Source organism: Heterodontus francisci, chromosome 10 (assembly GCF_036365525.1).
Source record: "Heterodontus francisci isolate sHetFra1 chromosome 10, sHetFra1.hap1, whole genome shotgun sequence".
NCBI classification, from domain to species: Eukaryota; Metazoa; Chordata; class Chondrichthyes; order Heterodontiformes; family Heterodontidae; genus Heterodontus; species Heterodontus francisci.
In genome coordinates, this window is record NC_090380.1 from 34,977,314 (window position 1) to 35,121,492 (window position 144,179).

Sequence of the window (144,179 nt, forward strand, 5' to 3'; positions counted from 1 at the left end):
AAAAGCAATGGCCTTTCCAACAGGATTATAGAAGATTGAGTGGTCAGATTTTCAGCTGACATTCCATTGTGTTTGGTGCTGTTTAATGCACTCGTAAAATTCCTAGGAATTGTATACATGTATTTAACCAGTGTGTTGATAATAGTCCTCAGCAGAATTTCAACTCTAAGTGAATTACAATAGGTGAAATAAGAATACTTCAGTTAGGTAAAGAGACTAGAGAAGCTGAGATTGTTCTTTTTAGAACAGAGAAGATTAAGGGGAAATTAAGTAGAGGTTTGTAAAATTATGATTGATTTTGCTCGAGTGGATAGGGAAAAACTGTTTCCACTGGCAGAAGATTGATAATCAGAGGAATGAAAAAAAGAAAGAATAAAAGACTGGCATCTATATGGCAACCTCAGGATGTCTTAAGACATTTTATAGCCAATGAAGTACTTTTGAAGTGTAGTCACTGTTGTAATGTAGGAAACACAGCAGCTAATTTGCACACAGCAAGCTGCCACAACCAGCATTATGATATAACCGTATAATGTGTTCTGGTGATGTTAAATGAAGGACAAATATTGCCCAAGGAAACTGGGGATAACTCCCCTGCTCTTCTTTTATGTCCACCTGAGAGGGTAAATGGGGCCTCGGTTTAACATCTCATCTGAAAGACGGCATCTCCAACAGTGCAGCACTCCCTCAGTACTGCACTGAAGTGTCAGCCTAGTTGTTTTTGTGTTCCAGTTTTCTGGAGTGGGACATAACCTTCTGACTCAGAGGTGAGAGTGTTACCAACTGAGCTACGGCAAACACTCAAAACACATTTAAGATAATTAGCAAAAGAATCAAAGGAGAGATGGAGAGAACTTTTTTGATGTAGCGAGTTGTTATGATCTGGAATGCACTGCCTGAAAGTCTGGTGGAAGCAGATTCAATAATAACTTTTCAAACAAAATTGCATAAATACTTGAAATGGCAACATTTTCAGGGGCATGGGGAAGGAGCAGGGGAGTGAGACTAACTGGATAGCTCTTTCAATGTACCAGCACAGGCACCGTAGGTCAAAGCGTCATCTTCTGTCCTATACGATTCTCTGAATAATAACAATAAAATGTAAGTTTTTGAAAAAGGTCAGCAATAATGGGAGAAAAAGAGAGAACAGATTAAAGCAAGGAGGAAAGGGCAATGCTGAATTCAGTGCTGGTAATTTCCTCCGGGTTAATTTCACTCCACTGCCAAAGTTCAGGTGAACGTTTGGCACCAGCCCTGTTTAAGCTTATAAACGTGGGGCTGTATTTCCCTGCGGGCATCGGGACCCTGACATTAGGACCAAAAGGGGGTCCCAAGCCCGCACTTGCTCGCAGCGAGACCAGCTCAGCGATCTTCGGGGAGGCAGCCTTCTAATTGGCCGCCTCCCCGTTCGGACGACGGGCAGTCTCTCGATGCTGTAGACCCAATTAGAAGGCCAGCAGCTCTGCAGCTTTTGCAGCCCCATCAGGAGAGGTGGCGGCGGCTGAGGCAGGTCAGGAAGCAAGAGGCAGCCTTTGAAGGATTGAACATTCAACAGAATAAACAGAGGCCACAGCTGCCAGGCCACCATTGGGGAGGGGGAGCACCTCTACAGGATGCGGCCATGACTGTGGCAATCGCAGCTCAGGAGCTCCATGCTGGGCCCTTTTGCAGGATGTGCCTCTGACACCCCTCTGGCCTGCTGCCAGGAGGTTGCCAGCCCTCCAGCTACAGACTGCAGTCACGTCGGGGGGCTCCTACGCCATCTGAAAAATCTGGACTGTGTGTGAAGAGTGCCCTCAATTGGCATTTTAATTGGCCTAATTGGCTACCTGACACTGGCAGTCATGTATTCACCACTCCCCCCAAAAGCCACGTCCCTGAATATAAGCCAGAGGCAGGAACATGGCAGCAGACTGGCACGCTGGCCGGTAGTGAGAAATTGCCGGCACACCCGTCTCCGCCTCTGTGGCAAAATCCAGTCAAAGGTTTCCATTAAAGTGACAGTCACGCAGTGCAAGAAGCCCCGAGGAAATTCCAGGTACAAGTATTTTCCTATATTCCTTTAAAATTGTGTTTTATATCAATTACCACAGGTTACTTCTGCTATTTGAGTGATGCTGCTATTGTGATATCAAATGTTTATTTCAGTGTGTAAACTGAAAACTCAAAAAGCTGTCTGGCTTGGGGGAGCAGTTATTTCTTTGCACTTGTTGGTGCTCTAAGGTTAGTGAATGAAGATGCATCACCTTGGTTAATGAGACACATTATGGAATATGTGTCCCTATAGGGAAATTAGAGAGAATGAGTAGCAAGAAAAGGCCGGTGGTCAGATGGGAACACCAACATCTTCCAGATTAGCGGAGTGGAACAACATTCCAACTACAAAGGTAAGAATGGTGGGAAAGAACAAAATGACACATGAATGCCACTTCAAGTGATGTTATCACCTTTATTGTCAAAAAAACAAAGCAGCAGGCACAATGTAGACAAGAAAGCATACAAAACATTCTGCATCACTTTAGTGCAAACAGTTCTAAAATAATAAGCACACGTCAGATGCAATGCCACAGATTCACTATTGTATGACAATAACCACCTCGCCTACGACATGTACACGATTGTTCATGATAATAAATATTTTTTGTCATAGTTTTTTTAAACAATAAAGGTTCTTAGTAATTATATATATGTATTATATTATATTTTCAGTTTTGATTGCAGTGAAAAAATAAATGTCTTTAGCAACTGGTAATCTTTGGGAAGGGAAAAAGCAAACAAGGGGAAGGACAGTTATGTTGGTAGCTTTTCCCATTCTATGCACGGCTGTCAGGCATGCCATCAGATTCATGCCATCTTGACAATTGGACAACTGCAGCAGTCTTAAGCATTAATCTCTGTGTTAAACCACAAAGAACAAGAGGTAAAGCAGACACAGCAGGAAGTCATGAATCACAGATGATAAATTCATATGAGTGGCATGCATCCACATAACTCATAAATTACACATCACAATCGGCTTGTTTTCCATATTCTACTACAATCCATCATATATTTTTTATACTGATCAATCTGGTGCCCTTACTGTAAAATAAAACACAGATCTTTGCCATCATTGTAAATTATTTTGCATTGTCCTATGTTCAGCGTTGGTATGACAGTCAATTACCGTTCAGTGTTGTTGAAAACTCAATCTATAACTACAATCTCTGTAAAATGAAACCAGAATCAATGGAGGGCAGTGCAGTGAAGACACAGTACAGGAAGATTAATATAAAGATGAGAATGAATAAGAATTACTGGAATTAGGAAGAAAATTAATATCTATCAAACTATTAGCCACCATTGGGTGAAATAAGTCCACTGTAGCCCACAATCCTTTGAGATACTTTTGTAAACTTTGCCCTTGTGGTGTAAGAAATTTAAACACCATTGTAACATTTCTGCAATTTCAAACCAACAACATATCACTGCACTTCTTAAAATAACATTCATCTTCTGTCTGCTTATCGAAACCTTGTTGCAGAATAAAACTATCTGTTTACACACAATACAGTCGTGTTGCGTTTGTCACATTTGGCACCCTCTGGTAAAAGATCAGTGAAGCAAATGACGAGAAGAAACAGTTGGAGGTGTTATGAATGAGTTTTTGCCTTCCTGTAACCATGAACAATGGTTGACATTTTTTTGGATCCTTTTCATCCTGAAGCCTACCTGTACAAAATACAAAATTGGGATATAAACCAGTGATTCATTTTTATAAAGCTGACTATCTTCTACGGTAAAGATAGGGGAGAATCACATTTCTCTTCTCATGGGAATTGTTAAAATGGCTCTTTGTCTCTGCAATTGATGACCTCCTTTCTCAGAAAATATTCCAAAGCTACACACTCCTACAAGTATGCTAGCAGCCTTTCTTCTTGACCTGGAGAAAATTAGCCAATTCCCCTTCTCTCATTAAAAGAGGAATTTCACCCAAGGTGCTAAATAATGATATCACCATCAGGATTGCACAAGGTAGATTAATTACGAAGTGTTTCTCTTCCAATGAAACACTTCTGTATTTATAACTTAACTTGGTGGACTGTATTGTAAACTAGCTTAGTACAGTTAGGCAAATTTGGAAGAGAACTCTCTTTAAATAGACTTACATGTGGCGAAAAGGACAGTTCTGAAGAATGGAATAATTTTCAGCTTTGGGTACCCCATGTCAGCACTAATACACTCCTAGTTCAGGTATAGACATTACAAAGCTTGCTTCACTGCTGCAATGGTGCATCTTAGTCATAACTATAGAAGAGCAATCCCTACTGCACAGTTTGGACATATTCAATTCCTGCATCAACCAACCTAATGACCTTTTTTAGTGCAGCTGCCAATTTTGGTGCAATTAGTGTTAAATTGTAGACAATAATGTAACAACAATAACCAGAACAACTTGCCATTAGTGCCATTAATGAAAGAAAACGTCTCAAGACACTTCACAGGAACATAATCAAACAAAATTGATACCGGGCCAAAGAAACAGAGATTAGCAAGGGCAACTAAATGCTTGGCTAAAAGGTACATTTCAAGGAGGATTTTAAAGAAAGAGAGAGAGATGGAGAGGGTAAGAGAGAGAATTTCAGAGTTTAGGGTCTAGACAGCTGTAGGCATGGCCATCATTGGTGGATGAAGGGAGAAGTGATGCAGAAGAGTTGGAGGAACTCAGTTCTTTGCGAATTGTAGGGTGGGCAGAGTTTACAGAATTAGAAAGTGGCTAAGCCATGGAGGTATTTGAACACCACTGTGATAATGTAAAACATTTTAGGCATTGGTGGACCGGGAGCCAATGTAGGCCAGAGTGCACAGATGTGATGGTTAGGATATGGACAACAGAGTTTTAGATGAGCTGAAGTTTATAGATTTTAGAAGATGGAAAACCAGCCAAGAGAGCATTGGAATATCATGTCTGGAGGCAACAGAAGTATAAATGAGGGTTTTAACAGCAAAGGCAATGCCAGAGATGGTTGATGTTATGGAGGTGGAAGAAGGCAGCCTTTATGATGGAGAGGATGTGGTGTCGGAAGCTCAGCTGAGGATCATATCAGATGGCAAGATTGAGAACAGTGTAGTTTAGCCTGAGCCAGTGGCTCGGGAAGGACAGGAAATCGGTAGCCAGGGAATGGGGGGCTGAAAATAATGGCTTCATTTTTTCCAATTTTAATTGGAGGAAGTTGTGACTCATCCATGACTCGGTATCAGACAAGCTGGCTGATAATACAGAGGTAGTGGAAGGGTTAAGAGAGGTGATGGTGGGGTAGAGCTGGGTATCTCAGCATACATTTGGAACCTGATATGATGGGCTGAATTTTAATCGCACGCTGCAGTCCTCAGCGGCATGCTTTCAACTCAGCGGCATTCCGACAGGGAAGCGCCGCTGAGGAACTCCAGTGATATTTCGCGCAAGGGCTCATTTAAAGAGTGGGGGCGCAGTGGCCAGCCTTGATGATGTGTAGGGGCTGCCTCCGTGTCCCCAACAACGGTGTCTGGCGCCACCACGCAGGCTCTGGCACCATTTTTAAAGGGCTTTAAGCCTTGAGAATTATTATTAATTTTTAAAGGTCCAGCAGTATTACATTTTAATTAAAAAATAAGAAAGATGTGGATCGCCCTTCCCAATCCCCTCAATGGTCATTTCAATGCCTGAAATGATCAACACATGCCTTTTTCCCTACCTGAATTTTACTCTCTAAACTTCTAACATTTGGCCTATAACTGGTTCCCACCATCCCCACATCCAATAAAAATTGATTTCCCGACTCCTCCACCGCTCCCGCCCTGAAATTTTTATCACTCCCTCCTTGCCACCAGGTTCTCACCTTGGAACTCCATGCGGCGTTCCAAAGGCGCGTGAAGGCCGAACGGAGGCCGTAAAATCGGCATGGGACGGTAGGTAAGTTAATTTGAGTATAATTAATGTCAATTTAAATATGCAGATGAAGGGCCTGCTGCCGGTAATTTGTGGCAGGCCCTTCTTGACATTGCAGGTCAAGGCGGTCCTCTCCCTGCAGAATTTTACCGCCCCCCACTCCGCCACCCATGGTGTCGAGGGGCCGGTAAGATTTAGCCCCATGTCTTTGAATCACGTTGCCAAGGGGCAGCATGTAGATGAGAAGTATGACAGGCCAAGGCTAAATCCTTGGGGCAATCCCAGAGGTAATGGTATAGGGTTGGGAAGAGAAACTATTGCAGCAGATTGTTTGCTTATTACTGGATAGACAAGAGTGGCATCAGGAAAGGGCAGTCCCAATTAGCTGGATAACAGAGGAGAAGTGTTGGAGGAGTATTGGAGGAGGAAGGCACGGTCGACTGTGTCAAAAGCTGTATAGAGGTTGAGATGATTAATGAAGGCTAGTGCACCATGGTGGGTTAGTGCCTCTTAAAGGGGAGAGTGATGAGGATGTCGATGGACCATTTCAGAGAATGTTGAGAGAGCAACAGGAAGAAGCTGTCCACTTATCCAAGAGGGAGTCAAGTCTACGCTGGCCACAGGAGAGTAGGAATATAGAGGAATAGTGAAGAGTTGAGGTAGACATTTGGGTGGGCTGGTGGTAGCAAAAAGGAGAGGAGATGGGAGAGAAAGGCCCCAGATGTTTAAAGAGAAGAGGAAAAAAGGGAGATACAAGTAATGAGCTTGTGTTTGCAGCATCAGTCAAAATGCGTGTGCAAATGGAGACTGAGGAAATTCAGGTTACATAGGCATGGCAAAGATTAGGATAACTGTCCTCCTTGTATACAGAGGATAGGGAGGAGCCAATAGAAAGAGTCTAAAGTTAAAGTCAGCAGTCTCGTGGGGGGATGAATTAGACTTGTAGCTAGGGTAGTCAGCTTGAAGCACAAACAATGTCTAGATTTCAGAAACATTTCTGGAGGGCAAATGAGTTCAGGAGCTGTTTGAGGTATAGAGTATTTGTGCCCACTGGACTTGGCTCCAATAGTGACTAAAACAGACCCAAAACCATTTAATTAAGGACCCATACAGCTAACAGGAAAATTTAATGTCATCAATCTGGGAAAAGGACTGTACAATATGTTGTGCCATCCAGAACTTCCTACACCAGCAAGTCATGAATCCTTCACCCTTACAAAGAACTATGGGAATCACTATACTTTTACAATGTCATCTATCTGTAATATTTAGAAATTCAAATAGAAAATGTTAGAATTATCCTTTTGGTTGTTTGTGGTTGTTAGCTCCAGCAAAACCAACTGTGCAAAATTTGATATCACAAACTGCATGAACACAGCTTCACCTGAACTTATTTCAGTCAAATACATACAGTGTATTTACAGATTATCACAATAGTCATAGGCAGCAGACATATAGATTGTCATTATTTACTGGATGGCAAACTAATGTTAAAAAAAAGCATATTGTTGATAACCCAGCATGCTAATGCTTTATTTGCACAAGCAAGATTAACTGTATTACAGTGAACTATGATCAGAATCAGAATCACATTTTAAGACTGTAATAAAAATTATAACGCATAGGTTTTGATTGATAACATATAGTATTCCATCGATAGCATAAAGTATCTATCTTGTTTAAAGAAAAATTAATTAATTTTGCAAAATGTAGAATCAATTGTGTTCTTTGTAATGAGCAAGGATGTAAAGATAGTTTTTCTTTTCAGATGTGAAATTTTCCAAATGTTATAAATAGAGGAGCACGTGTTGCAATGGCATGATATGCAATTTATTCTCGAAGTGACGGAGAAGCTTCAGAACTCACAAAGCACAAGGCACAGAAAATTATGAAGGCCTTCCTCACAAAGGGATGAAACAAGGCACTATAATTCGTCCTGTTGCATATTCTCCACACACAATATGTGGCAATTGTTACAAAGAAAAGCTGTTTTGATTTTTCAACCTTGAATGAGCATTGCAGGCGGTGCTTTGACGCTCATTATGATGACATGTGAGCTGCCTCTCATGTCCATGACCGGCAGCTATTTTGAGAATCCCCAAGCATGAACTAATTCTTGGATGTATCTCAGTTGCTCCAATGTTACTGCATCACTGGATCAGGATTTTACTGTGCCTATTTAGCTCCATGTCTTGAATATAAGTAAGCAGTGAAATATTAAAAATCTCCAAAATGTTTTTTTTTGTTTTTTAATGGATGATAAGCTGTTGTTAGGCCTTTAAGTGTAATATAACACTAGTGTACTGACACACCCGAAAATGCTAGATTCAGAGCAATGGAATTGCAGCTATAGGTTTGGTTGGGAAGTTATCACTAAAGAATGGTATGTTTTTGCCATGCAATTATAACATTCAAAATATCAAAACACATATAACATAGCGCTGGGAAAGTGTTATTGTGTTTAGTTGGTTTGTTTTCTAAGTCTGTAAATTCTATGCTGATGTAAAGTTTCCAAGGAGTTACACAGATCTTGGATTATTATCTTCCTGATTTACCATCTGTAAACCCTTGGAAAAAATGGTTAGCATTGATCACCTTTAACCATTTCTGATTGCTCTCTACTGATAACCATAACTGTCTTCTCCAATGTTGAAATTACTTCAGGTTATCTGTCTAATATATGTCAAAGTTATTTGCATAATTTAACAAGCAGGACAAGCCATAAATGTTCTTTTGAAATCCAGATCCACCAGTATTTAAGATGGGTGCCTGGTATGCTTTGCACAGATAACTTTATATCGACTACTTTAAAGAAAAGCACAGCAAAGTTCAGCATTGATGAAAGTGCATTGAATAGTAGGAAATGAATGACCAAGCATCTCTCCCAGCATAAATCTACACTTTTAAAAAAAAATTTCTGTACAATTCAATATTCCGCATAATCAATGAAAAACTGCCAAATGAAATACAAACTTTAAGGCTGCTGTGGGCTCTATTAATTTGTTTTGGTATTATTACAGTCTACTTGTTTTATTTCAAAATTACTTCATTTGAAATATGAGATAAATGAAATTCAAATTAAAATGACTGAATCTGAACTGAGAGATAATTCAATTTTTTTCAAGCAAAGAAGCCTTGAAATTAACAGGAGCAGACTGTTTATACAGATACCACCTTAATTTTCTGGTACAGGTCATAATCCTTGAAAGTCTTCTATGGTAAGTAGTGGATGAATGCTATTTCTTCTTTGTGGGTATTTCTGAGGAAAGATTAACCTGTTTAAAGGAAATGAGGATAATCTCCAGGTTCAAACATGATAGTTCATCCACTACATCCTACAGTGTAACTTGAGGGTTATAGTGTTTTGGATTGTGTAGATTGGGCTGAAAGTATTATTTGGTCACAACAGGGTGTCCTAAAATATGGTGAAGGTCTGTTGTTGGATTTTCGACTGGACAGTGAGGATGCCACCAGATTCTTGATTTCACACTTCCATGAGTTTTATTGGCACTCATGGCATCCACCACATCAGAACATTGTTCTACTGGTGACCAGATGGACAGAATATGCTCGCATTGGTCTGGTGCTGGAATTATTAGCTACTGGGTGATATGTCAGAAACATTAATGCTTGTCTGCTGAACTGACAAAGATACTTCATTTAAGGTCTCAGCTCCAAACATGCATTTTTGAAATTCTACCCTCATGGTATTTTTAAAAGAACTTATTTATGATTTAGTCATCAGACCAATTTCCTATCCTTGCTTTGGCAGAGTCCTTATAACTGCCATTAAAAAAGATCACATTTCCATTGGCAGAATATTTAAATGTTCTAAGATGTGTTTTTAATTCGAAATGAATAATACCTATGGCAATATTTATGTACATTTTCCACTGGCCTATAACTGAAAAATCCACTGTTTCATGTAAGAATCTTTTTTGTTAATCATTCGTGATTCTGTGTCTTAACAACTCAATGTAACTCCCTAATCTGAAAGGCAGATCCCAATAAATCCTATCCCAATACTAGGAAGCATAATTTGCCTGTTCATTACTGGATGCCGAACCACAACTAAAGATGTCCTTTGTTGCCGAGATGGCACCTTTGGAGATATAGGAGCTCTTCAATAGAATACTGCCTGATACTTCCCAAACCCTGTTAGAACACAACTCTCTGATATACCACAACCTTGAAATAAAAATCAGGTTTCTGAAAGACCATGATTCTTTCCATTTCCTTTCAACTTTCCTTCCAGTTTTTCCACTGTTTCTCTCTTGAAGTCAGAAAGTCTTGCTAGGCTACCATTATATGAACGCTGGCCAGTTGATATCCCAACAACTGGCCATTCTTCATACGTGAGCCTGAATGCTGAGTGCCAGTGTGCTGTTTGATTGTGGGGACCATCCTAGTTGACTCCAAGTCTTTCCTTATCCAGGGTCCATACAAGATCACTTTCCACAGGAGTAGCTGGATGGTAATATATCCAGGAGTTGGATATATTACAGCCACATATATAATAAAACTGCTTCCTGTTTTTGCTGAAAGCATAAAATTCTCATGTTTAAGTTTCACTTTTCTTCCCAGTTGTCTCAAGAAAACACCAACCACAGTTCAACATGTTCAGAGCTGTCCCGCCCTCTCCTTCTCGAATGCGGCAACATTTGGCCTCTACTTAACTCAAATTAGAAATTCGGTGTGGAACTACTAGTGTAAATCCACATCCCATCACTCATTGGCATGACTGATTGGTGCTCGAATTCACAATGGCACTGTGCTACCATAACCTCCAATTTAATTACAGGTCTAATATACCACAGCATTAGTAATACTGCACCTCTCTAACATACTTTGATGATACACACATTATTTATAGTCCACTCTCATAGAATAACCCAAATTCTCCTTCTGTAACACACCTTTAACTGTAACAAGTTGTCCTGAGAGAGAGTCTGGCAAACCACAATCTTTGTGGTATATCTTTGGTACACCATTAGCATCCCTGATGGCTGCTCTGTTAATAGGTAGAGCCTACTGTATGCCAAGATTGTTTCCAATATTGTAACAGACACTGTTCTAATCTGAACTTCATTTTTTTTAACAAAAACACAACTTACACGCTTTCTAACCAAACACCCATCTTCTCCCACCAACCCATGGATGTGCCATTCTCTATTCTGAGTTTTGACCCCTGGGCATGATTGTGATTGCTGAAAAAAGTGCAGAATTTACATTGTTTAATGTGCCGCTCAGCACCCCTATACATGACCTTCTTGATGAACAAAGTTCCCGTTGATCAGACTGAAGCTTGCCACTGAGTGGTTTGTGCTCTTGAGGGATGTCATCCGTGAAGCTGTAGTGCTCCTACCCATGCTGGTCGAGCGTATGAGGAGGCGGCTCCTGCAGCAAAACAGGTTGTTGTTGAATTGCTTTCTGAAGGTCTTGCTCAGCAGGTAGAGGGCAAATGGGTTAACGCAGGAGTTGCTGAAAGCGAGAATCCTGGCACAGATGCTGCCAACCAAATGCGCTAAGGAGGTGTCCACCTGTCTGTAATGGTAGGAACGATATAGGTAGATAATGTGACTGGGGAGCCAGCTCACAGCAAAGAAACCTACAAACACAAGCACTGTCTTTGCAAGTCTTTTTCTGGATTCCATCTGCGAATAAAACAAAATGGAAAGATTGAAACTTTCTAAACCAACAGCAACACTGGAAATATTTTGTGTGAAACTTAAGGACGATAGTGAGCACTTAACATGACTCCATTAATATTGATTCAATCTGCCTAAGACTGAATAAAGCACAACAATGCATGGAAAAAAATGACATTCAGCTCATCAAGCCCATTGCCTCAACAGACAGAGTACAAACTACCCTATCATTGAGACTATTTAATTCTCTTAGGGAAAGGTTCTGTATGCTCTTTTGACAGGAAACTGGCAGTAGTGGATTTACCACCCCTTATACAGCCTGTCTGATTTTACGTTAAGCGGGAATGTACAGCAGGCTGCTGGTCCTGTACCGTCAGCCAGCCCTTCTCTGTTAAAGTTGAAAATGGCCATCATTTATGTCTACAGTTGATTGCCGAGGCTTGGCCTGAATTTTATATTCTTAACTGTTCCCTTTGGTTCACACAAACCAAGTTCCCACTTTCTCATTTTATTAGCTGCTTTGCGTCAATCTCTTTTTTTCAACACAGCCCTGTAAGAAATTAATCAACAGCTTCAGCACAGGAAGAAACAAAGAAACCAGGTAGCTGAGCGGCAGTTTCCAACAGCAACAGGCTATCACTTAGCCTTCTTTCACTGCTGCTACAGAGAGGCAAAGGTCAAAGCTACAGCTGTACCCAATTCCAATACTGTTTTCATATTTAAATAGAGAACAGTAATAAAGAGTGAGAATAAACAGTCTGAGAAATAAAAAAAAAGGCGCTGGCGGTTAAACTACTAGAATGGTTCCGGGGTGAATGATTATAGTTATGTGGATGGACTGGAGAAGCTGGGGTTGTTCTCCTTACAGCAGAGAAAGTTAAGAGGAGATATGATAGAGGTGCTTAAAATCATGAAGGGTTTAGATAGCGCAAAAAAGAGAAACTGTTTCCAATGACTGAAAAATCGATAACTAGAGGACACAGATTTAAAGTGTTTGGCAAGACAATCAGAGGTGACGTGAACAAAAATGTCTTTATGCAACAAGTGGTTAAGATTTGGAATGTGCTGCCTGATGGGCTGGCAGAGACAGAATCAATAGCAGATTTCAAAAGGGAACTGGATAAACACTTGAAGGAAAAACAATTGCAGGGATTATGGGGAAAGAGCTGGGGAGTGGGACTAACTGGATTGCTTGTCAAAAGAGCCGGCACAGACTCGATGGGACGAATGGCCTCCTTCTCTGCTGTACTATTCGATGATTCTATGATTCAATGAAATGCAAAATTAAACATTGTCCATTTTCCCATCAAAGGCATTTTAATTACCTGAGGTCCTCTTATATAATCAGAGCTAATAGCTGAAACCACAGTAATACATTCAAGAGTCCAATTGGTACTCGACAATTCATTCAATACAATGGAAATGGCCAAAGTGGCTAGCTTTTATCCGTACTAAATATGTTAATGACATCTAGAGGAAGATCTTAAATGCTACATTAATTTTTATTTTTTACATAGAACCTTTCACAACCTCACAGCAGCCCAAAGCACTTCATAAACAATTAGGTGCTTTTTAAGTGAAGATACTGTAGTAATGTACGAGACACAGCAAGCTCCTATAAATAGCAATGAAATGAATGACCAGAACATTTGTTTGTCGGGATAAATATTGACCAAAACACTAGGGAGAACACCTCTGCTTTTCTTTGAATAGTACCACAGGATCATTCATACTTACCTGGGAGGGCAGATCAGGCCTCAGTTTAACATCATAAACACCAGCATCTCCAATAGTGCAGCACATCCTCAGTACTGTTCTAAGGTTCTAGCCACACTCCTGTGCTCAAAACACTGAGCAAGATTTGTACTTGCAGCCTTCTGACTTAGAGATAACAGTGCTACCACTGAGCCACAGCTGACATTTACTCAAATACACTATCTAAATCTGGTGCTTTACATACTGAGATCTGATAGCTTCTTCCTTACCTAAGTGAAAGGCTTTTGCTTACCAGACTTGTTCTGAGAGTGTGCTTTTACTGCTTTGGGGGTAGTTTCCAATACCTTGGAGATCATTTCAACTACCTTGGAGTTTTTTATTGCCTTTGATCTGCACTTCCGAGCTGTCAGTCTTCACAGCAGCTTGGCAGCCACTTATGGAGCTCTATCTTGGACCTCAGATGAGGAAAAGAAGGAGCAACACCAGCAACACAGGCAGCAGGAGGAGCAGCAGCAACCTTCTCCTTCAGGTGGCTACTTGCTGCTCCACAGGACAGAGGGGATGGACACAGAACTTCAGCTCACAGGAGGAGGTGATATCCCCAGCACAGGATATACAGGCAGAGGATAAGCTTCCTGTACATTGTGGGAATGTGAATTCACACTACCCATATATCTCAATGTACTTTGTTGTTTGTGGGATCAGCACATGATGAGTTAAAATGGCTTTCAGTCCTGCTGAACAGGGATGCTTTGTGAAGCAGACCTAGTTGAAGGAAGGTCATTCATCCATGTCTTAAGGATCTGGGACATGTTGGTTTGGTAACTATTTATATTAATTAAGTGATTGAAGAGTTTAAGTGGACCACATAACTATGGTAACTGAATCATTGGGAGAGATGAGGTGAACATAAATGTATCTTATTGTCTCCATGTTATCTGAAGTCTGCTTTGTGTGCCTTTTAATATATTGTGGTTTCATGTTAGTATGCATGGAATGTAGAGATCGAAAGGTAGAATTGGTACAAGTGTTCTGAAACCACTGTTTGCTGAAAATGTGAATCATGGTACCAGAGATCTTATAGTAAATCGTGAACTCAATAATAAAGAATCATATAATTATATGGAATCGTGTTGTATTATTTGACTGAGTACTCACGTTGAATTGTGTAACATGAGCTCATTAAAGACAAAGATCTGATTCTGTGGTTGTTACAACTGATGTCTGTGTTTAAAGTAACAAAACAAAATAGAACAGGAAAACAGTCCAAAAGACATGACTGAGCACCAGTGCCTCAGGAGGCTCAGCCATTCCGTCACGTAGTTGCTGACATCTGTAACCCCGGAATAAAACTTCCTGCCAAAGTGAGGTGGGTAGGCATGCATTGCCTATGGTGGTCAAAATCATCACAGCACTTAATTTCTTCACCTCCAGCTCCTTATATGGATCTGCTGAGGATCTGCTGAGGATCTGTTGAATCTCACAATCTGCTGCTCACAAGTGCATCTCACAGGTGACTGATGCCATGTTTGCCAGGGTTGGCACTTTCGTGCACTTCACTCCTGATGAGGCCTGTCAGAATGAGTGGGCACCCCCATTTTCTGCTCTGATTGGAAACTCACAGGTCCAGGGAGTCAGAGGTTTCACACACATGGCAAGCAAGTCACCCCAGATAACTCAGGAGCATTCATCAATCATTTGGGCTTCCACTCCATCAATGTTCAGCTGGTCTGTACTCATCAAAAGATCATCATATATGTACAAAATACAGTAAAAGCTTTGTTATTAGTTTAGAGATACAGAGATACAGCACTGAAACAGGCCCTTCGGCCCACCGAGTCTGTGCTGACCATCAACCACCCATCTATACTAATCCTACACTAAGCCCATATTCCTACCACATCCCCACCTGTCCCTATATTTCCCTACCTATACTAGGGGCAATTTATAATGGCCAATTAACCTAGCAACCTGCAAGTCTTTGGCATGTGGGAGGAAACTGGAGCACCCAGAGGAAACCCACGCAGTTATCTTGCACTTTACCAACTGGCAAGCTCTATTATCTGGAATTTCTGCAGGAATTCAGGTTGCCATCTGCAGGTAGAAATGCGACCTTGCCTCGTTCCCCATTCATTATTCTGGGATTCTTGCTCCCTGCAGTCAGAAGTGTTTTGTTCCAGAGTTCTGCGTCCAATCTCCACCAGGGATGTCTCGCTGGAAAGGGTGGATTCCCCCGGATACTACCTTGCTGCACAGACCCCAAAGGATTAAGGAAAAATTCAGAATCAGCTTTCCCAATGCTGGGCCCTGGGTACCCTTCGCTCTCCTGGCAATAATTTCAGAGCGGAAGGTTGGATCTCCAACCACCTTGTTAAGTGCAACTCTTGATTAACCGGAAATTTTGCTTATCCGGCATCTCTCAGATCTGGCATTTGCTAGATAATAAAGCTTTTACTGTAGCCAGACAGCTGCATGATGCTTTCATACTGTGCCAGCCAAATCTCTCTGAGATTTTCACACCTTGAGGCAGAGTCAGGGGGTTGCTCCTTAGACACAAGGGCTATCCTCTAAAGATGGGACTGATGACACTTGTGAGAAGCCCAAACATTGACACCCAGGAAAGGTACAACAGAAGCCACATAAGCATCAGAGTTGTAATTGAGCAAGCAATTGGGATGGGGAAGATGTGCCTCAGGTATCTAGACAGATCTAGTGGGCGGCACAGTGGCGCAGTGGTTAGCACCGCAGCCTCACAGCTCCAGGGACCCGGGTTCGATTCCGGGTACTGCCTGTGTGGAGTTTGCAAGTTCTCCCTGTGTCTGCGTGGGTTTTCTCCGGGTGCTCCGGTTTCCTCCCACAAGCCAAAAGACTTTCAGGTTGATAGGTAAATTGGCCATTATAAATTGTCACTAGTATAGGTAGGTGGTAGGGAAATATAGGAACAGGTGGGGATGTTTGGTAGGAATATGGGATTAGTGTAGGATTAGTATAAATGGGTGGTTGATGTTCGGCACAGACTCGGTGGGCCGAAGGGCCTGTTTCAGTGCTGTATCTCTAATCTAATCTAATCTAATCTAATCTGGGGATGCCCTTCAGTATGCACCAGCCAGGGTTTCCAGAATGGTGGTGATCTGCTGCACATTGTACAGCAGTGAGGACTGGGGTTTCAGAAGGTGTAAGGTGATGACCACACTGCACCTTCAGAAGAGGAGGAGGAGCAACAGGAGGAGCAGGAGGAGGAGCCCGATGTGGCATGAACACCTGTAGCTGCTCACTTAGTAGCCCAGGATGCCTGGGCAGACAGATTCAAGCATGCTTCAGTGAATATGAGGCAGTGCAGCCACCTTACACACCAATTCTGAACCCTTCTTCCATCCTCCCTCTGTAGGGAAGTGTGAAGTTATTCACTTTGGTCATAAGAATAGAAAAGCAGAATATTTTTTAAAATGTGTGCTACTGGTAAGTGTTGATGTTCAAAGAGACTTGGGTGTGCTTGTACAAGGAATGCAAAAAGTTAGCATGTAGGTACAGCAACAATTAGGAAGACAAATGGCATGTTGGCCTTTATTGCAAAGAGTGGGGTACAGGAATAAAGAAGTCTTGGTAGAATTGTATAGGGTTTTGGTGAGACCACATCTGGAGCAGTGTGTGCAGTTTTGGGTCTCCACATTGCAGGAAGGATATACTTGCATTGGAGGTGGTACAGTGAAGGTTCACTAAATTGGTCCCTGGGATGAGGGGGTTGTCCTATGATGAGAGGCTGAGTAAATTGGGACTATATTTAAAAGAATGAGAGGCAATCTCATTGAAACATACAAGATTCTGAAGGGCTGGACAGGGTAGACTCAGAGATTGTTTCCACTTGTCGGAGAATCTAAAACATGGGAATACAGTCTCAAAATAAGGGGCTGATCATTTAGGACTGAGATGAGGAAAAATTACTTCACTCAAAGGGTAGTGAATCTTTGGAATTCTCTACCCTGGAAGGTTGTGGATGCTCCTTCTTTGAATACAATTAAAGCTGGAACAGACAGATTTTTGATCTTTCAGGGAATCAAGGGATATGGGGAGTGGGTGGGTAAGTGGAGTTGAAGCCTAAGATCAGCCACAATTGTACTGAATGGTCTAGCCCTGTTGTGATGGTGGAGAGGTTTGGAGGAGTCAGGTGAGCCACTCAACGCAAAGTAAAATTCTAATACTCAGGTTGAAACGTCAACACTAATATTAAAGGAACATCTGCAAACTCTCATCTGCAGGCTGATATTATTAAACCTACAGCACAAAAGTGCTCCTAATTTGATATTAATCAGCACTAACTGGGAAGTGCAAGGATAACTGGCATGCACAATATTTACAGTGTTATTCTGATACAGGAGACTTAATTTTCTGAGGTAAGGGTGGAACACAGAGTTTTGCAGGACAGAGAGAGATTTACTCTCAACTGTTGCCTGCAAGATGTTGAGACGGATCCCAGATGTGGAACTTTCTTAATTTTTCAGCAGTCATCTTGTTCATTAAAGTTATGGAAATTTTAGTTCCTTTCTTATCAGATTCACTTTTCTCTTTGGAGTTGAGGGACCAAGAAGTGGGGGCTGGAGGGGGGCAGTGGGGGGGGGGAGGGTAGGGGGAGGGGGTGGTGGTGGGAGGGGGTGAGTGGGACAGTGGGAAGAGGATAAATTGTCTCCTTCTGCAAAGTGTTTGCTGCTGATAGCATTGTTGAGATGTCGACTTATATCCTACCACCTCTTGGGTGGTCCATCAACATCTACATCATCAGCTGGTTCCAGTGTTTTAACAAGCTAAAAGTGCACAATTGGCACAGGGTTTAAAGAAACTCATTACCAGACATTGTTCCTCTTGTATATTTCTTAAAGGCACTAATGTCATCCAGGGATATAGGCCAGGAAATTTGCTCAACTTGAAAACGGGTGCGGGGATCACGCTGCGCGATTCAAACCCACCCATGGCTTCTGATGAGGGCAACACAAACTCCTGCTCCCTGCAAATTGAAATTATTTTGTAGTGTGCAGCCAGAACTAAGTGTGCTGTTGAGTGCCTGAGCAAGGGGTGCAAAATCATAAGAAACTAGCACAAGTTCAAGCTCGTCTGTACTGCTAAAAGCCAGTCTGCAACTGTTACAGGGGAGGTGTAATTTGGCGGGAGAAGATGCTGGAAGTCATTCTACAAGTAATTCTGTGCTGGGAAAGACGCAAGAATGGCACAACATGCCAGAAAGCCGGCTCTAAGGCTCTCAAATGCTGCACTGGAGGCCTTGGTGCAGGAGGTGGAGAGGAGGAGATTTGTGATCTATCCCCAGGGGCCTAGGAGGCCCTCCAGGCAAACTCCCAGAAGACAGTGGGAACAGATAACTGTGACTGTCAATGCCAGGAGGATAGCCCTGTGAACCTGGATACAGTGCTGCAAGAAGTTCAATGACCTCACATAAGTGGTCAAAGTCAGTGAATGTATCATCAAATGTCATATCCCACCAACTGCCCCACCAGCCTCTCACACACTGCGCAATGCAGCACAGCCTTTTATTTTGGCTTTTATTTTTGCATTATGGCCAAGTGGGCACTGTGATGATCGGTAATAGACTGAAGGTAAAAACAAAAAGTGCTGGAAAATACTCAGCAGCATCTGTGGAGAGAGAAGCAAAGCTAGCGTTTCAGGATAGTGACCTTTCATCAGAACTAGCATCAAATCAATGTTACACACTAAGTGATGTCACGATTTGCGTATTCTGCCTACTTCCGGTGGACGGTCCCTGCGCACGTGCTAAATTGGCACTTGGCATGGTGAGGACCAGGAGTTTTATGCGCTTGCCATGGACATCATTTTGGTAATGCTGAAAAACTGGATGCTCCAGAGCTCAATTTCACAGCCCTAGAGTCACAGTAACACCAGCTGACTCAAATGACTTTCAAGTCAGGTGCAAAATCTCAAAGTGAGTGCTGAATTAACGCTTCATCAAATGAGAATCAGCTTGTGGCATCAATCTCTCCTGACATGAGGATGGTAGGCAGTAAACGAGGACAGTCGGCAAATGATGAATTCTATTGCTCGTAATTTGCTGATTAACAATGTAATTAAGTTCCACTCCAGTTTAATGAATAAATCAGAGAATGTTGAAACCTAGATCCGAAAGGGATTAAGTTACAACAGTCAACATAGTGTGTGATGCTCTGGCAGATAGCAGGAGGTCAGCAGATTATTGATGTAAGCTGGCCTGTTGGATTCTGCTCCTTCTGTCACTTTTGATGGGAGATAGGAACTGGCATCTGGAAATATCTTACCTGGCTGTAATGATACAGACCGATTTTTGTAGATAATAATGACTTCAACATAGGAATAAAAGTTTAGAGGCTGACTTAGTTTAGTTAAAATCAGCCTCTTTGCGTATAAATCCACTGGCTGTTCGCACAGCTCTTGTTTCCAAGACAATTTCACAGTTTCTGCACAGTCCAGCAAGCCCAGGCTTCAGGCCGCGGGCTGGATTTTCAATCACCTGTGGGGACGAGGTCGAGTGTGAGTGCGCCATGAAAATAACACTCTTGGCTGGCATGTCAGTCTTCTGATGTCTCCATGACACACTGCAATTTTCCAAGGGAGGGCCGGGGTGAGGGGGATGGGGGTGGTTTCGGCAACCCGCATGTCTCCAATTAACTGGCTGTCAAGCTGGTTGAAGAGCTTGTTAACTGGCTGGCAAGGAACAGAATGCAATTTTCAAAGGTATGAACAGGAAGAGCGAACGGTCTGAGGCATGCAACTGTCGGGAGCACAGAGAGGAGCCATTATTTATTGTTGCTGCTGATTTAAAGTCTTGAAACAAAAGGGAAATTCAAACTGAGGTGCTCAAGCAGAGCGGATTAATTACCTGATGAGTGAACGTTTCGGCACTTGTCTGGACCGCGAAACTGCTGGCCCTCTGCTCTCCTGCCTGTTCCATTCTGCAGGACAAGCCTAGTCATGGCTACCATTTGACTTTGGGAATCGCCCTCCAGAACCACTTCCTGTCACCAAGCAGCACCCGGCACCACTGATAAGGTGCCGAATCTGCTTCGGGCCCAGTTAGGGCCTTTGCATATCAAAATAATGTCACTTCGGTGACTGTAACGCACCACGGGGCCAGGACCTGGAAATGATCCGGGTGATGGTTCCTGACCCTGAATTTAAAATCCAGCCCTGTATGTCCAGTCTCGGATTAAGTCTCACAATTTCAGTTTTAATCCCAAATCGAACCTCTCAGGTGTTGTTTCCAGTCCCAGAAAGCACATCACATTTCCTGTCCCTCGATTCTATCTGGCTGTTGCAATTCCTGTTCCCACATCCCATCAAGCTGTTACAATTCCTGTTCCCATATCCCATCCAGCTGTCACAATTCCTGTTCCTACATCCCATCAAGCTGTTACAATTCCTGTTCCCATTTCCTGCCCAGGTGTCACAATTTCCATTCCCATATCCCACCCAGATGTCACTGTCCCTGTTCCCATATTTTGGCCAGGTGTTACAGTTCCTATTCCCATATCTTACCTCAGTGCCACTGTTCCTGTTCTGATATCCTGTTCCCCAATCCCGTAAGAGAACATTACATACAGGAGGATATATTTATGAGCATTAAGTGGCTGTGATTAAATAATTAGTGAACTAAGTTTAAATTTTGAATGTGTGAGTCATTTAATTGAAAAATGTTGAGAAATTTTTTAAGCCTTTTGACTGATCTTTTGGTTTCGCTCAGATCCTACTTGACATGAGAATATTGCAAGTTGGTTTAAAAGACTAGAATTGTTTTTATTCCTGATACAACATCTTCTAGGATAAGTTTTGACACATTTACCTCGTGAGGTCTTTAATTCTTCTTTGAATATAGAAAAGAGCTGTCAGATACTGAAATAAAAATTGTGCCTGAAAGGAAAATTTTTCAATACGTCTTTGCAGTGTTTTAATCCATGATTAAGATGATCAGTATTTATAGGTAAGCTTGTGCACAGCTCGTAGTATTCCAATTTGTGAATGAAACACAGTGCCTGTTACGAGCATGTTATGAATTTTAAACAATGTCCAATTACTGAACTATATGCAACATTGATAAACATACTTTCACAGGCTCCAGGGTGGTCATGGATGAAACGAAGGGAATACCAGAGGCTGAAATTTCAAAATTAATTGAATGCTTTAAAAAAAAATGCTGTGTAAAGTAATTGCACTCAGTCATTATAGAGCAGAACTCACCAGTGTGACTTACTAAGACTGTTTGTAAAGGAAGGCCTGTAAATGGCTAAAGTGGCCCTTTAATAAGCTGTAGTTGTACATTAAAGTATCTACTCAGTGGGTGTCAGTTGCCATAGGCAACCTGCTGTGAATGAAAACTTGCTTTTACTTGAAAGTTTAAGTAATACCTGAATTTTAGTTTTCCGTTGGTTGCTAATTTCCTCATTAGTATTTTTCATTATTTTGTGAGTTGTGCATATATAATTGATTGAATATTTAACTTGCAACTTAACAGATAAGGGGACATTTGAAACAACCATTAACTCTTGTCCTGTGGATGCATAACAGGTTGGAAATGTGACATCTGGAAACGTGATGTTTCAAAGGCCATAAGAGATGATTTTAACTCTTGGGGTGGGGGAGTGAACCACGGTAACACATGGAAGTCTTTGCCAAGTACCTGGCAGATTATAACTGCTGAAACTCCTTTGAATGCCACCAGTCAGCTGCCCATCTGTATTGGGCAGAAAGTGACAGCAGGCCAGGCAGGGGGCGGGGTGGTGGGGGGGGTGGAGCCACAGATTAAGTGACCCAAAGGCTTGCTGGTGGCAGTGCGGTAAGTCTGGGAGAGGCAGCGTTGAGAGGATCTTGAGGCTGGGAGAAACCAAGGCAGCAGAGGCAGGGACTTTCTTTGTGCGGCACGGAGGAACCCTCCTGGCCCCACTAAGGAACGTTTTTTGCTTGATCTTCGAGGAGCGCACTGGTTTTTCTTGACAGATTTATCCGGCGAGGTGGCCGCAGCAGGCATCCCTGCTTGGCAGTGGGTTAAAATGCCATTGAGGTCCTGTGTATCATAGGATCCTGCTTTCCATTTAATAATGAGGCTTCTGCTGTGCTCCAGCAGGAGCCTCAGTCAGTGCCAAAATCAGCACAGTTAAATTGGGGTATTGGCGAGAATGGAATGAGAAGTGGAGCTGTTCTATTTTAACACCTCCCCCTGCTCCTTTCCTGATGATTATGTTATGTTATGTTAAAATTTCCGCCTATATTTTCAGGTTTCTTCTTTATTTTTTCATGGGATGTCAGCATCACTGGCAAGGCAAGTATTTATTGCCCATCCCTAATTGCTCTTGAGAAGGTGATGCTGAGCTGCCATCTTGAGCCCCTGCAGTCCATCTGGTGTAGGTACACCCACAGTGCTGTTAGGAAGGGAGTTCCAGGATTTTAACCCAGCGACAGTGAAGGAACGGCGATATAGTTCCAAATCAGGATGGTGTGTGGCTTGGATGGGAACTTGCAGGTGGTGGTGTTCCCATGCATTTGCTGCCCTTGTCCTTCTAGGTGGTAGAGGTCGTGGGTATGGAAGGTGCTATTGAAGGAAGCTTGGCAAATTGCTGCAGTGCATTTTGTAGATGGTACACACTGCTGCCATTGTGCATCGGTGGTGAACAGAGTGAATGTTTAAGGTGTTGGATGAGTTGCCAATTGAGCAGTCTGCTTTGTCCTAGATGGTGTCGAGCTTCTTAAGTGTTGTTGGAGTTGTATCCATCCAGGCAAGTGGGGAGTATTCCATCACACTCCTGACTTGTGCCTTGTACATGGTGGACAGGCTTTGACGAGTCAGGAGGTGAGTTCCTTGCCACAGAATTCCCAGCCTCCAACCTCTCTTGTAGCCACGGTATTTATATTGCTGGTCTGGTTAAGTTTCTGGTCAACGGTAACCCCCAGGATGTTGATGGTGGACCATTCAGCAATAGTAATGCTGTTGAATATCAAGGGAAGATGGGTAGATTTTCTCTTCTCAGAGATGGTCATTTCCTGCCACTTGTGTGGCACGAATGTTACTTGCCACTTGACAGCCCAAGCCTGAATGTTGTCCAGGTCTTGCTGCATGCGGGCATAGACTGCTTCAGTATCTGAGGATTTGCGAGTGGTACAGAGCACTGTGCAGCCATCAGCGAACATCCCTACTTCTGACCTTATGATAGGTCATTGATGAAGCAGCTGAAGATGGTTGGGCCTAGGGCACTACCCTGAGGAACTCCTGAGGCGATGTTCTGGGGCTGAGATGTTTGGCCTCCAACAACAACAAATGTCTTTCTTTGTAATAGGTATGACTCCAACCAGTGTGACCCCCTTTGAAAGGTGCCATGCACCAGGCATCAGATGCTTAAATATATAAACGAGTAAGACATGATAGAAGTCATTAATGGCATCAGATGAAAAGGACTGCCCTTTATGAGATTCAAACAACAAAGAAAATTCACAGCAGGTCTGGCAACATCTGTGGAGAGAGAAACAGTTAATGTTTCAGGTCTGTGCCCTTTCATCAGAACAGACCTGAAACATTAACTCTGTTTCTCTCTCCACAGATGCTGCCAGACCTGCTGAGTATTTCCAACACTTACTGTTTTTATTTCAGATTTCCAGCAACCACAGTATTTTGCTTTTATTTTGCCAAAGAAAATTCTCCTGATCAAATGCAACCAGTGCTGAAACACAGTCTAGGACCTAATCAAACAAAACTAAAATGTCTAATTAAAGGTATAGCATCACTTTTGTCCAAAAATAAAATAAGACCCTTTCGAAGTTGGTACTTCCATTTTATGAAGTCTAAATTGCTTCACAAAATGATTTGAAATAATCATCCAATTCCATTCATTTAATAAGACATAGCGATACAATTTTGTTTTGTTGACAAGTTTTGAGTTTTGTTGGGCAAATATTTAAATAGCCCTCATTAGTACTGCACGATACCAGGGGCGATGCAACCAGCAACTCGTCCACTCAACCTAAATGAAGCAAATATTACACAACAGGAAGTTGTCTCTCCCTTTGCTTTTTTCAACATAACTTTGTAGCAGCTGTATTAAGGTTAAAATAGTAGCAAGACCAGGCTTCTCATTCTCATCAAAGAGGTCTCATAGAAATGTGAAGTGTTTGAGTGAGTGTACTCCAAGTTACTGAGACAGAGATGTGGAAGAGTCATCAAAGAGATTCATAAAATGCAGGAATCACAAAATAGGCCTAAATATTCTGTTGATTGCTTGGGTAAGAATATTTGAAAGTTAATGCTGATTGTGGCAAATAAGCTTGTCAAATGTCTAAGAAAACCAAAGCAGGAAGGGCAAATTTCTATTTACATTGTTCAAGATTCTCCCCTTTTTCTATTCCACTTCCCAGAATGTGCTCAATTCACATTTGACCTTAGGCAGTGATTCACAGTGGCCGATTCAATCATGATGGCCAATGACAATCACAGTCTCATCCTGTTTTTCTCCCACACATGCCCTTGGCAACCCAGCCAGAAACCTTGGATGATTTACTGCTCTCCCTCGCCTGAGAGCATCAAGGTGAAATTACACCTCCACTGCCATTGTGGCTGAAATCGTGTAACTCTGCACAGACCAGGGATCGATCCTAGGACTTTGCAGGTCTATAAGTCTCAGTTGTCCACCATGCATTTATCCAGTGAGTCAAGATGTGAACTGTGAGGCATAACTTTAATTGTGAAAATTGTATTTTGTTACACTTGAAAAAGTCATGTCTAGAACTGCAAGGTTGTAATATTTCATATTTGACATAAAACAAATGACGTCTTTACTTCAGTAAGTATTGGTGTAAGTTTTATAATTTTTAAAGTTGACACAGTATAAAAGAAAAAGATTTGTGAAGCCAAGTACACAAATCTTGAAAAGCCACTAGACAAGTGTAAAAAACAGTCAAACAGGCTAATGGAATGTTGGTCTTCAGTTCAAGGAAGCTAGAATACAAAGGACAGCACATTATGCTTCAGTTGTATAGAGCCTTTAGTCAGATTCCATCTGGAGTACTGCGTTCAGTTTGGACACTACATCTCAGGGGGTTCAGTGCAAATTCACCAAAATGACATCAGGTCTTAGACAGTTAAAATACGAGGACAGGTTGCATACACTTGGCTTGTTTTCCCTTAAGTGTAGGAGATTGAGAGATGATCTGATCGAGATGTTTAAAATGTTAAAAGGATTCAATAGTGTCGATTATTTCTTCTGGTGGGCAACCAAGAACATGGGGATGGAATCTTAAAATTAGAGCCAGGCCATTCAGGAGCAAAATCAGTAAGTATTTTACTGCACAAATGATAGTAGAAATTTGAAAGTCTCTTGTCCAAAAGGCTGTGGGTGCTGTGATAATTTGGATCTTCCAAGATGGAGATAGATTTTCATTAGGTAAGGGTATCAAGGGATATGGAGCAAAGATGAGTAAATGAGATTGAAGCACAGATCACTCTGATCTAATTGCATAGCAGAACAGGCTCGAGAGGCTGAATGACTTCCTCTTATTCTTGTGTTCCTAGCTTAGCACATCGGATCATAACCCAAATACCTTTCTTCTCATTAAAATGAATGGATAAAAAATAAGGTAAGTTCTGAATCATATATACTGATCGCTGAATCCAAATTCCCAACAGATGCTGCTGTCATACAAAGCTCCATGCCAGGAATGCTCAATCTTAAAATGTATCCTCGTGTGTCATATCAATTGAGCCAAGGTTTACTGGTAACCCTTCCTAGTGCCTCAATGTACCTTTCATTTGCATGAGTTATTTTATGTAAAGCTGACCAAAAATTACAACTGTGCTATAAATTAATGAACTGGCAGCTATGTGGAACCAATTTTTTCCCAGTTGTCAGTGAGCGACTGTCCCAGAATAGGAAGAATATAAGATTTACAAATAATAGTCAGACCATCACATCTATTGCCTCCACAAAGCACACAACATATGCTGCATTTAGACTATACTTTGCCTATTTAATCTGCTGAGGAAAAGCTCTGATGAAATGTTTCCTGATCCCCAAATCAAGGAGAGCTGCTTGTGACCCAGCTGCACCCACATGTAATGATAGCTCACATGTAAAGAGAAATAAATTGTCTACAACAGTAACTAGATAGAACTGGTTCCATTTCGTGTAAGATATAGTAACATATAGTAGAAATGCTGTCTTTCACATCTGAGACCTGGGTTGAAATGCAGCCTGGACCAGTAAGCTGAAAACCTGTCTCTGCATGAAGTAAGTTAATACAATCAAGCAGAATTGAGAGTAGGCATAACTCCACAACATAAGCTGCTTACAATTTCACATTAATTGCTCTAATTTGGCTTATTCACTTAAAAAGGCAAGAATAACTGCTACGGGAAATGAAAGTAGCATATTATGGCACCGGGGAGTGTTCTGGAGTCAGGATCAAGGTGAATTGCGAGAGCAGAGCTGAGGGAGCATTACACTGAAAGTCCATGTGATGACTGACCTGGGAATGCTTGATTCCATTGCCAATGGGAAGCGCTCAATTCCGAGAACAATTTCTGAAGAGCACAGAAATTCACTCTTTCATCAACAGTATTGACTTGCATAGCATATAGTGTCTTTTAATGTGGTAACACAGCCTAAGGTGCTTCAAAGGAACGATTATCAAACAAGATTTAACAAAAAGACTTCTCAAAACAATTAACAACAAGCATAGAGAATTCTGGGAACATTATTTCACTGTCAAATCTCTGTAGCAATTGAATTTAACCATCCATCTGGAAACCTGAATGTTTGATTCTTAACACTCAAGCAATCCTCAGTAAACAATTTGCCTCTGCAGGTTATTATGCAACAGTTTATGTCATGGTGTCACTGGAGGTTGCAGTAACAGAAGGCTTGAATGACAGAACTGCAAATAGATGAACTGTAAACAGTATGGCCAAGAGGCACTGCAGATTTATTTATTGCAATCTGAAGGTTATAAAGACTGGAGATTACTGTTATCGCTTCATAGAGTCATTTACGGCACAGAAGGTGGCCATTCAACCCATCGAGTCAATGCCGGCTCTCCACAGAGCTATCCAGTCAGCCCCACTCTGCCGCTCGACCTCCGTAACCCTACAAGTCTATTTTCCTCAAGTGGTCATCCAACTTCCTCTTGAAGTCATTGATTGTCTATGCTTTCACCACCCGTGTAGGCAGCAAGTTCCAGGTCATGACCACCCTCTGTGTATAATAAGTGCTTTCTCATATTTCCCTTGCATCTCTTGCCCAAAACCCCATGAATCTGTGTCCCCTAGTCCTTGTACCATTAATGGGAACAGTTTTTCCTTCTCTAACTTATCTAAGCCAATCATAATCTTGTACACTTCTATTAAATCTCCCCTCAATTTCCTTTGTTCTAAGGAGAACAAACCTAGCTTTTGCCAACCTAACCTTGTAACTAAAATCCTTTATCTCTGGAACCAATCTGGTAAATCTCCTCTGCACCCTCTTAGGGACCCTCATATCCTTCCTGAAATATGATGACCAGAACTGGACACAATACTTCAGTTCAGGCCTAACTAGAGCTTTTTAGAGGTTCAGCATAACTTCCCCGTTTTTGTACTGAATGCCTCTATTTATGAAGCCCAAGATCCTGCCACCTTCAAAGATCTATGCACATGCATCCCTAGGGTCCCTCTGTTCCTGCACACTCTTTAGATCTGCGTCATTAAATATATATGGCCCCTCCCAATTCCTTCTGCCAAAATGCATCACCTCACACTTGTCAGTATTAGATGCCAGCTGTCTGCTCACTCCACTAGCCTATCTATATCCTGTTGCAGGTGATTAATATCATCCTCACTGTTTGCTGCACCTCCAAGTTTGGTGTCATCGGCAAATATTGAGATTCTATTCTGTTTTCTAAGATTTAAATCATTTATACATAGCATAAAAAGCAGTGGTCCCAGCACTAACCCTTGGGGAACACCACAGTCTACCATGCTCTAGTCTGAAAAACAACTATTTACCACAATTCCCTGTTTCCTGTCCTGAAATCATTTTTTTTATCCAATTGGACACTGACCCTCCCGTTCCATGATCCTGAATTTTGTTAACCAGCCTTTTATGTAGTACCTTATCAAATTCTTTCTTAAAGTCCACATAAACAACATCCACCGCATTCCCTTCATCAACCTTCTCTGCTACTTCATCAAAAAATTCAATTAGATTAGTCAAGCATGATCTGCCTTTTACAAATCCATGCTGGATATCCTTAATTAACTCAAACTGCTCCAAGTGTCTGTTGACATTTTCCCTCATAATTGTTTCTGAAACCTTACCCACCACTGATGTTAAACTAATTGGCCAGTAGTTGCTAGGACTGTCCTTACATCCTGTCGCGAATAAGGGTGTCACATTTGCCACTCTCCAATCCTCTGGCCCCTCCCTCGTATCCAGATTGGAAAATTATGGTAAGCCCTTCTGCTATCTCCATCCCCACTTCCTTTAGCAATCTGGGATACAAACCATCCGGACCAGGTGACTTATCTATCTTAATCATAGCAAGCCTTTTTAGTACTTCCCTCCTCTCAATTTTTACCTATCCATTGCCTCTACTCCCTCCACTTCTACAGATATTTTCTCAGATTCCATTTCCTTAGTGAACACTGATGCAAAGTACTCATTAAGTATATTAGCCTTGTCCTGCACCTCGAAGCATACGTTAGCATTTTTGTCCCTAATAGGCCCCACTCCACCTCTTCCTACCTGCTTACTATTTTCATGCCGGTAGAAGATCTTTGGGTTCCCTTTTATGATCACTTCCATTCTATTCTCATGTTCTCTCTTTGCCAGTCTTATTTTCCTCTTCACCTCTCCTCTCAACTTATATATGGCCTGGTTTTCACTTGATGAGTTCACCTGACATGCATCATACACCCTATTTTTTTGTTTCTTCATAATCCCTATCTCCCTCATCATTCAAGGAGCCCTGGTCGTGGTTCCCCTACCTTTTCACCTTTGTCGGAAGTACCTAGCCTATATCTGAAGCATCTCTTTCTTAAAGATGCAGCTCTTCCTATCAGTCTTAGGTTCGATTCTATCCTGGCTAGATCCCTTCTCATTGCATTGAAATTAGCCCTCTTCCAATCTCGACATTCTACTTTATTTTGTTCCTTGCTTTTCTGCATTACTAATCTTAACCTTATGATACAATGATCACTGTTACCCAAGTGTTCCCCGACAGACACTTGGTCCACTTAGACCACCTCATTTCCCAGCACCAGATCCAGCAATGCTCCTTTCTAGTTGGGCTGAGAACATACTGATCAAGGAAGTGCTCCAGAACACACTTCATTGTTGATGTTATCGTATTAACATCTAAGTGCTGATATCCCAATTGGGTCCTTCCAGCAAAAAGTGGCACTCCCAGGGAACTGATGCCAGGAAATCTTGGGACCACAGCCAGATTTTGCATTCCTTTTAAATTACGAGAAGATTAGTAGCTGTTGACCCAAAATTTTGTGACTTGCAGTCATACGGAGGGATTGCTCCTCATCAAGCATGCCGATCAGGGAGTCAGCCCCTTCAGTAGTTTTGTAGTTCAGATTCCTCTCTCTGCTATTTGAATTTAGATGTTAGCAGAGTAAAAGGCAGGCCTATCCATTCTGAAGACGGGCTAGAACTGATATGGGCTTAAGATGTAATTAGGTAGTAGTTCTGTTAAGTCTATGGGAATTACATATATTTTGTATAGTTGTCCTGTTTTTTCGTATCATGCATTGTGACAGCCATATTTTGCATGATTGTTTATGCACACCCATGTTTTTCTGTGCATAATTTATACCATTGCTATTTTCAATCTCTACAGTATAATTGCAAAGTTAATTTGCAGGCGCTGATCAGTAATATCAGCTCCATTTACATTGGATTCAGATAAAGTCGATAACTGTTAAGGAACAAGAGCAGGCTATTCAGTCCATTCAACCCATTCCACAAAAGTCTGTCGATCTCAACCATGAAAATTTCAATTGACCCAGCATCCACATTAGTGTAAATTATTTATTCCATGTAAGCTCTTTTTTTTCCTATGGGCTGCCATAGGGATCGCTTGTTCCGCTGCAGGAATTTAAAGATCTGCAATCATGTCTGCAAGATTCAGGAAGAAATATAGGAACATCAGAACACTGGAATAGAAGTACACCATTCAGCTCCACCAGCATGTTAGACCATTAGATCATGAATGCTCTGTACCTCAACTCCATTTGCCTGGCTATGTTCCAAACCCCTACATAACCTTACCTAACAAAAATCTATCAACTTCAGACCTAAAAATTGCAATTGACCCAGCATCCACAGCGAGTTCCGGATCTCTACTACCCTTTGTGTGAAAAAGTGCTTCCTCATTTTATACTTTAAATAGCCTAACTTTAATTTTAAGATTATGCCCCCTTGTTCTGCATTTCTCACCAGAGGAAATTCTTTCCTGTTTGTACACCATCGAAGCCCTGTATCATTTTAAACATCTCAATTAGATTACTTCTCATCCTTTAAAGCCCTGTTATCATTCAAATGAATCTGTACTGTACTCTCTCCAAGGCCAACATATTTCTTCTGAGACAAAAACAAGAAATGCTGGAATCACTCAGCAGGTCTGGCAGCATCTGTGGAAAGAGAAGCAGAGTTAACGTTTCGGGTCAGTGACCCTTCTTCGGGACGTTAACTCTGCTTCTCTTTCCACAGATGCTGCCAGACCTGCTGAGTGATTCCAGCATTTCTTGTTTTTGTTTCAGATTTCCAGCATCCGCAGTATTTTGCTTTTATATTTCTTCTGAGGTTCAGTGCCTGAAACTGAACACAGTACTCCAGAAGGTGTCTAACAAAGGCTCTGTATAACTTTGAATAGATAATTTGAGATAATGGCCAACATTCCATTAGCCTTTTTGATTATGTTCTATATCCATGCACTAGCTTTCAGTGATTTATGTCAATGGATACCCAAATCTCTTTGATGTTCCGTAGCTCCTAGTTTCTCAGCATTAAGTAACTATTCTGATTCCTTTTTCTCGGATTCCTAGTGGATGACTTCATACTTTCCTACTTTGAACTCTATTTGCCACTCAATTAATCTAGCTATGTCCCTTTCTAACTTTTGCCTACCATGTACACAACTTACTGTGGCTCCTAATTACTTTCATTTGCAAATTTGGATATTAATATATATAGTGAAAAGCTGAGACTCCAATATAGAGGCCTGAGGAATACCACTTGTCACATTAAACCAATCTGAGAAGGTTCCCTTTATCCCTTCTCTGTCTTCTATCTCCCAACCAATTCCTACCCACATCACAAGGTTACCTCCAATTCTATGTGCTTTCATTTTTGCTAACAATTTCTTGTGACTAACCTTATCAAATGATTTCAGGAAGTCAATAAAGACAACATTCATAGACAGTCCCTTATCAATCATGTTAGTGACCTCACTTAAAAAATCAACTAGATTATTCAGACATGACCTAAATGTCACAAATCCATGTTGACTTTTGACTAGCTGCTCAGTCATTCTGTCTCTAATGGTGGTAACATTCTTGAAATTGACGTTGAGCTGACTGGTGTGCTATTATCTGGTTTCTCCCTTCCTTCTAAAATAATGGAGTATCATTTGCAATTTTCCAGTCCAAAAAGACAATTCCCGAACAAGAGAGGTTTGGACAATTATCACTAAGGCATCTGCAATTTCCTCACCTACTTTTTAAATACCCTGTGCTAGAAGCCATCAGCTCCTGCAGATTTGTCTTGCTTTAGTTCCATTCCTTTCTCTACTACTATATTTTTACTTATATTAAGTCTAGTAAGTTCCTCCCCTTGACTTATTTTTAAGTTTCTATATGTTGCTGGGGTAGATCTTGACATTGTGCAAATTGGCAGCCAGTTTTACATCTCTGCTCTTGTTTATTTCCATTGACCTTGCTCCACTTCCTCCACTGTGAAAATGGATGTAAAGTACTTACTTAACAAGTCTGCTATCTCCTTATTATCTCCTGCATCAATATCTAATTCCAATGAAAGGTCACACAGACCTGCAACGTTAACTCTGTTTCTCTCTCCACAGAAGCTGCCTGATCTATTCAGTGTTTCTGCATTTTTTGTTTTTGTTTCAACATTTAATGGGCTCACTTTCTCTTTTATCACTCTCGTTCTCTTATATATTTTTTAAAAACACTTTTGCTATTAGCTTATACATCTTTTGCATGTTTTTATATTACTTTTTTCACCACTAATTACTTTCCTCGTATCAGCCAACTAGAGTTCCACTTTTCCTTGCATTTTTCATCTGTTGACTGCAGTGTAGGTGTGATGTTTAGCACTTTGTTCCTCACTGAGGTTGAGGTAGGAAAATTATTGCTTGAACACCCTGGTGGATATGGCCTCCTATAGAAAGACCTTCTTTCTCTCCCCCTCCTTCTTCTTTGAGTAACTTGTCTTGCTCTGTGTCACATCTGCTTATTCTTCCTGTCATGAGTGGCAGCAGTGTGTCCCATCTACAAGATGCACTGCAGCAACGCTCCAAGGCTCCTTAGACAGCACCTTCCAAACCCACGACCTCTACCAACTAGAAGGACAAGGGCAGCAAATGCATGGGATCACCACCACCTGCAAGTTCCCCTCCAAGTCACACACCATCCTGACTTGGAACTATATCACCATTCCTTCACTGTCACTGGGTCAAAATCCTGGAACTCCCTTCCTAACAGCACTGTGGGTGTACCTACCTCACATGGACTGCAGCAGTTCAAGAAGGCAGCTCATCACCACCTTCTCAAGGGCAATTAGAGAAGGGCAATAGATGCTGGCCTAACCAACGACACTCACATTCCATGAATGAATAAAAAAAAAAGTGCAGGCCGCAGGGGATTAGCTACTGCACTCATGGCTGGGAACAAGTGGTCTGAGCAGAACACTTGAATTCAAAACCACGGCCTTCAGCATGTGCTACTCCACTTGCTATAGACTTTAGCAACTTTAAAAAGGAGTACAAACAACCAAACACTTCTACTAACTCAGCAGCAGCCAGTAAAAATCAATCAGCAACTAACCGCTGGGTAGTGGGGGTCCTTCCTGCTGCTGAAAGCATGTTCAGCTGTGTGAAGTCAGTTGGAGCGTGAGGTGAAAAGTGGCACCGCTAGAGTTAAATCAGCATTGCACACTGACTTACATTATGATCTGCCTCCTTTGCACACTTTTGATGCACTCTAGGTAGGTGGTGGCATAGTGGTATTGTCGCTAGACTAGTAATCCAGAGCCCCAGGCTAATGCTCTGGGGACATGGGTTCGAATCTCACCACGGCAGATGGTGAAATTTGAATTCAAGTCAATAAATCTGGAATTAAAAAGCTAGTCTAGTGATGATCATGAAACCATTCTCGACTGTTGTAAAAATCCATCTGGTTCACTAATGCCCATTAGGGAAGGAAATCTGCTGTCCTTACCTGGCCTGGCCTACATGCGACTTCAGACCCACAGCAATGTGGTTGACTCTTAAATACCCTCTGAAATGGCCTCGGTTTTATTAAACCGCTACAAAGTCTAAGAAAAGGAATGAAACCGGATAGACCGCGCAGCATCAACCCAGGTACCGGAAACAGCAAATCCTTCAAAGTCATCCTTACTAACATCTGGGGGCTTATGCCCAAATTGAGAGAGCTGTCCTACAGACATAATCATACTCACGGAATCATACTTACAGGCAATGTCCCAGACACCACCATCACGATCCCCGGGTATGTCCTGTCCCACCGGCAGGACAGATCCAGCAGAGGTGGTGGCACAGTGGTATACTGGGAGGGAGTTGCCCTGGGAGTCCTCAACATTGACTCTGGACCTCATGAAGTCTCATGGCATCAGGTCAAATAAGGGGATGGGCAAGGAAACCTCCTGCTGATTACCACCTACTGCCCCCACCCCCGAGGCTGATGAATCAGTGCTACTCCATGTTGAACACCAAATGGAAGAAGCACTGAGAGTAGCAAGGGCACAGAATGTACTCTGGGTGAGGGATTTCAATGTCCGAGCTGACCGAGTCCTAAAGGATATAGCTGCCAGACTGGGTCTGCGGCAGGTGGTGAGAGAACCAACTGGAAGAAAAGACCTGAGCTCGTCCTCACCAATCTACCTGTCGCAGATGCATCTGTCATAGAGTCACAGAGTCATACAGCACAAAAACAGGCCCTTCGGCCCATTGTGTCTGGGCCGGCCATCAAGCACCTATCTATTCTAATCCCATTTTCCAGCACTTGGTCCATAGCCTTGTATGCTATGGCATTTCAAGTGCTCATCTAAATACTTCTTAAATGTTGCCTCTACCACCTCGTCAGGCAGTGCATTCCAGATTCCAACCACTCTCTGGGTGAAAAATGTTTTCCTCAAATCCCCTCTAAACCTCCTGCCCCTTATCTTAAATCTATGCCCCCTGGTTATTGACCCTGCCACTAAGGGAAAAAGTTTGTTCCTATCTCATCTATAAATGCCCCTCATAATTTTGTATACCTCAATTATGTCCCCCCTCAGCCTTCCCTGCTCTAAGGAAAACAACCCTAGCCTTTTCAGTCTTTCTTCATAGCTGAAACGCTCCAGCCCAGGCAACATCCTGGTGAATCTCCTCTGCACCCTCTCCAGTGCAATCACAAATGCATCCATGACAATATTGGTAGGAGTGACCACCGTACTGTCCTTGTGGAGACAAAGTCCCGTCTTCACACTGAGGGTACCCACCATCGTGTTGTGTGGTACTACCAACATGCTAAATGGGATAGATTTCGAACCAATCCAGCAACTCAAAACTGAGCATCCATGAGATGCTGTGGGCCATCAGCAGCAGCAGAATTGTATTCAACAACAATCTGTAACCTCTTAGCCTGGGATATCCCCCATTCTACCATTACCAGCAAGCCAGGGGACCAACCCTGGTTCAATGAAGAGTGCAGGAGGACATGCCAGGAAAAGCACTAGGCATACCTCAAAATGACGTGTCAGCCCTGGTGAAGCTACAACATAGGGGAAGCAGCATGCAATAGACAGGGCTAAGCGATCCCACAACCAACAGATCACATCTAAGCTCTGCAATCCTGCTACTTCCAGTCGGGAATGGTGTTGGTCAATTAAACAACTGACAGGAGGAAGAGGCTCCACAAATATCCCCATCCTCAACAACAGGGGAGCCCAGCTCATTAGTACAAAAGACAAGGCTGAAGCATTTGCATCCATCTTCAGCCAGAAGTGCCAAGTGGATGATCCATCTCAGCTGCCTCCTGAGGTCCCCAGTATCACAGATGCCAGTCTTCAGCCAATCCAATTCACTCCATGTGGTATCAAGAAAAGGCTGAAGGCACTGGATACTGCAAAGGCTATGGGCCCTGACAACATTCCAGTAACAGTACTGAAGACTTTCGCTCCAGAACTAGCTGCATCCCTAGCCAAGCTGTTCCAGTACAGCTACAATGCTGGCATCTACCTGGCAATGTGGAAAATTGCTCAGATGTATCCTGTGCACAAAAAGCAGGACAAATCCAACGCGGTCAATTACCGCCCTATCTGTCTGCTCCCGATTATCAGTAAAGTGATGGAAGGGGTTGTCGACTTGCTCAGCAATAACCTGCTCACTGATGTTCAGTTTGTGTTCCACCAGGGCCACTCAGCTCCTGATCTCATTACAGCTTTGGTTCAAACATGGACAAAAGAGCTGAATTCCAGAGGTGAGATGAGAGTGACTGTCTTGACATCAAGGCAGCATTTGACCGAGCATGGCATCAAGGATCCCTAGCAAAACTGGAGTCAATGGGAATCAGGGGGAAAACTCTCCGCTGATTGGAGTTATACCTATTACAAAAGGAAGATGGTTGTGGTTGTTGGAGGTCTATCAGCTCAGTCCCAGGACATCACTGCAGGAGTTCCTCAGGGTAGTGTCCTAGGCTCAAACATCTTCAGCTGCTTCATCAATGACCTTCCCTCCATCATAAGGTCCGAAATGGGGATGTTCGCTGATGATTGCACAATGTTCAGCACCATTTGTGACTCCTCAGATACTGAAGCAGCCCATGTCCATATGCAGCAAGACCTGGACAAGATCCAGACTTGGGCTGCTAAGTGGCAAGTAACATTCGCACCACACAAGTGCCAGGCAATGACCATCTCAAACAAGAGAGAAGCTAACCATCTCTCCTTGACATTCAATGGCATTACCATCGCTGAATCACCTACTATCAACATCCTTGGGGGGGGGGGGCTGGTCACCATTGTCCAGAAACTGAACTGGACTAGCCACATTAATGCTGTGGCTACAAGAGCAGGTCAAAGGCTGAGAATTCTGCGGCGAGTAGCTCACCTCCTGTCTTCCCAATTTCCACCATCTACAAGGCACAAGTCAGGAGTGTGTCATGCAGGCTCCCACCTGCCAAGAATGAGACATTAATTTCACCACGTGAACATTGATTTTTAAACTGTTACTGAAGCAAAGAAAGAACCTGTTTTTGAAAAAAAAACAGACCCTTCACTGCAAAGACATTTGCATAGTAGCAGACAGTACTTGGAAGGGACAAAGGCACACTCCCCACTCCAATTTAATTCACAATGGACTTTTGATTACTAGATGTTGAAGGTGGAGAGGCCAGCATTTCAGGTTAACTGCTAACATGGCCGAGTACACAAAGAGATGTGGTCAGACCAGTTTAGTCACATGACTAACTGGCTGTTGGAGATTTTTTTAATTTGAACTTGCCACAGAGTTTTAAAACTCAGAAAGTTGTTTGCTCCTGGACTGAAAAGTCCTCCCTCCTGTCTGCTCCCATCTCTTTCTCATGGAACTGAAGACCTATTGAAGACACATGAACCCCAAGAGAGACAGTGAACAAGGTTTAAGAAGAATACTGGGCCCCAACGAAAAGCAAGACTACCTACAAAAGGACTACAGTGAGCTCGAAGTAACAAGAAACTCTTCTGATATTGCCTCAAACCTTCTTCTTCTGCCTGTTTCTGCCTCTATTTGCATGTGCGTATCACATATGCACGCTAGTGTGGGGTGCGGCATGTATCCATAGGAATTAACCAAATTAGAGTTTAAGTTTGTTTTAATAAATTTCACTTTTCTTCTTTAAAAGGACTACAGTGAGCTCAAAGTAACAAGAAACTCTTCTGATATTGCCTCAAACCTCTCTACTTTATTTCTTTCTTCTGCCCGTTTCTGCCTCTATTTGCAAATGTGTTTCACGTATGCATGCTAGCGTGGGGTGTGGCATGTATCCGTAGGAATTAACCGAATTACAGTTTAAGTTTAAGTTTTAATAAATTTCATTTTCCTTCTTTAAACCTAAGAAAGCCTGTCTGTGCTAATTTCTTTGCCTTATAATTGGAAAGCGGTGAACAAGGATTCACCAAGGGGGAACTAAAAACAGTACAAAACCCTCTTACAATAAGACCAGGTGAAGGCCGAAAGAGACCCCTAGACACCTTTCTCACCTGGTCATAACAGAAATTTGGGTGCTAGCATCTGGAATTTTACCTACAAATGAGAGAAATTGGAAGTGGGAAGCCAAATTGTTCCCAATCATAAAAAAAGCAAGATTAATACAAGCTTTCTTGTGGTTGTGTGTGCTTGAATATTAAAATGTCTGCAACTGAAGCTATTAGCTCTCCAAGCCAGGGTGAAGTAACTTGTGATAAGTTAAAAACACTGTCCATGGAGGAGTTGAGAAAAATGGCTGAGCAGTGTGGGATCACTGTATGTGGCAAGGCTAGGAAGTCTGAACTCTTAAGGCTAGTGGCAAACCATTTTTCCCTTGAATCTGAAGAAGCAGAAGCAGGGTTAGAAGTAGACTCCGACAGGGTATTGTTAGCAAAGATACAATTGGAACAAGAGAAAATTGAATTTGAGGAAAGAGAGAGGGAGAAAGAGAGAGCCTTCCAAAAGGAAGGTGAAGAGAAAGAAAGAGCCTTCCAGAAGGAATGTGAAGAAAATGAAAGGCAGGAGAGAGAGAGAAAGAGAAAGACAGGAGAAGGAACAAGAGAGAGAGGAGAGAGAGGGAGAAAGAATATTCTAGAAAGAATGCGAAGAAAGAGAGTTGAAGCAGCTTGTGATCACTAGGGGGCGACAGAGTAACCCCAGTGAAAGCATGGCCAATATGGAGGAGCAGAATTCAGGGCTGGGTACAAAATTGCTAAAACTCGCTCAATTAATTCCAAAATTCAATGAGGAAGATGTGGAAGTGTTTTTCATGTCTTTTAAGAAACTGGCAAGGCAGCTAAAATGGCTGGCTGAGACGTGATCTCTTTTGGTACAAAGCAAGCTAACTGGAAAAGCCCATGAGGATTATTCCTTGTTGCCAGATGGCAGTTCATCAAATTATAAACTGACCAAAAATGCTATCCTTGGGGCATTTGAATTTGTACATGAAGCCTATCGCCAAAAGTTTAGAACCCTCAAAAAACAAGCTAATCAAACGTATTTGGAGGTTGAAAGAAGTAAGCAGCTGGCTTTTGACCAGTGACTGAGGGCTCTAAAAATATAGCTCAGCCATGAGAATCTCAGAGAAGTAATTTTGTTAGAGGAATTTAAAAACTCTCTCCCACTCTCAATTAAGACCCATGCAGAGGAACAGCGGGTACAGAGAGCCCAGCAAGTGGCCGTGCTGGTCAATGAGTTTGCTTTAATTTATAAGTCGGTTTCCCAGGGGAGAACCTTTTCTAACCAACCCCACAAATCCGAAAAGGGCAAAGGGTGGGAAGGTGATCTCTGCCCAGGCAGTCCTGGGAGAGAAAGGAAAGCAGGAGACACAGGGGGCCCTCCTCCAGCCAAAACGGAAGGTGCTGTGAGCAAGAGTGAGATCCAGAGACCTGTGTGCTTCCATTGTAAAAAAGCAGAGCATTTAAAGGCTGACTGCTGGAAACTAAAGGGAAAACTGGTAGGATTAATCAGGGCACACCCGCTCAGTGAAGATGGGACCCTGATGGAAAGCACAGAACAAACTGTGTCTTAAACTGCAGTAAGAGTACAGCCCAGGTAGCTTACTATGGCCAGTGCAGGAAAAGATAATAGGATTCCTGAAGGTTATCAGGGATTCGTGTCTGAAGGGAAAGTAACTCCATACCCTTCGAGTGGGGCAAGCAAGCCCATAGTAATTCTCAGGGACACAGGAGCCACTCGATCCCTTTTACTGGGAAGAGGCCTGACCTTTCCCCCAAAGAGAGCAGTGAACACCAAAATGGTGGTGAATGGTATTGGAGGGCAGTGTATGCCTGTACCTGTACACTGGGTGCACCTGGAGTGCGACCTAGTTTCGGGACTGATGACCGTAGGGATTGTCCCTAGTTTGCCTGTGGATGGGGTTGACCTGCTCCTAGGAAATGATTTGGTGGGGGGAAGGTCGTAGCGTCCCCGCCCCCACCGGAATAGTGAAAGAAAGACCGCAGGAGGGCAGAGCGATAGGATAGTGGCAGGAGATGGACCCCTGCAGTTTCCCTGAATGTGTAGTGGATCAGGCCATGATCAAACCAGCTTCCCCAGAGGAGACTGCATTGGCACTGCAGGCAGATGACCATGAGGTCTGCCTGTCCGAGACCTTCTTTGGAAAGTTAGGAAACCCAGGGAATTATTATAATGGATTTTCCCTAGCTGAGGCTCAGCGAGCCGACCCAGTATTGCGAGATTAGCATAGGCTGCCCAGTCTGAAAGTGAAGCAGAGGGAGTCCCTGATTGCTACTATTTAAAGAATGAGGTAATGATGAGGAAATGGAGTTCTCTTCACAGACCTGAGGGCAAGGAGTGGACAGTAGTTCACCAGTTTGTCGTGCCGCACTGGTACCGTGGAGAAATGTTAAGAAGGGCCCATGAGACTACAGTGGCTGTACATGCCAGTACATGAAAGACCAAAGCCTGCATAAAACAGCAGTTTGACTGGTCAAAACTCCACAAAGCTGTGGTGGAGTACTGTAGGAGTTGCCACATGTGCCAGTTTGAGGGGAAACCCCAACCTACAGTGAAACCTGCACCCCTAAGTCCTGTACTGGTGTTAGGAGGACCCTCCAGCAGAGGGCTGGTGAACTGTAAGGGACCCCCGCCGAGAACAAAAGGGGACACAGGCAGGCACACAGCTGGAAAAAGTTTAGAAAGAGAAGGGGAAAAAGTGACCAAGAAGGCTGGTTAAAGGAAGTCCAGGAGCAATCCTGGATGAAAACCTCTACTGTCCAGTGAGCCAATCCAGAAAAATGTGAAAAGTTATATCCCACATCCTCCTATGTAAATGCATATCTCCACCAGAGTTGCTAACAGCAGTTACAGGAACCTGCAGAGACAAAGAGACCTCTAATGGGCACAGAAACCGTGAGGGTGATGCCTCACCTAGTCGAAGTGCCACAGGAGAGTGCAGTCAGGTCTGCACACATGCCTGCAGGTAGGAATATGTCAGAGAACAAAGGGTAGATTAACAAAGAATCCTCCCCCACAGTCAGAAAAAGCGGACCATCCATTCCCTGAAGTCAAAAGTCTTTGCATGACTCAGAGAGATCCACCCACTACTAACTCACCTGGAAAAAAAAATTAGCTAAACAGAAACAAAACCCGAGGCAGTCATGGCATTGGGCAAACTGAAGAAAAGGTTCCCCAAAGAACCACTGGGATGACAAAAATGGGGAAATTAAAGCCGCAGTGGCACCCAGAAAAGACAATTCTAATAGGCTTTAAGATTGATGAATGAATGGAAATGAGAGAGAAATGCATAGTGTTTCTTTCTGTATTTTATATTTCTCTCAAACCTTATAATGAAATGCGCCGTTTCTTTTCAAATTGTATTTCATTCCCCTGTGTCATGCAGGCCCCCAACTGCCAAGAATGAAATGTTAATTTCGACTCATGAACATTGATTTTTAAACTGTTACTGGAGTAAAGAAAGAGCTTGTTTTAAAAAAAAACAGACCCTTGACTGGAAAGACATTTGCATAGTAACAGACAGTACTTGGAAAGGACAAAGGTGCCATTCCCTGCTCCAATTTAATCCACAATGGACTTTTGATTACTAGATGTTGAAGGTGGAGAGGCCAGCATTTCAGGTTAACTGCTAACATGGCCAAATACACAAAGAGACGTGGTCAGACCAGTTTAGTCACATGACTAACTGGCTGTTGGAGATTTTTTTAATTTGAACTTGCCACAGAATTTTAAAACTCAGAAAGCTGTTTGCTCCTGAACTGAAAAGTCCTCTCTCCTGTCTGCTCCCATCTCTTTCTCACGCAATTGAAGACCTATTGAAGACACATGAACCCCAAGAGTGAAAATTCTCCTCCAGTGAACAAGGTTTAAGAAGAATACTGGGCCCCAACGAAAAGCAAGACTACCTACAAAAGGACTACAGTGAGCTCGAAGTAACAAGAAACTCTTCTGATATTGCCTCAAACCTTCTTCTTCTGCCCGTTTCTGCCTCTATTTACATACACGTATCACATATTCACGCTAGCGTGGGGTGCGGCATGTATCCGTAGGAATTAACCAAATTAGAGTTTAGGTTTGTTTTAATAAATTTCACTTTTCTTCGTTAAACCTAAGAAGGCCAGTTTGTGCTCATTTCTTTGCCTTATAATTGGACAGCAGTGAACAAGGATTCACCAAGGGGGAGCTCAAAACACAGTGTGTTCAAACAAAACCCTACTACAATAAGACCAGGTGAAGGCTGAAAGAGACCCCGAGACACCTTTCTCACCTGGTCGTAACAAGTGAATACTCTGCACTTGCTGGATGGGTGCAGCTCCAACAAGACTCAAGAAGCTCGACACCATCCAGGACAAAGCTTGATTGGCACTCCATCCACCACCTTCAACATTCACTTCCTCCACCACCGACGCACAGTGGCAGCAGTGTGTGCCATCTACATGATGCACTGCAGCAACTCACCGAGGCTCCTTAGACAGCACCTTCCAAACCCATGATATTTACCAACCAGAAGGACAAGGGCAGCAAATGCATGGGAACACCACCACCTGCATGTTCCCCTCCAATCTACACACCATCCTGACTTGGAACTATATTGCCGATCCTTCACTGTCGCTGGGTCAAAATCCTGGAACTCCCTGCCTAACAGCACTCTGGGTGTACCTACGCCTCAGGGACTGCAGCGGTTCAAGAAGGCAGCTCACCGCCACCTTCTCACGGGAACTTAGGAATGGGCAATAAATGCTGGCCTGGCCTGTAATGCCCACATCCCCCGAATGAATAAAAAGAATTGTCCATGCTAATGTTCTTATCAAAATGGCGCCTGCCTCAGCCATCACCAGCAGTTGGATTTTAAGAGCTCGCCACTGAGATCGGTGGCGTGCTCAAAAAACACCAAAGATCCGCCGCAAATCCCCATGTGACGGCTTATTTAAATAGTCATGGCGGCGCCCCCCACCCACCCCCCCCACACCCCAATCACATGGAGGGGGTGGGCTGTCCGTCACCGGCAATGGCGTCATCTGCCTATTCGCAGGCACTGGCATCATTTATAAAAGACAGCCAGCCCTGCCGTCACAATTATATTTTTAAAGAAGTAACCCCACCCCCCAAAATTAAATAAATAAATGTATAACGCCCCTTTCCCATCCCCCCAATAACAATTACAGTAACTTATTTGCCCTTCAGCTGCCCTAAAACACTTATCTTTTACATCTGACCTTCCCCCAAAAATGGCTCAAAACTTTAAAAGTCAACTCTTCCCACCATCCCCTTCGCCCATTACGTTTATTTGACCCCGTTCCCCGATCCACTGCACTGAAAATCTTACCTCCTCCCCACTCCCCACCGGTGTAGCGCTGTGTTTCCCTGGACAGGGATTTGAAGGCATAGGAGTGTCGGCCGCTGCACCGAAGATTGCAGCGGGCCCTCAAGTTTGCAGGTAAGTATATTTAAATGTATTCATTTTATTGATTTGAATATTTTAATTGAAGTCCCATCGCCCAGCGCTAGGTGTCTGCCACGAAGCCTCGCCACCGCAGGGAGGATTGGGCCTGGCCCTCACGGCATCGCATCTGTGGCAGGCCTCGTCCAGAGCCATCTTCAGGTTCCCCCCGCCATGGAACCTGACGCCTGAGGGGAGAACAAAATCCAGCCCCAGAAGTGCAAAGTCATCAGTAGCGCTGAGAATACGCTATGTGACCAAATTTTGCCACCTTTGTCTTTAAGGTGTTTGACTGGTTTTGTGTCTTGCCAAATACTTTGAATATTTTTCACTGTTTAACTGTAGGATTACCCATTAAGAGTTCAATTTACTGCTGTCAACTTATTTCTCATCCCTTTGAGGTTTGCCTCAATTAAATTTAAAAATTCAGACTGTGGCTCTACCTTCTCCATCTCAAACCTAATTCATTCATATTATGATCACTATTTGGAAGGGATTACCTTACTGTTAGATTGCTAACTAATTTACAAAGGATAAAACAATGAATCCCAAACTAACCTGTACATTCAATAGTGAATCTACAGTGTACAATGGGCAGCAGTGCTGCTTTAGTTAGACATTGTAATTTGACCTGGTATTTGAGTTTCCTGCAAGATTCTTCGACTCAGAAGGTGACATCAGCTTTAGCACATGGGAGTTTGGTTATAAGAGAGCTGTATCTGATTCTCTTGGCACAGTGTTAAGCTTGATGAGTAGGATGAGCTGTAATAATGTGCTGGCTTAAATTGAAACTTTTCGGTAAATTTAAGCGCTAGGATGAAGCGTAATCTACCAGCGCAGTGGGGCTGTGCTAGACCCTGCAGCTACAGCTGATACTCTATCTAGCCCTGGTGCCCAAGCTTAAACATTCACAGTCAGGTAAATATTCTGAATTCACAGCTTGGTGCCAAAAACACTGATTCCGAAAATTTACATTAGTATGTCACCGTGAGAGGCAAATCGGAAAGCTGTACCTAACAGACAATGACAACAACATATAAGATACTCAAACACAAACCAGTCCATTATACACAGCTGTGTCCATTTATTTATTTTATGAAGAAGGAACTTGCATTTATATAGCACCTTTCATGATCTCAGGGTGTCCCAAAGTGCCTTACAGCCAATTAAGTACTTTTTGAAGTGCAGGCACTGGGATAACGTAGGAAATACAGTAGCTGATTTGTGCACAGCAAGGTCCCACAGACAGCAACCAGATAATGTCCAGATAATCTGTTTTTTAATGATGTTAGTTATAGCTTATAGTCTAATTCCGCACTCAATCCTTTGCAGGTATTATACTCTGAGGCCTCAGCTATTTTCCATTTTGAATCACAATATTCCAGCTGAGGCCTAACCAGAGATTTGTAATGGTTTAATGTGACTTCCTTGCTTTTGTATTCATTGCTCCTATTTACGTAGCCAAGTATACGATATGCTTTTTAACCACCTTATCAACATGCACTGCCACCTTCAAAGATTTGTAAATTTGCACCCCCAGGTCCCTCAGCTCACACACATCTCTCAAAATTGTCCCATTTAGAATATATTGCTTCTCCATGTTGTTCCTCCCAAAGTGCATCATTTCACACTAATTCACATTAAATTTTATCTGCCATGCATCTGCCCATTCTATGAAACAATTCCCGCCTGGGACATGCAAACCTAACATAGTTGAGATCCACACCAACAAAAACAAAACTTGCTCCTTTTTTATATATATAAACGTTGTAGAGCTTTAACCCTTCACTTCTTTGAACAAAGCTACATTTTGTTCCTTGCCTGTAGGTGACACCAGCAGTTGGAAATGACAATGTATATTTTTCAGCTTTATCTTCAACCTGCAAACAATGACAATTGAAGTTTCTCTTTAACTCCTGGGAAGTTATGACTGAGTCCACATGCCATTTCAATCTATCTTTGATTAGTTAATTTGCTTTCACTAAGAGATGGTGCCATATAATGAAATCTCCAAGTGATATCTACAACATCATCGAAGAGTGTTTGTCATTTTCTAATGTTCTTGACTCAACTCCCTTCCTTCAGACATTCCTGCACAGATTATTGGATCGTGGAACTTTTGCTTTTGGTTGGCCATTTAACAAATAATGCCCAGTCTTGCCTCCTTTTTTCATTGTTTTACAATATCTCCTTTTTTCCCAGGTCGCAATAAATATGTGTGTGAGTGGGGTCTTACAAATGAACTTTGAATCTTTGGGCAAGGGGTTGGGGAGGGAGGGAGAGGGATAATTCCACCATATATTCTGCTTCTTAGTACTATCCAGTTTTACAGATAGATCGGGATATAGTCCCAAATGTTGCTCAGACATAAAACTTGTGGATGGACGCCAGTTCTAGAAATCAGACAATGTCATGGGAGTGTCAGGGAGCTACTTTGGTGAAAGGGTGAAAACAGGCACTAAGTGGGTGCTGTGCTAATAAGACAGGCCTGTTCAAAAGTTTGGTTTTAGCAAGCAATTTTGGCCCTTATTGGTGATAACCATAACTTGAACTTGCCTGGAGACGCTAAAGAAGTTCACGGATGATTTTTTCTTGTGTCTTTGTGTGAGCCTGAAGACGCCTGAAGTTGGAAAGACTTCCATCAGTCGGAAGCGTACCTTTTTTTTATTCATTCGTGGGATGTGGGCATCGCTGGCTATGCCAGCATTTATTGCCCATCCCTAATTGCCCTTAAGGAGGTGGTGGTGAGCCGCCTTCTTGAACCGCTGCAGTCCATGTGGGGTAGGAACACCCACTGTGCTGTTAGGAAGGGAGTTCCAGGATTTTGACCCTGTGACAGTGAAGGAACGGCAATATAGTTCCAAGTCAGGATGGTGTGTGGCTTTTTTTCTAGATTAGATTAGAGATACAGCACTGAAACAGGCCCTTCGGCCCACCGAGTCTGTGCCGAACATCAACCACCCATTTATACTAATCCTACACTAATCCCATATTCCTACCAAACATCCCCACCTGTCCCTATATTTCCCTACCACCTACCTATACTAGTGACAATTTATAATGGCCAATTTACCTATCAACCTGCAAGTCTTTTGGCTTGTGGGAGGAAACCGGAGCACCCAGAGAAAACCCACGCAGACACAGGGAGAACTTGCAAACTCCACACAGGCAGTACCCGGAATCGAACCCGGGTCCCTGGAGCTGTGAGGCTGCGGTGCTAACCACTGCGCCACTGTGCCGCTTGGAGGAGAACTTGCAGGTGGTGGTGTTCCCATGCATCTGCTGCCCTTGTCCTTCCAGGTGGTAGAGGTCGCGGGTTTGGAAGGTGCTGTCGAAGGAGCCTTTGGGCGTTGTTGCAGTGAATTTTGTAGATGGTGCACACTGCTGCCACTGTGAGTCAGTGTGGAGGGAGTGAATGTTTGTGGATGGGGTGCCAATAAAGCAGGCTGCTTTGTCCTGGATGGTGTCGAGCTTCTTGAGTGTTGTTGGAGCTGCACCCATCTAGGTAAGTGGAGAGTATTCCATTACACTCCTGACTTGTGCCTTGTAGATGGTGGACAAACTTTGGCGAGTCAGGAGGTGAGTTACTGGCTGCAGGATTCCTAGCCTCTGACTGTCTCTTGTAGCCATGGTATTTATACAACTGCTCCAGTTCAGTTTCTGGTCAATGGTAACCCCCAGGATGTTGATAGTGGGGTATTCAGCGATCGTAATGCCATTGAATGTCAACGATAGATGGTTAGAATGTAAACTTCCTCCATAAGGTCTTCCATTGCCTGCTGCAGCACCATGCTGAAAAAGATAGTGAATAATGTCAGGGCCAGCACACATCCCTCCTTCACGCCATTGGAGATTCGGAAGGGACTCGAGAGGTCGCTGTTTTGCTTGTCTCATCCGTGAATTTCTTTTCGCCAATGACTGTGCTCTGCTGGCTCATAGTCAGTTAAACCTGCAATGTACAACAACACATTTTTCTGAGGCGGCACAAGTCTTCGGACTAAAAATCAGTTTAAAGAAAACTGAAGTCCCGCATCAGCCTGCACTTCAAGAATATAGACCACCAAGCACTGTCATTGAGGGAACTGAGATGAAAGCCATCAAGCAATTTACTTATTTGGGAAGCGTCATCTCGTTTGATGCCACCATAGATAAGGAAGTGGACAATAGGCTCTCAAAAGCAAACAGTACATTCAGCAGACTCTACAAATGAGTGTGGGGTAACCACAGCCTCAGAGCACAGACCAAACTCAAAGTGTACAAATCCGTAGTCCTGACCACCCTACTGTATGGCACCAAGTCATGGGTCCTATACTGCCATCATGTAGGCCTTCTAGAGCGCTTCCATCAGCACGGCCTCCGCAGCATCCTCAAGATCTGCTGGCAGGACTGCATCACAAGCATTGAAGTCCAGGAAACAGCCAACATCACCAGCATCAAGGCCATCCTCCTGCAAAGCCAACTGCGTTGGGTGGGTCAAGTTGCCAGGATGGACGACAGTCGACTGCCCAAGATTGTGTTGTATGGAGAGCTAACCACGGGTAAAGGGAACAGAGGGGCCCCATGCAAATGTTTCAAGGGTTCCCTGAAGAAGTCCCTCTCTGTGTGCCACATCGACCATTGCCAGTGGGAAGCATAGGCCATAGATTGTGATGCTTGGAGATGCTACCTCAGGAGGGCTACAGACACCTTTGAGACTGAGTGAAGAACCAGCATGAAAGAGAAAAGGAGGAGAAGGATAGATCCATTTGCCCCCAGCAGCGACTACTTCTTCACTTGCACCCACTGTGGGAGAAACTGCCGGTCATGCATAGGCCTGACTAGCCACCAGCAGGCCTGCAACCAATGAGTACAACCTTCCCAAAATCTTCATCCACAAAAAACTGCCAAGAGAGAAAGAGGGGGAGGCGCTAAAACAGACATCAACAGGCTGAGCACTCAAGCGCCAATTTGACATACTTTTTGTGGAACAGTATATGTGGGCTCCACACATCTACATCCACTGAAGATAAGGAGTGAGCTAGCTAGCACACGGTGACAGGTTGAGTTCTGCAAAGTTTCTTCTTGATCTCCAGTATATTGGAGTATCGAAGGTAAATTCATGCACCTATGCTCCCAACATTGAGCTAGAATGCAGGTCTGAGAATTGAGTGATAAAATTGTGTTGTCGCCCTTCAAGTGCAGTTTAATATTAGGAGTGTTGGAGTGCTGAATTTACCCTTCTAGCTACACATTTTCCCAGTTGCTTTCCACAGAAACATTTCATATCAGAAAGTATATGATTAAATCTGTCTTTCACCCTGTTATACTATAGTATATGATTAAATCTGTGTGTTCCTCTGTAATTGCCGATTCCATTTCAATAATTGAAGTCTTGCCATGTTTTCAGACTGATAACCTGAATCATGGAGCTTATTTATGATATTTTTTACGTAACTATTACATCAAACCAGTTGGCATTTGTCCCCTTTCAACACCTGGTCTATTTACTCTTACAGCTATACATGAGTGTAAATTACCTCATACTTTCTGTGTTCATTTTCTGTTGCTGTCCCCAGTTATTGATTTCCACTTTCAGCCAAATGGATGGCAGAGTTGGAGTCTAGATGTCGCAACAGCTGCCGCTAGCGCTGCCCTGTGATTCGCTAGCAGGAAGAGTGTTCTTTTGGGTCGACCTAGACTGATGCTGGCAGTTTTCTCACAGATTGAATCAAAGTATTTTGATGCTGTGTAATGATCCATTGAATGGCCCTGTCAGAAACTATTCAAACTCATGAAGAAAGCAGGGTCATGATAAGGTGCAACATAAATTCAAGCTTTTCCTTATTTCACACATTTCTTAAAATACTGTTACCATATTTCAAACTATAAAAATGTTCAATTTTACAGATTTACAGGTATTTTTCTTCAAAGGGTCTTCATAGCTACTTCAGGAGCCTCATTAAATGGTGATTAACATGTAAAGCATGTTCACTGCAAGTCCTAGACTTTCCAGCAATTTCCAATGTAATTTTAGGATAGTAATTGTTCCTCGCTTTAATCATGAAATGTCTGCTGCAGAAAATGCTGAAATCACAAGTTCCTAAATTCATTGGCCTCCCACCCATTGAACGCTGTACTAGGCATCATTGCAAAGCTTCTCCATGGACCATGTGACATCTCACACAGCAAGGCTTTCGTATACAAATATGCTCATTAAAGGTATTTTATGAGGGAGCATGCAGTGTATTCCTGAAGGAATGCATTGCTCCTGCGATACAATAATCTTGGATATATGTAATGGTCCTTAGAATGCTTTATGGTATGGCATGTCAAGAATGAGGGTAATTGCTGCATTGCCAAATTATAGAGATACACAGCTCAAGTATTGTATCCTTGACTCAGAGGAGAATGTTTGGAATCTGTTTTATTGCCCTCCATGAAGAAGTTTCACTTTTATGGCTCTGTGTCAGCACCAGTTGTTTCAATTACAGTCTTATTAGTTCAGCTTATACCACACATTCATGTAAGAACCATGATAATTCCGGTTAACTGGGTCCAAAGGCTACACTGTCACAATGAAAAACCAATTAAAGTTCAACATTAAACACTTTTGAAGGTTTGCATTTTCAACAATATGTCTGAGTGATAGAATAGCACTCAGTACTGGGAATGCTCAAATTGCTTCCTGATTTTTTTTCATGTGATTTATACACTGGGTCAAGAGAAAAAAATAACCAATTATAACTTGGCCAAGTTCATAGAATCATAGAATGGTTACAGCACAGAGGAGACCATACAGCCCTTCATGTCTGTGCCAGCTCTCTGCAAGAGCAATTTAGCTAGATCCACTCCCTGGTTTCATCTGCCACATGCCCACCCATTCCACCAGCCTGTCTTTGTCCTCTTGAAGTTTATCTCTATCCTTTTTATGGTTCACAATACTTCCAAGTTTTGTGTCACTAGCAAATTTTGAAATTGTGCCCTGTATACCCAAGCCTATGTCATTAATAGATATCAAGAAAATCAGGGGTCCAGCACCAACCCCTGGGGAACCCCATCTTCCTTTATTCTGAAAAACAACCATTCACCATTACTTTCTGTTTCCTGTCACTCAGCCAATTTTATATCCAAGCTGCCACGGTCCCTTTTATTCCATGGGCTTCAACTTTGCTGACAAGCCTGTTACGCAGCACTGTATCAAATGCCTTTGGAAGTCCATGTACACCACATCAATCGCATTACTCTCATCAACCCTCTTCATTACCTCACCAAAAAACTCAAGCAAGTTAGTTAAACAGGATTTGCCCTCAACAAATCTGAGCTGGAATTCCTTAATTAATCTGTATTTGTCCAAATGACTGTTAATTTTGTCCCGAATTATTGTTTCTAAAAACTTTCCCACCACTCAGGTTAAAGTGACTGGCCTGTAGTTGCTGGGCTTGTCCTTACACCCTGTTTTGAACAAGGGTGTAGCATTTGCAATTCTCCAGTCCTCTGGCACCACAACTGTTATCTAAGTAGAATTAGAAGATTATGGCTAGTGCCTCCGCAATTTCCACCTTTACTTCTCTCAGTATCCTTGGATGCATCTCAACTGGTCCTGGTGATTTATCAACTTTAAGTACAGCCAACCTATCTAATATCTCCTCTTTATCAATTTTCAGCCCATCCAGTGTCGCAACTAACTCCTCTTTCATCATGAATTGAGCAGCAGCATCTTCTTTCTTATAAATGATTTAATATATTATCTCAAATGTGATTTTTGAAGAATTATAGGGGTGGAGAGTGCACTGGATGGCATTACAAACACATTAATAAATTGTGTGAAATAAAAACAAGAAATGCTGGAAATACTCAACAGGTCTGGCAGCATTTGTGGAGAGAGAAGCAGAGTTAATGTTGCAGGTCAGTGACCCTTCTTCAGACTAGCAGATATTAAAAATGTGCAAGGTTTTAAGCAAGTAAAGTGGGGGTGGGGCAAGAGATAACAAAGGAGAAGGTGTAGATAGGACAAGGTCACAGAGAATTACCGACCAGAAGGTCATGGAGAAAAGGAAAACAATATGTTAATGGTGTGTTGAAAGACAAAAAAGAAAAAGTAACTAAAAATAAGAGTAAAATGGGGGGCCTGTCATGCTCTGAAATTATTGAACTCAATGTTCAGTCCGGCAGGCTGTAGTGTGCCTAATTGGTAAATGAGATGCTGTTCCTCGAGCTTGCATTGATGTTCACTGCAGCAATCCCAGGACAGAGATGGGAGCATGAGAGCAGGGGGGAGTGTTGAAATGGCAAGCAACTGGAAGCTCGGGGTCATGCTTTCGGACTGAGCGGAGGTGTTCTGCAAAGCGGTCACCGAGTCTGTGTTTGGTCTCCCCAATGTAGAGACCACATTGTGAGCTGTGAATACAGTATACTACATTGAAAGAAGTACAAGTAAATCACTGCTTCACCTGAAAGGAGTGTTTGGGGCCTGGGATAGTAAGGACAGAGGAGGTAAATGGGCAGGTATTACACCTCCTGCGATTGCAGGGGAAGGTGCCGTGGGAAGGGGACAAGGTGGTAGGGGTAATGGAGGAGCGGGCCAGGGTGTCGCGGAGGGAACGATCCCTTTGGAATGCTGACCAGGGAAGGGAGGGGAAGATGCATTTGGTAGTGGCATCACGCTGGAGGTGGCAGAAATGGCGGAGGATGATCTTTTGGATATGGAGGCTGATGGGGTGGAAAGCGAGGACAAGGGGAGCCCTGTCGCGGTTCTGGGAGGGAGGGGAAGGGGTGAGGGTAGAGGTGCAGGAAATGGGCTGGACATGGTTGAGGGCCCTGTCAACAACAGTGGGGGGGAATCCTCGGTTGAGGAAAAAGGAAGACATATCAGAACTGCTGAAGCGTTGAAATTGTGTGAAGTTTCTTTCCTGGCTATTTTAGCAATGGCATTAGCTCATTCATTTTAAATGGGTGAAACTTGAAATAAAGAGCAGAGGACTTTCATATAAACATGTGCCCACATTTCACAGTATACTCTCAACCTCAGTCATTGATGGTATCTTGTTTTAACTCCACTATTAATTTTTAATTATGGCAACAAATTGTTTTTTTTTTAATGTTAGTGAATTTTGTGCTCATCAATGTTGGGGAATGGAACAGTCTCTGTTTTGGATATCCAGAGTCAGAATCGAGCACTTCAAGCTCATGTAAAGCATGGGAAAATACAAAGTAAAATGCCTTCTATCCTGTCCAAAAGAGTTTATCATGGACCCAACCTCACCCTTTGCTTCACTATGTGGAGCTTTTCAATTTTATTTATTTATTTAGAGATACAGCACTGAAACAGGCCCTTTGGCCCACCGAGTCTGTGCCGACCATCAACCACCCACTTATACTAATCCTACACTAAACCCATATTCCTACCACATCCCCACCTGTCCTTATATTCCCCTACCACCTACCTATACTAGGGGAAATTTATAATGGCCAATTTATCTATCAACCTGTAAGTCTTTGCTGGTGGGAGGAAACCGGAGTACCCGGCGAAAACCCACGCAAACACAGGGAGAACTTGCAAACTCCACACAGGCAGTACCCAGAATTGAACCCAGGTCACTGGAGCTGTGAGGCTGCGGTGCTAACCACAGCGTCACTGTGGCCTCGATGTAACATTGCCAATGTAGCATCAATTAGTGCCAAATTATAGGTGGTTTTACAACTGTGGGCTCAAACCCACCAGGATCTGAATTGAAACTATCCAAACTCTCAGCCAGAAAAGATTTTCATCAAAATAGACTGGATTGGATTTGAACTCAAGCCCATGAGAAAGGTATTTAAACTACAGCTGAGAGTTTAACCAATAAGCTTTGTCTCCACCTGTTCCATTTCACACTCCATAGAATCATAGATTTATAGAATGGTTACAGCACAGAAGGAGGCCATGCGACTCATCCTGTCTATGCCAGCTCTCTGCAAGAACAACTCAGCTTGTTGCACTCCCCTGCCCTTTCCCCATAGTTCTCAATTCTTTTTCTCTTCCGCTGCTTATCTAGAGCCCATTTGTTGTATGATTGCCTTTAAAAGTGATGTCCTGTTAATATCTTAGTAAGCTAATGAGTTGAGAACCAGGATGCAGTCATGTGACTACAAGCCTGCGTCAATCTGCAACTGTAACACCCAGAGTAAGGTTCTGTAAATAGTTTAGTTGTAATAAACCTGTTTGAGATTTTCAACCAACTGGACTGCAGGTATCTCATTTAGAAGAACTCATTACACCATTATTTTGTTGGTCTCTCCTAACTTATGGCTTTCTTGATAGCACTAGTCTGAAGCACATCTAAAAAATAAAGATCTGGAAATATTTTGAATGTTACAGGAAATGTTACCCACATGCTGAAGTCATTATTGATGACTAGATCACTGCGATGCTAATATTCCATGAAGTGCTTCTTTCTTCACCATGCATGACTTAAAAAAATCAATTCTCCTGTTGTGACTATTGATAATCTCTAGTCAACACTGTTACAACCAGGTGAGAAAGAGGTCTAGGGGTTCCCTTTCAGCCTTCACCTGGCCTTACTATAATAGGGTTTCATTTTAAACACACCGTGTTATTCTTGCTCCCCCTTGGTGAATCATTGTTCACCGTTTTCTAATTATAAGACAAAGAAGCCAGCACAAACAGGCTTTCTTAGGTTTAAAGAAGAAAAGCTGAAATTTATTAAACTTGAACTTATACTCTAATTCGGTTGATGCCTATGCTTACAAGACGGGCCCACACTAGCATGCATATGTGATACACACATGCAAATAGAGACAGAAAAGAGCAGAAGAAAAATAAAGTGGAAAGGTTTGAGGCGATATCTAAAGAGTTTTTGTTATGGTTCTTCGAGCTCACTGTAGAGACCTTGATTGTAGGTAGATCTTCTTTTTCTTTGGGGCCCAGTATTCTTATTAAACCTTGTTTGCTGTAGGAGACTTTTCTCTCTTGGGGTTCATGTGTCTTCAGTGGATTCAGAGGCTTGTGAGAAAGAGATGGGAGCAGACAGGAGAGATCTTCTCAGTCTAGGAGCAAACAGACTCTCTCTTCCCAAACATTTTGTACAAATTCAAAAAATTCAGGTTGCCCAGCTGATTAGTCATGTGACTAGCTGGTTTTACCATGTCCGTTTGTGTATTCGGCCATCTTAGCAGTCAACCTGGAATGCGAGCTCCCCCACCTTCATCGCCTGGTGATCAAAAGTCCATTGTGGGTTGAATGTGTTAGGGAATGGTCCTTTGTCCTTTCCAAGCACTGTCTGTTAGTATGCAAATGTCTTTCCAGCCAAGGGTCCATTGTGTGTTAAATGTGTCAGGGAATGGCTGCTTTGTCCTTCCAAACACTTTCTGTGAATATGAAAATGTCTTTCCAGCCAAGATCTGGCAATTTTTTAAAGCAAGTCCTTTCTTCACTTCAACAACAGTTTGAAATTTCATGTCCATGTGGTGAAATTAATATGCCTCATGCCTGGCAGGTGGGGGCCTGCATCACATCTCCACACCCAGTGGAATGAAATGGGATTTGAGAAAAGCGCATTTCATTAAAAGGGTCGAGAGAAAAATGTAAGATACAGAAAAAAACATGCATTTCTCTCATTCATTCCATTCATTCGTAAATCCTAAAACTTATTACAGCCTGTCCTCTCTTGGTGACAGTGCTACTTTAATTGCCCCCTTTTTGGCCTCCCAATAAACATGTGCTTCTTTTTTTAGGGCGAAGTTTCTCTTCCATTTACACATTTCCATGGCTGACTAGGGTCTTTGTTCCTGCTGAGGTCTGAAAAGGGGGACGGGTGGTTTCTCTTTGGTTCTGACTTTGGGGGTGGAATCTTTCCTAATCTCCCCTTTGTCCCAGAGGACACTCCTGCCTGCAGGTACTTGTGCAGACCCTGCTGCGCCCCCCTGTGGCACTTCGACGAGGTGAGGCATCACCCTCACAGTTTCTATGCCCCCTAGAGGTCATTCTTTGTCTCTGCAGATTCCTGTAAATGCTTTTAACAACTAGGGTGGGGTGCTTCTAGTTTCTGCATTTACGTAGGAGGATGTGGGGTCTAACTTTTCACATTTTTCAGGGTTGGCTTACCGGACAGTAGGGGTTTTCAATCTGGAATTCCTCCTGGACTTCCTTTAATCTGCCCTCTTGGTCACTTTTTCCCTTTCCCTGACCTAGCCTTTTACCAGCCTTGTGCCTGCCTGTCTCTTTTTGTTCTTGGCGGGGGTCCCTTACAGTTCCCCAGTCCTCTGCTGGAGGGTCTTCCTAAGACCGGTACAGGACTTAGGGGTGCAGGTTTCACTGTAGGTTGGGGTTTTCCCCCAACCTGGCACATGTGGCAACTCCTGCAGTACTCCTCCACATCTTTGTGGAGATTTGGCCAGTCAAACTGCTGTCTTATGCAGGCTTTGGTCTTTTGCATACCGGCATGTACAGCCACTGTAGTCTCATGGGCCCTTCTTAATATTTCTGTGGCACCACTAACTGGTGAACTACTGTCCACTCCTTGCTCTCAGGTCTGTGAGGAAAACTCCATTTCCTCATCAGTACCTCATTCCTTAAATAGTAGCAATCAGGGACTCCCTCTGCTTCACTTTCAGACCGGGCAGTCTGTGCTAACTCTCGCAATACTGGGTCGGCTCGCTGAGCCTCACCTAGGGAAAATCCATTTAATTCATTCCCTGGGTCTCCTAACTTTCCAAAGAAGGTCTTGGTCAGGCAGATCTCATGATCATCTGCCTGCAGTGCCAATCCAGTCTCCTCTGGGGGAGTTGGTTTGATCATTGCCTGAGTCACTACACATTCAGGGAAACTGCAGGGGTACATCTCCTGCCACTGCCCAGTCTCTCAGACCTCCTGCGGTCTTTCTTTCACTCGGGGTCTACCACCTTCACCCACACCAGATCATTTCCTAGGAGCAGGTCAACCCCATCCACAAGCAAACTAGGGACAATCCCTACGGTCACCGGTCCCAAAACCAGGTCGCACTCCAGGTCACCCTGTGTACAGGTACAGGCATATACTGCCCTCCAATACTATTCACCACCATTCTGGTGTTCACTGCACTCTCTGGGGGAAAGGTCAGGCCTTTTCCTAGTAAAAGTGATCTGGTGGCCACTGTATCCCTGAGAATTACTATGGGCTTGCTTGCCCCACTTGAGTGGTATGGGGTTACTTTCCCTTCAGACACAAAACCCTGATGACCTTCAGGAATCCTATTAAATTTTCCTGCACTTGCAGTCATAAGCTTCCTGGGCTTCACTCTTACTACAGTTAAAGCCACAGCTTGTTCTGCTGTGCTTTCCATCAGGTTCACTTCTTCACTGAGTGGGTGTGCCCTGATTAACCCTACAGGATTTCCCTTTAGTTTCCAGCAGTCAGCTCTTAAATGTCCTGCTTTATTACAATGGAAGCATACAGGTCTCGGGGTCTCACTCTTGCTCACAGCACCTTCCTTTTTGGCTAGAGGAGGGCCCCCTTTGTCTCCTGCTTTCCTTTCTCTCCCAGGACTGCTTAGGCTCCTATCACCTTCCCACCCTTTGTCCTTTTCAGATTTGTGGTGGTGACTAGAACAGGTTCTTCCCTGGGAAACCGACTTATAAATTAAAGCAAACTCATCGGCCAGAACGGCTGCTTGCCGGGCTCTCTTGGACCCACTACTCCTCTACATAGATCTTTATGGAGAGTGGGAGAGAGTGTTTTAATTCCTCGAACAGAATTACTTCTCTGAGATTCTCATAGCTGAGCAGTACTTTAAGAGCCCTCAGACACTGTCAAAAGCCAGCTGCTTACTTCTTTCAAACTCCAGAAATGTTTGATTAGCTTGCTTCTTGAGGGTTCTAAACATTTGGCAATGGGCTTCAGGTACTAATTCATATGCCCCGAGCATAGCATTTTTGGCCAGTTCATAATTTGATGAACTCTCATCTGGCAACAAGGAATAAACCTCATGGGCTTTTCCAGTTATCTTGTTTTGCAGTAAAAGAGGCCAGGTCTCAGCTGGCCATTTTAGCTGCCTTACCAGTTTCTCAAAGGACACAACATTCTTCGACATCTTCCTCATTGAATTTTGGAATTAATTGAGCTAGTTTTAACAATTCTGTACCCAGGCTGAATTATGCTCCTCCATATTGTCATACTTTCACTGGGGTTACTCTGTCACCCCCTAGTTAACTCAAGCCGCCTGAGCTCCCTTCCTTCGCATTCCTTCTGAAATATTCTCTCGCACTCTCTCTCTCCTCTCTCTTGTTCCTTCTCCTCTCTTTTTCTTCACGTTCCTTCTGGAAGGCTCATTCTTTCTCCCTCTCCTGCCTCTCTCTCCCTCTCCTGTCTCTCTCTTTCTCTTTCCTTGTCTTCTAATTCAAGTTTCCATTTTTTCCAATTGTAGCTTTGCTCGAAGCACCCTATCTGGGTCTACTTCTAACCCTGTTTCTGCTTCTTCAGATTCAAAGGAAAAATGTTTGGCCACTAGCCTTAGGAGTTCAGACTTCCTAGCCATACCACATACAGTGATCCCACACTGCTCAATCATTTTCCTCAACTCCTCCATGGACAGTGCTTTTAACTTATCCCAAGTTACTTCACCCTGGCTTGGGGAGCTACTAGCTTCAGTTGCAGACATGTTAGTGTTCAAGCACTCACAACCACAAAAAGAACTGTTTTGAAATCTTGCTCTTTTTTGATTGGGAACAATTTGGCTTCCCACTTCCAATTTCTCTCATTTGTCAGTGGGTCAATTCTGGATGCTAGCACCCAAATTTCAGTTACGACCAGGTGAGAAAGAGGTCTAGGAGTTCCCTTTCAGCCTTTATCTGGTTGTACCGTAACAGGGTTTAATTTTAAACACACCGTGTTTTTCTCGCTCCCCCTTGGTGAATCCTTGTTCACGGCTTTCCAATTATGAGGCAAAGAAACTGGCACAAACAGGCTTTCTTAGATTTAAAGAAGAAAAGCTGAAATTTATTAAACTTGAACTTATACTCTAATTCGGTTGATGCCTAGAGATACAAGACACGCCCACGCTAGCATGCATACGCGATACACACATGCAAATAGAGACAGAAAAGAGCAGAAGAAAAATAAAGTGGAAAAGTTTGAGGCAATATCTGAAGAGTTTTTGTTATGGTTCTTCGAGCTCACTGTAGAGTCCTTGATTATGGGTGGATCTTGCTTTTCTTCAGGTCCCAGTATTCTTCTTAAACCTTGTTTGTTGTAGGAGGGTTTTCTCTCTTGGGGTTCATGGGTCTTCAGTGGATTCAGAGGTTTGTGAGAAAGAGATGGGAGCAGACAGGAAAGATCTTCTCAGTCCAGGAGCAAATAGACACTCTCTTCCCAAACTATTCGTACTAATTCAAAAAACTCAGGTTGCCATGTCCGTTTGTGCATTCGGCCATCTTAGCAGTCAACCTGGAATGCGAGCTCCCCCACCTTCAACGCCTGGTGATCGATTTTCCATTGTGGGTTGAATGTGTCAGGGAATGGTCCTTTGTCCTTTCCAAGCACTGTCAGTTAATATGTCTTTCCAGCCAAGATCCATTGTGTGTTAAATGTGTCAGGGAATGGCTGCTTTGTCCTTCCAAACACTGTCTGTTAATATGCAAATGTCTTTCCAGCCAAGATCTGGCAATTTTTTAAAGCAAGTCCTTTCTTCACTTTAACAACAGTTTGAAATTTCATGTCCATGTGGTGAAATTAATATGCCTCATGCTTGGCAGGTGGGGGCCTGCATAACAACATATTTAGAAATGTTTTGCTAATTTTAGATTATTTTGCCAATTTCTTATTGGTATATTACTAATTTGATTGTGGTTTTAATTTTTACTCCTTTGTAATACATAGTGTTGTCTCTGATTTTTAAAAGGACACTGGGGGAAATTTTGACACTGGGTGATAGTGTAAAGTGGGCAATATTGGATTAGCCACCTGTTATAAATCTCTCCTGATTTTCATTTCCAGTAACTTCAACAGAGATTAAAATGGAGAGATTCATAACACCAGGCTAATACAATATTGCCTAGTTTACACTATTGCCCAGAGTCAAAAATTCGCAAAATTATGTGAATTGCATCAAGTGGCATTATTATGTCAATAATAAAAGAATGTTTCACTCTTTTCTTCACCCCCTCCCCCCACCATCCAAAACATCCCAAGCATGCTTCTATTTTGTTTTGGTCAGTTGCGCATCTAACATATTTGGAGTCTCCGAACCAAGCTACTGAGAAATGTATGTCTGTAGAATTTCTGTTTGCCTGACGTAGAGTGCACAGTCTGTCCCCAGAGGGAGAGAGCACACATATCTAAATCCAGAGTGCTTTAGCACAAGTTCACAGACCCAAAGTACAACAATCTCCAAGTGTGCATAATAGTACTGCTTAAAATTAACCTGCTAAAGCCACATCATTTATCAGGACAAATCACTGAAAAACTTCCTACTGCTTGTTTATCTACAGCCACCCTACCCATCAGAGGATTGGCCTGAGGGTTATCGGAAACCAAGTGGTAAGAATCCCAGCCCCCACTGACTGGTCTATTCTTCCAGGTCCCATTATTAAGCTCGACTAGCAAAGCAATCATCTGTAATACTGCGGATCACCCTGGTTCAAGTATTTGCTCAGCAAGTTGATTCCCAGCGTGTCCTTGTGGAGCCACTTCAACCCCAAAAAGACCCTGTGTACCACCCCCACCCTCAGAAAGAGAGTCAATAGTTAGATATTAGAGAAGTGGGGTTGAGCCCTCACCAGCTGGGCAGCAGGTGCCAGGAACTCCTCATAAGTGGCATACTGTGCACTGTATAACATGTGAGGGCATTGCCACCATCCTTCTGACCACAGTACGGGAACACCCCAAACTTCATGAACACACTACATTCTACCAGTTGCAGGTAGTAGAGCTTTTCCAGCAGACCTCTTCTCCTTTAAGGTTATTTTTTACTTGTTCAAGGGATATGGGCATCACTGGCAAGGCCAGCATTTATTGACCATTTCTAATTGCTCTTGAGAGGGTGGTGGTGAGCCAACTTCTTAAACCGCTGCAGTCCATGAGCAGTAGGTACACCCATAGTGCTATTAGACAGGGAGTTCCAAGATTTTGACCCAAAGACAGTGAAGGAACGGCAACATATTTCCAAGTCAGGATGGTGTGTAACTTGGAGGGGAACTTACAGATGATGGTGTTCCCATGTATCTGCTGCCCTTGTCCTTCTCCGTGGAATAGGTCGTAGGTTTCGAAGGTGCTGTCGAAGGAGCCTTGTGGAGTTGCAGCAGTGCATCTTGTAAATGGTACACACTACTGCCACTTTGTGCCAGTGATGGAGGGAGTGAATGTTTAAGGTGGTGGATGGGGTGCGAATCAAGAAAGCTGCTTTGTCCAGGATGGTGTCGAGCTTCTTAATTGTTGTTGGAGCTGCACTCATCCAGGCAAGTGGAGATTATTCCATCAGGAGGTAAGTTACTCAGCACAGAATTCCCAGCCTCTGATCTGCTCTTGTAGGCACAGTATTTATATGGCTGGTCCACTTAGATTTCTGGCCAATGGTAACCTCCAGGATGTTGATGGTGGAGGATTCAGCGATCGTAATGCCATTGAATGTTAAGGGGAGATGGTTAGATTCTCTCTTGTTGGAGATGGTCATTGTTTGGCACTTGTGTGGCACGAATGTTAACTGCCACTTGACAGCCCAAGCCTGAAAGTTGTCCAGTTCTTGCTGCATGTGGGCACAGACTGTTTCATTACCTGAGTAGCGAATGGTACTGAACATTGTATAATCATCAGCGAACATCCCCACTTCTGAACTATTGATGGATGGAAGATCATTGATGAAGCAGCTGAAGATGGTTGGGCCTAGGACACTGCCCTGAGGAACCCTTGCAGTGATGTCCTGGGGCTAAGATGTTTGGCTTCCAACAACCATAACCATCTTCCTTTGTGCTATGTATGACTCCAGTCAGTGGAGAGTTTTCCTCCTGATTCCACTGACTTCAATTTTACTCGAGCTCCTTGATGCTATACTCAGTCAAATGCTGCCTTGATGTCAAGGGCAGTCACTCTCACCTCACCTCTGAAATTCAGCTCTTTGTCCATGTTTGGGCCAAGGCTGTAATGAGTTCAGGAGCTAAGTGGCCCTGGCGGAACCCAAACTGAGCATCAATGAGCAGGTTATTGTTGAGTAATCGCCACTTGATAGCATTGTCAATGACACCTTCCATCACTTTGCTAATGATTGAGAGTGGGCTAATGAGGCATGAAATGGTCAGGTTGGATTTTGTCCTGCTTTTTTTGCAGACAGGACATACCTGGGCAATTTTCCACTCTGTCAGGTGGATGCCAGTGCAGTAGCTATACTGGCAGCTTTGCTAGGGGTGCAGCTAGTTCTGCAGCACAAGTCTTCACACTATAGCCAGGATGTTATCGGGGCCCACAGCCTTTGCCGTGTCCAATGCGTTCAGCCATTTCTTGCTATCATGTGGAGTGAATTGAATTGGCTGAAGATTGGCATCTGTGATGTTGAGGACCTCAGGAGGAGGCCGAGATGGATCATCGGGCTCGGTATTTCTGGCTGAGGATGGTTGCAAATGCTTCAACCTTGTCTTTAGCACTGACATACTGGGCTCCCCATCACTTAGGATGAAGATGTTCGTGAAACCTCTCCTCCTGTTAGTTGTTTTGACTGTCCACCACCATTCAAGATTGGATGTGGCTGGACTACAGAGCTTTGGTCTGATCCATTTGTTGTGGGATCACGTCGCTCTGTCTATAGCATGCTGCTTCCACTCCTTAGCAGTCTTTTGTAGTCCTGTGTTGTAGCTTCACTGGGTTGTTGCCTCATTTTTAGTTATGTCTGGTGCTGCGCAAGTAAATACCTTGATGTTGATGCCAATATTTGGCTGCACCAAACCGAATGAACATTAGATACTTTACTTGGAGGATGAAAGCGGGTAAAGAGGGGACATAAAGAATCCTGGCCCACCAGTACAGTCTAAAGTGTTAATTTAAAATAGGATTTATACTTGCTGTGATCATTATATTTTACAGTCCAGTGAATGGAAATTGATTTGCCCAGGCAAAATGATCAATTTCAAGGAGGTTTTCACACTCTCAGTGATGAGTCAAACTGGCTTCCATTACATTACATTACAGTACCATCACCTCTGAAGCTCATCAGCCTGAAATCCATAGGCTTACCTGTCTCAAAATGTGCTGATTGCCCTCTGCTGGAATGTTGTAAGCACTCCTGATCAGGTTCTTGGCAATGTGGAAATAGTACACCGATATGATGAAGAGTGGGATGACGTAGAGAATCAGGAAGGACACTGTGGAGTGGATTTTAGGGTGCAGCTCATCGCCATGCGGGTACGGGGCACATGCCTTAAACGTTTTATTGATATGCGGGTCATAGAAGGAGTGCAGATCGGAAAATACAGCATCAGGAACAGCTAACAGCATTGAAAACACCCAGATGAGGGCTGCTTTCACACAAATTTTCATCAGGGCATTGGTGGTCTGGATGTCCATGGGTCTGACTATAGCTTTATACCTGAAAAAATGAATAAATGAACAGTATGTAGCAATACTTGTGATTGTACTATTTAGATCATAATAATTACAGAGAAATACATTACAATACACATGCCATTCAGTGGAGTCCAATGGGGACAATCTGAGGTGATCATTTTTACTTAACACTAATGTAATTACTCCCAAACTATTTTAGTGCTTTCCCCTTTAAATTCTGGATATCTTAACATTAGAAAGAGACACTGAGAAAGTGGACGGCAGGTATAACATTCTGAAGCCAACAACAGAAGCGAATTTGTCAGCTCTGCAGAAAACTGCACTCCCACTCTAAGCACGGACTCAAATTCCATCCTTTTAACACATAGCAAGTTGAGTGACTGGCCTGTCATCTCTGATGGATACTATTAAGGCTCATGGACACATGGGGAGGGCAAATCAAACATCGTCTGTAGCTTGTTTTCCATAACCCCTGAAGACAGCATTTATAAAAGGGTCTGTTGTACTTGGACATTAATGCATTGCTGAAACCACTGTGATAAGAGGCTCTTTACAGAGTCAATGATGCACTGATGTTACTATTGAAACATCAGTAAAATAACATCATCGGGGTAGGGGTAGCATTTGTATGTGAAATTTGTTTTAAAACAGTATGCTTTTATCACACATTGGCAGGAATGTAATATTTTGATCCTTGCAAGATTGATGTTGCTAAAACACTGATTAACCTATTAAAACACTTTAACAATAAATACATTGACCCTCTTATGAAGCATCGATCAAGTCACTTAACTGGAATTATTGTGTACAATGGATAAATTGAGCTGTTGTCGAGCGTGTGATAATGTGCAAAGAAAAGCCAGTTTTACTGAACGGATCCTGCAAATTCTTTGCTAGCTTTTTCAGGCGACAAGACCATGATGCTGGTACCCATAAGGATTAGGAACATAGCAACATAGGACATAGAAATTAGGAGCAGGAGTAGGCCATTTGGCCCCTCGATCCTGCTCCACCATTCAACTAGATCATGGCTGATCTACCTCAATGCCATTTTCCCGCACTATCGCTGTATCCCTTGATATCTTTAATATCTAGAAAGCTATTGATCTCTGTCTTGAGCATACTCAATGACTGAGCTTCAACAGCCCTAAAGGGTAGAGAATTCCAGAGATTCGCCACCCTTTGAATGAAAAAGTTCCTCCTCATCTCTTAGATTCTGAGACTGTGTCCTCTAGTTCTAGATGCACCCCACCCCCCAACCCCACAGCAATGGGAAACATCCTTCCTGCATCCATCCTGTTGAGTCCTGCAAGAATTTTGTAAGGTTCAATGAGATCACGTCTTATTTGCCTAAACTCTAGAGAATACAGGCCCAGCCTCCTCAATCTCTCCTCGTAAGACAATCCCGCTATCCCAGGGATCAGTCTGGTGAACTTCATTGCATTCCCTCTATAGCAAGTAACTCCATCCTTAGGTAAGGATACCAAAATTGTAAACTGTACTCCAGGTGCAGTCTCATCAAGGCCCTATACAATTGAAGCAAGACTTCTTTACTCCTGTACTCAAATCCTCTTGCGATAAAGGTCAACATACCATTTGCCAATGTAAGCGCTTACTGCACCTGCATGTTAATTTTCAGTGACTTATGAACAAGGACTCCCAGGTGCCTTTGGACACCAATGCTTCCAAATCATTCACCATTTAAGAAGTACTCTGCCTTTCTGTTTTTTTTACCAAAATGGATAACTTCACATTTTTCCACATTATATTCCCTCTGCCATGTTCTTGCTTACTCACTTAGCCTGTCTAAATCCCCTTGAAGCCTCTTTGCATCCTCCTCACAACTCACATTCCCACCTAGATTTGTGTCATCAGCAAACCTAAATTATTACATTTGGTCCCCACATCCAAATCACTGATATAAATTGTGCTGGGGCCCGAGCACTGATCCTTGCAGTACCCCACTAGCCACAGCCTACCAATCTGAGAATGACCCTTTATTCCTACTCTCTGTTTTCTGTCCATTAACCAATTCTCAACCCATGAGAAGGCAGGCATAGAAGAAAATACAGATGTTCAAAATAGCGCAGTACATTCACTGAAAGTGCCCAAAAAGCTGTCTGATCTTCAGAAAAGTACATATGTAAATAGTGAGAAGTGTAAAGTATTAGAATAGCAACAGCAACTTAGTTATTTAGGATATTTTTGAGCACTGATCAAAATTATCAGGCAAGCATATAGGACATAATAGTAAGTAAGCAATGGAGGGCATTGTTAATAGGGGATATGTGTGGTCCCATTAGAAAACTGGAGTTGACAAAAATATATGGCTAAATAGCTTTACAAGTAAATCTATTAATGAGAATTTATCAAGCCATGCATTCCAAAACACAGCATCATGCTAAGCAATAAAAGCATTGTGAAGTATCAGAGTAGATCATATATGGAAAAGATGTCAGGCTTGGCTCAGTGGGAGTGCTCTAGCCTCTGAGTCAATAGCTCTTGGGCTGAAGCCCCAATCAGAGACTGAAGCACATAATCTAGGTTAGTGCTTCAGAACAGTGCTGCAGTAATGCAAGAGCTGTATTTCAGATGTGATGCTAAACTGGAGCCCCTTCTGCCCTCTCAGGTGGATGTGAAAGATCCTAAAGCAGCAGGTGAGTTTGTCCTGGTCTCCTGATCATCATTTACCCCTCAACCGAAACAAATTAGCTGGTCATTTATTTAATTACTGTTTGTGTAATATGCAAATTGGCTGCTGCATTTCAACAGTGACTACTGATTATTAAATAATATTTCATTGATTGTAAAGCTCTTTTCTGACACCCTGAGTTATGAAAGATGTTATAGTAATGCACGTTATTTATTTTCCTTCTGTTGGCATGGTGAAAAGTTCCAAGTGACAAATGGTTCAGGCCATCAAAAGAATATAGCTTTCCTCATTAAGGCTCTGCCACTCCCTTTAATTGTCTAGCAGCCTCTGCTGGTGATACAGCAGCTGCCTCGCTCCATCGCTGGAAGAATTTAACTCCTCAGCAGTGGTGGGCTCCCTCTTGGTCATGTGGATGCTGCTGAAAGACCCCTGACATCCAGATGAGCCCCAATCTATAAAAGTGGGTCATGGTTTTGGGGATGGGGGTGGTTGCAGCAGAGGGATAGTTTGCTCCACAGCTACTCTGTCAAGAAGATGAGAACCCAGTCTGGGATTTCATCAGCCGCTGCTAAAAAAGGTGAAAAAAAAATGTCCAAGGTAACAGCCTTCTTCCTCCTTGAAAAATTGAGTCCTGCAATAATTACACAAGAACAAAAGTGTCATGAGAACATCCTACAAACCATCATTCATGTACATGCTGGTAGTTTCATATTATTGGAATAATTATCAAGTAACTTCCACTGCTGGTATGTGACAGTATTATGCAGAGGTGTACGAGTGGCTCTCTCCAGACAGGATCTGATAGTCTATATCATAGAGGTAGCAGGACTTGCAGTGGTGGGTGGTGGGGGGTGGTGGTGAAATCTCACTGCTTTTGCTGCTGTAGTAGTACAATGCTAAAATCTGTACAGGTCTTTGTGTAGTGACAGAGGACACTTGTCATCACTTTCATTCTTTGGTATATACCCACACGCCACCATTGGCAGATGTGCCTTCAGTCACCTAGTTCCCATGCTCCCAAATTCCCTCCCTAAACCCCTGTGCCTCTCTGCCTCGCTCTCCTCCTTAACATCTGCCTCTTTGATCAAGTTTTTGATCACCTCTCCACTATCTCCTTTGGCTCTGCATTATTTGTCAGAATATCCCTCTTTGAAGTGACTTAGGATGTCTTCTATGTTAAAGGTCCAATATAAGTACAAGCTAGCAATGGTAACAAGATGACCCAAAAATGTCTTCTGTTGGTGACTGGAAGAAAGACCATTTGGTATATGAGTTCATGATTTTTGCCACCCAAACAAGTAGTAGACTGTATCCTGTAGATTTTCTAAGTAGCAACCTCTCTACTCACTGATCCTATGTGATACCCAGCTCACTGGGTTGTGGTAATACTAAATCCTGCCTTCTGTGTCCTCTGACCTCTGAACCACATGTCCCTGTTCCTTGTCCTCCTTCTCTTCCAGGACATCTGTCAGTTTGGCTCTGAATGTTGTACTCGTGCTAACACACGCAACAAAATAATAAAAAATATTGTCAATGGTTATGTGGCTGCTTGGCTCCTTGGTGCATTCCTCCAATACTCTAGCACCAGCTGTTATAACACACAATACATGCACAGTATTTGGGAAGCCATAGTTGGAGAGATTAGAGAAACTAGAATTGTTTTCCCTGGAGAAAAGTGCATTAAGGGGAGATTTAACAGAGTTGTTCAAAATTATAAAGGGTTTTGATAGGGTAAATAGGGAGAAACTTTTTTCCCCTGGCAGGGGGGTAGATTACCAGAGGACACAGATTTAAGGTAATTGGCAAAAGAATCAGAGGAGGGATGAGGAGAATTGTTCATGCAGTGAGTTGTAATGACCTGGAATACACTGCCTGACAGGGTGGTGGAAGCAGATACAATAGTAACTTTCAAAAAGCAATTGGTTAAATACTTGAAGGGGAAATTATTGCAGGGCTATGAGGAAAGAACAGGAAAGTGAGACTAATTGGATTGCTCTTTCAAAGAGCTCGCACAGGCATGATGGAACACATTGCCTCCTTCAGTGCTGTATAATTCAACAATTCTATGATTCTGCATCTGGGAAATGTTATGAGGCACTGTTAGTGCTTATCCTGGGATCTGCAATTGTTGGCTACATCAGCTTATGCAAGAGAGGAATTTTGAGAGAAACAGTGGAACAAATACTTGGTTAAAGCAAACATCATAAATTCCTCCATGTTAACAATGTACGTGGGATAAATGTAACAACTGAAAAGATGTCTCTCCTATGATGCCTTTGAAAAACAATCTGTAGTGATAGCCTTTGCTAAATTGATAATAAAGCTACAATTAATCAACTCTTTGCAAGGAAAAATGCTCACATTGATTTGTCTTAAAATGGAAAGGTACAATAGAGATTAATTCAGTTGATGTACCTAATCTGTTCGAATGGATGTTGCTGATGACTAATGATTGCATCTAAAGATTAGTGTAGGCATTGTATTTAGTCTGTTACCCACCTTCCGTACCAGATCAATCAGCAGCACAAAACAGCAGAAAATCGAAATGGAAAACCTCTTACATCTCACACCTTAATGAATAAATGAACAATGCAACAATATTGGCTATTTTTCTAATGTACTGACATTTTAAATCAAATATTCTTTACAATATTCTTCTTATTGAAATATTATTCACATAAAACATTATTCTGCGATCCTTAACTCCCCCATTGGCCTTCTAATATAGCGTAGTCCATTAAATGTACAATCGATTTATTACTTTTTATGACATATTTGTATTTGAGGAAGCGAGTGTGTAGGCAATGAGCGAAAAAATTATACAGTTCATCAAAAATGACCTTCACTGTTGTACAGTTAACTGCAATCGATTGAAATATTGGGGATTTTGTGGCGATATATTGGTAAGTTTAATGTATAGTGACTTGAAGTAGGCGTTATTGATTATGTAGAATAACAAAAATATTACAATACTGAAACAGGCCATTGGACCCAACCAGTTTGTGATGGTTATCCATCTTGTGCCCATCTTGTTCCCAGATCCCATTAGGCCACTTTCATATCACTGCCAATTTAACTTATTCTTAAATGTTGCACAATCTCTGCTTCAATCACTAATTCCAGCTGTGTAATCCACAGCCTCACAAGCCCCCCTGTAAAAATGTTTTTCCTGCTCTCTGTCCTGAATCTTTTATATCTGTGTCCCCTTGTTCTAAACCCCACACCACCAGAGACAGTCTGTTGCCATCTACTCTGTCCCATCCCTTCATAATTTTAGATACCTCTATCAAAACATGCCTTAAACTCCTCTATTCTAATGAAAACAGCCCCAGTTTTTCAATTTCTATTTCATAGTATAGTACAACACAGAAGGAAGCCATTTGGCCCATCGAGTCTGCGCCAGCCCTTTTGAAAAGCAATCCTGTTAATCTCGCTCCATACACTCATGCTCCATATCCCTTCAATTTTCCTCCTTCAAGTATTTATCCAATTCCCCTATCCTAGCAAGCAGTGCATTCCAAATCCTAACCACTCATTGTGTAAAAATATTTTTCCTCATGTCGCCTCTGTTTCTTTTGCCAATCACCTTAAATCTGTACCCTCTGTTTATTGACCCTTCAACCATTGGAAACACTTTTTCTTTATCTACTCTATCTAAACCTTTCAAGATCTTAAATACTTCCATCAAATCTCCTCTTAACCCGCTCTGCTCTGAGGCTTCATATTGGGCAGCATTCTAATGAATCAGTACCTCCCCTAGTGCTACAATATCTTTCCTATAACGTGGAGCTGAAAAATGCACAGTACTCAAAATCAGATCACATTATAGTTTTACACAGATCCACCATTGCATCTTGTCTTTAATATTCTAAACCTCTTGTTTTTAAACTGTGATTTCCATTAGCTTTTTTAAACCTTATCCACTTCTGATGCTGCTTTTAATGTTTTGTGAACATGAACCCCTCAGCTCTTCCACTGAATTCCATCTGTCACTTTCTTGCCTAGCCATTATTTTATCAACATTATCTTTGGTCCTCAGAGTTATCTACTGCACTTTACTACTTTATATCAAAATCATTGATGTATGCAGTGAGCTGAGGCAGTCTGAGAACAGAACTCTGTAGGACTCTGCTACTCATTTCTAACTATTTCAGAACCACCACCAAACCCCCCCCCCCCCCCCCCCACCCCCACCACCCCCACCCCCACCAACTCCCCTTCTCCATTTCCTCATTTCCAGACAGTTTTAATCCAATTTGCTACCCTCTCCTAATTTCCATACCCTTCATCTTCTCCAATAATGTCATGTGTGGTACCTTGTCCAAGGCTTTCTGAGATTCAATACATACCATTTGATTTCTCCATCCACCACATCAATCATCATCTAATGAACTCTATCTGGTTTACTACGCATAATCTTCCTAGTTGTATTCACCTTGTACCATCAAATAACTTTGAGAGTAAACAAAATAACTTGTATTTATATAACACATTTCACAGCCTTGGGACTGCCAAAACTTTTTACAGCTTATGAAGTACGTTCGATGTGTAGTCACTGTTGTATGGAACAAAGCAGCTAATTTGCACACAGCAAGAACATTTTGTTTAGCATAATTCATGAGAACAATATAAAATTACCATCCATTCTCCTGAAGAACCAAGCATGGTAAAAGTTTGAGATTGCCTACTTTCTGTAATGGTGATGGGTATTTCTTTATAATTACACACATAAGACAACATTTGAGTCTTGGGTTCATACTGTGCAATATTAGCACACATCTGTGTAAAATGGCTTCATCCATTAACTTACAATGGGCGACAGACAACAGTAAATGTATTAATCATTCAGATGATATTTCTCACAGCTGTGGTTTTTTGATAGAATAGATTTCAAAACTTATATTTGGATTTTCCTACCACAGTATGCTGTACAGTGAATTAATTGCATGAAAAACACGTTTGTAGATATTTGGTAATGAAAACAAATGTATGTTTTACATAGTACTGAGGAAATTCTGTCAGCTGACAGTTACAATCACCATTGTACAAACTTCAAAGTGTGTATAATGATGTGTCCCCTGGCTCTTTCATTACCTCATGGTAATTTTATATTTTAACAGTAGCAAGGCACACAATCCCTGCAGGGGCTTATTAACAGCTGGGATGAAGTTACAGCATTATATTCAAGTCAACAGACTCAAATTACATCATAAAGCACAAAAGAAAAATTCAAACAATTTATTAAGGATATTTGAAACAAATGAATAAATTACTACCTTCAACTCTCTTTTTCGGGTAATATATGCAGTTTTCCTACAATTATGCCAGAAGTAAACTGTGCTAGGATTATCAGACAGAGGCAGTGAGATGTAGACTCTGAAGTATGCACAGCTGATTTTGAGAAAGAACTTGAAGGAGACAATTTATCTGATTTATAATCACACTTACTCTTTGATCAAGGATTAGTTAAGATAAAATCTCGCTTTGATGGGAAATGTATTTAACATGCTAACAGTAAGCTGCAAGTTGTAGGTTAATCCTATAGCCTTTTTTTACTCATTCTTGGGATGTGGGGATCACTGGTAAGGCCAGCATTTATTGCCCATCAGTCATTGACCATGAGAGGGTGGTGGTGAGCCACCTTCTTGGACTGCTGCAGTTCATGTGGTGAAGAGATTCCCACAATGCAGTTAGGTACAGAATTTTAAAATTTTGAGTGAGGAATGATGAAGGAATGATGATATATATCCAAGTGTGTGACTTGAAAGGTAACTCGGAGGTGGTGGTTTTCCTGTGCACCTGCTGCCCTTGTCCTTCTAGGTGATGGAGGTTACGGGTTTGGAAGGGGCTGCCAAAGAAGCCTTGGTGAGTTACTGCAGTGCATCTTGTAGATGGTACACACTGCTGCCACCTTGCGTCAGTGGTGGGGGGAGCGAATGTTGAAGATGGTGGATGTGGTTCTAATCAAGCAGGCTGCTTTGTCCTGGATGGTGTTAGGATTCCTGAGTGTTGCTGCAGTTGCACCTGTCCAAACAAGTGAAGATTATTACATCACACTGCTGACATATGCCTTATAGGTGGTGGAGAGACTTTGGAACATTAGGAGGTGAGCCAAGTGGTGTACCACTGCCAGAGAACACCAATCTCTGTTGTGCTCTCGTGGCTACAGCAGTTATATGACTGGTCCAATTATCATAGTCACTGATAACACCAGCACTGCTGTGCCCACACCCCCACCCCCACTGCCCCTCAGGGTGTTTGATTGATTGATTAGAACCACATCCACCATCTTCAACATTCACTCCCTTCACCACTGACGCACAGTGGCAGCAGTGTGTACCATCTACAAGATGCACTGCAGTAAGGCTTCTTTGGCAGCCCCTTCCAAACCCGTGACCTCTATCACCTAGAAGGACAAAGGCAGCAGGTGCACTCATCATTCCTTCATCATTCCTCGCTCAAAATTTTAAAATTCTGTACCTAACTGCATTGTGAGAATCCCTTCACCACCTGGACTGCAGCAGTCCAAAAAGGCGGTAATGCCATTAAATTTTAACAGATGATGGATAAGCTCTCTCTTGTTGGAGGTGGCATTGTGTATGTAAAGGTTTTGTGGCAAAGCTGTTACTTGCCACTTAATAGCCCAAGCCTAGATACAGCCCAGGTCTTGTGGATATTATCTCCTTCATTAACTGAGGAATTATGGATGGAACTGAACACTGTGCAATCATCAGTGAACATCCCCACTTCTGACCTTATGATGGAGGGAAGGTAATTGATGAAGCAGTTGAAGATAGTTGGGCATAGGACACTACCCTGAGAAAGCCCTGCACCAATGTCTTGTGGGTGAGATAATTGGCCTCCAACAACCACAACTTTTTCCTGTGTGCCAGGTATGACATCAGCTACTGAAGTGTTTTCCCCCTTATCCTCATTGACTTCAATATTACTACAGCTCCTTGATCCCACACGATCAAATGCTGCCTTAAAGTCAAGGGCTGTCACTCCCAGTTCACCTCCAGAATTCAGCCTTGTATCCATTTTGACCAAGGCTGTTGCTCATATCCTGACCAATACAAAGTCATACTCAGCCACTCTCCCAGTGCTTCCTGATCTATATTGGTTTCCTGGTTTCCCAAAGCCTCCAATTTAAAATTCTCATCCTTACATTCAAATCACTTCATGCTCTTGCCATGTCTTATCTTTATATCCTTCTCCAGCCCTACAAGCTTCGGAGAACTCTGCATTCCTCCAACTCTGGTCTCTTGTTCATCCCCAACTTCCTTTGCCTCACCACTGATGACCATGCCTTCAGCCAACTAGGAACTAAGCTCTGGAATTTCTTCCCTAAATCTCTTCACCTCTCTGTTCTCCTTTAAGACATTCACGAAAAATCTACCATTTTGACCAAGCATTTAGCCAACTATCCTACTGGCGCATTTTTTGACTCTGTCTCATGTTTTGTCAGATTACACTCCAGTGAAGTATCTTTGGAAGTTTTTCTACATTAAAGGTGCTATATCAATGCAATCTACTGCTTGTTGTTGTAGCTGCAACAATGCACAACTTTATAAGCTGCTGAGCACCTAACTTTACAGATAGCAGTCTGAAACTGTAACTGCAGTGGATAGCTCACAAGATCCAGGATGCTGTAAACTACAGGGATGCATCACAGCTGGTCTTTTAAGATAGGATGCCTAACACATATTTTCCATGCAAATTATGCCGTCTGCCTGGTGTAACTTGAGCAATCTGGTAAGGGAAATTCTTCGGGAGGTAATCTACTGATTTCTGGCTACTTCTGGGACTTCCTGCTGGAACTGCATCTAATATATTTGTGCTCTGACATGGGTGAGTGCACTGTAGCAGCATGCAAGTGACTGAAATATGTTATTCGTAGCAGAGCAACTCTGCATGAATAGGGATGCAGGTATGTCCCGAGCGTCTAGAATTGCTATGCAAGTTGGAGATGGGGAAGTTAAAAGTTAAATGACCAGTAAGAACTTTAGTACAGGACTTTGGTTAGGCCACACATATTGTGTGCAATTCTGGTCGCCACACTACCAGAAGGACGTGGAGGCTTTGGAGAGGGTACAGAAGAGGTTTACCAGGATGTTGCCTGGTCTGGAGGGCATTAGCTATGAGGAGAGGCTGGATAAACTCAGATTGATTTCACTGGAACGACGGAGGTGGAGGGGTGACATGATAGAGGTTTACAAAGTTATGAGCGGCATGGACAGAGTGGATAGTCAGAAGCTTTTTCCTAGGGTGGAAGAGTCAGTTACTAGGGGACATATGTTTAAGGTGAGAGGGGAAAAGTTTAGAGGGGATGTGCGAGGCAAGTTCTTTACACAGAGGGTGGTGAGCGCCTGGAACTTGCTGCCGGGGGAGGTGGTGGAAGCAGGTATGATAATGACGTTTAAGAGGCATCTTGACAAATCCATGAATAGGATGGGAATAGAGGGATACAGTCCCCGGAAGTGCAGAGGTTTTAGTTTAGGCAGGCATCAAGATCAGCGCAGGCTTAGAGGGCCGAATGGCCTGTTCCTGTGCTGTACTGTTCTTTGTTCTTTGTTCTTAAGTCCAAACAACCAAAATCTACTATTTTTCAGCATGAAGGCCATTGACCATGTTTTATATATATTATGCATTTTTCATGCCTTTTACAACCTCAGGACATCCCAAAGTGCATTACAGCCAATGAAATACTTTTGAAGTGTAGTTACAGTTGTAATAAATTCAGCAGCCAAATTGCCACAGCGAGGCCCCACAAACAGCAATGTGATAAAGCGTCAGATAACCTGTTTTAGGTGTTGCTTGAGGGATAAATAGCCAGGACATGGGGTGAAATCCCTCCTGCTCTTCTTCGAAAATAGTGCCAGGGGAATTTTTACATCCACCTTGAGGGGGCAGATGGGGTCTTGGTTTAGCATCCCATCCAAAAGACATTACGCTGCAGCTGGGTTACAAAAGCTGCCACTACCAATCTCCATCTCTACAAGCTAAGTGTTCTTCCCAGCCCAAACGACCTAGAGCCCAGAATATCAGCTGGGGTCAGAGGTGCATCTTTATAGCGGACAGAACTCCCATCCTGCTGAAGCTACAGCAGCATTTAGAAAAATAAGAAAATCCTAATACACTTATCAGGCATTTAGTGACATGTAAATCAATGCAAGATGCCTGCATATATAAAACTTGCTCTTACAAGTACTTCGCACTTTAAGAAATGTACTTAGGTTGTGCAGTAGCAGTTAGTTTGATCTGTATATGTTTTTAAGAAGCCTCAATGCTCATTTGGAATTACTTTACTCTAATTCTTATGCATGAGTTGTCTGTTCAGGTTTTCAAAGTGCCAGCCAGTTTATTAGTTTACAATGAACTGTAAAGCTTCTGTCCTCAATTACATCAATATATTTGCAACAATAATAATAAACGAGATAGATTGACATAATAGAAGACAGTCCAGAATAGAAATAAACTTGACTTGAGCAATGTAAGTCCACATGTATTTAAAAATATTTGAAAGGGATGTTGCTTGAAGTGAAGTGCATATGCTTGTAAAAGTTTGCATCATCTAAAGTCTCCACTGTGCTTCTCTTCAGCAGGTTTCAGAGCAGCTCTGTTGGTTGAATCATCCAAATCTTTAGGATAATGCTAGTTTGAGACTGGTATCTGTTTAGTGTGATGCTCAGTCAAGAGACCCAAGTTATACTGCTGACTGCACTTCGCACCGAGCTCCCTGAGAATCTCATTTTTAATCTTAGTAAAAAGTGGGTAGAAACATTGAAAAACTAACTTGCAACATGTCCACTGGACTGGAATTATGCTGCAGCCAGTGCATACTCCAAGCAGTGCGAAACTACCTACTGGAGGTAGTTTCACGTCTGTTGCTTATGTATGTTCAGCAGTTGACCTACCCTCCTAACTTCAAAATCACACAGTGCTGTGTGCAATGCTGGTGTATGTGTGTTTTTTAAAAATTCTGCATCCCTGATCATTAAATATGTTCAAAGTAATCATCCTATTGCTGCGCAATAATGCTTTTTGAAGCAGTTTGCATGTTACCATGAATGAAGTGAAATCATAAACTCAGATTAAAGCAAAAGAAAAATAGTGAATGCCAGAAATCTGAAATCAAAACATAAAATACTGGAAACACTCAAAAGGTCAGGTTTTCTGTCTCCACAAATGCTGCCTGACCTGTTGCATGCTTCCAGCATTTACTGTTTTTATTTCATTAACTCACGCTGTATGTACAATCTCATTGTGTGATATTCAGCTACCAGAATCAAAATTGCATCTCAGGCTGAACATAATGAGGAGGAGCTTGTTGCATGCAAGCTCAGATATATCTGCAGAGCTCCTTTCACTGTGAAGAGCAGAAGAATGTAGATGGCAGTGACCCTCTTCCCACACTCCGAGCATTGAAAAGTAAATTTATAATGTTCATGTCAGTTAAACTGTGCCCAGTGTGAACCTAAATTGAGGTGGGACTACCTGCTGGAGATTATCTCATGACTCTCGCATTTAAAGCACTAGGGAGTCACAACCACTTTCACACAGATATACATATACACCTGAAACTCTTTCATACTGGTGTATAACTGTAACCAGTCTCTGCTTAAACTAGGAGTATGGATCTATACAATGAGGAAGAATTTCTTTATGTAATGACATTTATAATGTGTAATGGCATTATAAGTACATGTTTTACACTTTAATCACTGTGTGCCAAAGTAGAATAATGATTGTTACAGAGAATCAAATAAGGCCCACCAATTTTGATATTACAGTCTACTCGTTCTTTGAAAAAAATGTGAATTCTCTAGTAGCTTGAATTAAGTGAAGTTATGTTTCTGCACAATTTCAAATTACAGTTTTAGCAACTATTGATCTAAGAGTTGGCTGCATAAAACAATCTGTTAAAATCTTCCCATGTTGCTAAGTTGCAACCACCTGAGAAAAGAACAGAATGTCTGGTTATATACCTTGTTCGTCCTTTACAAATTATTACAACCAAATGTGGATGGCATGAAAATGTCAGTGAATGCAGACAAAATGAACAAGCATGATTATTATGAATATAAATGCAGTCTTGTCAACAAATGCAAAATAAATACTAGTGGATGGAGCTTGACTTTGTGCGATAGTGTAAAATGGGTAAAACAGCAGCCCGTTTTACAATCTCCCATTGAATTCAATAGAAATAAAAGTTGAATCCTTATTATCTATTTTACATTATCACACAAAGTCAAGATCTACCCACTCACCTTTATTTTTTTCATTTTCTCTCAGGATGTGAGTGATGTTGACAAGACAACATTTATTGCCCATCCCTAGCTGCCTCGTGTAGATGCCAGTGGTCTTTTTCCTTGAACTGGTACAATCCTTGGGCTAATGGGGTTCCCCTGAATGTGTCAGCTTGGACCCTAAACCCCAGTCAATGCTCACTTCTTGTACCCATCATTATTTTTTTTTACAAGCAACTATTTAATTCTTTATTAAATTACTCGTGGGTTCTGCACCAACAATAGTTTCTGGCAGAGAATTTTTCATGCAAATCCCTCCTTGTCAAGATTTTTTCTTAGCCTTCCTTTAATTTTTGTTGTGGTGCTAAAATTTGTATTGTCTTTTACCATTTCACTGACCAATGTAAACAATCTATCATTATCATATCCTAACCATTCATAATCTTGACAAGGTTTCCCCTCATCAATTTAAGTGGAAAAAGAGTCTGAGCTTCATTTCTGTAACCCGGCAAGACCCTGATGAATCTATACTGCACTGTTTCCACTGTGTTTATATTGTTATATACTCAAATTGTGCATAGCACTTCAACTTCTGAGGTAATGCTGAACTCGTACAAGATCTCAGTTAGACTACAACTGAAATATTTTGTCATCAGCAAATTCTGACATTGGTCTCTTGATTTTTCTGTATGTATATTGTAAATAAGAGCAGTCACATCACAGACCCTTGGAAAACACCACTGATCTCACCTTGCCATACTGACTAACTTCTCATTCCTCAACACCATTTGCACATGGCTCACAGATGGCACTCCATCTGGCACAGTGGAGCAGTGGTTAGCACCGCAGCCTCACAGCTCCAGCGACCTGGGTTCAATTCTGGGTACTGCCTGTGTGGAGTTTGCAAGTTCTCCCTGTGTCTGCGTGGGTTTTCTCCGGGTGCTCCGGTTTCCTCCCACAGCCAAAAGACTTGCAGGTTGGTAGGTAAATTGCCCATTATAAATTGCCCCTAGTATAGGTAGCTGGTAGGGAAATATAGGGACAGGTGGGGATGTGGTAGGAATATGGGATTAGTGTAGGATTAGTATAAATGGGTGGTTGATGGTCGGCACAGACTCGGTGGGCCGAAGGGCCTGTTTCAGTGCTGTATCTCTAAACTAAACTAAACTAAACTCCCTAGTAATCCATCCACTGCGTGGCTCAGTGACAGAATCAAAACAAAATGGGAACAGATGTTTGAGCTGCAGGAGCCTGTTCAATGTGGTCACCAGGTAATTACACATGTATTTTCACAAATCTAACTCCCCAAAGCATGGACTGTTTGATCCACATTCCAGATTTACAAAATGTGTAGCATTTCAAATGGTTAAATCCAGATTGAGTCAATTTGAACTGTGGACTCATGCAGTGTGGACTGAGCTGGTGTTGGTTCAGACCATCAGATAGTGACAGTTTTTTTTATTAGCCAATGCTCCCACATGGGTTTGAATTTTGGGGTAAAATAGCAGTCACAGTGGGTCCTGAGAACAAGCAAGGATTGAAGAAAGGGAACAGGCTGAGGGGGGAACCAGAACTGCTAGTTTCTCCACATCAATCCTGTAGAAGGGGTGATCTGCACAATACAACATGTGTGCTTCATCAGTCGCATTTCACAAGGTGCATATTATGGGCTGCAACAGGAGTAAATAGGTCTTTAATAAGACACTTAAATGAAAGTGGGCAAAAATATTGCTTTAGAATGACTAGATTGTTGAACATAGATCATGGATTGAAACGAAAACCCAGACACTACCGACTGACTGCACCAGCAAGGTGGAGAATCTTTTACGGCAAAGATTACTGATCCTTTAGTTAAATTCTCAGCGCTGCTTTAGATCCAACTTAAAATTTTCAGTTTTAAAATTTCAGTTGAATAGTCTCAGACTATTGAAAGATTAGGAAGTGATAAATAGGAGGTGAATATATGATTTGAATGCTTTTCCCCTACATGTTATCCCGCGGGTGTCCAACCTGTCTTTCCCCGGTCATTGAGCACTGTCAGGCGGCCACACGACGGGGCTTGGATCAGTGAGGACAACCCGGTTCGCCCAAATACAACACAATGCCTTATCAGACAAGATACCTCGGAACCTCGCAGCATATTTTCTAATCTTCCCTAGCAACTTTCCCAGCGCCCCTTTGAGTCCCTCTTATCCCATTTCTAGAATAGTTCAGCATAATATTTTAGAGCAGCTGTTGGAAAGTCTGAAAACTGCAGTAGTTTCTATTTAATGAACACTAATCTGACCTTATCAAGGTTTACGCAATTTCTGGATGAATCAGCCTATTATTTTAGACTATGAATCTGGCAAAACGCACTTTAATATCCCGAACTTGGGGAATATAGAAATTAAAGGAATCTCCAGCGAGAAAAGGATACCTGCCGACTGAGACCTACCTGTCTGCACTGAGCGCTGTAAGGGTAAAGACGGACACCCCCACCGAGGTTAGCTGGATGAAGGGGATCAGCTTGCAGCCCACCCGGCCGAAGAGCCACTCGGTGGCGACGTACTTGCTGGCATCCACCGGGGCGCAGGTCAGCAGCAGCAGCAGGTCGCCCAGAGCCAGGCTGGTGATGAAGATGTTGGGGATGTTTCTCATGGACTTGACGGTGCAGAAGATCTTGATGAGGGTCACGTTGCCGACCAGTCCGACCACAATGATGAGCCCGTAGACGGCGGGGATGGCGTAGAGAAAGGGGAAGCCCTGGGCATCGGGATCGGGAGCCTGGCTGCTGAAATTGAGGGACTGGTTCAACTCCAGCAACTCCCAGTCCAAGTGGGAGAAGTTGTCTTCGGTCATTGTGCCATTGTGCTCATCAGCTGAAGGCTAGGCAGAACTTTTTTCCTGGCACAAGCCCATGGGTTTTTTTTTGATTAAGACGAGTTTGCCGGTGTCAGCAGCCGGTTGAAAGCTTTTGGTGCCTTTCCGCCCATTGCCTGCTTTCCTCTGGCTGTGCAGCTGAGATGGTCGCGGTAAGATTTAAAGTGGGAGTTCTCGGCCAGCAGACGCGCGCAGGTTTACCGCACTGGCGTCACTTCTCGCCGTTTAGTCGGTGTACGAATGAACTTGTCACCAAGAGCAGCAGAACTCGTCCTCGTACACGGAGCAACCAGCCACCTACTGGAGAAATAAATCACCAGTTTGCGGAGAAGCCAGAAAGCCCTCTCTCCCTCTCTCTTCCCCACACACACACACACACAGAAAACTGTCAGGAGCCCCGACTGGGGGCTCTCCTTAAGATTTGTTTTACACAGCATCAATATAACTCAATGGCAGTCTTAGCATTCCGCCTCTTTCAATGCAGACTTCCCCACCATCCCTACAATGTCCTGTTTAATCTCAAAATGTTATAACCATGAAATTCTGGTGTTTCGGCATTGGGAACTGACTGAGAAATTATTGATATATCCGAGTAGCTTGTTATATGTGGACAGAGGGTGGGTAAGAATGTGTTTGAGAGAATGCATCATGTGAATGTGATAGTTCAAATCCTTCCATGTCCTCGCCCTTTGACCCTATCTCTAACATCCTCCAGCCCTACAATCCTCTGCCGTCTCCATGCTCCTCTAATTCTGGCCTCTTGCGCCTCCATGATTTCCTTCGCTCCACCATTGGCAGTCGTGCCTTCAGCTGCCTAGGTCCTAAGCTCTGGCATTCCAAAACTACATCTCTCCGGCTCTTTTTTTAAGATGGTCCTTAGGAACAGAGGAGGAGTAGGCCATTCAGCCCATCGAACCTGCTCCGCCATTCAATTAGATCATGGCTGATCTTCCATCTCAATGCCACTTTCCCCACTATCCCCATATCCCTTGATGTCATTATTATCCAGATATCTATCGATTATTGTCTTGAACATGCTCAATGATTGAGCTTCCACTGCCCTCTGGGGTAGAGAATTCCAAAGATCCACCACTCTTTGAGAGAAGAAATTTCCCCTCATCTCAGTCTTAAATGGCCTACCTCTTATCCTGAGACTATGTCCCCTGGTTCTAGACTTACCAGCCAGGGGAAACATCCTATCCCCAACCAGCCTGTCAAGCCCTGTAAGAATTTTGTAAGTTTCAATGAGATCCCCTCTCATTCTTCAAAACTCTAGAGAATACAGGCCCAGTTTCCTCAATCCCTCTTCATAAGATAATTCTGCCATTCCAGGGATAAGTCTGGTGAACCTCTGTTGCACTCCCTCTATGGCAAGTATATTGTCACGCCAACTTGCTTTGTTGAATGATAATTTTCTTTAATCCACTAACTGGAGATCTGAATTTATATTTTTTTAAAGAAATGTTTAAAAAGAACAGATAACAGATGACTTTACTAGCAGTTTAAGATGGAATCTAATTTGCAACACTGTATCCTACATTGCAAGGCCTGTCAGGAGGGAGACAAAATGTCTGCTCATCCCAGCAAGAACCAAGACCCAGGAGGTTTAAGGGAACTTCTTGTTCTTTTTCATTTAACAAGAAGAAATACTGCTAATGACGATGCTAGAATCACTGAGTGACTGTCATGTGACAAGCCCATCCCCATCTGTGGTTTTAAGATGGTGTTTTTCTGCAGCAGAAATGAGAAGCATCTGGACTCTGACACATGCAAACCCTAGTGGGTGTCCCTGTCTCTCTCTCTCTCTCCATTCCAGCTTGCAAGCTACCAATCCTGCCTGTTAACCAACCGCCTTTGCATACTCCAGCTACAATCAGAAACCCTGTTGGAGGAAATCATCTGCATCGCTGTCTCCAAGAGACCCACTGAACCAATCATCTACCTTTTCAAAGGCCTCAGGAACACTGAATTCAGCTAGAAGCCAGCTGAATCAACAAACCCCACAGACTGTATACCCCTTTTTTCCATAGACTCTAACTCAACCAATCTACCTTTCCCCACTCAGTAACCTATTTTTGTGTGTGTAAACCTCTGGTGTGTGTGTCAGTGAAAGTTGGTGCATAGTTTATTATTCTATTAGTTCAGTATATGTACTTTGTTAAACTCAAGAAAACCTGCCCAATTAGTTCTTATTATGATCAAGGTGTTATAAGTACTTCCATTTTTTTTGTTAAATTTTGAGGACTTGTGTTTTAAAACTGCAAAGGATTCTATAGATGCTGAACTTTGTGTTCTTTTTAAATAAGAGGTCATTGGAAGGTCTTTTGGACTTGGTTTGCAATCAACCCTTACTGGAAGTCACCTGTCTTCAGATAAGTTCCCAGAAGAGACTTTTTGACCTGGGAAAGATGTTTACAGAGAAATGACAGGTCAAGATTTATAGGAGTCAGGAAGCTTAGAGTAATAGAGTCATAGAGTTGTACAGCACAGAAACAGGCCCTTCGGCCCATTGTGTCTGTGCCTGCCATCAAGCATCTATCTTCATCTACCAGTCTGACCAACTGTTTGTTAAAATCAGAAAGCCCTGAAGTGCTGCATAAGTCCTGGGCCTTAGATGTTTGGCCTCCAACAACCACAACCATCTTCCTTTGCACTAGGTCTGACTTCAACCAGTGGAGGGTTTTCCTTTAATTGACTTTTGAGATACTGTTTTGGTTTCGCTTTACAGTCAGTTGGGACAGTGTTTTGAAAAGGAGTAAAAAAAATCAACCTGCCAAGGACAAACACCCAACTCAGCCTCTTCCAGCTCTTTGAAAAGCTTGCCAGTTTTCTATCTCTTTGAGAAGCTCTTAGAAGCAAGTTTAAGAAATTGGGAAATTAATGCTGCATTCCTCCTGAAGGCCTGCTTGAATACCCTGTTGTTGCATTTCTCCTGAGACGCTGGAAAAACCTGCCAAATAAATCCTCGATGCTGCCTGAATGAATCGCTCCAGAAAAGGATCCCAGTGACCCGTTATCATATACCCGCATGCCAGACATCTGACATCTTTCTATATCTTCTCTTTTTTCTTCAAGAATTAGCAAGTATTTGGCTAAAGTATTCATTTTTTTTTTTGTAGCAGAGCTCTAAAGAGAAAATCTCTTTATTTTTTGGTTAACCCGTGCGTGTGTGTATGTGTGTGTGTATGAGGGGCGAAGGAAAAAAGAGAACTTTCATATTTCAATCTGTGTGTTAATGCTTTGCTTTGTTAGTGGTTAAGACTTGTTTATAATAAACTGATAATTTTGTTGTTTATTAAAGAAATCTGGTTTGTGTAATTTATTCTGGGATAAAAAGTAAAGTATATGATTTACCGCATTGGTATCTGAGTAAACATTTAAATATATGTTGTGACCTGTGGAAAAGTGGAACTAGAAAAGACAGTGTACTCCTCCTGCCACAGTCATAACAATAGCAAGTAAATAATCAAACAAACACCCACTGAATTAGCCAGTACAACCACTTGAAAAAAGAATTAAACCTGTTGTGGTCAAACAAGGAGAGGGAAAAGAGGGAAGCCCTTCGATACCCCCTTCATGTGCCCGTAGCAATAGATTGTGAACAGCTGTGGCCCCAGCACTGATCCTTGCGGTACCCAACTAGTAACAGCCTGCCATCCTGAGAATGACCCATTTATTCCTACTCTCTGTTTTCTGTCTGTTAACCAATTCTCAATCCATACTAGTATATTAACCCCATTCCCATGTGCTCTAATTTTTTTTTACTAACATCCTGGGCTGAAATTGCGGCAGCGTGCTCCACTGTCAGCGGTCTTCAGGTGCGGATGCGCCATCCCTGAGTCCCCGCGACATTTCGGGGGCTCATTTAAATGGAGGGGGCGGAACGGCCGCCCCTGATGACGGAGAGGGGGTGGTTGCTCCATCCTTGGCAACAGTGTCCGGCACCACCTCGCAGGCGCCAGCTCTATTTTTAAAGAAATCCCCTCTCCCACCCCGCAGTGTTTGTTCTTGGGCCTACCCATCCAAAATAAAGTTAATTCCCAACCCAAACCTTCTCCCCCGATCCTCGTTACTTTTGCCCTTCAACCCCTTCCCACCATCCCCCTAGCCAATAGAGTAAGTTCCCTCCGTTCCCCCCCTCCTGACCTGCAAATTAAACTCCTTCCCCCTCCCTATCCGCAAATGGCCGGAATATCAGCGTGGGATGGCTGCTTTGTCTGGGTATGTTTATTTACATTTACTTGCATTGATTTAAGCAACGCAAATGAACGTCCCACCACCTGGGCTGCACTGAGGCCTCACCACCGCCGGTAAAATGCGGCGGGGCTTTCTCGGGATCGGGGGTCGCGGCGGGCCTCTCCCAGAATAAATTTCCGGGATCCCCTGCCATGACCCCCAACGCTGGAAGATTCATAAAATTCAGCCCCCTGTGTGGGACCTTATCAAAAGCCTTCTGAAAATCCAAATACACCACATCCACTGGTTCTCCTTTATCTATGCTACAAGTAACGTCTTCAAAAAACTTGTACAGGTTTGTCAAATACGATTTCCCTTTCATAAATCCATGTTGACTCGGCCCAATTATATTATTTTCCAAGTGTCCAGTTATCACAGCATTTATAATAGATTCTAACAGGTCTGTAGTTCTGTCTCAAAAATTAACCCTGTCAGGCCCTCATGCTACATCTCCCCCCCCCCCCCCACCCCCCCTGCCCCCCCAAGTCCTTGTCCCTATCTATTTTTGATATACAGACATTCATTCATTTTGACTTTACATATGAAATATGACCCCATCTCCCCCCAAGTCTCTGTCCAACACAGATTCAGCCCATCAGGAGGCCTCATGACTCTCCCTGAACATGCCCTTCATGCCCCCATGAAGATCGGTAGTCTTGCTTGAAAGTCTTTTTGGATGACTTGGATGGCCTTGACCAATGTTTGTGGTATCCTGTTGACTCTGGGTTTCTTGATCATCATTTGGTTCATCCAGATAAATGATTGATTGTTGCTTCTGTGGAATAGGGTTAGTGTTTCTCCTATTTCATAAGAACATAAGACCATAAGAACTAGGAGCAGGAGTAGGCAATTCAGCCCCTCGAGCCTGCCCCGCCATTCAATACGATCATGGCTGATCTCATCTCGGCCTCAACTCCACTTTCCTGCCCATTCTCCATAACCCTTCAACACATTTCGAATTAAAAATCTGTCTATCTCCTCCTTAAATTTACTCAGTGTTGAGGCATCCACCGCATTCTGGCGTAGTGAATTCCATAAACTCATGACCCTTTGAGAGAAGTAATTTCTCCTCATCTCTGTTTTAAATCTGCTACCCCTTATCCTAAAACTATGACCTCTCATTCTAGATTGCCCCACCAGAGGAAACATCCTCTCTATGTCTACTTTCTCAATCCCCTTAATTATCTTATATACCTCAATTAGATCTCCTCTCATTCTTCTAAACTCTGGAGAGTAAAGGCCTAAACTGCTCAATCTCTCTTCATAAGACAAACCCCTCATCCCTGGAATCAATCTAGTGAACCTCCTCTGAACTGCCTCCAATGTAACTACATCCCTCCTCAAGTAAGGGGACCAAAACTGTATGCAATACTCCAGGTGCGGTCTCACTAATGCCTTGTACAGTTGCAGCAACACTTCCCTACTTTTATACTCTATTCCTTTCTCAATAAATACCAAAATTCCATTTGCCTTCCTTATTACCTGCTGTACCTGCATACTGGCTTTCTGTGATTCATGCACGAGGACACCCAGATCCCTCTGCACCGAAGCAGTCTGAAGTTTCTCTCCATTTAGATAATAAGTTGCCTTTCTATTCTTCTGACCAAAATGGATAACCTCATACTTATCCATGTTAAACTCCATCGGCCAAATTTTGGCCCATTCACCTAACCTATCCGTATCCATTTGTAAATTTCTTATTTCTCTATTGCAACTTACTATCTCACCTATTTTAGTGTCATCTGCAAATTTGGTTATAGTACCTTCTATCCCTGCATCAAAGTCGTTAATATAGATTGTAAATAGTTGGAGCCCAAGGATCAAACCCTGTGGCACCCCACTAGTTACATCTTGCCAACCAGAAAAGGACCAATTTATCCCGATTCTCTGTTTCCTGTTGGTTAACCAATCCTCTATCCAAGCTAATAAACTGCCCCTAACCCTTGTGATCTTACCTTGTGTATTAACCTTTTGTGCGGCACCTTATCAAATGCCTTCTGGAATTCCAGATAAACTACATCTACAGGATCCCCATTATCCACTTTGCTTGTCACAGCTTTGAAGAACTCGAGATAATTAGTTAAACACGATTTACCCTTCATAAAACCATGCTGACTCTGATGGATTGCGTTTTGACTTTCTAAATGTCCTGTTATTACTTCCTTAATAATGGATTCTAACAATTTCCCAATGACAGATGTTAAACTAACTGGTCTATAGTTTCCTACTTTCTGCCTCCCTCCCTTTTTGAATAAAGGCGTTATATTAGCATTTTTCCAATCCACTGGAATCTTTCCCGCATCCAGGGAATTTTGGAATATTGTAACCAATGGATCCACTATCTCCGCTGCCACTTCCTTTAAGACCCTAAGATGTAGGCCATCAGGCCCTGGGGACTTGTCTGCCTTCAATCCCAATAGTTTGCTCAGTACTTTTTCCCTACTGATGATGATTTTTCTAAGTTCCTCCCTTTCTATAAACTCTGCATTACCTGTTACTATTGGGATGGTACTAGTGCCCTCCACCGTGAAAACTGAGGCAAAATACTGATTTAGTGTCTCTACCATTTCTATGTTCCCCTCTATTAACTCCCCAGTCTCATCCTCCAAGGGACCAACATTGACTTTATCTACTCTCTTACCTTTTATATACTTATAGAAGCTTTTGCTGTCCATTTTTATATTTTGCACTAGTTTTCTTTCATAATTTCATAATTTGCTCTTTTTATTACTTTTTTTAGTAACACTTCGTTGATCTTTAAAAGTTTCCCAATCTTCCAGCCTGCCATTAGCCTTTGCAATATGGTATGTCTTAGTTTTTGTCTTTATGTTATCCTTAACTTTCTTGCTTAGCCATGGATGTTTTTTCCCCCTCTTAGAATCTTTCTTCCTCTCTGGAATACTAGATACGATCTCTGATAATTTTCATCTTTTTGGATGACAACACCTTCCGTTCTAGGTTTTGTATCCATACTGTCTCGCCTTCCTTAACTGAGGTAAGTTTCTGGTACAAAATATTTTGTAGTAATTGTGAGCTTGTTGGTTCTTGTAGTACTTCTCTCTATCTTGGACTTTTTGGTACTAGGACATGTTGAGCCCCAGAAGTAGTTTTCTAGGCAAAATGGGAAGTTGTGTTTTTATCTTCCTCCCAATCAACAGCTCAGAAGGCGATAGTCACACAACAACAGAGTAGATCGATAGCTAATCAATGCAGTTGGAAGAGCTTCGTTCTTCTTCAACAACGCTTTTGTGGTTCTTACTCCTCTTTTGGCTTTACTGTTCAACTGGGGATATCATGGTGAACTTGTGAGAGGTTCAAATCCTCATTTTCTTGCAAATTGTGTGAACTGTGGTCCATTGTCTGACACAACTTTATCAGGGATATCATGCGTCGCAAAGATCTCCTGCAAAGCTCGGATAACAGATTCTGTTGTTGTTGAGTAGAACCTTTTCGCTTCAATCCATCATGAGAAAGAATCGATCACGATTAAATAGGATTTTCCATTGTACATAAATAAATCCATCCTTAGCCGCTCCCATGGTCTGGTTGGAAATGTTCTTGTAATCAGGGGTTCTTTCTGCTCTGGTCTATGTATTGCACATACTTGGCAGTTCAGGACCATGTCTTCTATGTCTTTGGATATTCCTTGTCACCACACAGATGATTGAGCCTGTGTTCTGCAGTTCATTATGCGCATGTGGCCCTGATGTAGGCGTTCCAAGATATCTGATCTGAGTGAACTCGGAATGACTTGTCTGTCATTATACACCAGCAAATCATTGATGATTGAGAAGTGTTTTCTGAATTTGTAGAAAATTTTCATGATCTTGCCACTAGGACATTCTTGAGGCAAACCCTTTGTGCAGTATTGACATATACGAGTCCATTCTTTGTCCTGTGTTTGAGCGTAATGAATGCTTGAAGTTACTGTATACTTGCTGGCCACTGTTGTGCAGTATATTGTGAATACGACTCTATCTCATCCACAAAGTTCACATTCTGTTGAGTCGGATGGTCTACTGTTGCTCTTGATAGCACATCAGCAGAAGTCTGTAAATTTCCCGGAACATATTCGGTTTCCTAAGTATATTGCGTCAATCGTTGCCCGAACCTCTGAATTCTTGGAGGCATTTTTGTGATCTCCTATTCATCCAGTAAGGTTTGTGATCTCCCATTCATCCAGTAATGGTTTGTGGTCTGTCTCAATGGCGACTTTCAATCCCATAATGAAATCAGAGAGCATCGTGCAAGCCTACGTGACTGCAAGTGCTTCTTTTTCAATTAACGCACTTCTGGTCTCTATCTCGGACAAAGCTCTTGATGCACAGTAGATTGGTCTTCGACAACCATCAGGCTGTTGTTGGAAAAGGACTGCCCCTAACCCTGTGGATGAGGTGTCTACAGTGATTGTTGTTGGCAGTGTAGGGTGATAGTATGCTAAGATGTCAGGCAATGTGAGCATTTCATGAATCTTTTGGAATGCCTGTTCCTGATGTGAACTACAACATCACGCTTGATATTTTTTCAAGAGTTGTCCTAATGGCTCGGTTATGTGCGGTAGATGAGGTAAAGATTTGACTAATTGATTCACCATTCCAAGAAATCTTTGGAGCTGTTGGATGGAAGTTGGAGTTGAAAACTCATTAATGGCTTTTGTGGGTCTGCCATTATGCAACTGCTACTTACTATGTGTCCCAAGAAATTAATTAACGTCTTGGAGAATTCACATTTGTTGCTAAGCATGAGCCCTTCTTCTTGAAGATGACTGAAAATCACTTTTAATTTCTGATCAAGTTCTTCGATGGAAGCTCCAGGCACCAAGATGTCGTCCATAGGAACACAGGAACATAGCAGCAGGAGTAGGCCATTCAGCCCATTGAGCGTGACCGCCATTCAATACAATCATGGCTGATCATCCACTTCAATGCCTTTTTCCCACACTCTCCCATATCCCTTTATGTCATTGGCATTTAGAAATCTGTCAATCTCTACTTTAAACATACTCAATGACTGAGCTTCCACAGCCCTCTGGGGTAGAGAATTCCAAAGAATCACAACCTACTGAGTAGAGAAATTTCTCCTCATCTCTGTTCTAAGTGGCTTCCCCCTTATTTTGAAATTGTGTCCCCTGGTTCTAGACTCCCTAACCTGCATTCTTACCTGCATTTACCCTGTCTATCCCTTTAAGTATTTTGTAGGTTTCAATGAGATCACCTCTCATTCTTCAAAACTCTAGAGTATACAAGCCCAGTTTCCCCAATCTCTCTTCATAGGACAGTCCCTGGTCTGGTGAACCTTTGTTGCACTCCCTCTATGGCAATAATATCCTTCCTAAAGTAAGGGGACTAAAACTGCACATCATACTCCAGGTATGGTCTAACCAAGGTTCTATACAATTGAAGCAAGACTTCACTACTCCTGTACTTAAATCCTCTTGCGATAAAGGCTAACATACCATTAGCCTTCCTAATTGCTTGCTGCACCTGCATGTTGGCTTTCAGTGACTTATTGACAAGGATACCCTGGTCCCTTTGTACATCTACACTTTCTAATCTCTTACCATTTAAGAAATACTCTGCACATCTATTCTTCCTACCAAAATGGATAACCTCACATTTTTCCACATTGTATTCCATCTGCCACGTTCTTGCCCACTCACTAAGTCTGTCCAAATCCCCTTGAAGCTGCTTTGCATCTTCCTCACAGCACACATTCCCACCTAGTTTTGTGTCATCTGCGAACTTGGAAGGGTCCGATGAAGGGTCACTGACCCGAAACGTTAACTCTGCTTCTCTGTTCACAGATGCTGCCAGACCTGCTGAGTGGTTCCAGCATTTCTTGTTTTTAATTCTGTATCTGATTGGGTGCTTCCCAATTCTGAAGCTTTCAGGCATCATATATTTTGAATCCATTCTTTGCTCGACTTTTTTTAGGGTGTTCCCCTTTCTTTAAGAATTATTTTTAGGCTTGCTTGATTTAATGGAGGTGTCCTTGCTCGTTTTGGGAGTTCCCATGCTTTTCGGGGATTTTCCGCTCTTTTTAGGAGTTCCCGAGCTTTTCGGGGATTTCCTGCTCTTCACCCTCATAGACAGCCCAAGTAAAGGATTTTTTTCCCATTTCTGTGTACAGTGCATCATAAGACCTTTTCAAATAACTTCTTACCTGATGCCTGACCATTGGTACAGTGACTCGCCTGATCGCTAGATTCTTCTCGCAGGCCACCATTCTTCTGTGATGCAGCCTGTGTGTCTATGCGCTGGCTCATCTACTGCCCATGTCGGAGCAGCTCCGGAGCGCTTCACAGTCTCTTCTGCAGGTAAGTAGTTTTCTGGCTCTACTGTACTGGGCAAGTATTTTTCTTTACATTTTTTCATTGTTTGCCACTGCCACTATGTTGTGTGTTGTTGTAATGTAGATCAAGGTCCTCATCAGGGGACTCCTCTTTGTTGACGATGCTGCATTAACATCTCACACAGACGAGTGTGTGCAGAGACTCATCAACAGGATTGCACCTGCCTGCAACGAATTTGGCCTAACCATCAGCCTCAAGAAAACGAACATCATGGGATAGGACGTCAGAAATGCTCCATCCATCAATACCGGCGACCATGCTCTGGAAGTGGTTCAAGAGTTCACCTACCTAGGCTCAACTATCACCAGTAACCTGTCTCTTGATGCAGAAATCAACAAGCGCATGGGAAAGTTGTCCGCTGCTATGTCCAGACTGGCCAAGAGAGTGTGGGAAAATGGCGCACTGACACAGAACACAAAAGTCCGAGTGTATCAAGCCTGTGTCCTCAGTACCTTGTTCTACGGCAGCGAGGCCTGGACAATGTATGTCAACCAAGAGCGACGTCTCAATTCATTCCATCTTCGCTGCCTCCGGAGAATCCTTGGCATCAGGTGGCAGGACCGTATCTCCAACACAGAGGTCCTCGAGGCGGCCAACATCCCCAGCAGATACACCCTACTGAGCCAGCGGTGCTTGACATGGCTTGGCCATGTGAGCCGGATGGAAGATGGCAGGATCCCCAAAGACATATTGTACAGCGAGCTCGCTACTGGTATCAGACCTACCGGCTGTCCATGTCTCCGCTTTAAAGACGTCTGCAAACGCGACATGAAGTCCTGTGACAGTGATCACAAGTCATGGGAGTCAGTTGCCAGTGATCACCAGAGCTGGCGGACAGCCATAAAGGCGGATCTAAAGAGTGGCGAGTCGAAAAGACTTAGCTGTTGGCAGGAAAAAAGACAGAGGCGCAAGGAGAGAGCCAACTGTGTAACAGCCCCGACAACCAATTTTATCTGCAGCCCCAATGGAAGAGTCTGTCACTCTAGAATTGGCCTTTATAGCCACTCCAGGCACTGCTCCACAAACCACTGACCACCTCCAGGCGCTTACCCATTGTCTCTCGAGACAAGGAGGCCAAAGAAGAAGAAGAAGAAGAGATCAAGGGTTGTTCACAGAGTCTCGGTTGTCTTTGTAGGGCTAAAGAATAAGTCATTTATTATACACATATAACTATTTACACTCTCTCCAAACCTATCTAGCCAGCACGCCTCGTTCTGCTTCTCGCTTTTTCAAAGGCTAACATCCAGGTGACTATTACATCATCATCACTACAGGGGAGGGGTTTACTCTCACTGTCTCAAATATTAACCTTTCCAGGCCCTTATACTACAGACCTCAGGCCTCATTTCAATGGAATGAACCACCAGCCAGCTGTTGCTAGTGGCACAGTTGCCCTGATGTAAGAGAAGCCAGAAGAGGGAGTTAGGAGACCTGGAGGAGGATCGGAGGTTGGTTTCAGGAGGTTGGAAGCCAGTGGTCAGGGGTTAGGAGGTCGGGGATAAGTGTGGGAAGTGGCACCCAAGTTCTTTAAATTTGGAGTTCAGAGGAATACTCCTGTTTCTGTTGGTGCCACATTCAATTAAGTATATTTGAAAAACTTATCTTTGTTGGTAACAGTTTGTCCCAAGGTCTTGTAATAGTGAATGCTGGCTATTTCAGGGCAAAACAATCTTGTAGTAGGGGTCTCAAACAGACATTAGGGGTTAGCCCTCTTAGTTTCACATGAAAAAGGTCAACAACTGTTTCAGGCTTGAGCCCTAAATACCTATTTTTGTTCGATCACCATCATGGTGAGGTTATGGTAGAGAATATGGGATTGATGTAGGATTAGTATAAATGGGTGATTGTTGGTCAGCACAGACTCGGTGGGCCGAAGGGTCTGTTTCAGTGCTGTATCTCTAAATAAAAAATAAACAAAAATAAAAAAAATAAAATAAAAAAATAAATGGCGGGCACTGTTTTGGGACGAATGTGTTCACAAAGTCCATATTTGAATTAGACATTCACTATTCCTTTCGGGGAGCTCCTAGAGGATCTAATCAAACTCAGTAAAGTGGTAGGTTAATAGTAGAAGGACAGTAGTTAACAATTGTAGAGACGGGTATTTAATTTTCCTTGTGATTTGGCTTTGAATTTGCTCTTCAAGTTCTAACTTTTGAATCTTGAAATTTGAAGAATTAGTTCTAATAGTATTTGCAACATATAGAGCTCACTAGATTGTGAGGGAACATTGACAGATCCCAGCACTGTGTTGCTAGAGAAGACTGATCTTATAATAATCTGTACTCTGCCAAGCGTGAGCACATCACTTATTGTGTACTTGGATTCAGAACTAACGCATTTATTTTCCTTTCTTCACTCATGTCTTTTCTATTTAAAGCTAATATATACATGTGAAGAGAGAAAATGTATATGTGTGTGCACTACAGGAATAGAAAATAAAGTTGAACACACAAAGCTGATAATACAAAGCTCAGAACCCACAGCATTTGTGCATCAGGCACCAGCTTATCACATTAACCTTTACGTTGTGTATGGAGATATGTTAAGCATTTTGCTGTCCCTCCCCCTCCACCCAGTGCATCCTCTTAGTGAAAGAGTGTGATGTGTGTCTTTTGCTTCCTAATAATGTGCTCTCTCTAAGTGTTCCTTCAGTGGATGGAGGAAGTGAGTTGAATATTGTCTTGGTTTCAATATCTGCCTCCAGGGATGGTAATGGCCCAGCATCTCCTTGCACTGGGCACCTGGCTGGGTCTGTATACTCAGGGATACATCTGTAGTCAGTTGAGTGTGAGGAGCTGATGCAGTGTCACACTGAGAGACACTTCTGCCACTTGTGCCAGCTCCTCCCATTCTCTTGCTGGGAACTCAGTCTGCATGGTCAGATTTCTGTGTGAGAATAGATCACTGGGCAGCAATATTTGCTGAAATGTTGTGATATTTGGCTTTCTAACAAAGCTGGAGCCAGATCTTTGCTGTAGATTAGAGTCCAAGGCCTCTAGATTCTTAGTCAGAGAATTCACGATTGAAGCCAGGCATGAGCTGAGAAACATGACTAATTAGGGGTCTGTGACAAAGGGCCCTGGAGAGTCCATATTCTCTATGATGGTCTGCAGCTTGATCAGTCATACAGCACTGTGCAGACGCATGTTGTGGATTCCCCTGTAAATACTGCCAAATTATATAGGCTACTTGGCACACTCTTTCCATAAAGTACTGATTTTCAGCTCCCAAAGTGGATTTGTAGGTAGATTTATGAGGCCTCAATCCCTGTGCTCAAAAGCTGAAGGATCCCTCAAACTGATTGTCCAGATACGGGATATGGAACTGAAATGGGTAAATGGAGTTGAGATGCAGATCGACCATGATCTAATTGAATGACAGAATGGGCTCGAGGGGCTGAATGGCTTACTCCTGTTTCCATATTCCAGTCAGAATCCTTGTTCTTCTTCATTCACTACGTGCTCCAATTGTTTCCTGCAATTGGTGGACACGTTGGTGACGGTGATTGTCCCTGTCGGAATGGGTAGCACAGAGTATTGCACGGTGCTTTATTGAGACTGTGCACTGTGCGCTGCTGCCCTCACTTTTTGGAAACTTAGGGGAGCTAAAGAAAGAAAAAAGAAGACTTGCATTTATATAGCACATTTCATGATCATCTGACACCTCAAAGCACTTTACATCCAATTAAGTACTTTTTGAAGTGTGGTTAGCTTTTATAATGTAGGAAACGACAGAAACATATTTGACAATGCTTGCTGTAAGACATTCATTGAAACATAACTTCATACAGCAATATATTGCCGTTTGTTACATTAAATTGTTGAGTGGTTGAAATAATTAACAATTTGGTTACGAGACCTTTAAGGAAGCATCTGGTGATTTTTTCACAGAAGCTTGCCTTCAAGCCAAAGAAAGGCCAAAATGGTATTGTTCACACTCTGTCTATCTGAAGGCTTAATTTGATTAAGAACGCAATTGCATACCTAGTGAAAAGAGCTTCTGTGTACTGTAATCTGTATTGGAAACACAGAAAGAAGAATAATTGGTGTGAGGCTTCCCTGTACTTTCAGTTCCCTCTACGCCTGACAGTTTCCATATTGCAGAGGTGGGAAGTGTTCCAGGGAACTAAAGCACTTATATTATATTAATCAGTGACTCAGTTACAAAATTCTGAAGATCTAAAATGGATGGGAAAAGACCATCGCCATCCACTGAGTCTGTCCCAACAAAATAAGCCATATGTACCATTTGCTCACCTCCAAATCTGCAATCATTTGGGAGAGGCAGACAAAAAAAAGTTAATTTCGGAAAAACTCTGGGCAGTTTCTCTGCAACTCTCAAAGGAGGTCCCTAAAAAATCGCAGCTTTCTACATATCCTTCAAAGCCAGTTAACCTACATTGATACCCTCTATAATTGGAAATGTCACAAAAAGAGAAAGAACTTGCATTGATATAGTGCCTTTCACAACCTCAGGATATCCCAAAGTGTATTACAACAGCCAATGAATATGTTGTCACGATTGTAATGTAGGACTGGGAGAAGACTCGGAGGGCGGAGTTCCGGACTGGTAAGTATAAAAAACTTACCTCGGGGTTTCGCGGCCTTCATCCACGGGGAAGATCCGGAGGGCGGAGTTCCGGACCGGTAAGTATAAAAAACTTACCTCTGGTAAAAAAAAATGAAAAAATGACGTCACAGGAAAGCTGTGACCTGATTGGCTGGTAGGGAATCTGTACTGAATTTGAAAATAAAACATTGATAAAAATTGATTAAAACCCTAATTAACTAATTAATAAGTAGAGTAACTAAACCAGAGGGAGGAGATTACTGTATTTAGTTAGCATTTAATGTTTATAGTAGGAATCTAGCACTAGGGACCATATAGCTAATTATAACAATTTAGTAAGGTTTTAATAAGTATTTATTTATTTTAAATTAATTTATTAATTAGTGCTAGAAATGTCAGTTAGAGGGGTAAAGTGCTTCACCCGTGAGATGTGGAAGGTCCGTGACGCTTCCAGCGTTCCGGACGACTACATCTGCAGGAAGTGTACCCAGTTGCAACTCGTCACAGACCGCATGGATCGGTTGGAGCAGCAATTGAATGCACTTAGGAGCATGCAGGTGGCAGAAAGTGTCATAGACAGGAGTTTTAGAGAAGTGGTTACACCCAAGGTGCTGGCAGATAGATGGGTGACCGCTAGAAGGGCCAGGCAGTCAGTGCAGGAATCTCCTGTGGCTATCCCCCTCTCTAACAAGTATACCATTTTGGATACTGTTGGGGGGGATGGCCTATCAGGGGAAAACAGCAGCAGCCAGAGCAGTGGCACCACGGCTGGCGTTATTGTTCAGCAAGGAGGGACAAAGCGCAGAAGAGCAATAGTTATAGGGACTCTATAGTCAGGGGCAGAGATAGGCACTTCTGTGGACGTAAAAGAGACTCCAGGATGGTATGTTGCCTCCCTGGTGCCAGGGTCAAGGATGTCTTTGAACGGACAGGGGGCATTCTGAAGGGGGAGGGTGAACAGCCAGAGATTGTGGTACACATCGGTACCAACGACATAGGCAAGAAGAGTGACGAGGTCCTGCAGGGGGAGTTTAGGGAGTTAGGTAGAAAGTTAAAAGACAGGACCTCTAGGGTTGTAATCTCGGGATTACTCCCTTTGCCACATGCCAGTGAGGCTAGAAATAGGAAGATAGTGCACTAAACATGTGGCTGAACAGCTGGTGTAGAAGGGAGGGTTTCAGATATCTGGACCATTGCGATCTCTTCAGGGACAGATGAGACCTGTACAAGAAGGACAGGTTGCATCTAAACTGGAGGGGCACAAATATCCTGGCTGCGAGGTTTGCTAGCGTCACTCGGGAGGATTTAAACTAGTGTGGCAGGGGGGTGGGAACCAGAGCAGTAGGACAGCAAGTGAAATAAATGAGGGGGAACCAGTAAATAAGGCCAGTAAGACTAAGAGGAAAAGCAGGCAGGGAGATGCTGTGGAGCACAGCGGGACTGGTGGTCTGAAGTGCATTTGTTTCAATGCAAGAAGTATTACAGGTAAGGCAGATGAACTTAGAGCTTGGATTAGTACTTGGAACTATGATGTTGTTGCTATTACAGAGACTTGGTTGAGGGAAGGACAGGATTGGCAGCTAAATGTTCCAGAATTTAGAAGCTTCAGGCGGGATAGAGGGGGATGTAAAAGGGGTGGGGGAGTTGCATTACTGGTTAAGGAGAATATCACAGCTGTACTGCAGGAGGACACCTTGGAGGGGTCATGCAGCGAGGCAATATGGGTGGAGCTCAGGAATAGGAAGGGTGCAGTCACGATGTTGGGGGTTTACTACAGGCCTCCCAACAGCCAGCGGGAGGTAGAGAAGCAGATATGTAGACAGATTTTGGAAAGATGTAAAGGTAACAGGGTTGTAGTGGTGGGTGATTTTAACTTCCCCTATATTGACTGGGACTCACTTAGTGCTAGGGGCTTGGATGGAGCAGAATTTGTAAGGAGCATCCGGGAGGGCTTCTTGAAACAATATGTAGATAGTCCAACTAGGGATGGGGCCGTACTGGACCTGGTATTGGGGAATGAGCCCGGCCAGGTGGTCGAAGTTTCAGTAGGGGAGCATTTCGGGAACAGTGACCATAATTCCATAAGTTTTAAGGTACTTGTGGATAAGGATAAGAGTAGTCCTCGGGTGAAGCTGCTAAATTGGGGGAAGGCTAATTATAACAATATTAGGCAGGAACTGAAGAATTTATATTGGGGGCGGCTGTTTGAGGGTAAATCAACATCTGACATGTGGGAGTCTTTCAAACGTTGATTAGAATCCAGGACCGGCATGTTCCTGTGAGGAGGAAGGATAAGTTTGGCAAGTTTCGGGAACCTTGGATAACGCGGGATATTGTGAGCCTCGTCAAAAAGAAAAAGGAAGCATTCGTAAGGGCTGGAGGGTGAACAGCCAGAGATTAGGAAGGAACTTAAGCAAGGAGTCAGGAGGGCTAAAGGGGGTCATGAAAAGTCATTGGCAAACAGGATTAAGGAAAATCCCAAGGCTTTTTATACATATATAAAGAGCAAGTTATAACCAGGGAAAGGGTTGGCCCACTCAAGGACAGAGAAGGGAATCCATGTGTGGAGCCAGAGGAAATGGGTGAGGTACTAAATGAGTACTTTGCATCAGTATTCCCCAAAGAGAAGGACTTGGTGGATGATGAGCCTAGGGAAGGGATTGCAGATAGTCTCAGTCATCTCATTATCAAAAAGGAGGAGGTGTTCGGTGTCTTGCAAAGCATTAAGGTAGATAAGTCCCCAGGGCCTGATGGGATCTACCCCAGAATACTGAGGGAGGCAAGGCAAGAAATTGCTGGGGCCCTGACAGAAATCTTTGCATCCTCATTGGTTACAGGTGAGGTCCCAGAGGACTGGAGAATAGTCAATGTTGTTATTTTGTTTAAGAAGGGTAGCAAGGATAATCCAGGAAATTATAGGCCGCTGAGGTTTACGTCAGTGGTAGGGAAATTATTAGAGAGGATTCTTCGGGACAGGATTTACTCCCATTTGGAAACAAACAAACTTATTAACGAGAGGCAGCATGGTTTTGTAAAGGGGAGGTCGTGTCTCACTAATTTCATTGCGTTTTTTGAGGAAGTGACGAAGATGATTGATGAAGGAAGGGCAGTGGATGTTATCTATATGGACTTCAGTAAAGCCTTTGACAAGGTCCCTCATGGCAGACTGGTACAAAAGGTGAAGTCACACGGGATCAGAGGTGAGCTGGCAAGATGGATACAGAACTGACTCGGTCATAGAAGTCAGAGGGTAACAGTGGATGGGTGCTTTTCTGAATGGAGGGATGTGACTACTGGTGTTCCGCAGGGATCAGTGCTGGGACATTTGCTGTTTGTAGTATATATAAATGATTTGAAGGAAAATGTAGCTGGTCTGATTAGTAAGTTTGCGGACGACACAAAGGTTGGTGGAGTTGCGGACAGTGTTGAGGATTGTCAGAGGATACAGCAGGATATAGATCGGTTGGAGACTTGGGCGGAGAAATGGCAGATGGAGTTTAATCTGGACAAATGTAAGGTAATGCATTTTGGAAGGTCTAATGCATGTGGGAAGTATGCAGTAAATGGCAGAACCCTTAGGAGTATTGACAGGCAGAGAGATCTGGGCGTACAGGTCCACAGGTCACTGAAAGTGGCAACGCAGGTGGATAAGGTAGTCAAGAAGGCATACGGCATGCTTGCCTTCATCGGTCGGGGCATAGTGTATAAAAATTGGCAAGTCATGCTGCAGCAGTACAGAACGTTAGTTAGGCCACACTTAGAATATTGCATGCAATTCTGGTCGCCACATTACCAGAAGGACATGGAGGCTTTGGAGAGGGTACAGAAGTGGTTTACCAGGATGTTGCCTGGTCTGGAGGGCATTAGCTATGAGGAGAGGTTGGATAAACTCGGATTGTTTTCACTGGAAAGACGGAGGTGGAGGGGCGACATGATAGAGGTTTACAAAGTTATGAGCGGCATGGACAGAGTGGATAGTCAGAAGCTTTTTCCCAGGGTGGAAGAGTCAGTTACTAGGGGACATAGGTTTAAGGTGAGAGGGGCAAAGTTTAGAGGGGATGTGTGAGGCAAGTTCTTTACACAGAGGGTGGTGAGTGCCTGGAACGTGCTGCCGGGGGAGGTGGTGGAAGGAGGTACGATAGCGACGTTTAAGAGGCATCTTGACAAATCCATGAATAGGATGGGAATAGAGGGATACGGACCCCGGAAGTGCAGAAAGTTTTAGTTTGGACAGGCATCAAGATCGGCGCAGGCTTGGAGGGCCGAATGGCCTGTTCCTGTGCTGTACTGTTCTTTGTTCTTTGACTGCTATAATGTAAGATTCCAAAAAAGCCACTAGCATTTTGCACTTATTATTTTCAGAGTTGTTGAGAATATTGTATAAGTCAGGAAGTGTTTTGTTGTTTATTCTTTTGCTTCTGAATAATTATAATTCTTGAAAATAATTTCAATTGCTGACTTGGCCTGAAATCTAGCAGTATGATGTTTTCTACCTTTTAGAGTGACAGGAGAGTGTGGTCTTCATCATATATGTTAGATATAAGTTATCCGTGCTCTGAGATCAGATGTTCCTTAACTTTAGAATTTACATTTTATGGTAGCAATTTACTTTTCTAATATTTATTATTTGAATTTAAAATTATTATTTTAATATATTTTTTTAAATATTGAATTCAAATATTCAGTATTGAAGGCACTCAATTTTGTCAGTTCCATTTGTAATCTAGTAACTTCAATTCGACCATTTCAACATGCCCTATTATCTAAAGAAAATAAACTGAACTTCCTCCATATTTCTTCGTAACTTAAGTTTCTGGCACAGCGAATGCGAGCTTGGAGGCTGGAATTTTATGTTGGGCGGGAGGCCCCGCCCACTGGCTGAAAATTCAGGGGTGAGCCCGCCTCTGCCAGGCCTGGGGAGCCACCCCGGGATTTAACGCTCCCCAGGCCCTTAACTGGCCTTGGGTCCAACTCCTTGAGGCAGAAGTCCCGCCTAATGGAGCTGTCACCCATCAGTGGGCCAGCAGCTCTTAGTCCCAGCAGTGCCTGTGGGAGCCGTGGCCACTGCTGGGACTACACTCAGCCATCGGAAGCAAGGTGAAAGACGGCCCCGGAACAAAGGTACGTTTTTGGGGCCTCGCTGGGGACAATTGGCTGGGCCCCGGCAAGGCAAGGGACGTCAGTTAGGTGGGGTGAGTGTTGTGCGGTGGGAGTGGTTGGGGTTTCGGGGGTGGCCTGCCATGGGGCATAGGGTGCCTTATCAGGAGGGCACCCCCCAACCCCCCCAGCCCACAAGAAAGCCACCAGCTTTGACTTGGCAGTGTTCTTGGGGTCTTTGCCGTCTGCCCACTTAGGGCAAAACACCCGTGGTGGCGGGAGGAGACCCTTAAGTGACAGTTAATTGGCTACTTAAGGGCCTTGATTGTCCTGGGGCAGGCAGGCTGTTTCTCGCTGCCGCTGTCCCATGTTAAATTGCAGCGGGGATGGGAGGGGTCGGGAACGGCCTCCCCACCTCCCACTCAATTTTACACCACCCCTCCCCCACCACCAGTCCACTCATTGGGGGATCTGTAAAATTCCGACTGTAGCCTCTCAAAAGCCATTTAAAGCTTCCAATGATTAGGTTGCCAGTTTTGCAGGCAATACCTTATACAGTTACAGTACAACACTTCTTGACTTGTACACTTTTACTAATGCAGCTCACTCATTAATTATTGTCTTCTTACACTATGCTGATGCTTTCACAGATTTATCCACAATAATTCATGACAACTTTCCTAACCAAAATATAGGACTGCTCCATTTGAGTCCTGCTTTAGCTCTTTGTTTCCATACTAATTACTTTACCCTTAAACAAATTAGATTGCATCTTCCATGAATTAGCCATAAAAGTTTGAAGTCATTCTAAATTTTCCCTCATTACATTCTCTGGCTGAAAAATCTGTTCCTGGAGATTTTGCTTTCTATTAACTCATCCAACCCTTTAATATTTATTGGATATGAAGGGAGCCAACACTAACTCCTGGAAAATAATAAAAACAGCAAGTGCTGGAAATAAACAACAGGTCTGGCAGCAGCTGTGGAGAGAGAAACAGAGTTAACATTTCAGGTCTATGACCTTCCATCTGAATTGGCAAGGGTTAGAAATGTAATAGGCTTTGAGCAAATGAAAGGGCAGGGGGCGGGGAAGGAGAACAAAAAGGAAGGTCTATGATAGGGCAGAGGGCGGGATAGATTAAATGACAAAGATGCCATGGAACAAAAGGCAACGCAAGTACTAAGAGCATAGTAAAATGCAAAGCATTTGTCCAGAGAGAGTGTTAATGGCAGAATAATGAATAGCCCTGTCTGAAAACAAGAACATGGAAAACATGTTCAAGACTGGTACATGGTAAAAAAGCAATCAAACTGGTGGCCATGGTCTGAAGGTGTTGAACTCAATGTTGAGTCCAGAGGACTGTAGAGTGCCTAATCGGAAGATGAGGTGCTGTTCCTCAAGAATGCATTGAGTTTCACTGGAACACTGCAGCAGACCAAGGACTGAAATGTGGGCGTGAGAGCAGGGTGATGAATTAAAATGGCAAGCAACCGGAAGTTTGAGGTCATGCTTTCGGACTGAGTGGAGGTGTTCTGCAAAGCGGTCATCCAATCTGCATTTGGTCTCCCCAATGTGAGCAGCGAATACAGTATACCAAATTGAATGAAGTACAAGTAAATCATTGTTTCACCTGGAAGGAGTGTTTGGGGCCTGGGATGGTGAGGAGAGAGGAGGTAAAAGGGCATGGATTACAGCTCCTGCGATTGCATAGGAAGGTGCCATGGGAAGGTGACGAGGTATCGGGGGTGATGGAGGAGTGGACCAGGGTGTCACAGAGGGAATAGTCCCTTCAGAACGCTGACAGGGGAACAGGGGAGGGGAAGATGTATTTGGTGGTGACATCATACTGGAGGTGCCAGAAATTACAGAGGATGATCCTTTGGATGTGAAGGCTGGTGGGGTGGAAAGTGCAGACAAGGGGAGGAAGGGGAAGGGGTGAGAGCAGAAGTGTGGGAAATGGGTTGGACACGGCCGAGGGCCCTGTCAACCATAGCGGGGGGGCTCCTTGGTTGAGAAAAAAGGAAGACATATGAGAAGTGCTGTTGTGGAAGGTTGCATCATCAGAACACATGTGATGGAGATGGAGAAACTGGGAGAATGGAATGAAGTCCTTACAGGAGGCAGGATGTGAGGAAGTGTGGTTGAGGTAGCTGAGGGAATTGGTGGACTTATAATGAATATTAGTGGACAGCCTAACCCCAGAGATGAAGACAGGGAAGTGTCAGAGATGGACCATGTGAAGGTGAGAGAAAGGTGGAAGGTGGAAGGTTGATGAATTTTTCCAGTTCAGGGCAAGAGCAGGAAATGGCATTGATACAGCCATCATTTTACTGGAAAAAGAATTAGGGAAGGGAGACTGAGTAAGACTGGAACAAGGAATGTCTCCTGGGATGAATGATTCCTGGAAAATCTTACTTGTAAACTATTTAAACAGCTTCAAATTCCCGATTTACAGCTGTTCTATATTTGTTGCTTTAAAGCCAATTTGCTACCCAATGTCATACATTTGGGTGAGAATTTTATGCAGTCTACCGTGGCAGATTTTGTGGCGTGCGGGATGATATAATTAGGCTGTCACAAGAGTTTTGATTTTTTTTAAACTAAGAGGCCTGTGTGCCTTTAAGAATGTGAGAAAAGGACTTTCTATGTATATTGAATGTTGACTTGGTATTTGAATTGCAGGCTGTAAACCTTGAATCCAAGCAAGCAGAAAGATTTTCAACCATCTTGTGACTTGGTTGTTATTGAAAGCTTTTAGTTTTAGTTCTGCAGTGTGAAAGAGACCAGGGAGCTGGGAGCAGCTAGCAGTGAACTGTAACTGTGATTTGCTGATAGACCAGAGAAAAAGACCTACTCTCTTTGAAAATAAGCCTTGCATCTCATAGGAAGAAATAATACATTTTAGGTGTGGTTTTGACCTGCCTGAAGAGAGAGAAAAGACCCAAGAAAAGAAGAGTTGCTACACTGCTTTGGAGAAAAGAAGCCTTGTGTTTCGGGTGTGGCAGATTGCTGTTGCCTCCAGTCTCAAGTATCCCTGCCTCAAGAGTGAGTCCTGATGCCTTTTGTGTTTTTGGTAGATCTTGAAATCTCAAGGAAGTTTTTACTGTTAGACTGCTACCATAAAATGTAAGTAGACCTGATGTTACAACCTTTTGCTGAAAGATCTGTGTGATGCTTGCTGCAGATGAATTACCTTAAATGCCTACTCATCACAGACTGTTCATTAATTTCAGCTGGAGAGACTTCGAGTGGCATCTGACTATTCGACTCTGGGACACCTCACTGACCCATAAATATCCTACCAGAAGATACCCAGTTGTTTTATTATTCCTAAGAAACCACTGCAACTTAAATCAACCTTTTAAAAACTAGTTAACTGTTGGTTTTTGAATGTATGTGTGTGCATGAGGGTTAGGAAGATTAAGGAATTATAAAAAGTTTTTATACATATGGATTTATCTCATTATCATTTAAAACTTGGTTTATTAATAAACAGTCAATTTTGTTGTTGTTTAAAGAAACCTGGTTTAGTGTGCTTTATTCTGGGGAATAAATAATGTGTTTCACTTGGCTAATTTCCGGTAGCCGTGTATGCCGTGACCAATGGAGTAGTGGGACTGAATTAATAATGCCTTACTCCAGCCTTGGTTGTCATAAGGCAGGAGGTGTTTTTTTTTAATTCCCGGCGGTGGGATATTTTAGAGGAATATTTTAGAGGCGGTGAGTTTGGGGCGTTCCGAGGTTCCCCCAGCTCTGTGGCAGATTGCAGCTTTGCATTCATTTAAATAACATGAATACTCATTACCCTATACATAGTTACAATTTAGTCCTAGTTCACAAATATTTCATCATGGTGTGCAGCAGTCAGATTTATGTAGCTGAGACTCAGCACTGTGCTCTTCTCTCTTTAACTCATCTGCTAAACTAACGCCGGCATTGGAATGGATGTTTGCCTCCAGGCTCAGCACCAGCAAGAGTGAATCATCTCAGGGGATGGTGGTAAAGGCATGGGCGGGAGCTACATGGAGGAGTGGGGGGGTAGTTGGGGAGGGAGGATGGTCTGATCGGGTGCATGGAAAAGCAGGGGAGGGTGGAGTGGAACGCCTAGGGTGTTGAATGGTTGTTGTTGATGGTGAAGATGCATGATGTTGGCTGCGGGGGTGGTGGGTGAATTAGATCAGTACCGTGGGAAGATATTTGGCAAGGGTCTAAAGGGAGGGATGAGTGCTGTCAATGTCGGGGAGCTGTGGGACATTTTGAGGGTACTTGCTAGCAGAGGGAACAGTCACAGTCAATGGCGGCAAATGGATTCTGTAGTCAAGACTAACGGGTGGGTATTCAACAGCTTCATATGGAGGGGAATGGGCCTCGGCAACAATGGTCAGTTCAAGTGAGGAGATTCAAGAATAAGAGTCGGCATGCCAATAGTAACGGGAGTAGGGACAGGGGGAGGGATGGCATTAATATATTGATGATTACACTGTACACAGTTATGGGGGGAGGCTCAATGGTAACGGAGGGAAGGGTAATGGTAAAATTGGGTGGGTCAAGGGTGAAGCTTGAAGGTTGCAGGAGGAAGTTGGAAGTGGGGAGACTTGCCCTGAATTCCATTCGCACCACCCCGAGTGTAAGGAAAACTGGAACATTGTGGCCTGTGCCTCCGCAATTTCCACTGTCACTTCCCTCAATATTCTTGGATGCATCTTATCTGGTCCTGGTGTTTTATCAACTTTAAGTATAGACAGCCTATCTGATACCTTCTCCTTATCAATTTTAAATCCTTCTCGTGTATTAATCACCTCCTCTTTCACCATAGGTAGCATTTTCTTCCTTGGTAAAGACAGATGCAAAGTATTCACTTAATACCTCTGCTATGCCCTCTGGCTCCATGCGTAAATCCCCCTTTTGGTCCCTATTCCTTAGGGACCAAAATTCCTTCAACATCATGTTCCAAACTTGTGACCTCTACCACCTGGAAAGGACAAGGGCAGTAGTCGCATGGGAACACCACGACCTGCAAGTTCCCCTCCAAGCCACACACCACCCTGATTTGGAACTATATTTCCATTTCTTCACTGTTGCTGGGTCAAAATCCTGGAACTCCCTTCCCAACAGCACTGTAGGTGTACCAGCGCCACGTGGACTGCAGCGGTTCAAGAAGGCATCTCACCACCACGTTCCCATGGGCAAATAGGGATATGCAATAAATGCTGGCCTGACCAGTGACGTCCACATCCCCATAAACGAATGAAAAAAAATCATGATGGGTTTGGACAAAGTAAATAGGAAGTAACTGTTCCCACGCGTGAAAGGATCGAGAACCAGAAAGCATAGATTTCAGGTTATTGGCAAAAGAAGCAATGGCGACATGAAGAAAAACTGTTTCATGCAGCGAATGGTTAGGATTTGGAATTCGCTACCAGATTGCGCGGTGGAGGCAGATTCAATTGAGGCATTCAAAAGGGAATTCGATAGTTACCTGAAAAAGAAGAATGTACAGGGTTATGTGGAGAAGGCGGGGGAATGGCACTAAGTGAATTGCTCACTCAGAGAGCCGGTGCAAATACGATGGGCTGAATGGCCTCCTTCTGTGCTGTTACAATTCTGTGATTCTATGATTCTATGGCAAACACATTGAATGGGTGCCATTCAAATACAAAAACAGCAACAAATCTTCCTGAACTACGCATATCACTGCCTTGTCCTAAGGTGTGAAAACTAGCCAGACTTTAATCTGTATTCTATGCAACTTTGACAATAATTTAAATTAACCCTGCATGTCTATTGACTGACAGGAAAAAATCTGATGAAAACAATAATGCTTCTTTTTTGTTATACTTACCTATCCATTAATCACAGGTCTTGGTCAAAAGCTTTCTGAAATGCAAATATATAATACCACCTACATTTTTCCTTGTGAATTACATCTCCAATCGTCTCAGGAATCTATTGCAAATTTAGGAAGACACCAAAATATCAGACAAGCTTCATTAATTTCAGTTCCCTCCTCTTTTCATATCAAGAATGTAAGTTTTTTGAATCAGGTGCTTTATTTATATTTAAAGCAACTAACCTTTCACAACTGTAAATATTGAAGCCTGTTCTACTCTTTTCCTGCCTTTCCCAGACAACTAAGTTACAAAACCTTCTCTCCTCTAGCTGGATAAAAATGCAGGACAAGCAACTATTTAGAGTCATAGAGTCATTTATGGCATAGAAGGAGGCAATTCAGCCCATTGAGTCCATGCTGGAACTCTGCAGAACTATCCAGTCAGTTCCACTCCCCCAATTGATCCCTGTAGCTCTTCAAGTTTAATCCCTTCAAGTTCTCATCCAATTTCCTTTTGAAATCATTGATTGTCTCTGCTTCCACCACCCTCGAGGGCAGCATGCTCCAGGTCACTACCACTCGCTGCATAAAAAAAATGTTCCTCACATTCCCCCTGCATCTCTTGCCCAAAAGCTTAAATCTGTGTCCTCTAATCCTTGTACCATCAGTTAATGGAAACTGTTTTTCCTTGTCTAACTTATCTATGCCGGTCATAATCTTGTACAAATCTTCCCTCAATCTCCTTTTCTCCAAGGAGAACAACCCCAACTTTCCCAACCTAACCTTGTAACTAAAATCCTTCATCCCTGGAACCAGTCTGGTAAATCTCCTTTGCACCCTCTCAAGAACCCTTACATCCTTCCTAAAGTATGGTGACCAGAATTGGATGCAATACTCCAGTTGGGGCCTAACCAAAGCTTTACAAAGGTTCAGCATAACTTCCCTGCTTTTGTACTCAATACCTCTATATATGAAGCCCAAGACCACATATGCTTTGCTAACTACTCTCTCAATATGTCCTGCCACATTCAAAGATCAATGGACATGCACCTCCAGGTCCCTCTGTTCCTGCACACTGTTTAGAACTGCACCATTAAGTATATATTGCCTCACCCTATCCCTTCTGTCAAAATGTATCACCTCACACTTGTCAGTATTAAATTCCATCTGCCACCTGTCTGCCCACTCTGCTAGCCTAACTATGTCCTGTTGCAGGTGATTCATATCATCCTAACTGTTTGCCACTCTTCCAAGTTTGTTATCATCAGCAAATTGTGAAATTCTACTCTGTGTTTCAAGTTCCAAGTCATTTATATATAGCAAAAAAAGCAATGGTCCTGGCACTGACCCTTGAGGAACACAGCTGTCTACTATACTCCTGTCTGAATAACGACCATTTACCACGACTCGCTGTTTAATATCCTTGAGCCAATTCTTTATTCAATTGGACACATCCTCCTATTTCATGAGCCTGAATTTTGTTAACAAGCCTCTTATGTGATACCTTATCAAATGCTTTCTTAAAATCCATATCGACAACATCCACCACATTCCCTTCATCAACCTTCTCTGTTACTTCATCAAAACATTCAATTAGATTAGTCAAGCATGATCTACCTTTTACAAATCCTTGCTGGCTATCCTTAATTAACTCAAACCTCTGCAAGTGCCTGTTGATTTTTTCCCTGATTATTGTTTGATTTTGATTTTGATTTAGAGATACAGCACTGAAACAGGCCCTTCGGCCCACCGAGTCTGTGCCGACCATTAACCACCCATTTATACAAATCCTACACTAATCCCATATTCCTACCGCATCCTCACCTGTCCCTATATTCCTCTACCACCTACCTATACTAGGGGAATTTATAATGGCCAATTTACCGATCAACCTGCAAGTCTTTTGGCTGTGGGAGGAAACCGGAGCACCCGGAGGAAACCCATGCAGACACAGGGAGAACTTGCAAACTCCACACAGGCTGTACCCAGAATTGAACCCGGGTCGCTGGAGCTGTGAAGCTGCGGTGCTAACCACTGCGCCACTGTGCCGCCCTAAGGTTTCTAAAACCTTACCCACCACTGATGTTAAACTAATTGACCTGTAGTTGCTAGGACTGTCCTTACACCATTTCTCGAATATGGATGTCACATTTGCCACTCTCCAATCCTCTGGCACCTCCCCTGTATCTAGGGAAGATTCGAAGATTATGGAAAGCGCTTCCACTATCTCCACCCCCACTTCCTTTAGCAACCTGGGATGCAAATCATCCAGACCAGGTTACTTATCTATCCTAAACATAGCTAGTCTTTCCAGTACCTCCTCCCTCTCAATATTTACCCTATCCGGTGCCTCTACTCTCTTTGCTTCTACCAATATTTTGTCAGATTCTGTTTCCTTAGTAAACACCGATGCAAAGTACTCATTAAGTATTCTAGCCTTGCCCTGTGCCTCCAAACATCCCTCTTTGTCCCTATAGGCCCCAGGCTACCTCTTACTACATGCTTACTATTTACATTGCTTTAGAAGATTTTTGGGTTGCCTTTTATGTTGACTGCCATTCTATTCTCATATTCACACTTTGCCAGTCTTATTTTCCTCTTCACCTCCCCTTTCAACTTATTGTATATGGCCTGGTTCGGTTCTCACTTGGAGAATTCACCTGACATGCAATCATACACCCTCTTTTTTGTTTCATCGTAATCTCTATCTCCCTCATAATCGAAGGAGCCCTGTTTTTGGTTCCCCTACCTTTTGCCCTTGTTGGAATGTACCAGCCTGTACCTGAACCATCTCTTACTTAAAGATAACCCATTGTTCCATTACAGTTTTTCTCTGTAAGCCTTTGGTTCCATTTTATCCTGGCTAGATCCCTTCTCATCACATTGAAATTAGCCCTGTTCCAATCTAGCCGTTCTACCTTGTATCGCTCTTTGCTTTTCTGCATTACACATCTAAACCTTATGATACAATGATCACTCTTACCCAAATGCTCCCCCACAGACACTTGGTCCACTTGGTCCACCTCATTTCCCAGCACCAGATCCAGCAATGCCTTCTTTCTAGTTGAGCTGAGAAGGATACGGATACTGATCAAGGAAGTTCTCCTGAACATAATCCAGACATTTAACAACACTGTTGTTTCAGTCTTTAGATTTCAAACTCACACTTAGCCATTTTTGAAATGCACCAATATGTTATTTCACCCTTTGTTTACTGTACGGCATTTGAAAAGCTCTCTATTGCAACTTGAGATATTTTCCCTCATCTTACATTTATTACTACCTCTGGTTCTTCTAATTTAGTTTATTTACTCATTTTTCTTGGTCTGATTAGTTACCCAGTCCTGCTGGCTATCAGTTGCTTTACATTATTTGAAAACCTTCTGCTTATCCCCAGCTTCACTCTTTTATATACGTATTTAACCACATGAGATTTTGTTGCCCTTTAATTAATCTTAATTGTGGCTTTAGTCACAATTCCTATCTCCCATATTTCTGCTGCATACTTCCTAACTGTTTTCGTACTCCAATTAACCTTTTTATAAATAAAAGCAAAAATAAAATAAATAGACTGTAAAAGCTTCTATAGGTACATAAAAAGGAAACATTTGGCTAAGACAAATGTGGGTCCATTACACACAGAGTCAGGAGAATTTATAATGGGGAATAGAGAAATGGCAGAGAAGCTGAATAATTACTTTGTGTCTGCCTTCATTCAGGAAGATACAAGAAATCTCCCAGAATTAGAGATCCAAGAGACCAGGGAGAATGAGGAATTGAAGGAAATTAGTATTAGTAAGAAGGTATATTGGGGAAATTAATGGGGCTGAAGGTTGATTAGTCCCCAGGACCTGACATTCGACATCCCAGCGTGCAGAAAGAGGTAGATATGGAAATAGTGGATGCATTGGTAATCATCTTCCAAAATTCTATGGATTCTGGAATGGTTCCTGCAGAACGGAAGGTAGCAAGTGTCACCCCACTATTTAAGGAGGGAGGAAGAGAGAAAACAGAGAACTACAAACCTGTTAGCCTTGCATCAGTAGTAGGTAAAATGTTAGAATCTATTCTAAAAAATGTGATATATGGACACTTGGATAATAATGATCTGATTGGGCATAGTCAACATGGATTTAAGAATGGAAATAATGTTTGATGAACCTGTTGGAGTTTTTTGAGGATGTTACTGACAGAATTGATAAAAGGGAGTTAGTGGATATAGTACAGTTGGATTTTCAGAAGGCCTTTGATAAAGTCCCCCACAGGAGGTTGATTATAAAGCACATGGGATAGGAGGTAATATACTGGCATGGATTAAGGATTGGTTAACAGGCAGAAAACAGAATAGGAATAAACGGGTCATTCCTGCAAGAATCAGAATTTGGGCCCCCGCTATTCACAATATAGATATCAATGATTTGGATGTAGGGACCAAATTTAATATTTCCAAGTTCGCAGATGACACAAAACTAGGTGGGAATGTGTGTTGTGAGGATTTGGACAGACTTAGTGAGTGGGCAAGAATGTGGCAGGTGGAATATAATGTGGAAAAATGTGAGGTTATCCATTTTGGTAGGAGGAATAGATGTGCAAAGTATTTCTTACGTGGTAAGAGATTGGAAAGTGTAGATGTACAAAGGGGCCTGGGTGTCCTCATCAATATGTCACTGAAAGCCAACATGCAGGTGCAGCAAGCAATTAGGAAGACTAATGGTATGATAGCCTTTATCGCAAGAGGATTTGAGTACAGGAGTAATGACGTCTTGCTTCAATTGTATAGAATCTTGGTTAGACTGCACCTGGAGTACTGTGTGCAGTTTTGGTCCCCTTACTTTAGGAAGGATATTATTGCCATAAAGGGAGTGCAACAAAGGTTCACCAGACTTGTTCCCAGGATGGTGGGACTGTCCTATGATGAGAGAGTGGGGAAACTGGGCCTGTATTCTCCAGAGTTTTGAAGAAAGAGAGGTGATCTAATTGAAACCTATAAAATACTTAAAGGGATAGACAGGGTCAATGCAGGTAAGATGTTTCTCCTGGTTCGGGCGTCTAGAACCAAGGGACATAATTTCAAAATAAGGGGGAAGCCACTTAGAACAGAGATGAGGAGAAATTTCTTTACTTAGAGGGTTGTGAACCTTTGGAATTCTCTATCCCAGAGGGCTGTGGAAGCTCAGTCACTGAGTATGTTTAAAGTAGAGATTGACAGATTTCTAAATCCATAAAGGGATATGGGGATAATGTGGGAAAAAGGCATTGGAGTGGATGATCAGCCATAATTGTATTGAATGGTGGAGCAGGCTTGATGGGCTGAATAGCCAACTCCTGCTCCTATGTTCCTGTGTTCCTAAAACCTTTTATAAAACTTGTTTCACCTTACCTGGAAGTCTGCTGTTTTAAAGTATAATATATCAGTGCAGTTCTTTCTGTATTTGGTGGTAAACATTTTAGTCGTAATGATGTTGTAATGATTCGATCCCAGATGCTTGCTATTTCTATTTTAAAGCTAGATATTTGCTGAATATTAGACGTGGACAAGTCATTGACTGTTTTGGCTATGTGAGAAATTACGAGGAAGAAATCCTGGACCTTCATGTTTCTTTATTTTCTACGTGACAACATTAACTACACTTCAAAAGTACTTCATTGGCTGTGAAAGGCATTATATAAATGCAACTCTTTCTTTTTCTGCTCTTTATTGATTTCTCCATCAGTAACTGAGGCAGCTTTATGGATGCACTGTATATTTGCTGCTTTACTGTTTTTATACTGCACACCAAACTCTTTTAGAATACACTTCACCCAACTCTAAGCATCTTTGAGCCAGCAGTAAGTGGGAATAAATGGATGCTGAGGAAATTATTCCAGTCTGATAAGATGAGAATCTGCTCTTTAACTACTTGAAATCAATTTTTTTCTATTACATAAGGAAAGGAATTAAGTTCATATCGGGTTTATGAATAGTACTTTTCTCACAGCGGCAGTAGTTATATTTTTGGCAGAACTTTGAGCAGAAAATGAGGAACCTGCTCTGTTCTCTGAAGATCTTTTGTTGCCATTTTTCAAAATCTTTCTTTGACTCTCAACTGCCAGACCTGTCCCCAATGTTCTCTTCTCTCACAAGTCTGCTTCGAATTCTCTCCCAATCTTTTTCTTTGATTAGAGATGCTTTCTTCTTGGAAGGCAAAACCTTTTAAAGAAATGGCAATTTCTCAACCTCCTTAAATTTGTAAGAGTGAAACAACTGAATAACAAAAAAAAGTTATCAAATTTAATTATTTTTCAAAATTGCTTCAATTATTACATACCAAAAAGAAAAGACCATTCACAACATTACCAGCTAAGCATGGATGAGCAAGAAATAGACAGGTGTATGAGGAAGGCTATTTTGCCTATATGAATTCATCCATCTAAAGAAACATACAGTCCCCCAATATAGCTTTCAGCTATCTCTTATGGCTTTTGCCTCCCTGGTCCTCCCATTCTGACTGAATCTTAAATAGTGAGCCATTCATTTATATGACAGTTATTCTTCCTAAGGAAGAGAACGACCCTCATTTATCCAGTGTCTTTCACAACATGCCAAAGCACTTTACAGGCAATGAAATGCTTTTTTTGGTGTGTAATGTAGAAAACACAGCAGCCACTTTGCACATAGCAAGATTCCAAAGACAGCAATGAGATAATGACCAGATAATTTGAAGAGTTGGTTTGAGGCCCAAACTGCTGGAAGAACTCCACTGCTCTTCTTTGAAATAGTGCCAGACAATCTTTAACATCCTCTTAAGAGGCCAGACGGGCCTTGGTTTAAATTTGCATCTGTAAGTTGGCACATCTGATAGTACAATGTTCCTTTAGTACTGTACTGTAGTGTTAGCCTAGATTTTTTTGCTGATGTCCCTGGAGTGATGCTTGAACCTGCAACCTTCTGACTCAGAGGCGATATTGTTGTGGGACCACTTTAAGAGGCTGCAAGTGAATGTCACCGGAAGAAGTGATGTCGTATCACACCTGACCAGGGAGTTGTGGGTGTAACCCGACAGAGTGTATATAGCTGTGTATGTATATTATATATATATATATGTTCTAATTAAATTACAATAACAACCCACATATTCTTGAGATATTACTTGGAGTCCTGTGAATCTTACAATAGTTCACATACCAAATGAATATTTCATGGTGGCAGCAATGGGACATATTTTTCTGAAGTGCAACAAATATTATATCATGATAATGTTTGATTTTTTCTGAAGAACACAGTAAGAGAGAACAAGGAACAGCATACCAGTTCTGATGAAAGGTCACAGACCTGAAATGTTAACTCTGCTTCTCTTTCCACAGATGCTGCCTGATCTGCTAAGTAGTTCCAACACTTTCTATTTTCATAACAGCAGGTTACTTACCAGGGGTTCAGTTGGCAGAAGACCACACAACAGTGCAGCAAGCAAGGACTGCTGACAGTACAGCAGGCCAATTGCCAGGAGATCGTAGCTTTCAACGAATCTGGCAGTCAGGCGAAAAATTTGAAAATAAGTATCTGTAGCTATTATTGCATTAGTTTTCCCAGGATTTTTGCATTGTGGGTGGGGACAAAGCCACAAAGAGTGGGAAGAGCTCAACAACGCCACTGGACGTCCAGCACAAAGTAAAAGGCTGGCTGTGGCAGCTGCTGGTACTGCAAGCTGCAGCTCTCTGCAGAGAACAAAATTGCTATGTCTGTGAAAAAATAAGCTGTGTAAACAAACAAAGAAGCTGTAGTCTCTCACTCTTAAAGGGGGCAAGCCTGCAAAAATGAAACTGTCTAATAAAAAGGAAACAGGTAGCTGTACCTGTGAGACAGAAAACCTGTAAAGCAGAATTATCCAGAAAATGGCATTCAAGTATCCAACTATGGATTGGAAGGTGTTGGAGTGAGTGTCTGGGTATAAACTGTTTGTCCAGTGAATGGAACTGTGTTTTCTGGATCAAGAAGTGAGCAAACCAGAGAAACAAGCCATAAAAATCAAGATCATACTGGGCAATGAGAGCCTGCAATGGATCGCTACATCAGGATTGTCAGCTGAGGATCAGAAGGACCCTAGCAAGCTATGGACATTCTTGGAGGAACAACTGAAGGTGAAGGTAAATTTCCAAGTACATAAGCTTGCACTTATAACCTACTGGCAAAAGCAAGATGAGTCCATTGATCAGTTTGTTTCAAGGTGCCAAGGCAAAGCTCAAGAATGTGACTTTGCAGATATTGAATTGTTGGAACAGGTTACAGAGCTACTAATGTATCTACCCCGCTAGAGGTTGTTCAAAAAGACCTGCTAGAATAGAAAAAGGGTACACCATAGATACACTGCTCAATGTTGGAAGGAAATTTAAAGCCATCATGGCTGGGTGCCAACAGTTACAAGCGTTGGGGGTGGCTATGATAATTGGTATAATAATCCAGACTCAGACTCCTGCTAAATATTGTGGAAAATGTGACCTGACTCACCCAATTCCCAGTTGTCCCGCATACCAGGACCAGTGCAAAACTTGTAGCATGCTAGGACATTGGGCAAGGCAATGCAGAAGGCCGAGCTCAGATACTGCACACAGGAATGGTGGTAGATCACATGATGAGAGAACATCTGCAAGACAGGATGGCAAATGCATCAAAAGATATGCCAACACACAACAAAAGCCCAAGCAGGTACATCAGGTCAGCAGAAAGACAAATTGTCAGGAGAATACGGGTGAAGAGTGCATTCGTGTGAACAGCGAGCAAGCATTTCACATAGTTAATTTGGATCAATATGTCAATGATACCACGATTTGCCATGATCGGGATTATATGTCCACAGAAGTGTGGCAGGCATAAGCTCAGCGTGAAAATCGACAGCAGAGCAAGTGCAAATATTCAGCCCATCCGTATACTGAAGGACATGCACTTAAAGAAATGGAAATCTATAGTACAACCCACCATGGCTAGGCAGACTGCCTATAATGGTTCCAAGTGCATTGGAATGATAACCTTGCAGTGCAGCTATGGGAGCTCTGAATGGCTACCAGAAATGTTTTATATTGTAGACATAACTGGACCAGCCGTCGTAGAGCTTCCAGTATGCCAACATTTACGAATCGTCACAATACATGAGGTTAGCACCATGCTGAAAGGTACAGAGATTGCAACACGGAGTGTATTGAGTCGGTTAGAGACCTGAAACTACTTTACCCAGACAGGTTTGATGCAATCGGCGATTTCAAGGGTGATGTCATATTGCATGTGAGGGAGAATGCATTTCCTACTATGGAAGCGCCAAGGAAGTGTAGTGTGCACCATCAAGAGAAGCTTCAAGTGGAGCTGGATGAGATGCAGTGCAATGGAGTCATCCACCGAGTGCACCAGCATTCTGATTGGTGCTGCTCCATTACCTGCGTGCTGAAGAAAGATGGCACTCTCAGGATTTGCTTAGACCAGCGACGAATGAATTTAGCCCTCAAGGGATTCCCACATAAAATCATGACTCTGGAGGATCCTATGTTTACTGGTGCTAAGTATTATTCAAACCTTGATGCGAAGCACGGCTAGTGATCTGTCCAAATAACCAAGAAGTCCCAGATACTCACAACCTATAGAATGCCATTCAGGAGATACTGTTTAGCGTTCGGTCTGTGTGTCAGCCAAGACATTTTGCAACCACATATGGACAGGATGATGGAAAATGTCCCGGGCTGTATATATGTATGTAGCCGATGATATTGTTGTGATGGGGCAGACCAAGGCAGAGCATGACTGAAACTTGCATTTGCTAATGCTGGCTGCTCATTGTGAGGGCCTTGTGTTTATTAGCAAGGAGTGGCAGGTCTACATCGGGCACATCAACTTCTTTGGTCGATATATTCTGCCACAGGAATATATCCAGACACAGATAAGATTGAGATGCCAGAGCCATGCCAACTCCTCAGGACCGGATGAACTGCAATGGTGTCTAGGACTGTTCAAATGTTTGGCCCCGTACATCCCTGATTTCGCTGAGCAAGCAGCACCGCTTAGGGAACTGCTGTGTAGAGATACCTCCTGCTTGTAGCAGCAAGACCACCAGCAGATTTTTGAGTCCTTAAAGTTAGCTCTGTCAAGTCAAGACAGTGTGCTACAGTACTATGACCCAACCAAAGAGACCACATTCAAGGTCGATGCCTCCCAGAAGGGATTAGGTGCCTGTATCATGCAGGAAGTGATGTCAAACACCTTCACACTGAAGACTTTGTCACAAACCCAATCCAATTACTCTGGCAATATGTATCAAGATCTTGACAAAATTCAGGCTTGAGCTGATAAGTGGACAATAACATTCACGACACACAAGTGCCAGGCAATGATCATTTCCAGCAAGATAGAATCTAACCATCTTCCCTTGACATTCAATTAAAATTGTTGAACCCCTACTAACATCCTAGGGGTTACTACTGACCAAAAACTGAACTAGACCAACCATATAAATACTGTGGCTACAAGAGCAGGTCTGAGGCTGGGAATTCTGTGGCGAGTAACTCACCTGCTGACTCCCCAGTGCCTGTCCATCTACAAGGCACAAGTCAGGAGTGTGATGGAATACTCTCCACTTGCCAGGATGAGTGCAGCTCCAACAACACTCAAGAGGGTCAACATCATCCAGGACAAAGCAGCCCGCTTGAACGGCATCCCATCCACCACCTTAAACATTCACTCCCTCCACCACCGATGCACAGTGGCAGCAGTGTTTACCATATATAAGATGCACTGCAGCAACTCACCTCACCTCCTTTGACAGCACCTTCCAAACCTGCCTTCCACCTAGAAGGACAAGGGCAGCAGATGCATGGGAAGACCACTATCTGCAAGTTCCCCTCCAAGCCTCACATCATCCTGATTTGGAAGTATATCGCCGTTCATTCACTGTCACTGGATCAAAATCCTGGAACTCCCTCCCTAACAGCCTTGTTGGCATACCTGCACCAGATGGATTACTGTGGTTCAAAAAGATGGCTCACCACCACATTATCAAGAGCAATTAGGGATGTGCAACAAATGCTGGCCTTGCCAGTGATGCCCACATCCCATGAAATGAATTATAAAATTGTGAAACCTTAGCTCTGGTTTTTGGTATCATTAGGTTTCACACCTACTTGTTCAGTAAACATTTTACCATGGAGACTGACCACAAGCCACTCGAAATCATGTGGTGAAAACCATTATGAGTGCTCTTCCACAGTTGCAGAGGCTTTTGGTGCAGGTCCAGGGCTACGATTGTGATATCCGATATAAACTGGGCAGCAAACTGAACACATCGGACACACTGAGCAGGCTGCTAACCTGAATAAAGATGCAGATGTCTCACTAGATTTGCAAGTCCACGGTGTAGATACTGAGATTGAGGATGTCCTGAAGATCATCCTCATGAGTTTTGGACCTCACAAATGCAAGCAACTAAGAGATAAGATGGTATGTGACCCTATCCTATTGTTGTTGTGGAAGGTGATTGTCGAAGGATGGCCTGACACCGTACAGGAAGTAACTGAACGTCTATGTTGTCTCTGGCAGTATCGAGACAAGCTCGGTATAGCAGAAGGGGTGATTTTCAAAGGGAAACAAGTACTGATACCCATGGCTCTGCGTTCTGATATTCTAACCCAACTGCATCAAGGGCATTTAGGAATAGAACGTACTGCACGCCTTGCCAGAGAAATGGTATACAGGCTAGAAATCAACAGTGATCTCGAAACAGTGGTGAAATCCTGTGAGGCTTGTCAAACCTGTCAGTCAAATCAACAGAAGGAACCCTTGATCCCACATGAAACACCTTCACGTCAATGGGCAAAGATCGGCACAGATTTATTTCACGTTCAAGGTGATGATTTCCTCCTTGTTACAGATTACTTCGCCAAGTTTCTGATCAAGAGGCAGCTACGAGATACGTCAAGTGAAGTTGTTGTTGATACAGTCAATGCTCTGTTCAGTCGATTTGGGGTGCCGGAAGAAATTATCTCCAGTAATGGGCCTCAATGTGCAGGAAGTCCATTCCAAGACATGTATGCCAAGTGGGGAGTCCATCACATGACATCATCACTGCATTATCCAAAGTCCAACGGCATGGCTGAACACATGGTGCACACTATGAAATCACTAATTTTAAAGTGTAGGCAGACGAGACAAGATCTCAAGGTTGCAATGCTGCACCTCTGAGCTACTCCATCGGACATGGGCTTACTGTCGCCTACAGAGTCGATGTTTAGAAGGCAGGTAAGAACTACCCTGCCCATTCATCATCTCTTTACGTTTTCCACAGTAAAGGATATACATCTGTCTAAGCAAGGGAAGAGGAAGGCATTATATGACAGGCAGGCAGGACCAGAATTAGCTCAATTGTGAGTAGGACAGAAGGCCAGAGTCCTAAATCATGCATCAGGAATTGGTACCCTGCAGAGGTTGCTAGGATATGTGACCAGCCCAGATCGTACGAGGTCCAGACATGCATGGTGTGATTCTCAGACGTTACTGAAGTCAACTAAGAAAGCTATACAACAACATCACATGTGAAAGCCCTGTAGCATCGTGGACACATTCAAAGACAAAGTCTGACGATGAATGTACAGAGGCGACGAGCACGGAGAAAGAACATACTAACCAGTGTTCCGAGTCACTAGACTCTCAGAGGAGTCATCAAGGCGAGCTCAGCTCTGGAAGAGGTTTACGATAACAAGATCGGGAAGAATAAGCAAACCTCCTCCACGTTTTAGAGAGTGTTAAACTTGCTGACTTGCAAATAACATTTTGTTTTAAAGACGTATAGTTAATCTGAACTGCAACATCATTGTATATTGCACATATGTTTTTTTCTTTGGAGAAAAGGGGGATGTTGTGAGACCATCTTAAGAGGCTGTAAGTGAAAGTCCTGGAAGGAAGTGATGTCATGTCACACATAATCAGGGAGTTGTGGGTGTTTCCCAGCAGAGTGAGATGTATGTTAGGGTGCTCGTGTAGTAGCTGTATATATATATATATATATATATATATGCTCAGTCATAAGATCAGTTCAGGGTCCAGCCCTGCTGACTCAGGTGATGTTTCCGCTTGCTCTGCTCTTCTTCCAGGCCATAAAATCATAAAATCCATAAAATCAAGAACCAAGGAATGTCCGGTCAATAGGCCAATACAATGTTTTGACCTTTGTCACAGGCAGAAATAGGTGCGGGGTGGGGGTGGTGGAGTGCGGGGGGGGGAGGGGGGGACCTGAAATTAATTGTCTTCAGACACTAACAGCACTCTGTACAGTAAAGAATAAATTGCCAAACATATGTGATTTAGGACAAGTTACTCGTAGAATAATTTCTAGACTGTTAGTGTATCAGAATTCAAGGGAATTGAACTTGATACCAATTGGTTACTGCAAACCTTTTATTGACACATAGCAGATAGCAACACATTACAGTGTCGAGGAGGTAATTTACAGTTCCAAATAGATCATATATCAGCTGTTATTTTACTGGACAGATTGATGCATTGTCTACTTCTTCTTGTTCATCTTTAGTTAGATAGGTATTAGACACCGGCCAGCACTGCACCACACATACAAGCTGAAGTGTCTCTTCCTTGTCTTTCACTCTACTGTTAAAATTGTTAAAACTATCTCTCTTTATACCACAGAGTACTGGTCACCTTACTCAATAAGTCCAATCATTTTTGTTCACATCAGCTTAAACCCTGATTTTCCTGCTTATCCAGCAAGTGTACACATAGAGTCAGAGAGTCGTACAGCATAGAAACAGGCTCTTCGGCCCACCGCGTCTATGCCGACCACAATGCCTATATTTACTAATCCCACCTGCCTGTGTTAATTCCATATCCCTCTATGCCTTGCTCATTCAAGTACCTGTCCAGATGCCTCGTAAATGTCGCTACTGTTCCTGCCTCCACCACCTCCTCAGGCAGCACATTCCAGATACCCACTATTCTTTGTGTGAAAGATTTACCCCTTTGATCCCCTTTAAACTTCCTCCCTCTCACCTTAAAGCTATGCCCTCTAGCTTTAGTCACCCCTACCATGGGAAACAGACTCTGGCTATCTACCCTATCTATGCCTCTCATAATTTTATATACCTCTATCATGTCCCCTCTCAGCCTCCTTCGCTTCAGGGAAAACAGACCCAGCCTATCCAATCTCTCTTTATAACTCAAGCCCTCAAAACCAGGCAACATCCTTGTGAATCTTTTCTGCACCCTCTCTAGCTTAATCACATCTTTCCTGGAGTGCGGCGACCAGAACTGCACACAGTACTCCAAATGCAGCCTAACCAACGTCATGTACAACTGTAACATGACGTCCCAACTCTCGTACTCAATGCCTCGGCCGATGAAGGCAAGCCTGCTATACGCCTTCTTCACCACCCTGTCTACCTGTGTTGCCACTTTCAGGGAACTATGTACTTGCAACCCAAGGTCTCTCTGCTCAACAACACTCCCCAGGGCCCTGCCTTTCACTGTATATGTCCTGCTGTGGTTTAACTTCCCAAAATGCATCACTTCATATTTGGCTGCGTTAAATTCCATTTGCCAATCCCTTGCCCACTTTCCCAGTTGATCTATATCCTGTTGTAACCTTAGACAACCTTCTTCACTGTCCACTATACCACCAATTTTGGTGTCATCTGCAAACATACTAATCATGCCCCTTACATTCACATCCAAGTCATTAATATATATGACAAACAACAGAGGGCCCAGCACCGAACCCTGCGGCACACCACTGGTCATCGGCCTCCAATCTGAAAAACAACCCTCTACTACCACCCTCTTATCACCAAGCCAATTTTGTATCCAATTTGCTAGTTCACCCTGGATCCCATGTGTTCGAACCTTCTGGACCAGCCTCCCATGCGGGACCTTGTCAAAGGCCTTGCTAAAGTCCATGTAGACAATGTCCATCGCCCTGCCCTTGTCAATCCTTTTGGTCACCTCCTCGAAAAACTCAATCAAATTCGTAAGACATGATTTCCCACACACAAAGACATGCTGACTATCCCTAATCAGACCTTACCTTTCCAGATGCATATAAATCCTGTCTCTCAGAATCCCTTCCAATAACTTTCGCACCACTGGTGTAAGGCTCACCGGCCTGTAGTTCCCTGGCTTATCCCTGCTGCCCTTCTTAAATAAAGGCACAACATTAGCTATCCTCCAGTAGGCTGAATTTTATGCAGGCAGTGGGGGTCCCGACACTGCGCCAGAAAGGTGAGAGGAATGCTGCCTCGGCCATTTGGGGGACCCTTGGCTGCATTTTACTGCACTCAGGCAGTTAATTGCCCATTTCTGAAAGCTGCTGGTAGCAGCGCCTCCAGGAGCAGTGGCCACTGCTGGTACTGCAGGAGGCCCACAGCGGCAGCCATGGCGGAGGCCCCGGAATTAAGATAAATCGAGTCATACCCATCGGGACCACTCAGTCAGGCTCCGGCGAGGGGTGGTTGTTCAGGGTGGGGCGGGGGTGGAGTCTGTTGGCGCAGGGGCAGCCTTTGTTGCTGGGGTCCCTTTGTGGGCCACAGATTGCCCAAGCAGGAGGGAATCACCCCAAACCCACAGGCAGGCCTCCTGGTTTTACTGGGCAACCTCCCCATGTGACAGGGCTCACATCAGCCGCTGGTAAAATACCAGCAGCAGAGGGAAGAGGCCCTTAAGTGGCCATTAATTGGCCACTTAAGGACTTCAATTGGCCTCTGGGTGAGAAGGCAATTCACAGCCTTCCCCAACCCTGACAAAATTCAATGGCATCAAGAAGGTGATGGGTACACTAACCCCGCCATCCCTCATTATTTTATGTCCCCTGCCAGCACCTGCCCCCCACCCCCCCACCCCTCCCTGCCTGTCCCTAGAGGGCTGATAAAATTCAGCCTCTTGAGTTCAATTATACATAGGCCCTTGCTGCTCCGATCCAACATCTTGCAGAGGTATCCTGGTTTTCTGCCCCTCTTTAGTTTGAACTAACAGTCAGCCATTGTTACATTTATTAACTTAGTTCATTAATCTTTTACAGCAATACAGCAATTGCTGATGTGGCTCACAAGTTTCCGTTCCTCATTTATCACAAGCACTTCTCTGAGACCACCATCCTGTTTTGACAGCGGTCTATTCAAGCATGCAGTTTAAATTTTAAAATCATTCAACTACTGTTTTTCTAAAACTACTTGATTGACTGCATCTTTAAATTTTACTCAGATTATTGCATTATCAAAGACAGAGTCTTATTCTCACAAGTGAATCAATAAAACAATTATTAGTAAATTAATCCATGATAATCTTCACCAACATCTTGAGGAGACATAACTCTTCTTATATTGCATGACATTCATTTCACACAAATTTCTTCAGATCAGGATACATCTGTCCTCAGCTCTGCATTTTGCAGGCATTCACGGTTTAGCTTATATTTCACATCTCCTCTTGCACCTGTCATGGCAATTCGCAAACAGCATATTATTCTTACACACTTATTGGGGTGGAGGTGGGGCTCCCAGCGCCGGGTAAAAAGTTTGGGGAACCCTGCCTCTGCATTTTTTCAGACTCCCAGAGTGATCCTCTGGTCTTTTGGGGTTAAAGTTTAAGGAGGCATGATCCCTGTCTTTTTAAAGACATAATCAGGACGGGGATCTCATCTCCAAGAGCTGCCGGCCAATCACAGGGATGTCAGCTCAGCAGTATCAGCAGCACTACTGGGAGCAGTGGCCACTTCCAGTACTGCAGAGGTCTCAGACCCAGGCCCGGTGCTGGAACCCAGGAGAAGAGGAGGGTGAGGCTGGGTCGCTGGGGCCAGTCTGAAAGGCCTGGGCGAGGGGGTGGGCATTCAGTCCAGGTGGTGGCAGGGCCTGGGGGAGTACAGTTGTTCCTGGAGGGGTGGGAGGGTTGCCTCCATGGGCCAGAAATTGCCCCTGAAGGAGGGACACCCTCAAGCCCAAGGGTTTTCCCTTGTTTTCCAAGGCTTCCCCTCCGCATGGTGGAGGGCCCCCTGCCGCTAGTAAGATCCCAATTGTCGTGGGAAGAGACCCTTATTTGGCCTCTGGGCAGGAACGTTATCATCAGCCTATCCTGCCCCAGGAGAATTGGAACTGGGAATCCCAGCATTGGATTCCATGGTAGGTGATTCTGTCCCAATTCTCCGGCCCACCTGCCACCACGGAACCCGCCATTGGGATGAGAACAAATTCCAGCCCATTATTTCTAAATACTTGTTAATGAAAATAAAGGGAAGGCTTATTCCATCCTCTTACAGATGTGGCTTTAGTGGTCTCCTAGGCTGAAAGTTACACATTGGATATAAATCACATCATTGCCAGGTCACACATCCCATTATATTCCAGTCTAACTGGCTGCAGTGTGAATATAATGGCATAAGTACAGCAAATTGGTGATCTTCATTGACAACAATGGAGGGCCGAGCAGTAAGAACAGATTTTTATCAGCTTCGGTGAAGCTAATGGTTGAGTAAAGTGAATAGGCAGGATTTTACCCTTTGGGTTGTGATTCCGATGTGCGGGTCAAATGGGTGTCACAGCCGCATGCTATGTGGGAAACGGTCACCCAGCAATGATTTTCACCGAATTGGCCAAGACCAGAGGTCAGGCTCACTGTCCAATTAAGGATGGTGGGTGAGCTCTCGAAGCTGGAGGGGTAATAGGAGGCCCTCCAGCTTAGAAGGAGATGAAGGGCTGGATTTCCTGGAGTCAACTGAAAAGGTGGTGGGAAACCCACTTTAGCCTTTTAGAGCCCCCACCACCCCCTCCGCCCCCTGCCCACCCAGCTCTATTTAATGGCATTCGGGCAATTAACTGCTCTGCGCTGGGATCTCCGTCCCTTTAAAGACGAGATCCTGCCACCGAGAGCTGCCAGCCAATCAGAGGGTTGACAGCTCAGTTGTATCGGCAGCACCACCAGGAACAGTGGCCACTGCCAATACTACAGGAGGCCTTGGAACCAGGCCCAGCACAGTAAACCCAGACCTCAGATAAGTGAGGCGGGGTTGCCGGAGCCAGTCCACAAGCCCTAGCGATGGGGGCAGGGGGGTGGGCAATGAGTATGTGGGGTGGGGAGGCATTCAGGGAGTTGGGTTATTTTCCACTGGGAGCCCTCCTTGGGTCACAGATTGCCCACAGAGGAGGACCAACCCCCCCAAGGCCACAGGAAGTTTCCTTGTTTTACTGGGTGACCATCCTGCGTGGCGGAGGCCTCTCTCCACCAGTGGCTTAATTCCAGTGGTGATGGGAAGGGGCCCTTAAGTAGCTAATAATAGGCCTCTTAAGTGCCTCAATTAGCCTCTGGGTGGGAAGGCTGTCGTCAGCTTTACTGCCCTCAACTTAATTGTGGTGTGATGAGAAGGCGATGGGCATTCTCAACCCGACACCCGCTGCAATTCTATGGACCCCCACCTGCTAGCTCATCTCTAGGGGGCCCATTAAATACAGCCCGAAGCCTGCAGTCAGGGTAGAGAGAGTGGGTACCTCCATTTTGAGATGCCCTCCCTCCAACTTTTTAAACTTTTAGATAAAAACTGTCATCAGCAGCCAGGCCACCATTGTGGGGGAGAACAACTGTATCTGTGGCCTGGCAGGCAGAGAGGGCCTCAAAGGCTGTCTGCAGTGCTGGCTTCCTGATCTGCTACTGGAAGGCCACCTACAGCCAGCTGGCCTATTCCCCAACAACTCGGGGGCCTGCAGACCGACTGGAAACTCTGACAATTGGCCTTAATAGGCCTTTAACTAGCTCAATTGGCTACCTGCCACTTGCGGGTGTGTAACCCTGCTGACCCCCATCCTGCCTCTGGGAAAATGGTCTGGGCCAGATGGTGTTGGCAAACCGGCACACCAGCTGATGGTGTGAAATTTCGTGCCCACCAAGCTCTGTGCTCAACCCCATATGGGCTAAAATTCCTGCCCAATCTGTCAGAAAATCGTGGTGCAAAGCAACTGATGGCGTAACTCACTTACTCCATTACTTTTACTTCCTAACAATGGCACCCTCCATTAATATATCATAACTATGGAGTAATTTTGCAACATTTTCAGGTTCATTATCTCGTTCACCAATATTAACCGCTAGAATCATAGAAATGTACAGCTTGGAAGAAAGCCATTTGGCCCAACATGTCATTGCCGGCCAACATGAAGCCATCCAGCCTAATCTAATCCCACTTTCCAGCTCTTGGTCTGTAGCCTTGTAGGTTATGGCCCTTCAAGTGCATATCCAAGTACTTCTGAAATGTTATGAGGGTTTCTGCCTCTACCATCCTTTCAGGCAGTGAGTTCCAGATCCCCACCACCCTTTGGGTGAACAAAACATTTTCCCTCTAAACCTCCTACCTCTTATCCTAAATCTATGCCTCCTGAGTATGGACCTCTCGACCATTCTATTTAGACCCCTTATAATTTTATACACTTCAATTAGGTCTTCCCTCAGCCTCCTCTGTTTCAAAGAAAACAATGCTCATGTCACAATCATGGGAAGTGCTGCAATGCAAATACAAAAATACACCAAAGAGTTAGAAAAAAAAGAACAATTTAAAAAGACTGGTACACTTGCCTTCAACAAGATGGAGGGCAAAGTCACATGACACATACCTTCCCCTGCACTGAAAGACACATTCATATCTGCTCGAACTGAAACTCATTAGCCCCGTCTGTATTGAAATTAAACAGCTCATCACACATGGATGTGAGCTATCCACGAAGGCACAAGCAGATGTTCTGTCTCCAACTACAATCACTACAATAAAGTGTGAACATCCCTCATCTTATCAAAATAGGCTGAAATCAGAAGCCATTGTATAACGCCTCAAGAACCAAAAACCTAAAGTTACGTGGGCAAGACTAACATTTTATAAATTTACCTTTAAACGTAACCTTTTTGGAGAACAAAGGAAGTCATCAGTCATCAGGTCATCAAAACATCAGTCTGAGATCTCCAGTCATAGAGAGAACATTGAAAGTCATCTTGAATTACAGCACAAGGCTGAGAGAGATCAATTGTAGCTAAGACAGTTGAACACTGCTGAGATGAGTTGGCAACCAACTGCAGCAGAGAATAACTCCTCCACCTGTGAAAACTGAACTAAGAAATACCAGCACCATCCTCAAACTAAAATGTTGACTACTAGAAGTCTTCAACAACCCAGCAAGAGCAAAACAAACAGCAAACAGGTCTGTAACTTTAAAACTTACCTTCCAAGAGGATCCCACAGGTTTTTCTTGAAAACAGCAGAATTTTTTATACCCTGCACTCCTAACACCTCTTAACCTTTACCTTCTATTTATCTTTTCTTGAGTGTGCATGATAGAGTGAATGCATCTGTGGGTGGTGTTGCAAACATTTTGGGTGATTATTGTTCAATAAATATTTAATCTTCTGTTTGAAATTCTCGAGAAAACCTGTCACTGTCTGTTTATTGGCCAACAAAACACAGGGTCTGAAACACTAGTTTAAACAAAAACAATATCTGTGGTCAGTTGGGAGGTGACCAGTGGAAATCAGCCATGCCATTTCCCACTTGTCCATAACACTAGTCTATCCAATCTTTCCTCATAAATAAAATTGTCCAGTCCAGGCAACATCCTCGTAAATCTCCTCTGTACCCTCTTTAATGTAATCACATCTTTCCTATAATGCGGTGACCAGAACTACATGTAGTATTCCAGCTGTGGCCTAACTAATGTTTTGTACAGTTCCAACATAACCTCCCAGCTCTTATGTTCTATGCCTCAACTAAAACAAGCAAGTATCCCATATGCCTTCTTGACCACCTTATCTACCTGTCCAACCACCTTCAGGGATCTGTGTACATGCACTCCAAGGCCCCTCTGTTCCTCTACATTTCTCAGTATCCTACTATTTACTGTGTATTCCCTTGCCTAGTTAGCCTTCCCCAAATGCATTGCCTCACACTTCTCCGGATTGAACTTCATTTGTCACTGTTTCGATCACCTGACTAGTCCATTGATATCTTCCTGCAGTGTCCAGCTTTATTCTTCATTATCAAACAGATGGCCAATTTTTGTATTGTCTTCAAACTTCTTAATCATACCTCTTACATTCAAGTCTGTATCATTGATATATACCACAAAAAGGAAGGGTCCTAGTACTGAGCCCTGCGGTACCCCACTGTAAATGACCTTCCAGTCAACCATCAACCATTACCCTTTGCGTCCCGCCTCTGAGCCAATTTTGGATTCAACTTGCCACTTTGCCTTCGATCCCATGGGCTTTTACTTTCATGACCAGTTTGCCAAGTGGGACCTTACCAAAAGCCTTGTTAAAATCCATATAGACTACATCAAATGCACTACCCTCATCGGCCCTCCTTGTTAGCTCTTCAAAAAATTCAATCATGTGAGTCAGACATGACCTTCCCTTAACAAATCCAAACTGACTGTCTTTGATTAATCCATGTATTTTCAAATGAAGATTTATCCTGACTCTCAGAATTTTTCCCAATAATTTTCCCACCACTGAGTTTAGGCTGACTGACCTATAATTACTCGGTCTATCCCTTTCCCCCTTTTTAAACAAAGGTACAACATTCCTGGTACTGCCTGTGTGGAGTTTGCAAGTTCTCCCTGTGTCTGCGTGGGTTTTCTCCGGGTGCTCCGGTTTCCTCCCACAAGCCAAAAGACTTGCAGGTTGATAGGTAAATTGGCCATTATAAATTGTCACTAGTATAGGTAGGTGGTAGGGAAATATAGGAACAAGTGGGGATGTTTGGTAGGAATATGGGATTAGTGTAGGATTAGTATAAATGGGTGGTTGATGTTCGGCACAGACTCGGTGGGCCGAAGGGCCTGTTTCAGTGCTGTATCTCTAATCTAATCTAATTAACTGTCCTCCAGTCCTCTGGCACCACACCTGTAGCCATAGAGGATAAGAAAATGATGGTCAGAGCTTCTGCTATCTCTTCTCTTGCTTCTCTTAACAGCCTAGGATACATTTTATCCGGGCCTGAGAAATTATCTACTTTCAAAGATGTTAAACCCTTTAATACTGCCCCACTCACTATGTTGATTTCATCTAATATGTCACACTCCTCCTCCCTGATTACAATGTCTGTATCATCCCTTTCTTCTGTGAAAACAGACACAAAATATTCATTAAGAACCATACCAATGTCCTCTGCCTCCACACGCAGGTTACCCTTATGGTCCCTAATATGCTCTACTCTTTCTTTAATTATCCTCTTTCAGAATTACTGTTTGGGTTTTTTTTGGTGTCCATGCATATGCACGTGCTGTGCCTGTAACTTTACAAAAAGAAATTGAAGAGTAAATTCCTCATTCGACAGTTTAATCTTTAGGCATCCATCAAATGTTTGACATTCTGCAAATTGAAAACATTCAAAGTAGGTTTGAATTTACTTGTATTCACTTATTGTAAGGAATTGGGGGCGTTGTTGGACAGCTTTAGTTCTTTGGACCAGCAAACAACAGCCTCACCCAAAAATAACACTCCAGATCCACCATAACGGCCACCTGCAAGGGTTTGCACTGAAACACCTTCAGTTTTGTGGTGATGTGAAGTAGCAGAAGAAAACAGGATGGTACAAATGGGCCCACTAGCAGGGCCTCGCCACAATGAATTTGGGAACAGGATCCTTAGCTAGTTTAGTGGAACATCTTCTCCCAGCCTCATTTTACCATAGCAAATGAACAGCTGGAATATACAGTTCGGGACCTTCATGGAGAAAGAAAGAAGCTGAAAGTCAGTCTTTACTAAGACAAGAGACAAGAAGAAAGACTTACCTATCTTCTACAATGCATTCTGGTTATGGAGAACTCTAACTTGACATCATGCACTATGGTTACCCATCTCCCCTCACAGCAATTACTTACATGCACAACTTGAAAACATGCATAGGAAAAGTGTTTGCAGATGTGGGGGAATGAGACAGTTAAAATGGAGGGAGACGTTTTAGGATTTTGTTTATAAGTAACAGCTGTGAGAGGAGCTGGATAGCCAAAGTGCAAGATGTCCAGTCAGAGCTGTCCTTAACCACATTGCAATGTTAAGAACTAGTTATGGAAGTATTGCTTTATATAAAAGGTTAAAGAATGGGCTGGTGCCCAAGATAGGCAAGGAAGAAATGGACAGAATACCCTTGTGATGTAATAGCCTCATCTTACCTGCCCTGGCGAGGTCGTTGAACTTATTTCAGCATCGTTCTGCAGTCATGGGGTGAGGGAGTTTGCACTCAGCACCATTGCTATCACCCTTCAGCCAGTTCTGAGTGGCTTGGTGGCACCCAGATCTTGGAGTTTGGTCCTCCTGTCTTCAATATCCTCAAAGGGGGCTTGGAGGTCAGTGTTATTTGGCTTGGTGACATGTCCTGCTGCCCTCTGGTTTCGATGCAATGTGCAACTATATTTCCAGACAAAATCTAATAGTGATACTGCTAGGAAATGCAATGAAGCTATTAGAGAGTGAATGGAGTGGAGCACTATTGCTCTCTTAACTGTTTATCCCACAGTTTGCTGCTGAAGTGTGCAATGACACAGAAGTTTCCAGCTAAATCCATTGGTTGCATCTATTTCACATGGGGTTTACTCTAATGCCTGTACCAATGATTGCAAATGAGAAGACCCAGTAAAGCTGTGTGTAACTCGCTCTGTAGGTCACTGGCATGTACAGGGAAAACAGCAGCACAAACCCATTTTGAAGAAATTCCAGTACCATTTTATTGTTGTTATCCTTAATTGGGAATTATGACCCCTGTTCTTGAATTTTGTACATGACAGAAAAATGAATTTGAATCTATATTCCCCTGACCACTCATAAGTTTAAATACTGCACCCTCAGTCTTCTTTTTTCAAGTACTAGGATTGCTGACCTCTCCTTAACTCTGGAATTAACTCAGTTGTCTTCTTTTGCACTTCCTCCAATAACTTAACACTTCCTTTAAAACAGGGAGACCAAAACTGCGCTTGTGTTGTCACCAAGGCAGATATTATTTCAGAGATGACCTTTCTCATCTGATGAACTTTACATCATAACATACAGAATTAGTAGATGAATTATACCACTGACAGTTCACTGTGTAGAACAACTGGAAGTTTTAAAATTCTCAACCTTGTTTTCAAATCCCTCCATGGCCTCAACCCTCCCTATCACTGTAACCTCCTTTAGCCCTACAAGCCTGTGAGATATCTGCACTCCTCCATTTCTGACCTTCCCTAATTTTAATCACTGCATCATTGGCAGCCATGCCTTCAGCTGCCTAGGCCTTAAACTCTGAAATTCCCTCTCTGACCCTCTTCACCTCTCCACCTCTATTTCTTCCTTTAAGACATTCCTTAAAACCTACTTTTTGACCAAGCTTTTGGTCACCTGTCCTAATATCTCCTTATGTAGCTCAGTGTTATGTCTTCTGATTGTCTTCTGTTCTCATAAGTTAGAAATAATCACACTTTAGACTTAGAAATGCTGGAGCTCTTTGTTTATTTCATTCAGCTTCCATGCTGCCTCTCAGGGACTGCCTAGAGTGGTGTAGTGTTACGTGTCACATGACTGCAATGCAGCAGTGAAATGTGGCCCCCTGGGATACCCTTACCCATGACAATTAGCTCCTAGCTAATTAGTTCCTAGCTCTTTATGGACTAATATAACAATATATAACATCCCTCTTTATGGACTAATATAACAATATATAACATCCCTCTTTCTTTAAAAAAACACAGTGCCTCCATATTGATATAACTGTTGCAATCATTAGAAAAAAAGTTTAACGAAAGAAGATTAACAATAAACTGAACCCCTTTTAGAGTCTTTTATAGCTTGTTTATTTTCCAAAAATATTATTCCCGGTATTGCTTAGATGAAAAGATGTTATACCTCCATCTTGTAGATCTGGCATTCGTTGCTCTCAGTGTTGAGTTGGCATGCTACACAGGTGATGTTGTGCATGTTGGTCCTGGTGTTATAGGAGTCATGCCTGTTGTTGCTAATGTTGTTTCACTAGCTGGTGCTATTGTTGATGTTGTCTCATTGGGTTTTGATGTTCCTGGTGTTGTTGATACTCTTTTCAGTTTTTCCAGCTCAGGTGTAGGTTGCATGTGGACTCTGTTCCTTCTCATTTGCTTAACAGTTTCCGTCTCAATTATGTACAACCTTGGAATCGCAGCTTCACCAACAACTTTTGCTTGGCTCCAGGTTTTCATAATTGGATCCTGTACATCTACAGTTTGTCCTTTCAACAGCTCAGGTAGGGATTTAACATGCTTGTTGAAGTGTTCATCTCCTCTGACCTGTGCTTCAGTGAGTTGTTGTCTCACTTCCTCCTGGTCACTTGAGGGTATATGTTGCTTGGCAGTGTTGTCTTATACTTTCTTCCATTCAACAGCTCTGCAGATGATTTCATGTCAGTTTGAGAGGTATACGTTGGAGTGACAATAAGGCAAGGTTCGGTCTTCCTTCATCTCTCGGCATTTTGCAAGAGTTCTGGACATGTTTTTCTATAAACCCGTGTCCCCATGGGTAGTGTGGTGATGAGGTGATGGTGTTGAACCCATACTGTTCAGCAAATTCCTTAAATTCTCTGGAGATGAACTGAGTGCCATTGTCACATATTAATCTTTCAGGAATCCCTTGCTCAGTAACAGAACTCGTACTGCTGAGAGGATTGTTGTGGCTCTCAAGTCTTTCACCTTCCAGATAAAAGGGAACTTTGAGTAGTAGTCTGCGACTATGAGATACTATTCTTAATAGTGTGTGAATAAATTGACTCCTACAGTATGCCATGGTCTGGGTGGTACTTCAGTAGCTATCATCTCCTCTTTCTGCTGTGTGTTTCTGTATTTCTGGCATACATTGCATGTAGACACCATATTTTCAATGTCTTTGTATATGCCTATCCAGTACACAGCTTATTTGACTCTGAGTTTACACTTCTCCATTCCCATGTGGCCTTCATGTAACTTCTGCATAATCTGGATCTGGCTAGCAGAACACCATCTTTTGGTGAGATGTCATCTCTGATAGACCAGTACTGCCGTACTGCTGGCTGTGTTTGCTGTATCTTATGAGGCCATTACTGGATCACCTGCTGAGAGAGCATCTGTAACTCCTCGTCTTTGCTGGTCTTATCTCTAATTTGATTCTGTTTTAGTGGAGTTAACTTCATCACGTTACATTCTTTATACCTAGATCTTCTATCCTGTGTTTCTCCTGTGGTGACAACCGAGATAAGGTCTCTGCCTGGACCAATTTCTCTTCCTGGTTTGTATTTCAGAGTGAAATGGTAATTCTCAAGAGTAACCCCTGCAGTGTTTCTGGTGCTTTACATAGATTTTTCTTGTATATCTGCTCCAGTGGACGATAATCAGTCTCCACTGTGAACTTTCTCCCATAGAGATATGTGTAGAACTTCTCACATCCACATACAACTGCCAAAAGTTCTCTTTCTATATTGGCACATCTGATCTCAGCTGAGGTTAGGGCTTTGGATGCAAATGCAATTGGTTTTCCCTCTTGTACATGCAGAGTGACAGGTTTCTTTCTGCTGTGGTATGACAGACTTGTCTTCTTACATACTAGCTTTTTGAGTTTGTTGAAACTCCTGTCATGTGACCCTGGCCTGATTTTGCATCTTCTTTCATCAGCTCCCGCAAGTTCGCTGTGTGTTCCGACATGTGCAATATGAAAGAGTTCATGTATTAGATCAAGCCAAGGAAACTTCTCAACTCTTTCATATCTCTTGGAGCTTCCATCCCAGAGATAGCTGATTCTTTCAAGACTCGGCTTGACACAGTCAGGCTTGTACACCACTCCAAAGAGTTGGCATTCTGTCACTTAAACAATGCATTTGTCTGTGTTTAGCTTGATCCCAGCTTTCCTGGTTCTTTCCATGACTTCACGTAAATGGTAGTCATGATCTTTTTTTTGTCTACACCATATAGCTGAATATCATCTGCTATGCTGACTCCTGCTTTAGATCCTCAGTATGTCTCATCTACTTTCTGCTGAAACACATCCTGGCTCACTTTAAGGCCCATGGTAGACGTAGGAATTTGTACTGTCCAAAGGGTGTGTTGAATGTTGTCAACAGCGTAGATGTCTCGTCAACCTTCGCGTTCCAGTAGCCATTTTTGGCATCAAGCTTGCTGAAAACCTTTGCCCCTGCCAATGCTGGTGTGATCTCTTCCAGTGTCGGAATAGGGTAGTGATTCCTCTTTATTGCTTGATTAAGATCTTTGATATCCAGGCAAATTCTTAGCCGTCCATTTGGCTTCTCTCTCACCATGATGGAATTTACTCAATCTGTAGGCTCTGTGACTCTGGCGATCACCTTCGTTTCTTCCATTTCTTGGAGCTCTCTTTCAAACTTTCCTTTTAGTTCTACTGGCACTTTATGTGGGGGATAAATCTCTGGTATCATCGCTGGGTTACTAGTGATGTGATACTCAAAATCTTCAAAGCATCCAACCATCTCATCAAAACACTCTGGGTACATTTGTACTAGCTCTTTTTTGCTTCTGATTGGAGGGTGCTTTTCAATGGGTGTATTGTCTTCAACCCTCAGTGTCGCCTCCTTCACCTCATGGTTTACTGAGATAATCAGCAGCTCTTTGCAACTGTTCAACCCCAGTATCGCAGGACCATCTGTTTCAGTGATGTAGAACATACAGTTAACATCTTTTCCTTTGAGTGTCTCTCTGATTTGGGTTGTTCCTAGCTGTTGAATCTCAGTTCCCTGTATTCTGTTAGCATGACCTTGCTCGGTTTCAGAGCACCATTCCTTGGATAACCATTTTCTTCCAAATTTGCGGGAAAGATCTTCTGGTATAGTTTGAGTGGGATGATGTTACTCTGTGCTCAAGTATCAACTTCACCTTCAGATTTATCATTCTGGGTTTATTTCTCACCCTCTTCTTGATCTGAATGGTTGTGTGAATTTCTTTTCTCTGGGAACTGCCACATTCAGACATTTCATGTAGTTGTACAGTTCCTATGTCTCTCGTGTTCTCAAACTCATCATCATCTTCCAGGGTATGGATGTTTTGGTTTCTTTTCCTCCTCATTTACTCTGTTGCTCTGTCTCTGGTGTCTTGTCTACCAATTTCTTCCTTTGTTCTGTACATCTTTTCCCAGTACTGGCCTTCCCGTAAGCTCTGCAGGTTGATCCATATGCAGGACATTTTTTTCTGTCTGTGAATTCATGTGGTCGTCCACAGCTCCTGCACATTTTTATCTCTGTCTGGTGTACATTCTTTTGTTGCTATTTCACTGCATCATCCCTGCTGCCTTTCTCTTGGCTTAACTGAAGGCTAGCTGTTTGGGTAGTCAGTTTCTTCATCTATCTGCTTGTAGCTTCATGTGCTTTGGCAGTGTCTACAGCCTAAGATATTGTGAGCTTGTCTTTTCAAATTAGAGCTTTTTCTACTTCAAGATGTGCTGAACCCCAAATTAGCTGATCTATCAGCCTTTCATCTGTATCTATAAATTTATATTTTCTAGCTGCTTGTTTCAATCTTGTTAGGAATTGTCAATGGACTCACTTAATTCCTGTCTGTGGCCTTGAAATGCATATCAGTAGATTTGATGATTTGATTTTTGCTGGAGATGGGTGCTGAATTTTTCAAAGAATTTGTCTGGGTTTCTGCTGTTCTCTTCACTCAGCTCCCAGCTATTAAACAAGGATATAGCTGACCCTTTCCTCTTCACTAGTGCCTATTAGAAAACTACTGGAGGTCAATCTGCACTTTTGTTTAAACTTCTCAAAAGCTTCTACGACATCATCAGCTTCTTAATTCATTCTGGGCGGTAGCTGTGCGTTCATTGCTGTGCTGGTGGTCATTTCATTTTCACATGATTCACTCAGTTTTTCTCACTCTCTTTGACACAAATTGGCAATCTAAGTCAGCATTAAATTGGTTTAAAATGTTTTAGGTTTACTCGCAGATGCCTGCTGCCACCATATTATGTCTCCTGGTTACCTTCTGGTTCCCATAAGTTAGAAATAATCGCACTTTTGATTTTAAAATGCTGGATCTCTTTGTTTATTTCATTCAGCTTCCATGCTGCCTCTTAGGGACTGCCTACAGCGTGTAGTGTTACGTGTCACATGACTGCAGTGCAGCAGTGAAATGTGGTTCCTGAAACACACTTACACATGACAATTAGTTCCGAGCTCTTTATGGACTAATATAACAATATATAACACTCCGTATCAAATTCTGTTTGATAATACTCTTTTAAAATACCTTGGGGCATTTTACTATCATAAAGACACTATATAAATGGAAGTTGTTATTATTTGAAACATGGAAGTTGTTATTATTTGAAACTGATGCAACTATTCTGATGAAAATAACACAAATGACAACATAAACACAGCAATCCCAGCATAAAATAAATTAATGGAGAATTATGTAGTTGCCTTATCTGAACCTATTTTTATTGAGGTTGATACATTGGAACATATATTATGAATTCTTCTCCCTCAGTCCACAGTCAGTTAAAATTACGCACTGTGAACACTGATACCCAGGCTGCAACTACATTATTGGTCGTACTATTTATCTCTCAATATACTTTAATTGTTTGTTGAGTGAGCAGGCACTTGGTGATGCATTAACTCAATTTTCCAATCAAAACCTATTTCTGTATAGTAGGTATATTGCAATGATCTGTCTCCCCTCTCAAAAAGCTCTCTTTCACTCTTATTATCTCTACTGCTGTCGCTTACGAAGATATATCTTACCCAAGCATCGCCAATTCTCACAAACCTTCAGGGTTAAAAGTCAGTAACGGATAGAAAGTGAAACCTGCAGGTTGGCACTTTGCAGACTTGTGTTCTTAGCAGGAGTACTGTTATATACACAACCATTAGGAAATAAGAATCCCAGTGATGCTCCCTATGCAATGTATTGCATTGCCTGTTCAATACACAAGTCTTGGGGCTGAAATTGGACCTCAATTGGTCCTTTTCCTACATGGAAAGCAGGCTATTCATGGTTCCACAGCACTCCTGATTCCTGCTGTTGGGCAGATGTTCATGGAATTGAAGGCAGATTATTGACATTCTGAGGAAGTTAGCTGAGTGGCAGGAGACAGAGAGTAGGGATGATGGACAGGTACTCTGATTGGCAAGATGTAACTAGTGGTGTCCCGCAAGGATCTGTGTTGGGGCCTCAACTATTCACTGTATTTATTAACAACTTAATGATGGGATACAAAGCCACATTTCCATGTTTGCTGATGACTCAAAGATAGGAGGCACTGTGAGCATTGTAGTTGGAAGCATAAAATTACAAAGATTTATTGATAGATTATGTAAGTGGACAAATCTATGGCAAAGGAATTTCAATGTAGGCAAATTTGAAGTCATCCACTTTGGATATAAAAAAGATAGCACAGAGTACTTTATAAATGGTGAACAGCTAGAATCAGAGGAGGTTCAAAGAGACTTGGGGACCAGGTACATTGTTCATTAAAATGCTGTGAACAGGCACAGAAAATAATTAAAAAGATTAATGGGTTGCTGGTTTTTATATCTACAGGACACAAATATAGTGGGGTAGAGGTCATGCTTCAGATGTACAAAGGCTAGATTAGACCACACTTGGAGTACTGTGAGTAGTTCTGGGCACCACACCTTAAGAAGAATATATTGGTTGTCATGCAGGCCCCCACCTTCCAAGAATGAGGCACATTAATTTTGCCACATGGACATTAAACTTCAAATTGTTGCTGGGAAGAAACGAGGGCTATTACAAGGAATTGCCAGGCCCCTGGCCAGAAAGACATTTTTGCAGACGCGCAGACAGTGTTGGAACAAAAGAACCAGTCCCTGCTCCCAATACACAAAAAGGATGTGGCCAGATCCCCAGTTAAGTCACATGAATAACTGACTGTTACAGAGTTTTGAACTGAGAGTTTTAAATTGGAGAAACAGTGTGTTTGAAGACAGAAAGCTCTGGTTCCTGGATTGAGAACATCTCTCTCCTGTCAGCTCCCATTCTCTCTCACCAGCTTCGGAATCCATTAAAGACACATGAACCCCAAGGGAGAAAAGTCTCCTACAGTGAACAAGGTTTAAGAAGAATACTGGGCCCCAATGAAAAGCAAGAATTACCTACAAGCAAGGACTCTACAGTGAGCTTGAAGAACCATAACAAACTCTTCAGATATTGCCTCAAACCGCTCCACTTTATTTTTCATCTGCTCTTTTCTGTCTCTATTTGCATGTGCGTATCGCATATGCACGCTAGCGTGGGTGCAGCGTGTATCCATAGGCGCTAACCGAATTAGAGCTTAAGTTTAAGTTTTAATAAATTTTACTTTTCTTCTTTAGACCTAAGAAAGCCTGTTTGTGCTCATTTCTTTGCCTTACAATTGGAAAGCGATGAACAAGGATTCACCAAGGGGGAGCTAAAAACACAGTGGGCTGAATTTTACCGGCCCCTCGACACCATGCGTTGCGGTGCGGGGGCCGGTAAAATGCTATGGGAAGAGGCCCGCCTCGACCCACGACGTCGAGAAGAGCCCACCGCATATTATCGGTGGCGGTGGGACCTCAGTGCGGCCCCCCCACTGCATGGCGGCGGCACCACAATCAACATATGTTAATGATTACTTAACTGTGCTGATTATGCAGCCCACCGCCTCTGCACCGAAGCTGCCAGATTTTTCGTTGAACGGGTGGCCGTTACGTGCCGTCCCGTTCACGATCTGAAAAGCCGGTGGGTCCTCACTCTGCATTATGGAAGGGAGGAGGGAGGGGGGATACACAGGGGTCTAACTCTGCATTCTTAAAGGGAGGAGGGAGGGGGGATACACAGGGGTCTAACTCTGCATTCTTAAAGGGAGGAGGGAGGGGGGATACACAGGGGTCTAACTCTGCATTCTTAAAGGGAGGAGGGAGGGGGGATACACAGGGGTCTAACTCTGCATTATGGAAGGGAGGAGGGAGGGGGGATACACAGGGGTCTAACTCTGCATTCTTAAAGGGAGGAGGGAGGGGGGATACACAGGGGTCTAACTCTGCATTATGGAAGGGAGGAGGGAGGGGGGATACACAGGGTCTAACTCTGCATTATGGAAGGGAGGAGGGAGGGGGGATACACAGGGGTCTAACTCTGCATTCTTAAAGGGAGGAGGGAGGGGGGATACACAGGGGTCTAACTCTGCATTATGGAAGGGAGGAGGGAGGGGGGATACACAGGGGTCTAACTCTGCATTATGGAAGGGAGGAGGGAGGGGGGATACACAGGGGTCTAACTCTGCATTCTTAAAGGGAGGAGGGAGGGGGGATACACAGGGGTCTAACTCTGCATTATGGAAGGGAGGAGGGAGGGGGGATACACAGGGGTCTAACTCTGCATTCTTAAAGGGAGGAGGGAGGGGGGATACACAGGGGTCTAACTCTGCATTCTTAAAGGGAGGAGGGAGGGGGGATACACAGGGGTCTAACTCTGCATTATGGAAGGGAGGAGGGAGGGGGGATACACAGGGGTCTAACTCTGCATTATGGAAGGGAGGAGGGAGGGGGGATACACAGGGGTCTAACTCTGCATTATGGAAGGGAGGAGGGAGGGGGGATACACAGGGGTCTAACTCTGCATTCTTAAAGGGAGGAGGGAGGGGGGATACACAGGGGTCTAACTCTGCATTATGGAAGGGAGGAGGGAGGGGGGATACACAGGGGTCTAACTCTGCATTCTTAAAGGGAGGAGGGAGGGGGGATACACAGGGGTCTAACTCTGCATTATGGAAGGGAGGAGGGAGGGGGGATACACAGGGGTCTAACTCTGCATTATGGAAGGGAGGAGGGAGGGGGGATACACAGGGGTCTAACTCTGCATTATGGAAGGGAGGAGGGAGGGGGGATACACAGGGGTCTAACTCTGCATTATGGAAGGGAGGAGGGAGGGGGGATACACAGGGGTCTAACTCTGCATTCTTAAAGGGAGGAGGGAGGGGGGATACACAGGGGTCTAACTCTGCATTCTTAAAGGGAGGAGGGAGGGGGGATACACAGGAGTCTAAATCTGCATTCTTAAAGGGAGGAGGGAGGGGGGATATACAGGGGTCTAACTCTGCATTCTGAAAGGGAGGTGGGAGGGGGGATACACAGGGGTCTAACTCTGCATTCTTAAAGGGAGGAGGGAGGGGGGATACACAGGGGTCTAACTCTGCATTCTTAAAGGGAGGAGGGAGGGGGGATACACAGGGGTCTAACTGCATTCTTAAAGGGAGGAGGGAGGGGGGATACACAGGGGTCTAACTCTGCATTCTTAAAGGGAGGAGGGAGGGGGATACACAGGGGTCTAACTCTGCATTCTTAAAGGGAGGAGGGAGGGGGGATACACAAGGGTCTAACCCTGCAATCTGGAAGGGAAGGGGGGGATACAGAGGGGCCTAACTCTGCAATCATAAAGGGAGGGGGGATATGCAGGGGTCTCACTCTGCATTCTGAAAGGGAGGGGGTCTGGGATTACTAGAGGGAAAGCTGTGCTGGCATGAAGGGAGGTACTGTGTATCATCCCTCCGTTAACAGAGTACGCTCTGTGTTTGTGAGGGGGCAATGGCACACTAGGCACCCTGTGTGTGGGGAGGGTGCCAGAAAGGGCAGGAGCATTATGGTGTTATGGATGGTGGGGGCAATCGATTCAGCTGGTAAGCAGCTGATGTACCCGTCAACACCAATCCATGCCCTGTTAGGAACCTTTGAATACCTGCAGGGTTCAACTTTATTTATCACATGGAAATTGGTATAGCTCACCCTACATTGTGTGATCCTCTGCAGGTTAGGATCCGTATGCGCCAGAGGCAAAACCAACAGGCAGGTGTGATCTATGTAGAGACCCCTGGTCGTGAGCAGCAGCCCCCAAGGGGAGTCTGACATTACGGTTGTCATGCATCTACAGGCCTCACATGACATGCCATCAGATGTCAGAGCTCCAGTGTCAGAGGAGATCGCGCATATAGACAGGGTGGTGACACGTCTCTGTGCCCGAATCAAAGATGACCTGCAGCCCATGGGCTCCGGTGGACATCCCATGCCTTTGTTCCTCATAGAGGCAGCGATTCTCAAGCCTGATGCCTCTGCAGCCTCATAGGGGCCCAACAGAGACCTTTGTAGGATTACACAGTCAGCAATGCATCGCTTCATCAGGGAGGTCACCAGTGCCCTGCACCAGAGGAGCAGTGAGGATGTCTGCTTCAGGACGGACTCTCACAGCCAGGCCCAGAGGGCCATTGGTTCTGGCACCATTGCCGGAGAACCATAGGTTGTAATGTTCATATACTGCACTCATGTGTCCATCAGGCCTACTGCCAGGCTACCACTTGCAGACATCACCATTAAAGGACCCCTCTCAATCTAAGTGAAGCTGGTAATGTGAACACCGCAGATGCTTGCTGTGAATGTGTGACTGCTTCTCAGGCAGCTGCCATGACACCTGGGTCTTGTGCCAGTACCAGCTGTCACCACTGTTCACTGACCTGGCTCAGATGGAGGGGTGGCTTCTTGGCGATAAGGTCTATCCTTTGCAGACATGGTTCCCGACACCAGTGAGAGACTCCACCACTGCTGCAGAGGAGAGATACAATGCCATCCACTGAGCTACATGAGCCACCATTGAGCAGGAGATCGGCATGCTGAAAGAGCGCCTCCAATGCCTGTATGGATAGGGTGATGCCCTGTACTACAGGCCGAAAAGGCCAGCTCCTTTCTTTGCTGCTCTGCACAACTACGCACACAATAGGGGCTCGGCCTGGCACGATGAGGAGAGACATCAACAGGCTTCTTCCTCGGACTGAGGACGCTGAGGACCTACAACATGAAAGACACATGGGTGAGCATATGGCATCCAGGCTCTGCACGCAGGGATAGCCATGAGCCAGGGATGTACAGAAGTGGCTTATCAGACAAAGGCTGTCTGCTCCATAGGAACCGACATGAGCTCTGCAAGCCACACATCACCCTCGCTCACCTGCTGTGCACCAGTCCACATCTGCAGCATCCCTGTGTAAACCATTAGAGGCAGCACCTGACTGAGCCAATGTCCATGTCACTGAGTCCGTGGAGACGGTCATGAGTAATGGTGGCATGGCAATGATGTTATTGCATACGTTGGCTCTCCTGAAGGGCCAACCATGCAAAGGGAAGTGACATTGGCGCTACATGCTGGCACACATCATTCACACAGAAAAAAGGACACACATGTTGGTGAGGAATATTCAGTGAAAGACGTATTTACATTGCTGTGACATGCGTGCATTCCCATTTGTGTCAGTGTGTTCTCTTAAAAACTCTGTAATACCTTTTATGGTCTATTTAAGTCTCATGTCCTGGAATGTGCAAATTTAAGATTATTCACCCAGGTGCGGCACGCCTACAAGAAGAAATGTTACACTTGAGTGGGAGAAGAAGATCACAACTTCACAGGACACTGGGACACAGCAGGGTAAGTATGTGACAGCAAAGCGAAAATTGCTGGGGTCACTCAGCAGGTCAGGCAGCATCTGTGGAGAGAGAAGCAGAGTTAACTTTCAGGTCTGTGAACTTGGACAAGTTAACTCTGCTTCTCTCTCCACAGATGCTGCCTGACCTGCTGGATTTCTCCAGTACTTTCTGCTTTGCTGCCAGATTGACAGCAGCCCCACTCTTCAACAGTCAGGTAAGTATTCTTAGACAGCTGTCAGGAAGCAGGTGCTGGTGCGCTTAAAATAGGGCCCCAGCACCTGCTGCACAACTGTCAAAACACTCTCACTACGCTGAATGTCCCGCCTCTCCCCACGTAATATAGAGAGGGCAGCTCGGTGCCGTGTTTCTAATGAGCCCCTGCAATTAATATCGCGGGGGCTTGGCGGCGGCTGGCGAATGCTGACGCGCGGCAGAGTTCAAAGGGTGCCGCATACGGCGGCACTCCAATAAAATTCAGCCCAGTGTGTTTAAAAATAAAACCCTATTACATTAAGACCATGTGAAGGCTGAGCGGGAACCCCTAGACACCTTTCTCTTCTGATCGTAACATGGTCTTGGCGAGATCACATGGAAGATTTACCAGAATGATACCTGGACTCCAAAGGTATTATGAGGAGAGATTACACAAACTACATTGTATTCCCTGGAATTTAGAAGGTTAAGGGATGATTTAATCTAAGTTTTCAATATGTTAAAAGGAGCAGATAGAGTAGATAGAAACAATTTCTGCTGGTTAGGTGTCCAGAACTTGGGGGCACGGTGTAAAAATTGGAACCAGACCTTTCAGGGGTGAAATTAGGAAACACTTCTGCACGTGGTGGTAGACGTTTGGGTCTCTCTGCCACAGACAGCAATTGATGATAGATCAATTGTTAATTTTAAATCTGTGATTGAGCAAAGATGAATATATTGGATTAGGTTGTGGACCAGCCATGATCTCATAGAATGGTGGAACAGGTTCAAAGAGTTAAATGAACTCCTGCTCCTATGTTCCTATGACCTGCGATCATCTCCCTCCTATTCTCTTCTCCCCACCACCATTCCCCCACCCTCCCCCAACTAGTATATACCTGAGGGCCGTTGAGTTTTTGGATCCTTTGACATAGCCTCTGGACTCGTGACAGGCACCACAGTTTACCTCAATTATTTAAATGAGGCCTGGTGTTCTACTTTGATTGGGCCTCAGACCTACCTTGGGCCCAAGGATCATTCTCTATGCCAAATTTACACTGGCCTTGTGGCACAGATGAATTTCTACTCCCTTGAGTCTGAACACATAAAGGGAGACAACTGGTAAATATATTAACAACAAGGGAGTTGTACTCCCAGGTGCATGTTTGTGCAGTTAATCCATGCACAAGGATAATTTAAGTTGTCTATATTCATAGCTAATTTTGTGATCTTGAAGAAGACACAGGGTAAAGGCTTGATTTCTTGCCAATGCTTATCACTATGACAACAAATATAATTCATTCGCAGGATCATTATAACTCCCTTCCGTAATTTATTGCTGTTTATCTGCAGTGATGTTTTATCAGCCAGAGTTCACGTTAGTTGCTTTTGCAATGATTGTTTGTTTGCACAGTAACTTACTGTTGTGCAGGAATAAATTGAAAGATGTTAGAATAACTTATATTGTGTTATCACCTCAAGGACAACAACAACTGGCATTTGTGTAATGTCTTTAATGTAGAAAACCAAGCCACAGCACTTCACAGAAACTTAGTCAGAGAGAAATAAACTTAGAGCCAAAGAAGGAGCTATCAGGAGGGGTGAGCCAAGCAGGTCAAAGAAGTTTTAAGGAAGATCTTAAAAAAGGAGATCGAGAGATGGAGGGGTTTAGAGAGGGAGTTCCAGAGCAACAGACCGAGGCAGCTGAAGACATGGTTGCTAAAGGTGAAGCAAAGGGGGATGCAGAAGAGGCCAGAGACTTCTCAAATTATACTGTAAATAAGGCCTTCTTTATTATGTCAAACAGTAATTGAAATTCAGATTATCTACTAATAATCTTCCAACATTGTAAGAATAATGAATTAACTAGCCCATTCCATGCATTAGCGATCACAAGTATCTCATGAGAAAAGAATGTTTAAGTTCTGCTATCAAATTAGTTGAAATTTTTCGGTAACGAGTGATGAACAATGTATCAAATTCAATCATGAAGTGCTTTCATTGTAATTTTGTGGCTTGTACAGGGAAGATTTTGGCCAGGAAATTAACCTTGCACTGAAATCTGTTGCAAAGTGGGTGGTGGCACATTTGGCAATGCACACCAGAAGGTGGAGTCCCAAGCCTCACTGGGATTTGGGCCTCAGGCCTCATCTACATATTACCAGAGATCGGCAGACGCCAATCAGGTGTCCCAATGCAGCTCACTGGTTGGGGCAATGCAAAATTTATCTGGTCCAACTTGAATCCAGCCCCAGGTGAGAGAGGTGAATGGGAGGGGCAAAGCATGGACTACCAGCAGGCTGCAGGATTACTGTGGAGCCAGGAGGATCATTCTTGCTTCTCCTAGCTCCATCTTATGGTAAGTGAAAAAACAAAAGCTTACCTGTTCTTCAGTGAACCTCTGTAAACCCAGAAAAACTAAATGCCACATACGTCGGGCATGTTCTGATCAGCTTTTCTCCAATTTGCTATTGAGTCCTTAAAGAGGCATTTGGCCCCTGATGGGCATGTTCAAGGTTTTAAGTAAATTCCCCCGCCCTTGCTGATTTTCTGTCAGGAACGTCCAGGGGATGTCGGGTGCTGGAGATTGCGCCTGAAAACTGGTCACCCTAAAATCTTATTTTCACATAGATCGGATGCAAGAGCCAATTTCAGCCACATTGGGCTGGATCTTGTGCTTGCCCAGAAAGTGGGTTTCGTAGCCGGGGGGAACCGGAGAACTGGAGCGGAACTGCCTGCCATGAACCCGACACCAGTATTCTTGGTTCCAATCCTCCCGGAGGCGGGATAGGCCAACAACGACCTTCCCGCCCAGAGGCCAATTGAGGCCCTAAAGTGGCCTATTAATGGCTAATAAGGGGCCTCTTGCTGCCGCCGCAGGGAGCTTACCAGCAGCGGGGGGTGGGATGTCTCCACCTCGTGGGGAGGGTGCCTTGTAAAATGACGCTCCCTCCCTGCAGGTTTGAGGGGGGGTCCCTGTTTCATGGCTAATTTGTGGTCCACGGAGGACCCCCCCAGGAAC

At 43.3% G+C, this 144,179-nt stretch overlaps 1 protein-coding gene across 4 annotated transcripts; it reads right to left on the reverse strand.

Annotated features, from left to right (window-relative positions):
* Positions 1 to 2,453: 2,453 nt before the first annotated feature.
* On the reverse strand, positions 2,454 to 79,707 carry grpr (gastrin-releasing peptide receptor). 4 transcript variants are annotated; one of them, XM_068040428.1, is made up of 4 exons: positions 79,012 to 79,707; positions 62,343 to 62,694; positions 11,175 to 11,562; positions 2,454 to 3,707 (listed from the first exon to the last, which is right to left on the reverse strand). In XM_068040428.1, exons 1-4 carry the CDS (start codon positions 79,413 to 79,415, stop codon positions 3,595 to 3,597), a joined length of 1,257 nt encoding a protein of 418 aa, XP_067896529.1. In that variant the 5' UTR covers positions 79,416 to 79,707; the 3' UTR covers positions 2,454 to 3,594. The 4 variants fall into 4 exon arrangements, with proteins under 4 accessions (XP_067896529.1, XP_067896528.1, XP_067896530.1 ...); XM_068040427.1 differs by having other exon boundaries at positions 2,454 to 3,711; XM_068040430.1 differs by having other exon boundaries at positions 3,626 to 3,711; positions 11,138 to 11,562.
* Between the last annotated feature and the right edge of the window lie 64,472 nt (positions 79,708 to 144,179).

Coding starts and splice junctions, on each gene's coding strand:
- grpr (XM_068040427.1), bottom strand. CDS start 79,415: ATGACCGAAGACAACTTCTCCCACTTGGACTGGGAGTTGCTGGAGTTG. Junction 11,563..62,342: donor ATCAGCACATTTTGAGACAG/GTAAGCCTATGG, acceptor TTTTATTCGCAG/ATGGAATCCAGAAAAAGACT. Junction 3,712..11,174: donor GAACTTTGTTCATCAAGAAG/GTCATGTATAGG, acceptor TATTTTGTACAG/GTAGGCTTCAGGATGAAAAG.